The sequence below is a fragment of the Phoenix dactylifera genome, chromosome 4, assembly GCF_051530095.1.
Source record: "Phoenix dactylifera cultivar Ajwa chromosome 4, Ajwa_hap1_PhDact_Kaust_v1.1, whole genome shotgun sequence".
In the NCBI taxonomy this organism is placed as follows: Eukaryota; Viridiplantae; Streptophyta; class Magnoliopsida; order Arecales; family Arecaceae; genus Phoenix; species Phoenix dactylifera.
Window position 1 is genome coordinate 45263635 of NC_143193.1, and position 144179 is coordinate 45407813.

The window sequence follows — 144179 nt, forward strand, 5'->3', positions numbered from 1 at the left end:
GGCAACTAGCGCACGCTCATAGAGCACAGCTCTACAGGCATGTAAAGCTTCAACCTGTAATTCATTCTTTAAGAAACCTAATAATATACAAAACACATACACAAGCAATGGTATAATTTCAGGACTCAGTCTCTGATTATAATCAATATATCTGTACAACCATCCATAAAACTTCAGATAACATGATTCTTAAGGTTCTAACTCAAAATTCTTAAATACTCAACCAAAAGAATTCTACAAGATAGAAAACTCTCATGTTCAATTTCTTTAAGCAAAACTAGAACAGATAAGGTCAGGTCTACGCTAAATCAACTATCCTTGTTCTGAGGAGTCCGAAAACAGTAAGCTACCAGCTTCAAAGAGTGGATCTGAAAAAGGAAGAAAAATAAAATACAAGAGTAGCCTTGACTAAGCTTGTCAGACAGCTAGTTCCAGTGACTCATGAACCAAGGTTGAAAACCCTCTTGCATCTTGACTGATCCAAGTCAATGCTAAATAGTCGATAGTTCACCCAGGACTGGCTCAATTGCAACCTAATTTTGACAAACCAGCTGGCATCATTTCATAGCTGAGAAAACTGAATTTTCCACTTTTGAGGGCCTAATTGTTTGTCAAACGGAATATTGTTCCAAACAAGTTTCTTTTTGTCTTGTCATTTTATTTTTTTAAAAAAGGACATTTGACATTTTCATTGATGGATTTAGTTCTCATGTTCAATTTTTTTTTTCTCATGCTATATCAAATATTTGTCATCCAATCAGCATCATAGATTGTCACGTTGACATAGCTTTTATTAGCTTAGAAGTTCTTTAAATATTCTCTTTACTCTGTAGGGTTGCCATTTTTCAGTTATTAATTGTAGCCCCTACCCACAAGTGCACATATGACATCGCAGATACAATGCATAATGCAAAGACACATGAAATAAATTGTGATGTTGTTAATTCTGAACATCATCTTTCCATCATGATCTTAAGGTTGGAGGTATTCATAATGTACAGGAATGGTCAGTAATTGGGCGAATGCCTTTCCGCATCAAGACTACTTTGGTTGGATTCTGGAATGGTTGGTTATATTTCACATCAGGACAGCGCGACAAGGGACACAAGGACCCTGCTCCCAAGAAGGTAGTAGGATGCATGTGGAGGACAAAGTTGAGATTGTCACTTCTCCCCTGATCTAGCCCAAATCAGGTTTTCTTGAGCTTTATTCAGTTGGTATGTGACACTTGTTAAATTATTTCATTGGTTTTAGGGGTTTCTCTGTAGTACTATATAAGCAACCAAGCATGTTCTTCCATCCGTAGCCACCTGAATTTTTGTATTCCTCTTATATTTGCTAATTTCTTTTCAGCATTAGCTTTCCCACATCGTTTGCCTTACTAAGTTGCTCAGCTTGAGTAATGTTCTTAGGGGACTTTGCAAGAAAAATATAGCTTTTTTTTTCCTTTTGCAGAAGTGGAGCTTTTTATTTTTGGTCACAAGAGAGAGATGACCTGGGCCTCTATCATGCTGGTGTATCCACCTATGCTCCGTATGCAAAAAACTGCACATCCAAAATCTGTGCAAACAATGTTGCAAATTTTCAAACAAAATTACTTGATCTAATTATGGAATTAGTTTTTCAAAAGCTGTGTTATTGGGCCCTAAAATAATAGAATTGTGCGAGCATGGTAGATATGCTGGCATGACAAAGATCAAGGACATTTCCGTTTATTGATGAAAAACAATATATCATTTGTGAAGGGGTGAGTTGTCATTGTTGTACTTGGGAGAAGACATCTTATTTATTAGTGGACATAATGCAATTTATTAAGGTAATTATTTCATCAGGTTATCAACTCTGATCGCATCAAGATAGAAAAGTGTTCTTGGAATGATTGTGTTGAGAGTAATGATGTAGAGCACCGACTTGATGAGGTTGTGTTATCTCTTGCACTTGACAAAAAAGGAGCGGAAGTTTCCCTTTCTCTGTCGCTTTACAAAATATATTGTTCACTTGCCTGCTATGAACTCAAAATGTTTTTATACTAGCAAAGATAACAAGAATGATAGCACAGATTGTAGGTATGCGATCAAAACTTTCCTAGATAAAAAATGGTGCTAAATTTTGTTGCTTTGAGTAATACCTAAAATAATAACATTTACACAATTTCTTCAGAGTTATATGGTAACCACTTCTGTGTCTTTGGAATCATTACTTAGCAACAGAGTTTATTCTGAGATTGCAGCAGCAGCTTCTTATACCAATATAGGTAAAAGCTTCTTTGACAAATAAAACTTAGTTAATGCATCATTGTTAGTGATGTTGGTTTAGCTCTTATTGTTTGTGCCAGTTTCAGTGAATATCAAATTCATAAATTAACACCTTTCATCTTCATTTGCATGATGTTAATACATCTATCATTGTTATCTTCGTAAGTTACCTTGTTCCTAATTGACCTTGGTGCCCTATCTTTGACTCATACGACGTCTGGTTTCAGTAGCATCTAAATGACGTTGCGAGTCAAACCAGACAGGTATTGGATAGGGTTATGTGATGTTCATACTAACAGAAATAAGGGTGCAGGAACCAATTGAGCTGAGTGTTATTTCCGTGTGTGTTTTTTCATTTAAGCTGCACCAAAAAAATGTTTCTTAAAATACTTTAAAATCTTTGCTTATTGATTTTGTATTAAGAAAATTAGTTTCAGACTTGGACAGGATTGAATTTGCATTTAGCAGTACTTTTATGCAAAATTAAATTTATGGAAAGTTCAAAGTTGCAGTCAATTAGGGAAGCAAACAAGCAAGCTGTTCATGTGCTAGCTCGAGTTCGAATTGCTTAGTTAAGAAATAGATCACGTCTGCTTGAATTAGCCTAAAATTATTAATATATAAATTATATATGATATTATTTTGAGATTAGTAACTATTTATCATAAATTAATATCAATTAAATAGAATAGAATGAATTTCTACAATAAGATTAAGGTCCCATTTGGCACAATTTGGAGAAGTCCAAATTGGAATAGCCAAGAGAAAGCTTGGAGTTCTGGTTATTAGAAAAACATTAGGATAGATGTTGAACAGTCACTTTACCACATGACAATGCTCTAAATGCGTCGCAGAATACTAAAAAGCAAGCAAACAATGCACTAGATTTTGGAGCAATAAATTTCTTAATTTTTTCGTCTTGAATAGGTTAGCTTAAGTGGGGGAGAACGTAAGATGTAAGGCCAAATCAGCAATGCAAAGCTACACTATTACAATATTTAAACAGTTGTAAAACTGTATCCAGTTAGCAACTAGGAAACTCCAGCCGATGCAGTCACTTTGGAGAAGCAGAACACCAAAAGACACATCAAAATTCACAATTTCCGCATGTTGAAGTAACGTGGTGCAAAAGACATGATGCAATCCGTCGCTTCAAAGTGTAAAAAGGAAAATAGCATAGTTCAAAAACCAAACTAGCATCGAAAGCTGTTGTCCAGACAATCGCAACTCACAAGCCAGCAATGAATAAGAAAACTACAAACGACATTGATTCTTAATTTATTGCTCAATAACAAAAGCAAGTACCAGTGGAATATGAGAGCTTATACGTAGTGATGGAAAAAATATTGTACACCTTCGTCTCGAATCGGACCGACTTCCTTGACCTCGGTGTAAACCGAGGTGAGTGACTTCGGCGAAGGCCGAGAAGCCAATCAGCCGAGGAGCTAACCAGCACATGCCGACAAGGATTGACAGCCCTAGCTACCGGCGGATTCGGCAGTGTTGCAGTCGGCGCATGATCAACGTCGTATGCCTCCCACGCGGAATGATGCCCACGCTGTAAACGTATGACTGGCCATTAACGCACGTTGCATCAACTTAGATAATAGCAAAATAAACTGCCCTATATAAAAGGGTGGTTCGGAAGATCTCAAGTATGTTATATTCATTCAGAGAATACTACTCTGCTAAAATTTCTCCTCTTTATTTTATTACCCCTCTATCCTAACTTGGGCATCAGAGAGTCCTCCGCTGGGAACTCTCCAACAAGTAGACTTCTTGCAGACAATAAAATCCACTACCTTGCATCTTGGACGCCTGATGCAGCTCAGTTTTTACCGACCTCAAGGTCAGTCGAGCTACGCTCCGACCCCGATCTAGGATACTACAGCAACACATTAGCGCTAGAGAAAGGGCTCCAACTGCACCGGCATCCAAAAATCGCCGACATAAGCTCACGAAGAGCTCGCATCCAGAATGAGCTCCGTCGGAAGAACCCGCCACGCTTATGAACAATGAGCAATTCAACCCGCTCATTCAATAGGTGCAGGCTTTGACCGCAACGATTCAAGGCTCGCAGCAAACTGCGGCACGATCGGAATCTGTTCAACCCAGCCACCACCCTTAGCAACCAATGCGCCACATGCGCTTGATCAACTACCACTCTTGAGGCCATGACTCGTAGCGGTCTCGCTAGTGTCAGCACACCTGATGAAGAAGTCTTGGTCGGGATGAAAATAGCGTACTCCAAGCCCCCATTCCGATAAGGACTCCACTCCGAGCCTCTCGCCTCCTTGCCATGCAGAGCCCCTGCCTTAGTGGGATGCCGACCTTGATAGAAAAAAATAAAAGAGATGGGCCGAGGTCCTTAGGAGACAGGCTCCGAGGACAAACAACAACCTCAATTTCTCCTCGAAACCCTCTTTTTCCGGCAAATCATGAAGGAAATGATCCTACCTCGATTCAAGATGCCCCAAGTAGAGCCGTGTGGCGGCACCTCAGATCCTCTGGATCTTTTGGAGAACTTCAAAGGTCTCATGATGTTGCATAGAGCTATCGACACCGTGCTTTGCAAGGTCTTCCCTGCAACCCTTCGCAAAGCGGCTCAGTTTTGGTTCTCAGGACTTCGGCCCGAATCTATCCACTCCTTCAAGCAACTCGGACATTTCTTCGCGACACACTTCAACCGAAGATGGCATCGTGGTTCCGACACACTACTTGACATCAAGCTGAAGGAGAGAATCCCTCAGAGATTATGTCAACCGCTTCAATGCAGCGACACTGAAGGTCCGCAAGCTAGATCAATTGGTTGCGATGTTAGTCATGAAGGGCGGCTTGTGGTCGTCGCTTTTCCTCTTCTCCTTGGAGTAGTGCTTTCCCACCAACTTCACCGAAATGTTGGTGCGAGTGGAAAAGACCCAATTGCACCTCTCAGAAATTTGAAAGGTGCACTCCTCTCACTGCCCCGAAAACTCAAATCCTCATGAAAATCGAAGGTCAAGACTACCTACACCCTCCACATCGAATGAAGGCCCCAGCGACCAAGAGAGACAAAAAGAAGTACTGCTATTTCTACGAAGACCATGGCCATGATACCGAGAAGTAAATCCAGCTCAAAGATGAGATCGAGGCACCCATCTGATGTGGACGGCTAGACCGGTACATGCACGCTTGGCATGACTGAGGAGGGCCCACCTCGGCCTCCAATTTGCCTCCTCGGAGTTGATCAATGATCGTCCGATGGTAGGGGTCATCAACACCATCGCTAGCGGACCTGCCGAGGCTCCAAGCACCTCGGGCTACTGAGATCTTCTAAAGGCCGAAGCTGCCCCAAAGAGACGGTATATAAGGGACGCCATCTTCTTCTCTAACGCCGACCTGAAAGTACAAACTCCTCATGATGATGTTGTAGTCATTTTTCTTACAATTGCAAAATATGATGTAAAGAAAATACTTGTTGATAATGAAAGTTTGGCCGACGTATTGTTCTACGATGCTTTCCAACGAATGAAGCTACCTGATGAACAATTCCAGAAAGTCAATACACTTCTGCTCGAGTTCTCAGGAAATTTTGTCCCCATGGAAGGCGTGATCAATCTGCTGGTCACCATGGAACAACAGCCTCGAAGCAATGCTTGAAGGCTCGACTTCTTGGTGGTTCGGGTCCTCTTAGCCTACAATACAATCTTGGGCCAGCCTATTCTCAATGCTTTTCGAGATGTAGTGTCCACATGCCATCTACTCGTTCGGTTTACTACGAGAAGCGAAGTCGAAGAAATCCGAGGTGACCAAATGATAGCTCGCCAATGCTACATGGTTGCCCTCAAAAGGAAGAAGCCAGTAAGAACTCTACCGATTGAAGGGTTTGACACAAGAGACGAACTCAAGGAGCAGCGAGGAGAACCGTCCAAAGAGTTGGTGCAAGTCCACTTAAGGGAAGATGAACCCGACCAAATTATGCAGATCGGCTCGAGCCTACTCAGAGAAAATCGAGCCAACATGATCAACTTTCTCCTGCCAATGCTGATGTCTTCTCCTGGTCGGCCACTGATATGCCAAGCATAAGCCCCGAGGTGATGTTTCATGAGCTCAACGTGGACCTGGCTCATCGACCTCTGCAGCAGAAGAAGAGAAACTTCGCTGTAGAAAGTCAACAAGTCATAGACCAAGAAGTTGACAAACTCTTGAAGTTTGGCTTTGTTCGCGAAGTAAACTATCCTCATTGGCTAGCCAATGTTGTACTTGTTAAAAAAGCTAATGGCAAGTGGTGAGTTTGTATCGACTAGACCGATTTGAATAAGGTTTGCCCAAAAGACAGCTCTACTCTCGAAGATTTATCAACTCATAATGTAACCTCAGGACATTAGTTGCTGACCTTTATGGACGTATTCTCCTAAGTACAACCAGATTCAAATGGCACCCGAAGACGAGGAGAAAATGGCCTTTCTTACATAGATATGACCTCAGGACATCAGCTGCTGACCTTTATGGACGTATTCTCCTAATTACAACCAGATTCTAATGGCATCCGAAGACGAGGAGAAAATGGCCTTTCTTACTGATAAGGGCCTCTACTGCCATAAGGTAATGACCTTTGGCTTAAAAAAAAAGGGAAACTTACTAGCGCCTTGTCAACAAAATTTTCAAAGAATAGATTAGTCGAAACATAGAAGTATATGTGGATGACATGCTCGTGAAAAGCCGAGTAGCAAAACAACACATAATCGACCTGGAGGAAACTTTTGAGACCCTCAAAAAGTACCAGATGAAGCTCAATTGAACGAAGTGTGCCTTCAGAGTCACCTTGGAAAAATTTTTGGGATTCATGGTGATGCAACGAGGCATCGAGGCAAATTCAAAGAAAATTCAAGCGGTGCAGGAGATGCAGCCACCAAAGACCATCAAAGAAGTTCAACGTCAGACTGGTCAGATCGCTACACTTGGAAGATTTGTCTCCACATCAACGGAGCGCTACCTCCCGTCCTTCAAGGCTCTGAAGCATTCGTAGAACTTCTAGTAGACTGAGGAGTGTCAAGAGGCATTTAACCAACTAAAGGATTATCTCAACTCGTCGGCCCTCCTCACAAAATCTCAGGTCAGAGAAATGCTTTATTTATATTTAGCTATCTCTCCCTTTGCTGTGAGCTAGCCTAGGACCGGTGACTTCACGAACACTGCCCGTGGCAACAGTGCATAACGCTAACAACTCAAGATCAATCAAACGAAGAAAACGATAATAAAAAACAAACTGTGCAAGATTCTTACAAATCCTCACATAGTTCCTCCATTTAAGCCCTAGCATCCTCTCCATGCTAAGGATATAAATCCATTTAAATTTAATCACAAGCACCATAATTAGTCTATGGTCAGCCCTTATAAACCTGTGTTGCAGTATCATCTAGTCCACAGAAGCTATAGGCTAAGTCCATTCGCATACCATTTGTCGCAACCCAGAATCCAACCTAAAAAGACTAGCTGGAAGGTATTCTTTGGATTCCTTAGCCTTGTACAAATATCCAACATTTATTCAGTGCATAACCAACGTGGGACTAAACACATGCCCGTACAAATTCTTACGATATGAGATCAGTATGATCCTCACTCAATAGAAAGGCGACTACCTATATGGGTATGCATCTAGTTCTCAGCAATCTCTCCAAGATATCTTGTAATTGGACACACATTCACATCCAAAACTACCTCGAGCATTTGAACAATGTCCCACTGATGCACAAGCAAGCAGCTTTACAAGCTCCATTTAGCCCTCCAATATTAGTATCAGCCTCATGCCTGTCGTCTAACAAAGAACCTCCCCTTCATTCGCTCTGGTTGCAGCCTCAATATGAAGAACTTCACAAGTACTGATCTTTCCACATTGCTCCTATCAGATATTATTTCAAAAGGCATTATTCTGAAACTATAGACATCTGGGTTGAGTGTAACTGGTACACTTGAAATCAATACTTGGCTGATGTCCCGGCCAACGAACTTTGCCACCTTTAGACAATATGCAGCATCTAGAACCATGTTTTTTGGTTTAATATCACCAAATGCATGGTGCACTCTTTGCATTCCTCATGCAGGCAAGCTAAGCCTTCAGCAGAACCTATTGAACCAGTCCCATAATAAAACTGAAGCAAGAGTATATTTCTAAGACCAAAAAAGAAACTTGTCACGATGATTGATCTAATTGGAACCAAACCCCTGTCCTCTTGCCCTTGGGTAAGGGATTATACCATCCAAGCAAGCTCGGTGTTTTTATTACCAAAATTTTAAAAATGGACATTTCTTCTTGCGGGTGCTCTGAGCAAGGGCCCTATTTCACATGTCTAAGCTCTTAGTTTTTGATTTTGGCTATCAAAATCATGAAAATAAGTACTTGAAAAATTATTTAGTAGGCGAGTTTTTGGATTTTCTTAAAAAACATTGTTCAGCTTAGAAAAAATTGAAAGCTAGGATTTCTGCTTCCATTTTTCAAGAAAACCAAAAACTAGTTCATTTTTATTCCATCGTGGTCGAACACAGCTATCTCGCTCTCCTCTATTGATCGAGACCCGCTTCAGCCACTATTGCTAGGAAGGGCTTACTTAGACTGAGAACAAAGATTCTTTTCTCTACTATGCTACTTTCCTCTTTCTTCTCTGAGGACATTCCTTTCCTTCTAATAGAGCCAAACGGCCAGAACCGTCGGTGAAAAAATAGGAGGTAGAGTTCTATTTAACAGGAGCCCAGCCCTTTAAATCAATTTCATAAATATCTAGCCGTAAGCAATTCCTTTTCCTCACTATAAGAAAAAAGACGAGCTAACTCTGGTTGGAAATATTACTAGTGAATCTAGAACAAACAAACTAACTAAACCATTCTCTAACTTCTCTAAGACCTTCTTACTATGCGCTTTATTGCGATTCCCTACCATTCGACTCGACTGAAAGGGTATCTCACCATTGTCATAGCCATCATGGCCATCTCACCACTATCCTCAGCCTCCACCATAACCATCACTTCTATCTCCACCTCTCTCATAACCATTGCCACCATCGCTGCAACGACCATCATTGCCACTGCTGTCACCACTGTCCGTTGCTACTTCCACCAATACCTATCAGGTTTTTCATTTTCATTTTAAAAAAAATTAAAAATAAAAAATTAAAGATTGCAAATTAAAAACTCTCAGCACCACCTGAAAATACCTTTCACAGGGAGCAATATTTTGGCAGCATCTTCCTAAGTACTCCTTTCTCCAGAAGAAGTAATCACCGACCCAGGCCCATCTCCATATGGCCAACCTTACATTGCTTTTTCTTCAAATATCACTCCATTGGTAGATTATGAACATTGGTTTAATCAGTCGTCATACTTTGGTTGGCATGCTACTTGACTATGAGAATCCAATGTCTCTGCCGCTCTTATAAGCCAAGCATAATATGATAATAACTTTTTATTCTCACAGATCAGAAAAATTTAAGATTTTACAATTTAAAGATAGATCACCATGACGCTAACCACTTCAACGTTTTCTTAGCAGAGAGTAAAGATGCTATCAGGTCGGGTCCAGGTACCATCCAAACCCAGACTTGGACCCTACAGAGGGGATTAGGTCTGAGTTCAAGTACCTGTCAAACTTGCATATGAAAAACTAGAGATAGTGAAAGGGCAAAAAACTTTAAACAGAAAAAAAAAAAAAAAAGGCATAACAAAACGAAGCAGCAGAAGAAATATAATAAATGATGGTTGGAGGTGGAAATAAGAATATCAACCACAACATTATTGCTATTAACTTCAACATTTGGTATCATATTAAGTCACCTAAACTTGGTCGTACCAAAGTGGAAATAAGAATCAGGGTAGCTCACAAGGGTTAGTATAATTAACAATGTACAATATCATCCTCAGCAAGAGATTCCATCCACATACTAATAGAAAGGAAGCCATCGAGAACATATCACACCGCGAATCCGCGATCTTCTGAAACATCTTTCTTGCCAAAGAGAGATGATGGCAACCACTTTGGCAATTTATCTAGCTGATAGAGTAACAGACTTGTAATTAAGCAAATCAATCCACTTTTTATGCAAAGAGAGCCTTTTTAATCTCAAAAGAGCCGCAGGTCTGGTTTACCACTAGAAGTCTAGAACTATCTTTTTAGCACAAACAATCCACAAGAGAGCAAAAAGATAGCAGTCTGGCTTAGCTTACCTTGCATGAAATAAACTACTGGAAACTAATTAATGTTTGAAGCACCAGAAAAACAAAACCACCATATCCACCATATATACTTATAATGGCAGGATTGAGGGCTTTATTCGTTGCTTCTCAACTTCCGGACAAAACCCACTGATCACACGGTTATGATGGACAGATTACATTTAGGTCTTATGCCAACAAAGAAGGTATATGACTTCAGTAACTAACATAGGAGGGAAACGAGGATATTTAAGTCAGACAAGGATCTTAAACATCATTAGGCTAGAGTGCATAAATAGCTACATATTATAAGTCTTTAGCTTGGGTTTACCAAAAGCAGCATCACCAGAGGATTTCTAGCTATGGCATAACTCACACGACATACCGATATGTCACATATCTACCTGCAGTCTCACTGGGTCGGATGATCTTGACCACTTGTCCACGCTTCAGGCCATAGTATCTGGCAACTGGATCAGTAACTTGAATTCGAGGTAGCTGAAACACAACCAATCAGAACAAACAATCACATTAGCTTACATAAATCTATGATTCGAAAATTGAAAATATGCTTCAACATCAAATTTAAAATTAAAATCATAATGATCAACTACTGCAGGAACCTGTTGTACAATTTGCTCCAAGGCCAAAACAAAACAAAACAAAAAAAAAAACCTAAGAGGGCTATCCATCTATCTGGGATCAGAGTTTTGTATTGGAAATGGGCTCCTGTGTTTTGCATGCCCACATGCGCAGGTCACAGAAAGTATATCTACTAAATAGGTCAGCATGAGGATCAGGTTTAGAGCACAGCATATCTCACTGTGGCCAGCACAAACTAATGGCATGCCATGAACTTGTTCGGCACACATAGGCCATGTCCAGACGATTTTTTTTAAGAAAAAAGATGAGAAATATGAAGCAGTGGTTTAAGACCATATCAATCATGCTAATAGGACAAGATGTTCATAACAATAAGTGCTGAAAATACATATTGTACAATCATGGGATGCAAGATTTATTGCAAAACTAAAGAATCATGTCAGAGCTGAAAAAGGTTCATCAATTTGCAAAGAACGTCTTGGTAATACATGACTGTAGCGTCAAGTAAATGCAGACTTGGACTCGGATTTGTCTGGGAAACATGTGCAGAACTTGGCTTGCTAACTACTAATTTGACAAGTGCATGCAGAGTTGGGCTTGATCTATCAGGGAACTTGCATATACATATACACAATTCAACAGCAGCTATTTAGCTGCTTTTGAATGAAACACAATACAATAAAATGAATACGTTGTTCTTGAAAGCAGAGGTCATGTAATTGTTTCATGAAGAATTGTCTACTCAAATTATTTAATTTGGACAGAACAGTAGCAGGTTAGTGTGCAACTGCATAATCTCAGCCAATGACCAGATAATAATGTGGCTGCCACGATATTTTGTAGTGTAAGTTATGTTTAACAGTTCATATAGAAGACTTTATATTGAAACAACCAAAGCATATACAAGTTTGCCTTGCCTCCTTCCTTAGCATATATAGGGTCCACTAGTGTGTGTGGGTGTGTGTAATCTCCGGAGAAAAGTCATATTCCACTGCTAATCTCATAAAAATCAGGACTAACCCCTTTTTGGAGATGAGGTAACCTTTCCTTTCTGACTAAATGAAAGTAAGCGTACAGCATGCCTTAATATGTCACATACACAGTACAGAATGTGCACAGATATAAAACTTTTTGGTTCTTCTCCACACTCAATAACTCTTGCACCTTATGATGAAAATACGATGTATCAAGTGCACTTCCTTTTATTTATTTTTTGGGGTGTGTTTTTTTTTGGAATGAGTGGGTGTGATAAGGACACGGGCTAAATGTCTTAATGCCTTCACTAGAAATTTGGTACCAAATTATAGAGAATTCAAGTTGACAGCCGATCATAGAATTTGCTGAATCCTTCGATGGGAACAACTTAACGTAGGGTCATGCTCCATCACCAACACCATAAGTGATGGGAAAAGGCTTGGATAATGATAATGATGATGAAGAAGATGATGAAAAATGGTGATGCTTTCCTTAGAGAAGAGCTCACATACACAACAAAGGATTATCACCCACTTAGTCAGGTACCTAATGGGAATCAAAGTTTAAGTTAGACTAGAATAGGTTTATTTTCAAAAAGCAAAAAGTTACATCAAATAACAAGTTAGTCCATTCACTTATGACTATAAAAAACTTAATTTTTGCTTTTGGAAAAAGCTCCCCCCCTCCAGCAACCAAAAAAAAAAAAAACAAGCATGTCAATTATATTGAAGAAATAAAGAACTTGGGACTTGTTAAAAATATCCATATAACCACCAACTGGCCCCCATCCACCAGATCATCAAAAAGTTTAATCTAACAAATCAAAAGCATGTACATGTGGCAATTTGAAGAGAAAAAACTTCTTATAAGAAAATGACGAGCGCATGATGCACGCAAACACTAAAGAACACATGCAAGCAAACACCCCACTAGTTCATATCATAGTTTTCCACCAACCCTTAAACTACTCAATAAAGCATGCTTATTTGTGCACTTGCACATGAATGTATGCAAGCAAACAGCCCAATATTCATATCATAGACTTCCACCATCCAACACAGCATCCACTTCATCATGCTTTGTCAAAGACAGGTTTATTTATTTTCCTCCCAAGCACCCACTAAATCTTGCAAGATGTAGGGGCTTGACCTTAACCAACCCAGTTCATGTCTTTAACCAAGCAGATAGTCTATTGATGTTTAAAAAAAAAGAGAGAGCTTCATTAGTAGCGAAGGAAGATGCTCTCATCTAAGGATAAAACAATATTTCTAAGAAGGAAATTTTAGCAATGACACCATTGAAAGATAAAAAAGACATAATAGTATTTATTGGATGAGAAGGAAGAGAATTAATTTTGTCACAAAAAAGAATTTTAAAGTGATAAATGAGCAATGAGGAGTGTCATGATGGTGGATTCGATCAGGGTTGGCAATCCTGGTGGCAGTTACATGGGAGAAGGTGGTCCCTAGCAATAAAGGAAAACCATGGAAAATGGTGGCGATAAAATGAAAAAGAAGATAAAGTATTATTGGATTATTTTTTAAAAAATTTTATGGGTGTCTCTACATAGGTCTCCAAGGTAATTGACACATTATGTCACTTATTTCCTTTCAGAGACCTCTTACTTTGATGTGCTTGTCGCAACGAGAGACCACGAAAATTATAGACTCAAAAGAAACTAAATAGACCACAAATACAAACTTAATTGTCTAAAGAGGCAAGTAGATGAAATGTAATCGGTTTTTTAGACTACTGTTGATATCTACATTTTCCCCTCCAACCAACAGCCTGGCTCTTATTTGATATACTTCTGGCTTAAATCTCGAAAACAGAAATTCAACAGCTTCTAAACAACCAAGGCATGATACTAATCTAATGCAACTAGAACAAAGGTAGCATGCTTACAAAGGATGAAGGCATCACAATCTACAACAAGACATAACATTGTCTACATAAGAAAATCAAGAGCTCAGCTACCTGAGTTTCTTTTAGAGTATAACGCTCCAATAATGTTTTCTTTTCCTCACTTGTCAGCACCTGATGTTCGGGAACAAGTACATGATCCTTAATGTTGACCAAAAGCTCAGCGTCCTGCATTTCATTTTGTACACATCACAATAAAATCAAATAAAAATTTTGCTGTATAAAGAAAAACAAACAAAGGTTAGAAACCACAACATGGGAACTCCTTTGTCCTTTTAACAATGGTTGATAACAAAAAATGGGAATAAATTCACCTGAAAAACCTCCAACAAATACTTCTGAGCTACTTCTGTCAGCGATTGTTTTGCAAATGGAGTCAGAGCTTGCTGAACAACTAATATTCCTCTAACGACATTCTCTGCTTTCATCCGCTCAACATATTGCTTTATTTGTTTAACGCCTACTTTTGCATCATTTGGAAAGAAAACATAAATCTGGTTCCACAAAAAAAGAACCAAAGGAAGGTGAGAAAAGAAAAGAAACAATTTCAAATGAGCCACACTGAAAGTTTGACAAATAGCATCGCCACATGTTTTTCCCATGACGACCTAAATTTAGGCATGGATAAGCAGTCTAATATATATGCACCCCAATGTCCAGTCGTTTTAGATGTCTATTCTAAGAAATTCTAATATCACTCATTAACACTTAGAAGTATCAAGGTTATGTACTACATAGATATCCGAAAATATTAAGTTCCTCCCCAAAACGGTCAATGTATAAAGATTTCTATTGGAACATAAGAGCCATTATTTAACCATAGCTAATGATTGAAAATCACACTTCAAATATTGGTCAACAAGAAATATCCAAACACAAAGGATCAGTGTTCTAGATTAAAGAATATTAAATGGGGGTATACAGTAAGACTTGAAGTTTGTCCACATATCTAGAAATCTCAAACAATAACAGTTGCTTGTTGCTAGCAATTACATACGCTCAAGTTGATAAATTTTGTCTACAAAATGAGATGTTGCAGTTGTTTTACTTAGAATCTGCATTGCAAAAAGCCAAAAGCTAGTAAGCCAAAAATGAAGTTAAATAGGCATTTCTAGGACCATCTCCCTAATTTAATTCTCCTATTATTCCTGTTTAGGAAAAAAAGCAGTCAAATAAATCACTGAAAGAAATATAACATATTAAACAAACAAAAAGTAATATCTTAGACAAGCAATGGCAATGGTGTGGTCATATGCAACAAAGACCAAATGAAATCATTTGAAGGTGAGGGGCTCGGATTTACGTAGAAAGAATGGAAAAGAGTAGCAACAATCATCCAGGGATAGAACTAAGTTGTAGGTTGAAGGAAAAACTCCCACTGACAGAAAATGCAGACTAGACAGTAACGGATGGTGTGGCCCAACTTCAGATTGATAAAAATAAGTTTGTTGGTTATAGTGACATTTTTTTGCATAGTTACTAAAAGCATGTGACAGTGTTGGGAAACATAATTAGTTGACCAAGTTTGAGGGGAAGCTCTAATTTAAGAGTTGAGTACTTGATATGTTGCATCACAGACGACCTAAAACAAGCGAAACTTAATAAGTGACTTTTGGGGAAAGCAATAATTAACAGAAATACTTCTCACATTCAAGAAAATTGGAGAAAATACATATGATTATATGAATCAAATGGAAACTTCACCATAAATAAGAAAGTAAAATAAAAAGAAAACAACTTAAGAATTTTATCGAACCTTATATGCAAAAACATTCAACTCATCAAATAATCATTTAAAACTATGAATAAATTGTATTGAAAATACCATCAAAGAGAATAGAACATCAAAACTTATTTACTTCAAAAAACAATATGTAAGTCATAAAATCATCATATTTGGAAAATGATGATGAAGATGAATTGAATAAGAAAATATGGAACCAGGTTAGACTTGATCATAACAATTGCATCTTTGGGGATAAAAAAGGGCATATGCGTATTTCTCATCATTGGGAGCCTATGGTGCAGCATAGCATACTTCAAATGTTGACAACAAGCAAGCATGCCCATAGCCACCATTTCAGCAATTCCAGGGCCATCTAGGGCTCGTTTGGTTCGCGGGAAGCATTTTCCTTCCTAGGAATATGATTCCTGGGAAACAAATTCCTAGGAAGAGGATGCCTAGGAAAGTACTTTTGGTTCGTTTGGTTGATCATGGGAAAGTGACAAATTTCCAAGGTGCTTATGTTTGGTTGGCCATCCACTTTCCTAGGAAAGTTATATATAATTCCTATTATGCCCTTAATAAAAATTAGGTTTTTAATGCCTCTTTAATGCTTCTTTAATGCTGAAAGGACTTTTTGGGAAAAAGTAAAAATGGAGTGATTCCCGCCTCATGGGAAAGTAACTTTCCCATGTTTCTCATGGGAAAGACTTTCCCATGAAATGTGGGAATCACGTTCCCATGGGAATATAACTTTCCCTTCTCTCTCCTTTGAAAACTCCAACCAAACAAGAGGCATCTCATTACTTTCCCGTTGACCACACTTTCTCCCCTTCTTTTCCCGTGAACCAAACGAGCCCCTAGAAAACATCCAGTGTCTTCTTATTGAACAATATGTAGGTTCTACCACATAATGACACCAAGAAGGGAGGCCACTCAATTTAGGATTTAAAACACTTTATGGGCCCTGTTATAATTTACCACTTAAAAGGAACTAAATGGTCATGAATGGTTACCTCCAAGCACAATGTAGCGCACAATTAAAAAAAATAAATCATAAAAGCTCTAAAGCTTGAACATCACAGCATAGGCAGCAGACTTAAGATTGAGAGAGAGAGAGAGCCCTGTGAACAGGAAAAACCATAGATTGGATGCCTATGAAGAGGAACAGAACTGTGGCAGGTTCCAGCAAACATCACAAAGAGAAAATTAAACATCAATGAGTATGATAGGTGCACAAGGAAATGTAATAGCCTAGAATCACAAAATAGTTATCTGGCAATCTCATGTTTTGATAGTGTCTTGAAAAGGGCTCAAAAAACCCGATTTTAAAGCACCATGTGATTACAGTACTATGGCAGAAAGTAGTTATAATTCAATCTCAAAATTTGATAAAGAATTCTTCAAGCAAGAATCTAAAACGTATCAAAAGTGGAATCTTTCTGAAAGGAAAGGGATGGACCTGATCAGCAGGATCATTCTTCTTGGCCTTATTGATAACCAGGTCATCCCGCTTCACACCTTCACCAAACTTCTCCAGGAACTGGTTCTTGTTCATGTTAATCTCAAGGTCAAGAACAAGATAACCACGGTCCCTCAGCATCTGCATCACTGTCCTTCGTATCCGAAATAGCCTGCCAATATCATCTTCAGACATCTCCTCCTCCTCACCGTCCTAAATTTAGTCCCTTCATATTTCAAATCAGAATAGGAATACCAAATAAATGAAAGGGAAAATCATATATGATTATTAAAAGGGTCGAGAAAAAATACACCTGAACTGATGGAAACCCAGTTCCCACAAATGGTATTTTCAGCAGAGAAATAAAGAAAAAATTAGAAGAGTGAAAGAACAACCGTCCAACCACTTCGAGGGATCTCCAAAGCCAATAGCGAAATTTTATTAATCCAGCGCTTGGATCCGTAGCTCATAAGGCCTATATGATTATAGCCAAAAACGAGAAAAATAACTAGTTCTACAAGTACTAAGAAACTAGGAAAACGAAAAATATGGACGACGGGTACTTAAGAGTCTGTGGCGGCGTGAGTCTCGTATTTAGAATAGAACTGTATCATAAACCCTTATAAATTTAATCCAAAAACTTACAACGTGCAGATAATGATTCCAATAGGTAAGAAGAAAAATCCAAGCTTGGAAGGAAAAACATATATGGCGATTGAAATTGTGAAGAGAATAAACTAAAAACCATCAGACCAAAACATATATCGCAATGAGAATGGCGGGGTTATTAAAGGGAAACCAACTTAAAACTCTACAAAATCTATCGCAACAACCCTAACCCTGGACTGCTAACAACCTTCAAAGAAAGAATGGCTTAAAAAATCCAAACTTGGAAGCGAAAACATAGAGAGCAACTAAACTGGTGAAGAGATTCAAGGAAAAGCCACCAAAATCCCTATAAAACCCTAACCCTATACGTCAAGCACGCTTCTAAGAAAGCATCCGGAAAACAGACAGCCAGACCAAAAAACGAAGTGAAAACATATATGGAAACTGAAATGCGAACAGATTAAACAAATAAACCACCTAAATCTGTCGAAATCCAATCTAAAACCCTAACCCTGGACTTCAAACACGCTTCAGAGAAAGACTATCAAAAACAGAGCCAACAAAAATCCAAACTTGGAAGAGAAAACTAGAACAAGCAATTAAAATAGCGAAAAATTAAAAAAAATCCACCTAAATCTCCACAAATTCCATCCAACACCGCAATCTCTGGACTGCGTGCAGGAATCTAACAAAAGAGTGCAATACCTTGCGTCCTTGTTAAGCCGAAGTAACAGGCCGGGCTACAGCGGCCGCCAGGCGAGGGAGGAGAGGGCGAGGCTTCGTAAACTGAGAGCGAAGGCGTGAAGTGAAGCGAGGAAAACGGTGGAGAACTGCGAGCAGCACAGCTTCTGGAAAACAGAGAGGCGGCCGCGAGAAAGAGAGAATAGAGAGGTTTAGGGGGGCTCAACTGTTTAAGCCAGAGTGCAGATCTGGATCGGGGGGTGGGGTCTGGAATCGGTGGATCGCGCGGACTAGAATCCACCGATTGCGCCCCATTAGAATGCTGCCACGTCATTCAATTGACGTTCGCATAACGGGCTCGTTTTAGAAGAGTAGAGCTCTGCTAGCGGTCAGGCCAGACCGGAATATGCTTGACCCGACCCGACCCGACCCGACCCGACGGTCTTGATTCGGACTTAATCCAGTAATTGATTGGCGGGTTGGATCCATGGAAAATATTTTATATCTAGCAAGTTGTTTAGCTTGGGTCAGAATCCAGGACCCAACCTAAAATACTCTGTCCAGATCTGGCTGGGATCCGAAATTCCGAATCAAGTCTAAACATACATTTATTTACTAGCAAGATTTAATAAAAAAATATTTATTTTTACTTTTAAATAAATGAATGCTTATTTAGAACTGTAATCTACTTCAAGGACAAGAGGTTAATAAGGTGGCCTTTTCTAATATAGTGAGATTAGTTTGAACACTTTTCACTTAAAAAAAATAATAATGAATCACTTAAAAAAAAATTCAAGTCAATTCGAGTCGGATTTGATTCGGTAACTAATAGAAAGATCCACATAAGCCTATATAGTGTGCAGATTAGGTTGGATCAAAGTTTATGAAATCCAGGTCCGACCCGAAATGTGGAACGAGTCTTCGAGAATGCATTGGGTCAAGTCTAAATTGGTCTGATCAAGTTATATCATGTCACAATTCAAACCAACCCATTTACAGTCTTAAGGAGAATGAGGGGAAAGTGGTTTTTGTTATTTATTAGTTTATTTTTTCTCTTTCTATTTAGGTGATGTGGTAGCTTTCTAATTGTTGGATCCGGTGAACTGTAAATATTCAATAAATATTTTACTCGCCATCTTTTATGAATTGTTTTAAAAATTATTAATTTTTGAAATGATATGAAATTACAAATATATAAAATAATTTTATATATTTTATTCATGCATGAAATAGTATGAATACCGGATGAGTAATTTTGAAACCACGGTTTCACCATTTCATTTCTAAATACTGGTGTTGGAACTTGGAAACCATTCATATTTCTTTATATAGAAAATAAAATCAAGTAAAACAATAAGAATCACAATAGTTTAAAACTAACAAAAAGAAAATGTTTTATCTCAGTGGGCGCAAACTTATAAGTAGACCATTTCTTCTTAATATATACTAGAGTTCAGTACGCGTGATGCACATAATTATATATAATTAAAAAAAGCTACACCAGTTATTTTCTTTGGGACATGTCAAGCAGAGATAAATAGTATTGTATTTACAAGCATAAAAGGCATACCTATAAGCTCTTACGTAGCACCAAAACTCAGATATTACTGCTAGAAACTAGCATCCCGCTTTTTTTTTTTTTTTGGTACAACGGTACCTCACACACACCGGACGTAGATATAACCAACAAAATCAAAAAAAAGCAAATAACACAAAGACTGGGACACAGACGTATGGTCACCCCAGATGAATCCTTCTGAGTGGTGGGCCACAAATGAGGCCACCCACTCGGCCACGTTGTTTGCCTCTCTATAGACATGTGTGGCCCACGAAAGGTCATCTTCGTCTAAAATGCTGCGAACATCACGTAGCAGCAAATTCGAACTCGCGTTGAGACCCTGACCCCGGATCCACTCTATCACCGTGGCCGGGTCTCCCTTAAGTACAATGCGGTCCGCATCCAGCACCTGCCTCGCATAGATGACTCCTTCCCATGTAGCTCTGAGCTCAACACAAACCATAGACGTGTCAAAGATCCGATGAGTCTGATGAGTCTAAGAGTTGACTTTGAGAGTCTAATTTATTTTGATAGTCCAAATACAAGGAGAAAGGATCCAATTTATTTAAGTGTAATATGTCAAACATGCAATCTTATTAAAAAAAAAAAGAAGAGAGCTTGGACGGATAAGTATTGTATTCTTAAGATGCATAGCATAAAACCTTGATTTTGAAATCATCATTTTATATAATATAGATTTGTTTGTTTTTTTAAATTTATTTAACAATATAAATAAATCATGTCTCTACTGACTTTCTCTAACTTATATATACTCATATGATACATATATACATACACACATATAATCGAGGTTCGGCCCCTAATCACCACCATCCAAAAACCTGTGAAAGCAATGTCAATCATATGCATAGTGAAACAAGTATGACAACCAACATTAGGACCATGCAACAACCATCCTACTTACATAATATTTCATAGATGATGTTTGCATATGTTTGTGTGTGATTTATAATGTGGTGTATATGATACTGAAGCTGAAAATAGGGAGGTTCTTAAATTCTTCCAAGAAGTAAGAAGGAGAGAAGAGTGAGAAGAGTGCAAAAGTTCTTTTTTTCCACCTTATGATACTTATAGATCAAGTCATACGATTTGTCCTCATAAGCGCCTGTAGACACAACAACCTTGCCACTTATTTAAAATGTTATTTTTGAAGTCAGTTGTTTAGCATTTTTGCTTTTGATTAACAAGGATTATAAATCTATTTTCCTTTGTTTTATTGAACTTCTAGTCAAAATTTTTGAATGTTAATTTTTGAAAAGTCAAAGTATCAATTACCAACTGTCATTACTGATCTGAACTTACAGTATCATGCCTAAGGACATTATTTTGATGTGCTCCCAGTATTGGTTGGCTCTTGTAATTTACTATTTAACACTTTCATGCCATAGATAAAAATACTTAAAAAATAAAACAAGAGTTATGTATTCTTAAGTATAAATTGGATATCTAAGTTTTTCTCCTTGTCAATTATGGTACCTGCTCCAATTGTTAATTTATGCCGTTCGTCACGTATTTACATCTTTTTTTTTCTTTTTTGCAGGAACTTTTTTTATTGTCTTTTGTTACTTGTTAATGTAACTGTTATTTGAGTTAGATCTCTCTTATGGTTATGGTTGCGGTTGACATCTCTAAATATTTGGCTATTTTTGATATTTTATTTTGAAATGATCTAGACATTCAAAGTTTTTAATTTTTTTATGATTATTTTTGAACCGGGTTGAGTCTAGTTGGACTCGCGTTGGGTTTCAATTTGCTGCGTAGGCTCCAATGTACCCTAATTAGTTTTTTTGCTTTTTTGTCGGAATTATTGGATCATTAGTAGTCAAAAAAATCTAATTTTATTTTACTAACCCTTACTAGGTTTGATGAGCCCAATAGGTTTTCCATGGTTAGGATACCATTATTCTATCAGGTTAAGAGATCTTAATGCCATTAATGCATTGGAACCATTTTTAATCTCTTGAATTTCTCTATGTAAGAGAAATTAGGTATTTTAAAATCTATGTAGTGAGGTAGGTAGCCCTAGGGAGACATAGTCGACTTATCTTTTTCTCTTACTCGATTATCCTAAGCAACCGAAAAATATATCATTGCAAGTGTTCTAACTATCTGCTGGCATTAGATCAACATTGGTGATTGGTGGCGTACAAAGATCAGTGATTGCTAGTGGTAGTGATAATTGATGATAGATCATGGTCGACGGTGATGAGGACGATTGGCTACGCACCAACAGATAGTAGTAAACGACAATGCAACGACACCAATGGGTGGCTAGCAATGATCGGTGGCAAGTGGAGGTGGCAGCTAGTAGTGGTGGCTTGCTGGTGGATGGTGAGGGTGATGATAGGTAAATATCAATTTTCAAAGAGTCAAAACTATATTTTCTGGTTATGATAATTTTTGGTAACCGGTTGCATATTTCAAAAAACTAAAAATAAAAATCTTTGTTTTTTAAAATTTAAAATAAAAAATTAATTTGTTTTTTTAACAAAAAATATAGAATTCAATGCAAAAATATATTTGATTACTCTATTTCTATTTTAAAAATTATTTTTATTATTTATAGAAAATTAGAAGTAAAAGATATTTACTTTTATTTTTAAAAATAGATTTTCACCCCTCTTATACCCTCCACCTGACCTCCTCATAATCTCTACCTAAGCTCCTCACATTTGCTTCAAGGACAAGGACGAGCACATTGGCCCTCCTACCTAGTTGGTGGTTGGATCTAGTTTGCACTGAAATTCTCCATCGGACCAACCATCTCTCTCTCACCTTCTCCCCAACTTTGCCTCCCTCTATGCCTCGACAAGCTCTTCACTGACGACAATGACGATTGACGCAGAATGGAGGTGGGTGCTGCTGAATTTTTGTGAAAGATGGCTGAAATTGGTTGAACCCAAAGATAATTTGAGTTAAGATGTGGTAATAAAAGATTCAAGGCCTACGTTTGAGGTCTAAAATCTAGAAAATTTATGATGAATGACGGATTAAAATAATAACAATAAAAGGGCTGCGAGTTGAAGGTAATGGAAATAACTATGGGCTGAATATAAGAGTCTCACCTATACCCAAAATCCAAGGAATTTTTCTGGCGTCTCACAAAGGAAAAAGAAGAGCCTTTGGAGTCTTACTAAAGGCAAAGAAGAAGAAGCCTCTCGCCTCTAGATTACAAGCAATTTACAAGCAAAAATATTATGCCTTTATTCTTCAACGTCCATCCTTTAAATAGATGGGGCGTTGGAACAAAATAAAAAAATAGTCTTATGACAAAACTCAGATTAAGACTTATGACTAAACTCGTAACTAAGGTAAGATTTGACCAAGTTAAGGGACCAAGTAGGATTTGACCAAGTCAAGGGATCAAATAAGACTCCTAATCAAAGTAGGAGTAGACCAAGTCCTCTTTTTTACTACATGATGTAGACCCCTTGATGCCACTTGGCAATCAATTATATAGACTCAATTAAAATACTCAATTCAGTAAACTACAACTCAATTAAGGACTCGATTGACAAAACGAACCAAAAATCAAATCCAACTTCATGCACACGCCCTAAGAATTGGGTGCCTTGCTCTTGCATCAATTCTTTCTTGCTGAAGAAAAACTCGACTCCGTCGAGTTACGAGCCTGATAGAACTCATAAAGATCCGAGTTCAATCATTGAACCTCTTCGATCTTCAACCACGAGCAATCGGAAAGGGGCATGTTCTTCCACTTAACTAGAAATTTTTGATAACCTCCTCGGCATGTCGACACAATCTGATCGTCGAAGATATCTTTGATCTCTTCTTTTGGGGTTGATCTTCGAGGAAGAAAATGTATTGGAGGCGTGTCTTCAACTTCAGCATAATGTCCTTCATAAAGCTGTAAATCTTCAACATTGACAATAGGGCTGATTTGAACATCATCAGGTAATTCCAGCACATAAGCATTATGACCCAATCACTTCAATATCTTGAATGGTTCCGTTCGTCGAGGATGAAGCTTCGGATATTGATGCAGAACGGAGATGGGATGGTTGCTCTAATACCAATTGACGTAGAACGGAGATGGGCTGGTTGTTCTGATACCAATTGACACAGTTAGAGGTGAGATCGTTGCTCTGATACCAATTGACGCAGTCGGGGATGGGGTTCATGTGGTGGACTCGAACGGAAGGGCTGAGCTTTGTTCTCTCTTTTATTTTTCTCAAGTGGCGGTTAAGGTTTTGATTAATGGAAGGATGAAGGAAGAAGGTAATGATGATGATGAAGAGATTGGGTTCTATGGATGGTAGCCAAGTTAAGAAAATAGCAAATAATTGGACTAGGGTTAGAGTTAGGGCATAGTGATGATGGATGCAAGGAAAATATAAGGAAGATAACAAGGTCTTGATTGAAAGAGTCTCATCTTCACTCAAAAACTCCGAGTTGGTATGAAGAAGGAGAAGGAGTCTCACCTTTCCAGCTTCTACCGATGAAGAACCTCGGCATCTCACCAGGGGTTTCCAAGGCATCTCACCTAGGAAGAAAGAAGAGCCTTTGGAGTCTCACCAAGGGAAAGAAGAAGCCTCTCGCCTCCAGATCACAAAGCAATTGCAAACCAAAATAGTTCTCTAATTTTATTCTTCAACGTCTCCTTTATATAAAGTAAGAGGTTGAAAAAATATGGACTCTTACAACCAGAATTTTAGGACTCCAACTAAATATAAACTCTTTTAAATCAAGTCAATCATTTGACGAAATCAACTGACAAAATCAACTGACGAAGTCAACTGACAAAATCAGCTAATGAAATCAACTGACGAAATCAACTTACGAAATCCACTAAACCAATTAAGACTACCAAATAACAAGGACTCTTTAAAGACGCATGGACTAAGAGTCCAAATAAGCTAAGACTCTTTCAAACAACATACGGACTTAATAAACAAAACTCCAAATAATTTAGGGCTCCTCGTGACACATGGAAGAGAGCACAAATCAACTAGGACTCTTCCCCAAACGCCACATGGAGCAAATAGACAATTCCTAATCGCTTAAGGACTCCTCAATGCCATGGACTCAATGTAATTTCATGGCATTGGGAGCCAAACTCCAATTGACTCAACATAACCAAACTAAAGGACTCAATCTCCATATGACTCAACACACCCAAACAAACAAAAAGGACTCCATGTAATTGCGTGTTAAAATACTCGAACCCAACGTAACTAGGTGCTGAAAATCTTAAACCATTGTAATTCGGGCACATCCAAGTAACAATCCAAACACGATGCACATCTAGGATCACTCGGGCTCCTGCTCCTGCATCAATTCTCCCCGGCTGAAAAGAACTCGACTCCGTCGAGTTGGGGCTGAAGAGCTCGTGCAAATCCAAATTCTGGCACGAGATCTCCTCTGTTTTCAGCTACGAATAATCTGAAAGGGGTCAGTTCTTCCACTTCACCAAAAATTTCTGATATTCTTCTTGGTGTGCCATATCCTGTTGATCGTCTTGATCTAAATTTATGAATTCTAGGAAGGGATCTTGAAAATCAATAAAGGAATACCTTTTCAGACTAACATAAAACACCTCCGATCAAAGAACCTGAAGATCTTGTTGAAGGTGTTGCTTGTGCTCCTCTCGGCTTTTGACTAATAATCAGATTATTCATCTCGAAATCTGATGGCGCCTCTTCTAAAATTTTAAAATCTTCTTCCTTGGCAATCAATGCAAATATGGTCCCGAATTCATGGTTGATCTTTGCTGAATTTTCTGAACTACCTTTCTTGGGCAATTCTTCTGGAGTTACATCAGAAAAAATAACTAAAATAGTCTCAAATTCAGATAGTATCACCTCTAAAATTTGTTTTTCCACATTGACTTTCTCCTTGTCCTCAACCTCAGTGGGCTTAGGAGAGACTTCAGGGGAAGGGAAAAGGATCTCAGCGGCAGGGATATTATCAAACGATGCTTCTGAATTTTCAAGACTAGCGCCAGGATCTTCTTCAAAATTCCACTGATCTTTAGTAGGACAAATGTCAGCGAGGTGCCCTCGGCCACTACACTTGGAGCAATCGAGTTTGCCTCTTCTTTGCGCCATGTGACTTTTTATTTTTTTCACTAAATTGTGTTGTTTCTCGCTCCGGATATGTACCCCTATTTACAAAAAAATTAGATCTTATGGATGGAGAAATACCTCGAGGAGAAAGGGTCAGTTGTGTTCGCTCAACTATCATAAGTGGAATGATATGCTTCCTTCTTATAAAGTTGAGCTTCTTAAAGTTGTACAGATAAAGAATTGAATTTAATATTGTTAATTTGATACCTATTGTATGTTAATTTGCTTACTATTACAATTTTAATTTTTCGATTTAATATTGTTATAACATTCTTTACTTTGGTGTAGAAAAGGTTTGTGCCCCCTCTAGAGAGCCATGATTGGGTGCTAAAGTCTCTCAACCGCAAATGAAAAGAATATAAGTCGAAGTTGAAAGCCGACTGGAAGCACGAGGGTATGATAGAGGAGGAGGTTGCTCGTGTTTGTCCTCCTGATGTATACCATTATCAGTGGAGGGAGCTTGTTCACTATTGGTTTTTTGAGAGAGGACAGGTTGTATATACTCTCTCAATACCTTATATAATGTTTAATACATTTAATATATTACAATGTTTACTTTTTCGTGGTAGACATATTCTGACATTGGTCGAGCTGCACGAGCATCTCAGACAGTTCCTCATACTTCAGGCTCGAAGAGTTATGCGAGGTTTAGAGCTGAATTCGTAAATATCTTTGAAACTCTTTGAAATTCTTGTATCATATAGCAGGTATCATGATATATAGTACTTTTAATATACTTTTTATTGTAGATGGAAGACCATGGGAGGAAACTTGGTGAGGTGGAGTTCTATAAGATGACTCACATCCACTGAGATGGCAGCTTTGTCCGGAAGGAGTCGAGAGATATAGTTGTATATATTCATTAATAATTGTGCAATAATTTTTTATGTATTTCAATTTTTCAAAAATTAATTTGATTGTTTTTGAGAGATATAGGACAGAGCTACATCCCTTATTTCAGAGCGTATCAGAGAGTTATCTTCAATCGGCAACACCAGATGTATCGAAGCTCAGGTGTTTACTGAATTGATGGGCTCAGAGCGTTATGGTCGAGTGAGAGGTTATGGCATTGGAGTTACCCCCACTCAGTTGTCTGCAGTGGGTAGATATACTCAATATGCTAGACGGAGTAGTAGCACTGCAGAGGTTAATGATCTAAAGGCAGAGATACAAGAGTTGAAGCAGAGATACAATCTTTGAGAGCTCAGATTGATTAGATTACATCTTTGTTGCATCAATTTATCCCTCCTCAGGTAAATTACTACATCTACTTGAACATTTTACATAATTATCATATTTTTTTTAATAAGCTTAATAATTTTCGTATTTTAACTTTTTAAGTTTTTTTTACAGGTTCCTGATACTTCATCTGCGCGTAGAGATGGTAATGCCATCGACCCCTGAAGCTTTTATTTTGGAGTTTTATATGTATTATTTTATATTTTTTGAAGTATATTGTAAACATAAATTGACAGTATGAATATAATTTGACAATATGAATGTTTAGATAAATATGTTTGATTGTGACATGTGTATACGTTTGATTTTGTAAATAGAGTTTTAAAAAAAAATTATTTTTCTTTTAAAAAATATCCTAACAACGCTTTAAAGCGTCGTTAAAATCATGAAGAAGTATCAATTAGCAACGCTTTAAAGTGTCGGTAAGTTTGATTTAAAGCGCCGGTAAGTTTGACTTAACGACATTTTAAAGCGTCGCTAAATCAAATATTTACCGACGCTTCAAAGCATCGCTAAATTGCGATTAGCGATGCTTTCATGCATCGTTATGTTGTGCTTCATTGGCAACGCTTTTAACATGCGTCGGTAAAGCGTCACTAGTCAAAAGCATTGGAAAATATTTTTTCCACTGTTGCATAGACGACGCTTTCGAAAGCATCGAGAACATTTTTACCGAAGCGTAAAATTATCGCTAATGGCCAAAAAAAGCGTCGCTAATACCCAATTTTCTTGTAGTGCTTTGTTGCTGCGTTCTGAAGGTCATCGTCCAACTTGTGGTTTGACACGACTACGACGTCGTAGTTCTGCCTCCACAATATCCATCTTCCATGCTAGGGCAGCCATTTGATTTGGAACTTCATCCAACAGATCATCTTGTTGTCGTTCGATGTTGTAGGGATAGTATTGATCGTAATGGTAGGGATTATTATAGTAGGAATCATAATAGTAGGGACAGCTTCTTCTTGTACTCATGTGGATCGATTTGTTCTGATACCAATTGATGTAGAACGGAGGTGGGTGCTGCTGAATTTTTGTGGAAGATGGCTGAAATTGGTTGAACCCAAAGGTAATTTGAGTTAAGACGTGGTAATAAAGGATTCACGGCCTACGTTTGAGGTCTAAAACCTAAGGAGATTTTTGATGAATGACGGATTGAAACAATAACAATAAAAGTGCTGTGAGTTGAAGGTAATGGAAATAACTATGAGCTAAATATAAGAGTCTCACCTATATCCAAAACCTAAGAAGTTTTTCTGGCGTCTCACCAAGGAAGTAGAAGAGCCTTTGGAGTCTCACCAAAGGGGAAGAAGAAGAAGCCTCTCGTCTCTAGATCACAAGCAATTTGTAAGTCAAAATATTCTGTCTTTATTCTTCAACGTCCATCCTTTAAATAAATGGGGCGTTGGAATAAAATAGGAAATTAATCTTATGATAAAACTCAGATTAAGACTCATGACTAAACTCATAACTAAGGTAGGATTTGACCAAGTCAAGGGATCAAATGAGACTCCTAGTCAAAGTAGGAGTGGACCAAGTCCTCTTTTTCACTACATGACGTGGACCCCTTGATGCCACTTGGCAATAATTACATAGATTCAATTAAAAGACTCAATTCAGCAAACTACAACTTAATTAAGAACTCGATTAACAAAACAAACCAAAAATCAAACCCAATTTCATGCGCATGCCCTAAAGATTGGGCGCCTTGCTCCTGTATCAACGATGATGACATTGTTTATTACCCTTGTAGCTATTTAAATGATCATGGGCAGGCTCCACCATGACGACTGTCTCCAATGTATCCCAGACTCACTCCGCCCTCGAGGTTCTTAGTGACTACCTTGATTATGAGCCAATCGACACTGTTTAAGCTTTTTGCCGGCTTCTCTCGTCTTCAATATGACCGGACAGCTCTATTGTCGTTAAAAAAACACACATTTTCTGCCACCAGAAATCTGATAAAAAATATTCTTGTTTTCAATTTTTTTAATAAAAAAAAGCAGCAATATGATTATCAAATATCCATTCAATTTTAAATTTTATTAAAAAATCCAAAACCCGTAACCGGTAATCGGTAACCATGCCAAGGTAAAATCCCTAGGCCCAACCTAGGCAAAGCGCCCTCGGTCAGCCCGTCTTCCATAAAAATATTCATTCTTTCCCCCTCCTTTCCGAGATCCATCAACCAACCGGACCCTGAGAAATCGAAGCTTTTCTTGCCGGCGAGAGCCCGCAGCCCACCCCTCCAATCCTCCGATCTCCTTCGCAAGCGATTTCAGATCTCGTGTTCTAAAACCCTGCCCGATGCTTCTATCCGCTGCCTCCAATTGAATCAGTTCGCCCATTTCGTACGTAATCTCTGGATCGAATCCCATTTCTTAATCTATTATTTGTGTTTTGGATCTCCTAATTTTGTGATGGGCTTGGAGTAGATGCAAAGAAGCCATGGTATCGCAAAAGGCTTCGTCTGCTGCTTCTCTCCCTCTTCTTTTTGACATCGAGGACTTCAAGGTGATTCTTTTCTCTTCTTCCGGTGTTTATAACCTTGCTGGGATCTTTCGTTTGGCTGGATTTAGGGGTTTTTGTTCTTGTTTACTTTGATTTTGTAGGGTAATTTCTCTTTTGATGCGTTGTTTGGGAACTTGGTGAACGAGCTGCTTACGGAGTTCAAAGACGATGATTCGGATTCAGTAGATGGAGTTGGTGGGCAGGATGTTCTGCCGAATGGAAATCTGCGGGGCCTTCAGGGGTCGTCCCCTCCGATGTTTCCGGCGGTGGATGAACTCCTCGCTGTGTTCAAGGATTCCTGCAAGGAGTTGGTTGATCTCCGACGCCAGGTGGGACTCCGGAATCTGTTACATTAATAGTCAGTGATTATTCTTTCTTTTTTGGTAGAGATTATTCATTCTTGTTTATACTTGAGTGTTCTAAAGATCTTTTTTTTTTTCTTTTGGAATGAAGATTGACGCAAGGCTCCAGAATCTAAAGAAAGAGGTTGCCATCCAAGATGCTAAGCACCGCAAAACCCTGACTGAGGTTCGTAAAGAATTGTGGTCCTTATAATGATTCAATGGTTTTCCAGACCGAGATCCTTCGTGGGAAGGTTGGTCATTTATGGTGTATTTATACTGTTAACTACCATGAAGGCCTCATGCAACAATGGATCTTTGTTAGTTCTTTTAGTGTGGACTTGTGTTACCTGGACACCCATGTTCAGCTCCTTGAATCTGTGTTGGATATCTATCTGAGTCGGATACCTGTCAAACACTTAGATACTTAACATTTTTTGTTAATTACAGATTTTAAAAAAATTGTAGAGGATTGGACTCCTCCAACAATAAGTTGGACCTATTGTAGATTTGTCGTGATGTTAAAGAGTGAGCCTTTGATTGTTTTACAGATTAGTCAAGAATGTAGGTATTAAAACTTTGTAGAATGCCATTTACTAAACTCCTTAAGCAAATTGGGAAGTTTGGATTAAAAAAAATGCATACTGGAATACCTAAATAAATGATAGTTTTCAGTGTTTTCTTTGATATAGTTTTTTGAATACATATACATAAGATTATTTTTTCCTACATATTGCCATATAGCCCGTATCTCTTGATTTTCCTCTTATACAATCACACTAGGACATATGTGCGAACCTCCAAATCCAACTGACGTGTCCATGTCCATGCAACATTAATGGGAACTCGATAGCTCATTGGCACCATATGGGATCGTGTACATTATGTTGCTTAAAGCTATTACATGACGAGAGTGTAATTCACTTTTCTAGTGGCATTTTGGGTAAATGCCTTTCAAGCATCAGATTAAGAATGGATCACAACCTACTTATAAGGGATGATATCAATGCATTGACTTGTTGAGTTGGAAGGAAATTCATGTTGAATTGGAAAGGAGAAGCATGCTTATGGGTGCAAGCATTCTGCCTTTTAATGTTAGAGAAGTTTAAGGATTTGTTATATGATGTAATAAAGACAAGAAGTATGGAAAGTGATAAAAGTGACAGACTATCTCTCCTTGAGCAATTGATGAAAATATTTAAAGAAAGGGAATTGGAGAAAGTATATTATAAAGTATCATATGACATTAAGAATAACGACATAAAGTATTTGGGATCATGGAAGAAATGTATCAGAGAGTGATGATGTCAGTTTCCAATTACTGTGGCCTATATTAAAGATTAATTTCTTCTCTCTTTATATGGACCATGGATATATTGCTTGCTAATGCTGAAGAAGGATTGTGGCATGTGCTATTTGCAATTTATGTATGTCACTTGCCAAGAAGAGACCTTGATTTACTGAATGGTGGTCAACCTACATATGCATGTAGGTAGGGATAATGCATGGAGCTTCATCGAGCTGTCCAATCACACTTGTTTTGAAATTAATTTCAAGCTTGAAGCACAAGATCGAGCTTGATTTATTTACCATTATTTCAAGCTCAATTCGAGCTTAATGTCAAACTGATCTGAATACAAGCCTAATCGATCAGTCTGCAATCAATTTCAAGCTTGAATCAACTCCATTCAAGCTTGATTTCAAGCTTGGTTCAAGCCTAAATTAACAATTTATTGATTCAAGGAATAAAAAGAAATACCTATTAAAGCATTAAGCAGATGGCCACTATGCATATAATATATATATTTTATACTATAAATATATTTGAGCCTTATCAAGCCAAGGTTGACCGAGCATGGTTGATTTTTTGCTCAGCTTAAAATTAATTTCGAGCTTGTTTTGATGATTCAATCTTGGTTTTTTTAGCTTCAAATCGAGCTCGATTCGAGCTTTTTCAAATGAACTGGAGCTGCTTAGTTCGTCTGACACTCCTACATGCAGACAATAATCACCTAAATGCCCTATGTGTTGCACCATCAAACTGTTGTATGGGTCTAGACCACCTTTTGGTGTTGGATCCACAAGCTTAAAATTTGGTATTGAATGCACATGTAGCTAGACCATCTCTCTCTCTCCCTCCCTCTATCTTTGTGTGTGTGTAGAAAGATGATTTCTAAATCCATATTTATCTGCATGTTCATAAGGTAAAACTCCTCTCTTTTTGTTTCTACCTTCACTTCACAAGGTAAAACTCCCCTCTTTTTTTTTCTACCTTCTCTTCTTCTTCTTCTTCTTTTCTTAAAAAAGATGAATGGCAAATTAGAACTTTATATGGAGAATTCATAAATGCTAAAAGAGGGATATGGAGGACAGTATGGGAGGATATAGGCCCTAATGCCAATTGGTACTAGAAAAGAGTTTACCTTAACCGTAATAGCCTAATTTCATTTACTTCAGGTTGTTCTTGCAGATCAAAGTATAATATATTGAAATTTGATAGATTAATTAACTGCTCAACTTGACATCTTTCGATTGAATTATGACAGTCAATGAATGAGTGCTGCTAGTGTTAATTCAGGACAACTTTAGTCAAAAATGAGTCCTCTTATGGAACTTATTTCATATTGTAAATCAAGAATCTGACCATATCACTTGTTTAGTCTAAGCTAATGGAATTGCAGAGCAAATCTCGGTACTTTCCCTGTTCATTGAAAAAACAAGTACAAAAAGGAAAGGCAACTCTTGGTATAGGAAACTGCATACGTCTTAGAAGCCAAAATTCTAAATAAATAAGACTGGGGTGAGAATTTTTTTTTTAATCATCATCAATCGTATAAGAGAAATTTTTACTAGTATGACACATCCTATAGTCCGGTAAGATTAGAGTTAGATTAAATTGGCATCCTAATTTATTTACATGCTTTGTATCAATGCTACATTTGCTATTTTTCTGGACTTTTTCTTTGTGTTTCGGCTATCATCTGGAAGCTTGATCTTGCAGCTTGAGATTATTAGAAGCAAGATCTTGTGAAGTTCGCTCCAACTTTATACTGTTACCTCTAGCACAGACAAGAAAAACTCAAATTTTAATTTCTCTGGGAGCTACTTAGGTTGCTTCAATATGTTGTCTTAATGTCAATCGTATTGCTTGGTTGTTCTCCTTTCCTATAGGATGGAATTCAGTTTGTTTACAACTGCATCCTTGAGGTCATGAGGGGGATCTCACCTCATTCATGAAATAGGAGAAAGCTACCTCGCACACTGCTGCAGATTCTTTATTAGTCTTTTATGGTGCTGGTGCACCTGTGATCTAAACATATTAATGGATTAGAAACAGTTTGTTCTGCACGATAACTCCTGCTAAGATCACTATAACCTTCAAGACCCAGTAAGGATTTTCTATTATATTTTGTTTTTGACCTCTATAGAACTACATGCAAATCTTTTTACATCATGGATTATTTTTCTTACTGATTCCATCATATACCTTCCTTCTTAATTACCACCTGTTATGGCTGCTTTTATGATCAACTGTTGCAAGGCAGCTGATGCAATTAAAATACAAATCTATCTCTGAGTGATTATCAAATCTTTAAGGAAGGCTTGTTGTTCATGAGATTTTCATACTGCGATGAATGTCTCCATAATGTTGAAATATGCTTGCTTCAGTCTTGGCAAATACATAGTCTCATGCACAAAATTTTCTTCTTTTCTATTGGCGGCATTGAAGAGCAGTGATTGCAGACCTCAAATTGATGCTTCATTGTTTTCCTCTAATTCTCTGTATTTTTTTTAACTGTTTTCTCCCTTTCTTTCTTTATTTTTTTTCAATAGAAAACAGTAACTAAGTCACTGCCATTTCATTAAAAAGATAAATTAATACAGTGGTAAGGGTTAAGCCTCATCTGAAGGCTCACCCAGAAAGAGAAAAAAAGAAGTAAAAGGGAAAGAGAAAAAAGGGGGAAATGTCATAAATGTACTGTTAAATGAAGTGTTGCTTATTTGTTGTTATCTCACTGTACTCTTCAGCTGGAAAAAGGTGTAGATGGCTTATTTGATAGCTTTGCAAGATTGGATTCCCGGATTTCTAGTGTGGGTCAGACTGCTGCGAAGATTGGGGATCATTTGCAGGTAAAGTGTTGTATTCAGCTTTGGCTTCGTTAATACCAGCCTTTGATTTCTCTACATGCATTAAATAAGTTTTTTTTTTTCATATTACAATATGTTATCTTTCATGATTTTAATAAGTTACATTTTTTGCTTGACAGAGTGCAGATTCCCAGAGAGAAACTGCCAATCAAACAATAGAGCTTATTAAGGTAGGCAAATGTAATTATCTGAGGCTGATGTTTATTTGGGCTCCAATTCTTTTGCTGCGTTTCCACTGACTCCATGGCTTCTGCCAAATTATGATAAAATAATTGCAGTACTTGATGGAATTCAACAGCAGCCCTGGTGACCTTATGGAACTTTCACCTCTGTTTTCTGATGACAGTCGTGTTGCTGAGGCTGCTTCAATTGCACAGAAATTGCGTAAGCCAGTGCTCTTATCAAATGGAAATAACTTTCTTTGTTCAGTATCTAAGTTACCTACTTTCTTTTGAAAACATTCTGGTGCTGTTCATGTAAATGTGTATCATGTTTATCAGTTATATAGCTCATGTGCACTAAATTCAAATTGTCTAAACCATTTTCTTTTCCTCATTTATCATTAAGTTTTTTGACATTGAATGCTTTGTCAGATATGACTTGTGCATTAACTATTAAACGGAAAAGGAAAAAGGAAAAAGAACCTTAAGCTGTCAACTTATATTATGTCTTGATCTGAACATGCCCATTAATATGTAGTTGCTAGTTTAGTTACCGGAAGCAGCTCGGGTGCAGGTACAGGAATGCAGGTCTCTTAAAATTTTAATAAGAAAGCACTTAGAAAGCGGATTCAGGGACGGGTTTCCAAGGAGATCGAGAACTGGGTCTGCCACCCTAAATGGAAGATTCCTGCTACCAAGGTTGCTACCCTGAAAAGAATTTACCGTTTTGGAAGATGGATTTAGTAATTACTAGAAACTGGTTTTATTTGATGACAAATCCATCCTTTTTCTATAAATCAATAGAACTATAAATTGTTGAAGAGAGAGGGAGATGGAGAAGATTAATGTTTCTTTATAGGTTGGCCCCTCAGCTTTCAGCATATGACTGATGTTATGGAAGGATGAGAAGATTCTGCTTGGAAGTTGTCCTTGCCATGAAGAGGCCCTTCCCCCTTATTCGCCTTCTTGATTTCCTTCTCTATCTTCACCCTTTTCTTTCTTCTTCCTAAGTGGCTGCTGGTGCTGTGGCTGCCTGTCACTAATGTAGAGATTGAGGAAAGCAAATGGCTGTTTGGGAGGAGGGAGGATTCTTCTTGTCTTCTTTTCATGTTCACACCCTTTCCTTTCCTTCTTCTTCTTCACCAAGCGACTGTCTGAGGATGCGGCTTCCTGTGACAGGTGCATGGATCGAGGAAGGAATGTGGGTGTTGGGAGGAGCAGCTGTATGATAGGAGGGTGGGCATCGAATTTTAAGGATTTCCTACGTATGCATTAAGTGGTCCCATAGTAAGCAATCTTTTATGTAGAAACACAGACATATTAATCTTTCCTTTTGTCAATTTTGTTTGATGACTTTTTGTCGATCCTATTATTAGCGGCATCAGGTGATTTTTTTTTCAGATTGTGGCGTATAGTTGGTGATTTACTATAGTTAGACTACTATGAAAAAGAATGGGCAGGGGGATGATACCACCCCTTGTCTGAGAAGTCCCCTCGTCTGAGAAGATTTGTTCACAATTCTTAATGATTAATTATTTTTCTTTTCAGAAAAGGCTTAATGATCAATTGTAAGTCAGGATCACATTCATGTGATTGAACAAATGCAATCAAGCATTTCTTTTTCAAGGGTAACATTATGGATAGATAGTGAGAAACTAGGTCATACTTTGCATCTTTATAACAGAAACCAGGATCATAACCAATAGTGAAGTCCTAGTCGGCATATGATTTCTCCAGCCCCTTTTCACAATTTCTAACCAAGACCTCTTTGGTCTTTTTTTTTTTTCACTATATTTTTCCAACCATTTTGTTCGAAGTAGAAGGTCCTCTTCATACTGGGGCATTTGCTGGTTCAGTTGCAGATGTCTATACCACCTCAGCTGATCTTAAAATCACTTTCTTATAAAATTAAATGGATTCTTGACTAGAAACTTGTATTGCTGGTCTGAAGACTAGTTTGGATAAGTGGTGTGCTGAAGCCACATTGACATGGTATGGTAAAAGAGAGGCATACACCTACATAAAAAGGATAATTGGATAATTTTGGTCAAAAAACTAAAATATTATGTTAGAGCACCTTATTGGTGATCTGAAATGGCCTCTGGAACTCCTCATTATTGTCGACTCACTTTTATCATGTGACAAGTTCTGCTTTTCTGCAAGTTTGTGGTTGCATTATTGTTTATTTGCTAAGTTACTACTTTATATGAAGATATCATGGAAGCTGTGTTTCCTCCCCATGTAGTAAAATATTTTGAACAGCAAACAGTCAATTATATTCTGTTAGCCTGCAAATTTGCAGTTGCACAGTTGTTTCTTTGCCATAAGCACTTTTTAACTCATCAAATGCAAGATTATGCATACACCTTGTTTTCAAAGGCATGCAGGTGTAAATAGTGATGGCTAATGATTTATGCTGACATAATTACTTTTACCATGTCCATACTGCATATAGTTGATTGTAAATTCTATATGTATTGGCATAATTCTTTCTACAAAATTGTCTGATTTCTATTATCTTTTGTCATCAACAAGCATGTTTGTTCTTAATTACTACTATCACTTCCTTTCTTATTATTAGGGGCTTTTGCTGAGGAGGATGTTGGAAAGCAGGGCATGTCATCAGCTGTGGGTGCGGCAACTCCAAGCAGGGGTCTTGAAGTTGCAGCTGCAAATCTTCAAGACTATTGTAATGGTAGGCTTGGTTGAAAATGATATCCTGAAAGTTTCTTTCCTTCACTCAAACTTCCCTGTTCATACAAATTTCTCACTAGTTGTCTGCTTCTTTAGAGTTGGAGAATAGATTGTTGGCTCGGTTTGATACAGCATCGCAGAGGCGAGAATTATCTATAATGGCGGAATGTGCTAAAATTTTGTCTCAGGTAGGTAGCTATAATGTCAAGTTATATGGATTATGTAATAGATTGTTTATATTATTAATAATTGGAGAAGTCATTCTTGGCATTTTTGGTTTGAGAAAAGGAACAGGATGGCAGAAATCTTTCACAAAGTGGAAGGTTAAATAAAATAACAAAAAAGAAAGAGGGAAGAAGGCAACGAGTTCATTCTTTCATGTTTATTTGATAAGAGTGTGTGATACTTCATTTATTGTATTATATTATATTATATTTCTAGGTGTGTTAAGATATATCACAAACATTGACAGGGAGCTTTGTGGAATTTTCATCAAATCTAGTTACTAGAATCAAAATCAGAATGCTTGTTGATTGTACTAAAGGAAAAAATCAGGAATAAAGAGGAAGATAAAACATTACCCGAGGTTTTGTTTCCTCTAAATGAAAGTTTTAAAAACGAAAAAATGGTGTCAAGGAACTTTGACCTGATTTGATTCTGTAAATGGACTTTGACTGTTGAATAGGAAATCCTTGTTTGAAGAGTGTTATGGGGCTACCAACATGAAGAGTTCCTCACTTGCCTACTGCCAAAGAATAAGATCTAAATTTTAGAATATTCATAATTTATAATTAATATCTCATTTTCTTCTAAAATATGAGTTTTACTCCAGGATATTTTGGTACGTGTGACATTGTTGCATCTTTTTGACCGATTGTCTTTCTAAATAAAAACCTGTGATTCTTTGAAAACTCTGCTAAGGCTGCATCTTTTTCTCCCATTTTTGGGTACCTGTATATGCATTGATTGACAATGATAGTTTTATGCATGACACAGCCAACAAGCCTTAACCTATTAAACATATATGCAAGGTCTGCAATCTTGGTAGTTATTAAACATATATGCAAGGTCTGCAATCTTGGTAGACCAATATGTTACTGGTTTGGTATGGTACAGTCAGTAAGTACGGTACGCACCCCTTACTGAGACAAATTCCAACCTCTTTTTTTTCACTTTTTATTACAGTACCATCGGAAACCAGGCAGTACCTTTTGGTATGGTACACCTTGATTTCGGGCGGTACCAGGTGGTACAAGGTGATTCCGCTCTGTTTTAACAGGTATAAAGTAGTTCGACTCATATACCGAATCAAACCTTGGTACAAGTACTTTACCTATGCAGAATGATATGGCCGGTATGGGTCGGTAGTGGCAGACCTTGCATGGAATCATTGGCGGTCATGCAATGCATCATGCATACAATTTACATAATGTTTGAAAAATTTCAAGCATGTAATCCAAGTGGACCTTCTTGCATGCATTTGTCTGTGCATGCATTATGAGTTCACAGTTCCTTGGTTGTATGATGCATCCTTAATTTTCTAAATGTCTGCTAAGAGTTTGGGTTATACTTTCAAGTAAGCACCAATGGGTCTCGATAACCTGCTAAACTGATCAAAGCCTGAATTATATTTGGCTTTTGGTCCAATATATCAGATCCCTGACCTCATATAGTCTGATTCAGATTCATGGATATTGCCATCAGATCCTGATTGCATATAACTTGGTTAATGATGAATGATACTTATGCAGATAGGCATATATGAATGATTTTATAATGAATAAGAACAAAAAAGAGATAAAGGTCCAAATTTGTTAATGTACTTAATTGATGCAGATCTAGGTTTTAGATTCTATTGTTGTTACTGGTCTTGGATCTTCTAATAGATGCTCATTTCTTGACTAACTCAGGTTCAGATCCTATATTTTTTTCAGTCTTAGATTCAGATCGATGTAGTATCTGATCTAATGTCACCCATTGACATCACTATCTAGCGTGGATGCATGCACGCTTACTTTTGATATCTGTTTTTAGACCTTGACAAATACAACTTGTCTTTGAGATAGTGTACATAGAAACTTCAATATATTCATTCTTTTCAATGTAATAAATCGTGGGTTTTAGTTGCCCATGGATTTTTCAGATAATTTTTGCCAGACAATTTCATCATATTATTTGTTGCCCTGTATACTTGCATCTTCTTTTCCACTTTGGATGCCTATGTTCTTTCTATTTCATGCTACTAAAGAAAAATATTTTTGCTAAAAACAAAAAGAGAGAATTTTTATCTTGTTTCATTTAGTTCTGAAGAAAATTACAGTTTTGATGTTTGTTTGAATGCAAAGTACCAGTCAATAGAAAATGTACTTGGAGCAAAAAAATTAAACATGGTAAAGTATCTCTAGTTCGGCGTTTAGTCTGATCATTTTCATAGTAGTAGGTTTAGTACTCAGCATGAAGATGCTTGCAGACAATTGCAATGTTAATAGAATTGAGGTGATGTGTTTGAAAAGTAATGTGTTTCTTGCATGTCGAGATCATCACATTTGATAAGATTTAAACGGCAAATCTATTGCATACTAAAATTGGTTGAAAGATATTGCTTGAATTTACATTTTGCAATAAAGGAAGGAAAGATGAAGATAACAAAATTTTGAATGTTGAGGCGGGGAATCTGATCGTATAGGATGGGCTATCTTGAAAACGAAAAAAAAAGAAGGGGCTCAGAAGTTGCACCTATATGACATAAAGTGAAGAAGGATTGTTTAAGATGGCATGATCAGATGCAAAGGGTGTAGATTTCTGCTACAGCTTAACAGAGGGCTGAGGGGAGATCAAAAAGTGGCATGGATGGAGCCCTCTTGTGGGCCTATTAAAAAGTTGCTTTTGATAAAGGAAGTACAATATCGAGGGATATACAAACTGTAAGGAGTGAACCATGACTGATCATCACAATCTGGTATAGCTTGCAGACCCAGATATGGCCTATGCTTATTGGATGTAGCCTTTGACTCAGTGGGGGAATAGTCTTGTGGGGACCAAGGTTGTATGCTGTTAGAAATCCTAGGAAGCACCAAAGCAGTAGTAACCAGATGTAGAACAATATTTGCTATTTTAAAATTTAAAACATTCACTTAATGGCTTATATAATTTTAAAAATATGTGTTTTACTATGTATAATCTGAAAGTACTTGCCATATGGATTTTGAAGCTTTAAAACAATGGACAGGCAATACCTGAAATTGAATCAAGGTGGACCAGAAAAGTAGAAAGTATAACAGATTAACAGTAATATATGATTTTCTATCAGTTGGGATTGAAGCATTCAAAAGCAGTTGAAGGAGCAGGATCCATAGCCTAGAGTGGGTTAAGACCCTACCAAAACATGTTTCATGGCTGTATGAATTTAGTTGTATCTCTCAAGCTATAGTTAATAAAAACTATATGAACTCTCTATGGTTACTTTTTTTGAAAGAATTATTTATGTATAATTTCGGTTTTATATTAGTACTTGTAAATAAGGAACAGATTCATTTTTTTAATCTTTGTCATGACTCATGAGGCTTTGTAGAAATTATTTTAGTTAGAAAATGAACCTATACAGTAGAATGCCAAATTTACCGAAAACAACTAACTATGAAAGAAAGTAAAGGGCATCCATAGCTAGGAAATTTGGACAATAAAGATTCGATAATAGCATGCCATTGTGCATGGATTTTTGATATGTTTAACTGTTTTTTATGTCATCAAGTTTATAGAGTTGGAAGGGATCATTCACTGCTATGACAGGTTAAAACTAAGAGAGTGTGCACTTGCTACTAATGGGGTTTGAGTGTTTGACAAATCAGCTGGACTAGAAGAGTCATAAAAAATTATAAGTTTTTGAAACACTGACACTCAGATGTTTCTTGAGCAAGCTACGTTGTTAAAATTTTATTCTCTGTAGTTCAAATTTGCATTGGAGCAACATGGTAATGAAAGGATGACTAGCTTGATATCATCTATTTGAAACCATATTGGCTATCTTATTTTTCTCCAGACCAGTGAAACAACTCACAATTTATTATGTTTAGCATATCTGTTGTATATTGATGCTGCTGCTGCTGCTGCTTGTTGGTGTTTATAATAGCATTTGAAATGCTAATATGGTTGAATTTCACTAATATATGTCTGTTTTAATTGATATTTCAGAATTGGTTCTCTCCATGTTTCTTCTGTCTTTTTACTTCTTTTTGACTTTCCATGAGCATGAAAAATGTCTTTCATATACGAACAGCTTTACATATAGATATATAGGAGACGCTTTTTGGTGGTTGGGGGAATATTGCTGTTCTTTTGTGAGCTTTGTTCTTAGAAGTTTGTTTTCAAATGCAGTTTAACAGGGGGACCAGTGCCATGCAACATTATGTAGCATCACGACCAATGTTTATTGATGTGGAGGTCATGAATGCAGATATCAAGTTGGTTCTTGGTGATCAGGGTTTGCAAGCAGGGTCTAGCAATATTTCACGTGGTCTTTCTACATTATACAAAGAAATCACAGGTTCTGAGTGATCTCTTCTGTTGAACTTGAGAATGACTAGTTTACTATCTTCTTGTGGTCTGATACTTCTGTGCTTCCTTGCAGAGACTGTGCGGAAAGAGGTGGCGACTATATTGGCTGTCTTCCCATCTCCTAATGATGTCATGTCCATTCTTGTGCAGGTATGTCAAAGAAAAATGTTTCTGTTCACTGCTGTACTGGAAGTCGCATCAAGATTCTGTGAAATAACTAATGTGCGGAACTTATATTTTACAATGAATTTCAGCGAGTTCTAGAGCAGAGAGTAACAGCAATTCTCGACAGGCTATTGGTAAAACCGTCTCTTGTGAACCTACCTCCTGTTGAACAAGGGGGCCTTCTACTAGTAAGCTATGTTGATAATTCTTTTTAATCTTTAAGAAACATTAGGCATTTCATTGGATGTTTATTTCTGATGCTGTTTGAATTGAGGGTGCAGTATTTAAGAATTTTTGCGGTGTCATATGAGAAGACCCAGGAACTTGCTAAAGAGTTACAATCTGTGGGCTGTGGTGACTTGGATGTTGAAGGTAAATATTATGATTTAGTATTGCACTATGTTTTCAGTTCATCATATCTTCATCTCCAAGCTTCATTCTAAAAATTGCTGTCCGTTCGAGTGGTTGCTTCATTCTTTTTATCTGAACAAAATATTATCATTAGCTTTTGGGTTTTTTGCTTCTAATAGTTATGAAAATATTTTTGCTATGTATACTTGATAAAGATAATAGTAAACTTTAAAGTTATTTTAAAGAGTTAATTTGTGTGTAGCTGATAAGTACCCAGGACATATTGCAGACAGGTGGAAAAATGCATGAAGATCAAGGATCTATTGGATTGACTTTCAAAAAATGCACTGGACACAGCAAAACAGAAAAATTAACCCCCAAGTTGAGCTTACACATCGTAAATTGGGAAAAAGAAGAGGGAAGCCTTTAAGCTTCAGTGAGGCTTGACCATTTTAAGGGCTTTTGACTAGAGCAACAATGTCTTAGCTAGGGAAGGGACTTTGGCTGAGGGCCATTTTTTCTATTAAACTCGATCCTTTGGACTGGAAGGAAAAAGGTGGTACGAAGCGAAATATACATGAGATGCCTTAGCAAGAGATGGTATGCTGCAAGAATGATGCACATGAGTGCTGTAAAACATCTGATTCATCATGTGGTACCAAGTCATGGGTGACGTGATTGTTAGAAGTTGATCTATATGAGCATAGCTTGCTGATTTTGAATCCTTTTACTATTTTTCCATGCTGATTTAGTATTTAGAGAATTGCTAGTTGTATGATAGAGATTAAAACATCTAAGGGGGGAATAAAAAAGATGGTTCATTTTACATCTTGACAGGAGTCTGATGCTCTCCTCTTCCCCTTCTCACTTTTATAATATACTGTCTTCATCTACCTCGATATTTGCTGAAATTCAATTATTTGCTACTCTTTTGATTCTTATACCTGGAAGGTGTTTGGGTGATAATAGGTCTTGTGTTTTCCATATAGTATCTAAATCACTCAATATCCGACAGTTATGCTTGTAGATTCCTGCTTAGATGGCTCCATATAGCAGCTGTTTGTCATGTGCCTTTTCTTTTACTGCAAGATCTTTGTTAGAATGATTATCTCTCATTCGCTTTATTTGATAAAGCAAATTTTCTCATTTCTTTTTTCAATTTCTAGAATGACTAGTTGCATCATAGCGTGGTAGGGCCCTATCTTGGGCTGTTTCCATTATATATACAGAGAATGCACATGCACAAATGACAATGCATGTAAATGTGTGCATATGCATGTGTTTGCAACTGCTTGTGTGATGTGTTGTGAGAGAGTGCCATATGTGTTGTCTGTGTGCACGGTCCTCTACACGGAGAATCTGAGAACTAAACAATTATATAACAAACAAGGTAAGCAGAACCATGCCGAATTGCCTGGTTGGGGATGTATAGACCCGAATCGATCAGTTACTGAGGCAGTTTGGTGGCTTGGCTTAGTAAGGGGCCTGAATCGCTCAGAACTGAGGGTATTGGGTGGTTCTACTGGATTCAGCTCAGTTTGGACCTCTTGCCCTTTTTCCTTCCCTTTTTACTTATTTTTTCTTTGCCTTTTCTTCTTCCTTTCCTCCCTTTCTTTTTCTTCTCCCTTCCTTTGTTTCTTTGTTTCTTTCTTTCCCTTTTCTTCTTCTTCCTTTCCTTTCTTTCTTTCCTTCTCTTCTGCCTTCTTTTCTTTCTTAATAGGAGCTGAGCCAAATTTTACAACTGTCGAATCGCGTCGAATATGTTGTATCCAAATATCATACTAGATCAGTTCTACATCCAAAAAAATATGTACTTGTCTTGGAGATAACTCAAATTGTTTTAATATAGTTTGAGATCTCAAAAAAAATGACCTTACCTCATCCATAATATTAGTTATTTAGTTTAAACTAGAACTTGAGCCAAGCTGATAAGCCTATTAATTGGGCCATGATCCTAAACTGTACATTTGAAAATTAACTAGGTTGGCCTAGTTCATACTTCATACACAACTCCACTTCAAATTATTCCATCTATATCCTAACATCAAATAAATCTTGCATTGATGCATAACTAAATCCAAAACCATTAAAGCATTCAAAGCAAACACCCTGAATTTTGTACCATGATGATCCGATCTATGATGGAATTCTACATTCCTAACAACTCCCCCAAGAAGCTCAATCCAATAATAGTTCACAGGCCGTAAATAATCAACGGTGATAAATAAGGACAACAAGTTTTAAGTAATGCCGGTTCATTTGATTTAGATAATTTTATACATGATTCATCATATAGTAATGAATTAGATGACAAATTGTTAAAGATGGAATTAATCGGCTTATACATTATTTCCCTAAATCACTTGTCTTTAGATCATACTTCTTGATCAATCATTTCTCAAGCTACTTCTTTGAGGAAATCCACTGACCAACTGATGTTAATTGATCCATAAGTTACCTCACCCCCATTATGACACAATTAATTAATCCAATCACAAGAAGAAATGGGAATATTTATTATTGGAAGATCTGTTGTCTTTGATTAGAGATCCATGTTTGCATGATGGTGTCTTTATGTGCATATATCTTTCTTTTTCTTCTCCTTCTTTCCTTTCTTTCTTGCCTTTTTCTACTTCTTCCCTCTTTCCTTTTCTTCTTCTTTCCTTTCTTTCTTCCTTTTTCTTCTTTCTTTTTAAAATCCATAAACCTGGATTAATCCTCAAAAACAAACAAAAAAAAGAAAATAAAAAATTGTTGCACTTGCATATTGAGTGTTTGTACAATATGGTTTAGTACCATATCATACTAGTTAGGTATAGGTACAATACCCAATATCGAAATAGTGGACCTTGATAGACAAACACATTTGCAGGCATGTGTGTGTACGCATGCAAGGCTGTGCCTTCTGCATGTGTGTATATGTATAACTGATTAATTTTTCTCTCCTTGTTGTGGATAACTTTTATCTGAAAAATTAATAAAGAATTTTCTGGCCTGCTCTTCAGGTCTCACAGAGTCCCTGTTTCTTGGCCACAAAGATGATTATCCTGAGCATGAGCAGGCGTCTCTCAGACAGCTTTATCAGTCAAAGGTTTTATCTCATTTATGGATATTCGGATATCAGTTCTCAATTTTAATTTCTTTTTGAAGTAATATTTTTAGCTTTGACTATTAGAAGGTAATGGTGGATGCATTGATCTTGTACTTAGTATCATATTTTTTCAGATGGAGGAGCTACGTGCTGAAGCCCAGCAACAATCTGAATCAACTGGGACTATCTCTCGTTCAAGAACAGCTTTAAATCCATCCACACAACAACAAATATCTGTTACTATAGTAACAGAGTTTGTCCGTTGGAATGAGGAGGCAATATCTAGATGCACTTTATTTTCCTCCCAGGTTAGAGCTAGTTTATTGCTCATACATTTGGCTATTTTCATTAGAATAGCTAGTTGATAACCCTCAGGCCAATTAATGGCAATTGACAAAATGATGAATTTTACTTTCTTTTGAAAAATCAAGTGGTTACCTTTGCTTTCATGCAAGTGGAATGAAACTTAGCAACTAGATAATGCTTAATTATGATCAGGATCTGAAGCTGATCTCTGATTTCATGAGATATTGTTGAAAATATGTTCATAGTAGTCTTCATTTAAGTAAAGTCATAGATGAAATTTGCAGCTTTATGGTGAATTTAGAGTCAACTAGACCATCCTTGATGGTGCTGAATTCTCTTTGATTTAAATCAACTTTATGAAAGGCAGGAAGTAAAAGGAAAGTGCTGTTTGATTTTGAGTCAACATCAAGCATTCATTGGTTCTAGTTCTTTTTTAACGATCTGGGCGGTTCATTAAAGAGAACTTGCTGGAGGTTTGTAACTAGTCTATTTTATGGGAGAAAGTGAACTTTACTTTCACTACCATGATTAACAGGAGAGCAGGGAATAGAAAGGGCTTTGTGTTATGAGCAAGGTGATCTCTAGAATACCTGCTTAAAGCTAGTGATGGAAAATATAACTTTTTTTCATGGTGCCTTCTGTGAGGGATCATCAAATTCTTGATAGGGTGCACACAATTTTTTCTCTTTTTGCCTAATGGGGTGCACATGACTATTGTAGGTATAGCTGTATCAGTGCTAGGGGACAATGTAATGCAAGGGTTTACATAGTCACAACCACGTTCTCTTAAGAATGTTGTTGTTGATAAGTGGAATGTTTGCTCAACTTTGCTAACTGGAAAAAAGTTACCGTAAATACTTAAGGGAGGTTTGAAGCAAGGTAATTTTCTTGTTCACTTTCTTTTTATTCTGATAGGGTGAATGTTGACTAGACTTACAGGGAGGCAAGATCTTGGTGTTCTTAGGCCCACTTGGGAGGCCTTCTCTCACACTTTGATTGAGAGTATCCAATTCTCAAGGTCCTGAAGCATTATATTTGAATCTGTCTGGTTTTAGATTTTTCTATAATGGTGTCAAAAATTTAATTGTCAAAAGGTATTTCAGAGGAAATGCATGTGAAAGTACTCGCATTATTAAGCTATTTTCTTATATTTCATAGTGGCCTCATACCTTTCATTTCTTTTCTTTTTGAAATTTAGGGTTTTACAAAGAGGATGAAGTGTAAACTAATAATTGAAGAGGCAATTATATGGGCAAGTTTGTGGAGTGTTGCGAATTGCTGCCATCAACTCCACATTTTAAATCCCTTCACTAACCTCAGGCCCTTTTAGACAATGCTTTTTAATGTTAGAGAAGTTTTTAACTAAAATACCTTGGAGCGGGTGGCAGGAGCAAAAACGTCTCATCAGTTCAGAGTCAATTTGCATGTCATTTGACACTTTTAAACTGAGTGGGTGAGACTTGTAAATGAAAAAGAAGCATGGTATTTTGGTTCCTTATCTGGAAAGCTATTGAAGTTTCGTGGACAAATAATGTGTTGCTGTCGTAGGTGTGATGGGGATATTTCTTGGCTTGAATCTGCCTTTTTTTTTCTTTTTTTTAGGTATGACTTTAATCTTTTCCACACCTTTGTATATTTGTCTTTAATGAGGATTTCTGGTCAAGTCCTTTGATAAAGTTAATGGCAGTGCTGAGTGGAGTTTAACTATAAAAAGAAAATTTTCTTAGGTGCGTAAGTGGAATGCTTCCTTAAAGACTCAGATTAGATGCTTTTGCAAGTTTGAGAGGATGGATCTTTTCCCACTCATCTTCTTTTCCCAAGCGTTTGTATGTTATAGTGGTTTATAGAGTCCTTGTGATCACGAAGGAAAAACATCTTAAGGAAACGTTTTTCAAGTGATACTTTTCAAAACCAAACCTTTTTAATTCGCTCAATAGGTTTATTTGTCTTATGTATTAGAAAACAGGAAGCTGTTAAATCATCTTATAAGGTTTGAGGTGTCTAGAAGCATTTATAGTTGACTTGGGTCAGCATTGTTGTGTGTTTTCATGGGACATTTTGACTCATTTTTGTTTGTTGTTGGGAACTTAGTTAACTCGTAAAGCAAGAGCTTTGGAACCTTATGTTCTTGCAGTGATGTGTGGTATTTGGAAAGAGAGGAAGAGGAAATTATTAACCAGGAGCTAAAATGAACTTTATCAGAAAATAATCTCTTTCCTCATTCTCTTTTTCTGATGTGTGCAAGGAGTGAACTTCAACTTGGCTAGAGATGAGAATTAAAGCAAAATTATTCACTAAAGTTCCATTTTCTAATTGCAAATTTTAGATGGTATCCTTATTTAACCGGGCTTGAGGTCAAATCTGATAGTAGTTTTTGGTAAAGCAAGACCTTTTGATTTTGTTCAACTTGTTTGATATTGTTGTAGTGATGTTTTGGTGGTACTTTCCAAGTTTTAAGGGGTGGAAACATCAAATATGGGAGTAAAGAAAGGTCATTGACATCTTTTGAAAAAAAACTTGCAAATCATTTCTACTACCCCTTTTAGTAGAAAAGGGAGTTAAATAAAGCTATATCTTAGGTTATGGTGGATGCTTGTTTTGTTTTTGATGAGGTGTGGGGTATTGCTAGTGATGATGAAACCTCATTTACTCTTTGAGCAAGCAACGAGATGGTAGACTTCTTTTCTTACTTAAACACGAGTGAAGTTAATTTATCTTTATGAGATTCCTTATATTAGGGGTTATTTGGTTTGCAACCGAAATCGGAATCGGAATTGAAATCGGAATGGTCATATCCCTCGATATGTTTGGTTCATGACCGAAATCGGAATCGGAATAAAATTTGAATACTAGGGGAGAGTAAGGATTAGATTTTAGAGGATTAGGACATTCCCATTCTTCCTGGAATCGGAATAGGAATAGGACTCCTCCCAACCAAATGGCTGGGATGGGAGTCACTTGTTCCCATTCCCATTTCAGAGTCCAACTCCCCCGACCAAATATGCCCTAGTTGTTTTGGACCAAGGTACGCCATCTCGGTACTGTACCAGTGCCATCCTGTCACTGTGTCAGTATGCCTGGTACGGGGCCGGTACGCGCCTCATAGTGTATACCGGTATGGTATGGTACGTCATGTATCACCCAGTTCGGTGTGGTCATGTATCACCCAGTTCGGTGTGGTATGGCGTATCATATTTGGGCTTTCTATGCCCCTATTTGTATTGCTTGGAACTCTTGAATTTTGTATTACAGTTTTTTATAATAATAGATTTATTTTCTTTATCCTGAAAAACAAGTTCTTTTTTTATCTCGATAAAGCGAATGAAATATTTGTCTAGTTTATAATAGAGAGCTTGTCACTATTTAAATGTTGGCATGCGATCAATTATATATATTTTTAGCTTCCTAGGTTCCAAAGATGAGGATAAGTTCCTCTAAATTGAGAAAGGATAGCTCAAGTTAGGTTTGTCGTTGATGTATTGAACCCAAGGTTACACCAAAACTGATCTGTTTTGGCTGAAGTAGATTTTTTTTCATTCTGTTAAGACCGTGAAGAAGATGACCCTTAACTCCCGATGCCTGTTAGTTTCGGTTGTTTCGACCTGTTTCAGCCGAGGCTGGCTGGTGTTAGTGGGTTTCGCAGTTTTGGCTCAAATTGTCTGAAGTTAGTCATGGAGGGTTTTTTTTTTTTTGATGTTTCTTATCATATTGGGTTATTTCCTTATTTTTTTGAGTATATAGTTCATATGGTGTCAATTTTCATAGGCATCATTTTTTTCATAGGTTAAATAAGGGATAGATAATAAATGAAAATCTTGATGTGCCAATATCTTTTTAAAGAGACAAAAAGCCCTTATTATAATATAAAGACTAATACAAACAGCTAAATAGAAGACACCATCATTCATAGTAACAGCTTCTCTTTTGTATAAAGTAAATATGACATTTTATAACTCCAAGTTTTTGTGACCAAACCTTAAAAATGAGGGGGAAAATCCAAATTCAATACATTTTTGAATACTACTCAAAACTTGATGAATAAGAAGTTTTTAAATGAACTAGGCATTGAAAAGATTCAGATTTGCTAAAAGTAATAAATTTTCAAATAAAGTTCAAGAAGTAAATGATATATAATATATCACAGCACAAAAATGCCAATATACTTTATAAATTTTACTTATATGCAGTATTAACTTCAGTGTTAAACTTGGAGCAGAACTGCCGAAATTGAAGCTCTATAAGTCCAACTAAATTTGAAACTGTAAATGAGTTTTCAAACCCTGACCCAGCCCAATAATTAACTGATGAATGTATATGCAACTTGAGCAGCCAGGCTTGAATTTTTGGTTCCTTCTTGGATCCAGTTAGATTTCCCCATCATTTGTCAAAAGGCCAACCTGTCCGCATGATGTCATCTTCCTCTTTCCCTTTCCAGCCCCGCCCTCAACAACCCCCAAACCATATTCTCTTTGCCTTTTGTCTGAGCCCCTTATTTTCTATGGTAGCTGCCCTGTCCATACCCTTTCTCATTCCAGGTCTGGAGCCTCTTAATTCTTAATGGTTGCAACTTCGCATGAATAGTTCCCACTCAACCATTTATGGTCCAAATTTAATCACATTCTTAGATCATGTGCAGCAACGTAATTATAATTACTAATATTAATGGGGTGAACTAAATGCTTGTGTTCTATGGTGTTTCTAGCATGGTAAAAATGGTTAGTCATGATTAAGAAATGGAGGCAGGATGTCTTTCACACTTCATAAATTTTAAATAGAAGTGTCAATGCATAATTGTATATCATTGTTTTTCCTGTCACAATTGTTTTGGAAAGAGAGGATTTTCTGCTGTTAACTTTGTTAAATTATATTTCAATTGATCTTACGAAAGTTTATTCATGGAAGTGCATAGGCCTTCGGAAACATCATGTTGCTATGATGTTTCCTTGCTTATGCTGGTAAGTACTAATATTTTCTTTTCTCAGTAAGCTGTTCTTGCTCAGATTGTCTCAGAAACGTCATGTTGTTTCCTTGCTATTCCGCTTAGAATCTAATTCTCAATTTTGTTTTCTGCAGCCTGCTACCCTTGCAACTAATGTAAGATTGGTGTTTACTTGCTTACTTGATCAAGTAAGTTTGAGTATGATATAAGGGATTTGTTCTAGACTGCACTGTCCTGGTTACTTTTGTAACAAGTACCCTGCTGAATCTTGTACAGATAAGCCAATATTTAACTGAAGGTCTTGAGCGGGCCAGAGAGAGTTTGAATGAGGCTGCAGCACTGAGAGATAGATTTGTTATTGGAACAAGTGTCAGCAGAAGAGTGGCTGCAGCGGCTGCTTCTGCTGTATGATAATTCTACTCTTCTCTTTAAATTTTGAACTTTTTTGTGTATCAAGCATCTAACAGTCTCTGATGTACATTTTGATGCTGTGCCATAGAATGATGAATGATTTTATGTCTGAGTTTGGAGTAAGACTAGTGCTTTGTGAATGATTTGTAGGCAGAAGCTGCTGCTGCTGCTGGTGAAAGTAGTATTAGATCTTTCATGATTGCTGTGCAGCGGTGTGCTAGTAGCGTGGCAATCCTTCAACAAGTAACCCTTTCTAAACTATGTTGATTAGTTATCCTGACTTGGTTGCTAGATTAACACTGTTAATGTCTTTTTTGTTTCATCAGTATTTTTCCAATACTATTTCCCGGCTCTTGCTTCCTGTGGATGGTGCTCATGCAGCTTCTTGTGAAGAGATGGGCACAGCTGTGTCCAGCGTTGAGGGTGCTGCTCATAAGGGACTTCTGCAGTGCATTGACACTGTAATGGCTGAGGTCTGTATCTTGATAGTTTTGTCCCCTTATTGAGTAGTCTTTTGAAGCATTACCCAATTTCTGCATTTCTTTGCAATAGCATGCAACTCTGATCAAATCACTTGACAATGAGGACAGCATGCTCAATCAGGACTGGGATGTTTGCATACCCAAAATTCCCCTGAAGGGCCTAAGACTATTCATCCTACTTCTAACTTTTAGGGTTTCCTGGCTACCACAACTTGGAAGTTCCATTATCCTATGCTAGATAGAAAAGTCTTGCACTCAACTCTGAGATGAGCACCTTGAATACTTAGCATTAAGCAAGTCTTGAGCCATATGTGCCGCAACATTGTCTTCATGTATAAAGTTGTACATTGTACTGGGGCAGTGAGGAACTAGAGGTTGTAATAATAAATTGAAATCATGTTGGTTTGCTTGGATATATATGGGAAAGCTCTGAATCTAAGCATAAAAAAGATATATTTTCTTGGGCATCACCTGAGTGCCTATTTATGTGTGCTTTGTCCGATAAAATCATTGAAAGTTTGAAACCCTGAAAACTTGATCTTTAGTTTCACTTTTTGCTGCTATGTATGCTTCTGTTATAACTTATAAGATGATTTTGCAATAACGAAGCACTTTGTCAGGAACTGATCTTTAAACTTTGACGGGTATTACACAGACATGCCCAGCTCTTGTACGCTTAATAAATGTCAATGGAGTAGCTCTTTTAGTAGTTTTTGATGTTCCATGTGGGAGCTTTTATATGTTACATTTTTTCAGGCTTATGGTAATCTGCCTTGCAGGTTGAGCGCTTGCTGTCTTCAGAACAGAAGACTACGGATTATCGTTCTCCAGATGATGGAAATCCTCCTGATCATCGACCAACAAATGCTTGTGTAAGGTACAATGATATTTATATTGCATTAAATCTGTACGAGGAGACATAAGCATAAGAATAACTAATATGCAAGTTTCTGTTGCCAATCTTCAGAGTTGTAGCCTACCTCTCTCGTGTGCTTGAGGTTGCATTCACTGCTCTAGAAGGTCTCAACAAACAATCATTTTTGACTGAACTTGTAAGTTTGTCTACCTACTTGAATACTTCAGGTCTTATATGTTTCCTTGGCTTCTATTGATTTGCCCATCTAAGAGAAGCATGCTACTTTGCTAGCTGATGTACGATAAAATATATCCTTACGCTTGGTTTGTTTGTTTCTATGTAAGTAGCCCTAATGGAACCTTGATCAGAAGTGGTCCTTTCCAGGCATTTGTTTGCATATAACTCAGCCCGAAGTGAGGAACTTGGTTCCCGCTCCAGCTAAAACACCAAACTTGACTTCAGAACGGGGGCCTCTCAAGTCAAGTTCCATGTGGGTGAGCAGGGCATTTAATGCTGCTTAAATCCTTAAATGCCCTCCCCTGCATTTCACCCTTGTTAAGGGACCATTTAGGCAGTATTTAAATAACAGTTGTTACAGATAATAATTTAATGATAGTTTTAATGCCTAATTTTTTTACTTGCTGGGTACTGATTTCTTCCAAGACAAACATTAGAACTCAAGCTCTGCGAACTAAAGTTCCTAGAATTCAAGTTCAGACTCTTCTAACACTTACTGGAAACAGACACACCCGTGTCAAAGCATATGTTAGTCCTTATCGGCTTCCCTATGGGCCTACTTTTATGGGTTACTAATTTGAAAGATTTTATTATTGCTCTTGTATGAAGCTTACATGATGAATTCTCTCTCTCTCTCTCTCTCTCTTTGTGTATGTGTGTGCACGTGGGGGCAAAAGCATCTGTCTATGTTTGTGGGTGCATCTGCCTGAGCATGCATGTGCCTGTCTCTGTGTTTGCTGGACACATGTATGTGTCATGTGTGATTGTGTGACATCTGCCTCCTTTTCTTGTTTGTTTGAAAGACAAGTGTTTCGCAAATGGAATATAGTTGAAAACTATAGGAACAACCTCCCTTCCATTTGGATTTTGCATTATTATTTTTGTCATGCTACTCCTAGCCACTTGGAAAAGTTATTTCACAAGTACATGACAAATAATTCATGTTCATGTCGATTATATATTAGAAGTAGTGTTACACAAACATGCCTAGATAAACATCTATTCAGGGCACATGATGCTCCTTATATTCTTATTCTCCTGAGTGATAGAAAAACTTTATTCTATATTATTATTGTCTGACCAGTATACTCTCTGCATTAGCAATATTTGCCTTCATAATTTTAGATTTGTTTTAATTAATTCATGATTTGTTTCCCTGATATTTATTTGTCGAGTTATAGTAAGATGGAGTTTGTAATTTTAGGGGAATCGCTTGCACAAGGGGCTGCTTAATCATTGGCAGAAGTTCACATTTAATCCAAGGTACCTATTCCTACTTATTTGTATTACACATGCACACAAGCACACACAAATGTCAGAAGGACATTCTTACAAGTATGCTGTATTTTTCCCTTGATTGATGGTTAAATGTATGTTTCTTGTGTTTCTTTTGTTGAAATTTAAATGAATTTGTAAAATATATTTTTCCCTTGATTGATGGTTAAATGTATGTTCCTTGTGTTTCTTTTGTTGAAATTTAAATGAATTTGTACAATAACCAAGGACATGGTTAAGTGCCGACTTTGCTGGCAAGTGTCAAGATATTGCCAACATTGGGCATGCATGTGTGCCTTGATACCCTGCACATCAAGAGCATCAATTTTGCCCAGTTCATCACAGGTTGACATACTCTGTACTGCTTGTCTCTGAGCTTCTGAACTTCCCATCTTTACCATATGTTGAACCACCTGATTATAATGGTCATCATAACTTGTGTCTAGCTCTACATTTTGTTCATCACCATTTCCTGGTTTTTCATGTTATTTTTCATTTATTGATGTGGTTTGATTTTTTTTTAATGGACTCAGCATCCTTTTTCTTATTTTCATAATCTTTCTAGCTACTTTTCACATCATTGTTGATATACTTCAGGTTATACTTTTCCCCCTTTAATGTTTCAATTCAAAAAGAATGCTTGTTTATTCCCTTTCTTTTTAGGCATTTCATGGTTTATTCTAACATCTACTAGATTATGTTCTACAATCGCACTTTCCTACTTTAAATTATTTGCATCTTAATCTGTAGTTTCTTTTCAGGGGAACATAATTTTGTACATGATATTTCTGATTCACTCTTAGATATGATCTCATCTCTCTTTGTCAAGAGGGTGAAAGGGAGTGAATATTTACTAGAAACTGTATTGTTGGAGCTAGTATCTGAAGGTGCATGTATGTAAACTACATCTATCATAATGATTTGTTCTCTATTATTTAACAGGATGATCTTTCATTATTGAACTTTTTTTTTTGTTACTGGATGCCCTTATGTAGCTGGACTCTCTATAGAGAGCTGGCTAAGGAGGAGGGAGTGGGAAAAAAACATAATTAAGAAGCATCCGACATCTTAGGGAAAAATAATGGGGTAGTTAAGAGGGCTCTGGAATAATCTCAAATAGGCCTACAAATATGAGTTGTGGGTTTAAGAAATCTCTAGGGTCCTAACCTAGAAAGTGCTCGGCAATCCTAAATTCTTAATACATCTATACTAATCTAGTTTTTTTTTCCCAAATTACTCTTTCTGAGAAAGTGAGACTTCAGTTTTGCTACATCATTTTTCTTTTCACAGCCCAATGGTGTAGCACATGCCAGGCACATTGATGTGTAATGCGTCAGATTTGCATGTTGTATCATGTTTTATAATTTATTGTGAGGCATAAGAACCTAATGAATGTATGATGAGCAAATTATAGTCTTTGCTGAAGCAAATCCCATTGAATTGCACCACTCAATTGTGTAGCACGTGCCAGGCACCAGTGATGTCCTGCATGTTGTATCATGTTTTACATATATTGTGAGACAGAAAGAACCTGATGAATGTATGATGAGTGAGTCATAGTCTTTGCTGAAGCAAATCTTGATGAATGATCAAAACATATCATAGACTTTTACCTGTTTACACAGTTCTCTTCTTTTATTTTTCTTTTTTTTCTACATGTATGTATATATATGTATATGGAGTCCAGCATGCCAGGCTGGCTGGACTCCAAAACCTTGTCTCTCACCCCTGCTATGTGTATGTGTACACCCCCCCCCCCCCCCCCCAACCGGCCAACCCACCCCCACCCCTCCACCCCATTCTCTGAGAAATTGGTGGAGATTCCAGCATGCTGTGATGGAAGCGTTGGTTTATCTTTGCCTGGGTAAATCACAGCCATCCATACTAGTATCTCTACTATTATACTGCAGACTCTTCAGGTTTGTCCCCATCAATCTATCTATTAATTATGATGCAAAAGCTTGGCACCCTCTTATGTGCACGTACATATTATCTCCACCCCCTTCTCTGAGAAATTGGTGGAGATTCCAGCATGCTGTGATGGAAGCGTTGGTTTATCTTTGCTTGGGTAAATCACAGCCATCCATACTAATATCTCTACTATTATATTGCAGACTCTTCGGGTTTGTCTCCATCAATCTATCTATTAATTATGATGCGAAAGCTTGGCACCTTCTTATGTGCATGTACATATATCCCAGCCATCCATATTTTTTTCCAAATGTGCGTTGCACATGTGGAATTCTTGTATCTCTACTATTGTAGTGCGGGCTCTTGGGGTTTATTTCCACCCCTGAGTTCTGTTTGAACTTCCAGAATCTTTTTTTGCCCTCCCTGTTCCTAGGGCCCGAACTTTTGTTGCATGTGGCTAATCTATTTCCTTGGCCAAAAAATCATCTGCAGTTTACAGAAGTCACAGCTGCATTAAGTAAGCAAGCTTTCAACTTGATCCATCAAAGTGCATTAAGTGGAACAACGTACAAAGTACTAATACAAGAATTCCTTAGTTTTCATGGTTTCTGCACAATCTATCAACAGGACAATAATATAGCAAGATAAATTGCTAATATAATGCTTGCAGTCCAATATGGATATGTCAATTGAATTCTAATTGAATTCTTTAAAGCCTGAATGTTCATTAAGCCTAAATGGTACTCTGATGCATTTGGTTCAAGGGCAACTGCTTTAAGCATTTATATGAACATGATTGACTTGCAGACTTGAGGATACATTTAACACATGGTTGACCATTGTCATTGACTATTGAGTCCAGATTTAGACTCAATGATTTTCGCTGACCTATCAGAGAACTAGAGTTGTTGACAACCTATCCTAGAATGGGCCAATTTCAACATTAAAATTTTCCACTTTTTTTCAGATTTCTTAAAGCATTTCTTTTCAGGACCTTATATCTGTTCACGGTAGTTTTTTTACATATTGTGACCCTCTAGCTTCATTGGCCAAGGAAAAGGGGAAAAAGAATCCTGTATACCATATTGAAATCTTTAACGCATGGTAGAAGCCCTGAAGCTCTAATTATTTTGTCTTGCCACTCAGTTCACCTAATGAGCTGATTATTTGTGTTTATATGCAGTGGTGGGCTGCGACTGAAGCGTGACATTACAGAGTATGGAGAATTTGTTCGCAGCTTTAATGCACCTTCCATTGATGAAAAATTCGAACTCTTGGGCATGTATGTGCTGACGCCTGTTCTTTTTGTCTATGTCTGTGAATAGATTAGGAGCTAACATATCATTGCTTTCAGCATGGCAAATGTCTTTATTGTGGCACCTGAAAGCCTTGCGTCCCTGTTTGAAGGAACCCCAAGCATCAGGAAAGATGCACTAAGGTATATACCATTATCCTCTGTAACTATCCCTTTTTTAACAGCTCAATGGTTCCTGTTGGCCAAAGGAAATGGTCATCTTTGCACTGATTTTGCTCTTATCCTCTCCATTGCCAGATTCATTCAACTAAGGGATGACTACAAAACAGCAAAGATCGCATCTAGGCTGAATAGCATCCTGTCAGAGTCATAGTTAACAGATTGGCGCTAGGCGCTAGAGAGAGTGTGGAAATGAGCAGTTGTAGCTGAGTTGCTCATCTTTCTGTTGCTCATGAACGAACCCCCTCAAGAACTTGCGCAAGTTGATTATTCTGGTTGTCACAATGAATTTTACAAGCTTGTTCACTGTAGAGTTTGTATGAACTAGAAACATGACATCATGCTCGTTCTATATGGCTTCTGGTTAGTCTTGTATTTGGCTACCTTGAGTTAAACCAAGTTTGTCTTTATCTAACTTGAAGGGTAGACTGTCAGAGTAAAATGGTTTAGGGCATTCAAATTCCCACCCTCCTCCACGGCATGCGTTAGTTTGAAACAATTGTTAAGTTGGCCTTGTGTAAACATTCTTTCATTCATTTCAAGGTATTATATATTGTGCTGGGTGTGTTTACCATATTATTTCCATCATGGTATAAGACGGTTTTAAAGCTGTGCTGTTTTCAACAATCATCCAGGCATAGAAAAGCACTTAAAAGACTGCATCATAGCATTCTTCTCAAAAAAAGGGCAAAAAAGAAAGAAAACTGCCTCATTGCAAAACAGTCCAATTACCGTAGTAGTGTGGATTCTTGAGAAGTTGATGGTCTTCTGAAAGGCCGTTTTAACTTTTGTGGCTTCATCCTATCCTCAAAGACATTTAAATAAAATGGAAAAAGATCTGCATAGCTTTTGACATGTTATAACTGGGTTTCAGTTTGATGTTTCCTGTTATGAATTAAGTTTGAATTCCTAGAGGACACACTGGTGTCTGTGCATTAGATGGAAGATGTTGAGAATGAGGTTGCTGTCTGAAGGATGTTTTCTTGTGCTTTCTTAACCTTATTTTCCTTGAATTGTTTCTGCAGTCAAGATAGCATGCAATTATCCAGCCACGGCATATCAAGATGAAATCATTCTACACCTGTACCCAAGATAATGCAATGCCTATGTGCGATGCCAACATGAATTAAACACAAACAAGGGGGGCAAATCTGCTGCTTAATTATGCTCTAAAGGGTCTTTGGATTTCCGAAGCCATTGGCTATTCAATTTCTCTTCCATAAATTCGCCAGTTGCAGAGCAAAGATGCTTATTAGGAGATTAGGACTATGAATGTCAGTTGGTACCCGGACCCCAAGCTTTTCGGACCCTGAAAATATTGGAATTGCAAGAACAATGGACAACCATTGCCTCCCCCAACTCTCATACGCTTCTCGAGCATCTTCTCTTGGAGGTCTACTCCAGCCGGACGGAGGATATCTAATGGTCAAGACTGATGTCTAAGAAGTAGATGAAAACTAGTCATTGGATCTTGGATACAAGTAACCTGGGGTCCAACCTTGCCCCCTCCCTGATCCTAGCCGGGTATTTTCGCCTATCCTAATACAGAGGGAGAGAAAATATATGGATGCTTAGAGGCCTTGAAACCAAACAACTAGTTGACTTTGATGGCAAGTCAACCTTCTGCTTTAGATTTGTTTGTTTCATTACATTAATAACTAGCAAAACAATCTTAAATGTCTATTATTCTGTTGACAATTTCCCCCCTCCTTTATAAGTCTAAGTAAAAACTTTCCCTCTTGTACAACCATGTGTGAGGGTGTTGATCAAAGCCTCTGGAATCTTTAATGGATTGAGCAAGTCATCTTTTACTTGCTCTTAGAGTTCAAATGTGGTCAAGTTACTACAAAAGCAAGAGAAACTTAAGCCAGGATTTTTCCATTGCTAACATTTTCTATTTTTAAAGGAAAGGTCAATTGTTAACATTGAAACAAAGATCATGAAAACAAGAGGCCAAAACCTTCATTTAATTCTTAAATTAATTCCTTATTTTCTGATGAATTTGAGAGATAATACTGAGTTATGCAAATCAGGATGGCTTGCTTATTTGTAAGTACCAATTTCATGGTCAATTTTTGGAGAAGTGCAAACTTGCTGGCAGGATAAATCCCCACTGGATGGAAAACAAGAGGGGACATGAAAAGGCCGAACAATTTGGAGATATTTAATCTCTAATTTTCTGCGAAAAAGTAAAACACCCCTCTCAGTGTGGAATTCATAATCCATGAAATCTAAAGGGGCCCCTACAGCCACACCTCGCCTCTCTGCAATTCCTACCCATTTTCCAGCTGATGGGGAGTTATCCTGCGGATGATGGATTCAAGCATCAGCCAGAGGCTGAACTATTCACTATCTAAGTTCACCCAAGCAAGGAAATTTCTCAAACCTCTGTTCTTCAACTGAAAGACCTTTCTTTCAATTTCTTGCATAACAAAGGAGAGTGATCAAAATATAATAAACGGGCAAATTTACAAAGCCACTAAAGCCATGACATCACACAAATTGCGGCAACTCAGCAGGAGAATAGCTCGTCAGAATTATGAAAAGCAATGTAACATTCCTCAAGATTTCAAGGCAAATTAGTCACCCATCAAGAAGCAACTCTTTTTTTTTTTCCTCGCTAATTGTTTATGTACAAGTTAGCAAACATTTGGGAAGCAAGGGAAGAGAAAATACAAAAACAAAAAAGTATTGGTAGACAAATTGAGAAAGATATGACCTAGGTTTACTTCTGATGACTCATACAACATCAATCTTCCACCAGAAAAAACAACCAGATTTTATGTACTGATGATCTGCAGAAGAGTTACACTCGTTTCCTTCCAAATACTTTGCATGATGATCCACCCACAGGAATAAAATCACAAGCCCAAATCTTCTAGTTTACAGCAACGCCAGACATCAGGCAACCTGTAAAATGGATTGTGTAATGCGTTATTGGTTGGCACAACTACTACAGACCAAAGGGTGGAATTGGACAACCGAAGGTTCAACTAGCAAAATTGTAAGCTGTAAGTTTCTCCTCGTGCCATCTCAAACAAATTTTAAGCGAGCATTAAATGATCACACAACATGAAGAGGCAAAAGAACCATGTTACATCATCTGCAAGCTACAGTTGGGAAAGCTTGTTATAGCTCATTCAACCTCGGCTATTATTTTATGTAGAGGATGCAAGTGTTCAGATTTTCTGAAAATCAGGGGATCAATTGAATTGTCATTTCTCGTACTCTTCTAATATGTACTAACAAAAAAAAAATCATGATATGATAACTACAATGTCAATTATATGATAGCTACAATCACGGAATGAATATATCATACAATTATACCACCAAGTACATGCACATTTAGGAAGAGGAAGGACGCCAAAGGGATGAGCGAAATGACCATTATGTATCAGAAAAAAGGGGGCTGTTGTTGGATTGAGGGAGGAACAAGGACAGGAAAAAAAGAGTACAGCGGTTAACAGCAGAAAAAAAGAGCAGCAACCATAGTTGTTTTTTTCCCTCCCTCAACAGCAAAGGAACTGTTCAGGCCATACATACACAAGAATATATAATATCATGACTGATTTTTATGCCTGTGGACCAGCATGACAGGAGCTTCCTTGCTGGTGAGGGAAAAAGGATACCAAGCAGCATCCCAGATAATAAAAGGGAGTAAATAATTTGAGAGTGCATGTTAGCACTAAGCTAAATAAACGCAAATATAAATAAATAAATAAAAACAAAAGCAGCAGTTAGAGACGAAGAAAAGGAGAAAAGATGGCATTGTGTTGCCTTTTAGTATTGCATTACAAAGGTCATTTTTGTGTAATAATTCTTATATATGATGTTTTATGTGCATAGTGAAATAGCCCGTATAGATAATCATCTTGAGGAAAATGAGTTATAAAGGTCTAGATACGGCGTACGAATTTTATAATATTAGAGGGAATTTGTAGTGTCAAGGCACTAGACAATTAAATCCAAAATCATTTAGCGCCTTTCTACTCGATTTCTTGGAGTGAACTTGAAAATTGTTTGCCCTATATTGACATGCCATTCCATTACCATAAATGCAAGATTGTCAACACACCTGAGCAGTCCTAAGCAGTGGCGCCCTTAAATGCCTAGGTGGTCCATGCAGGCATTTAGAGTTAAAAATCTGTAAAATTGATAAAACTGGTAATAAATAGTCTTCCATGGGCAATTATGACACATACACACATGTTGAGTTAAAAATCTGTAAAATTCATAAAACTAATATAAGTAGTCTTGCATGGGCAAATCATGACAAATGCAAACAAGCATATGGTTTTTAGAAAACATCGTATTAATAAACAGTAAGATAATTAACTACTTGAGCTATGCAATAGTGTAATATTTGATTAAATTACTTAAGTTTTACTTATAATCTTTTTTATCAAATGATCTAAAATATGCAAGGCTTCCAAGGAACATAACATGGTCCGTTGTCAATTAATATCTTCAAGAACACATTCTAAAAATCAAATAAAACTACAAGCAAATTCAATTGCATAATTAAAGAACACATGATCAAAATGATGATTTATGTGATAGAACATATAAAGACACATGCACTCCAAGATCCATTAAATGCAACCCAGGTTACTAAAGAGGAAACACACTTCATAATAATCATGCCAAGATATTCGGAAATTCAGTGATAAATTTTGATACAGATGCACATTGGGAACAAAAACAGTAATAGGCGGCCAGGTGCACATCTAGGTGCCGCCCTTCGCCTCTGGACAGCCACCTACCCTGAAGGCTTGGAAAGAGACAGATGCCTAGGAGATGCTGCTGCCAAAGTGCTTAGGCACCTAGGTAGCCACCTGTGACAACCTTGGATATATGGGAACAAAATCTATGCATAAGCTTACTATAATTGCAATTTATGCAATTATCCTATCCTTGAACGTTTGGAATATCCAAATCAAAGCCACTATTTGTTACATATATTGCACATGCCATCTGAGAAGTTGACTCAAGATGCAGTATTTCTCTTTTGGCAGAAGTATGTCCTGACCCTAATTCATACAGAAAATTGGCAAGGTCTATGTAGTCCTCAACAATTAAGATCAGCCTCCCTCTCAATAACAATTCTAGAACTCCCACTACTATCGTTCACAAAAATGTCCTTCAATAGCCCATTATTTTTGGATGTAAATGCTTACCTCTCCAAAATAACTATTTACTTCTCTAAATATTTACTCTGCATTTAGTTTTTTAGCTGACCTTAGCCAGGCAAAGAAGTGGATCTCTCAGTATGTATTCATTTGTCAGCACAAGTGTGTACAACTCCAGATTAACTATGCACTTCATTATATAAGAATGTATTATTTTCAAGTTTTGCCTGACTGCAGCTAGGCAAAGAGGGGATACCGACCCATTGTTTGTTTTTGATCTAGGATTTTATTTCTCCAACCCAACTGTTTACTCCTTTGAGTTAGTGCTGGTTATGTATATGCAATTCTTCATTCTATTGTATATAAGGATGAATTTTGGGCGGGTTGGGCCTAGCCAAGGTGGTCACTGGATCAGCCAATGTTACTATGTACTTGGCCCAAGCTTAGTAAGACCCAAGTTCAGCCCAATGAGCAATAAGTGAGCTCAGGTTGAAATCAGGCTGCCCTAAGTTAACTCCAGAACTTCCTTTTATGGGTAACAAACTAAATGCATAAAGAATCCTCACATCCACCTACTCAACCATGACTGCATATATATACGAAAATTGTTTCAATGATTTATGCGTATCTGGTGACTGGAGGGATAATCCCTCAAACAACGACTAAATATTGCTTTAGTATGTAGGCAAGATTTAGTATTATATTTGTCCTATATTTGTGATATGTTACTATCAGGCTATCAGGCTCACTAACCGTTGTCCAAGCTCAGTCCAATTCAAACTTGGGTCAGAAATTTGTGACCTAGCTTCAGTCCAACCTAGTTAAAATGTGGGCTAGGTTGAGCGGGCCATAGGCCGGCCCAACATCATGGGCAGGTTTGTGTACGTATTTACTTTTAGTTGGTCTAAACCAAGTAGAGAGTATGTATAACTCAATTTGTGTTTATTTGCTAGTACACGTACATACATCTCTAGATTAGGTGTTTATTCTGTGACTATTGTTTATTGTTTTCAAGTAAATATTTGCTAACTGACGCAAGTGCTGTTCTATGAGAGCTATGAGTGGAAATATGCAAATGCATGAAATCTAAACCCCACTCCCATAATGGTGTTCAAAACTAGGTGAGGTAAAAAAAAAAGAGTCGAGAGATGGGCCTAAGTATAAATTTTGGTTTAGAGGAACCTAGCATATTTCCTAGTAAAACCCAGGACCAAGACCCACGATTACCTTCCTTTTTTAGCAAGTGAATTATGCATGTGGTTTCACCTTTTTCTTTCTTCTTTTCTTATTCTTCTACTTTTTTCTCGCTTTCCTTGTCCTTCCCTCTTTCTTCCTCTCCTCTACCATCTTTTCCACCTTTTATTTTTCATGGGAAACACATTACCTACCATCTCCTCAGCCATGTAACTACTAGGGGTACCCGTAGCCCAGCCCCTCTTTCCACATAAATAGTGATGCACATTGGGCCAAGCCATGCCATAGACTAATTGACCCAGCCACATTTTAATTGGTGACCAATATCTTCATTGGTCGGGCTGAACTTGGGTCCCAAAAATTGGCCCTACTTTGTATGGGCTGAGCTTGGACCAATTGATTGCAAATCCCATAACCCAACCCAATTTGGCCTAATATTTATAACATATCACATATATAATATAAATACAATACTAAACTTTGTCTATATAATATAAGCAACAGTTAATGACCATTTGCAGATTATCCCTGCAATCACAGGACACAAATTGTTAAAATAATTTTGCTAATACAGAATCATGATTGAAGAGGTGGACAAGAGATTCTTTATAATCTTTGATTTGTTTCCAGAAAAGAAAGCCTCGACGCTAACTTGGGCAACCTGATTTCTATCAAGCTCACTTGTTGCTCATTGCGCTGAGTTTGGTTACACATGTTGGGTTGATTATAGACTGGACCGAGCTTGAGCCAAATATCTAGTAACACTAGCCACGCCAAAGACCAACTTAGGCACCCGACCAGCCCATCATGCATCCTTATTTACCGTGGAGATGGGTCCAACACTGGCAGCTAGCCGTTTATCCTACACTAGAATTAATAATAAATCCAAAATCTAAAAGCAGGACCATAAAGATACAAAAGGATATGATGAGATATAATCCCAGCAGTTGAACAAAAATCAAAAGAGTAGATGACAAACCCCTAAGACATAAAATAATTGCAAAAGGACTGCAAAATACACATACAACAACTCTCCAAGGTTTAAAAACATAGTAATTACAGCCCATAAATAGGCCCATCAATGCCTATTCAGCCTACTTTATATTTAAACATGCAATCCATGGTTAAGAATGAATCAGCACTTCAAAATTATGCTCAGCCATCCCTATAAATGTTAAAGACGAAACCGAGTTTCTCCAAATCCATTCTATACTCACCACCTACATCTAGGTCTTCTTAAGTGAAATAGTGCTTAATCCAACTTATGTAATAAAGACCTAATATTCCACCTTAGCAAGACTTTCACTTTTTGCTGCAGACAGCCTAAGCCTCTCGAACTAGTTCATCACTGATCTCTCTTATTAAGCCAAGCTCCTTGAATGTATCGATTTCAGAATTTGCAGAAGCTGCATCATACATCCATTTTGAAGTCATCAAATTCTGGGTCTTTATAAACTCATGCATACCCCTCACAGCCTTCTATTCAAATCAATAGGGCATAACCTAGGAAGCGTAGATACTTCAAATCACATGCCATGTCCAAATCATATATCCATATTGAATATTGATACTCATTGAATATTTCTTGGATACGTGTTGGATACTTGTGTTTAAGTATTTCAGAATTACAAAAAAAAAGTATGGATTATGATCTATGGAATAATGAGTAAAGAAAAGCTTGCACAAGACAAATATTGTGCGTGTATATCACTTGATGTATCCTAGTCATATGATATCCTACTATTTCAAGATTTGTTGTATCCATATATTATGTGAGTATATTCCTTGATGTATCCTAGTGATAAGATCTGCAAGGCAGATCTCACCGGTGGATTGTTAGGAGAAGAGAGTGGAGAGAGAGAACAAGAGAGAGCGTGAGAAAGGAAGAGAGAATGAGTACGTAGGAAAATTTCGGGATTGTTATTCCTTGCTCTAATTGAAAACAATTACAACTCTTATAGAGGTCGGGCACCTCTATGCCAATTAGACTCCTACGTAACTTGGCTCTTATTATAATGCAAAGACAACCAAATAAAAGACAACTAATTGACTAAATAAGAAGGACAAGTGGAGGTAGCCTAAATAAAAACAACAACTAAATAAAGACAACTAAATGACTAATCCCGAATTAAGGCAATTAATTCCTAATTCCGTCCGAATAAGGAATCCGACGCCTCCTATGGTAGACGTGCACAAATGGAGGTGGGTGCATATCTTGGCGTCTACTCATTAAATATTTCTTGGATACGTGTCGGATACTTGTGTTTAAGTATCCTATTTTTCAGAATTACAAAAAAAAAGTTTGGATTATGATCTATGGAATAATGAGTAAAGAAAAGTTTGCACAAGTCAATGCTAGTATGTATCCATATATCCAGATCCATACACAGACAAATATTTTGTGCATATCACTTGATGTATCTTAGTCATATCATATCCTACTATTTCAAGATTTGTTGTATCCATATATTATGTGAGTATATTCCTTGATGTATCCTAGTCATATTATTTCCAACTTTCTCGAGATTTGCTGCATCGGCATATTTGTATCATGCCGTAACCATATCCCATGATATTGCCCATACTTCATGGTTAATCGATATGTTAATTTTGAATTTTAGCTAACCAACAATAATCATATTGCACCAGGAAGTCTGCTTTCAATCTAACCACCCGATCTGAACAAATATTATGTATGTGGCAACAGTAAACAGTGTTGGTTTTACACATTTTATGTCGCTATTCCGAGGGAACAACTACACCTATTTTAGTTAGTTTTTCCAATTATCTATGAAAGCTTTTCATCTGATATTCTTTTTTTGAGAAAAACTTTAATCTGAAATTCTTAACATTCTATACTACAGCCTTCATTACCTTATCCACATATAAAACCATAGGTTGTAGACATAAATATAAACAATACATGTCTAAAGTGGTATAGTCTTTAGACTTGGTTCTGTGCAGTTATTAAAATTGCTGGAGAAGGATGGGAGAAAAACCTTAACAGCTAGTTAAATAAAGCACTGACATATGTCACTAGAGTTGTTAACAGTATTAATCAAAGCATGTCATACCATTACCTAGAAGTATCAAGTCGTCACAACAGGCATGAAAATCAAAAAGCTAACATGATATAAGCCGCTGGTCATTTATAAAGTAAGATTTAATTTGTTGGAATTTGAAGTAAAGAAAAACCATAACAATACATATGCAAGAACAAGAACCCTTTTCAAAAGTATCAGGCAAACCAAGAAGTTCCACCATCCACTACGCTAACCTGAATAGTTCGCCTCACAAGCAACCCAACTGGTCAAAGCTAAAATTTTATGATTGACTTGCTTGGCCTACATGATCATATTAGACGCATGATAGGGTTAGCTGGTTCTGCAAGTAAAAGGACTGCATTCAGCAGAGTTAAATGGAACAAGAATAGATGAGAAAAGAGGAAGAAATCATCAATGGTACCTATTATTTCAATTGAGGAGCAAAAGGAGCTGGACAGGGAGATACAGTGTGATCTGGTAATTGATTTATGAGTTCAAATACAGCCTGAAGACAAGCATGCAGCATTTTCTTTTCTAACTTTACAAGCTGAACTGCAACTCGCTTCTTTGGATTCAAATGGCCATCTCTCAACTGGTAATCATATAATGTCAAATGGCTAATTAATTCTGTAACTGAAAATATAAGTAGAAGTAGTTGACTCTCATAGCCATTACCATATCTTCGTCCTCACTTAAGGTTGTAGGATAGCCTGCCAACCGAGCCTCAAAATAGCCTACAAGTTGGTCCAACACTGCTCGCTCCATGCATGGGCTCACCTGTAGTAATAAATTGTATTAGTCACGAATAAGACGATTTCACCTACCGGAAGGTTTGAATAGATCAGGAAAAAGAGCTTCCTCAGAATACTGCTCATACTAACAAGTAAGCTCGCTTCAGAATATTTACTCTAACAGTGCATGCGTACTCTTACCAACCAATCTGAAGCAGAAAATGAACTACACAAAATAGCAGATTAGTAGATTGACTTGATAAGTCTAGTCACATTCAACAATGTAAATGTAGTCACGAAGCAGCAAACTGATGTAAAATCTTGAAAGTTACAAAAAGTTGTGCATGGTCCAATCTTTGGACATACAACATAACCCATGCAGAATAATAAGGAAATAACGAATCAACTACTTATACTTGAAAAATCCCAAAGAAACTAGTATTCTTATAGCAGGCATACTTCAAGATGGACATAAGGTGATAAATGACTAAATTTTGTGATTTGTAATTTGCTACAGAATCACGTACCAATAGAAGATTATTATAGAAGCAACCAAAAACTACGCAAAATTAAAAAACTATGAACAAAAGTGAAACGAAAAGCTATATTATTAACAAAAGCTACATTATTTACATATATGCGAAACAAAGATTGAACATTACATTATTAAAATAATTATATCATTATTTATCTTCTTAAGTTTAAAAGAAGGATAATATGATGATTGTGGAATTATTAAGTCATGCTATTTTATCCTACATCAGTGGAGCAATTACCAGCTCATACATGTTAAAAAAAAAGATCTTCTGCATATAAAATGATATCAAATTAAGGTGGATTTGTTGACTTACAGGACAAATGGGGCCTTGAGAAGAAATAACCGAATGCATCTCAGCTGGATCTGATACGTACCCTAATCTCATATAAGGCAGCATTTCTGATATAGCTTCTTTTTCTCTTCCAACATACACCTAAAACCAAAAAAAGGGTGCATACTATGATGCACACTGCTAACTATACGACAAGGTAAAATATTATATCACATACATGAAAAACTTGGACAGCCAGCTTTCCATTTCTTTGAGCAACCATTCTCTTTTCTTGGTATTGAGGATCTTCCGTATTCAGGGATGCCTATATCAGTAATGACAAATACAAGAAAGTCAAACCAGCTAAATGAGAATGTAAAATTTACATGTGCAGGAACCTGGATTTCACCTCAACCACTATACGGTCATATGGATTATCTTCATCAACAAAACCATAATTGAGAAGCAACCTTGAATTTGGCTGTGGTCCACACCTATAACATCTACAAAGTTTGAGATGTCTGTGCACAATATATTGCACACATACATGTAATAGTGGGTGTCTAAAAGCATTAGTAAACTATGGATGCAGAAGCAACCACCAGCAGAGTAAGCAACTTGTATGGTGTGTGATAAATAGGATACCATACGACAATCGGTTCCCCAGCCTTATATGGGCGATCAACCACCAATTGAACAGCATCATTGACAGCAGTTAGCATTGCTTTGCAGTTGCTTTTGTAAGCCAACAATGGTGGCCCCAAAGGAACTAAGGCAAACCTTCGAGCCAAACTTACTTTCTGTTTCCAACAAAAAGACACATCAGCATTTGATTCTACTTTAGGAAACAGATTTTATCTGACCACCCACTAAAGAAAAGGAAATACTGTGATTTGGCATGATTGCTTGTTAAAGAAAATACATTGCTCCACAAAATTCCAAGATGTTATGAAGGTACTGAAAAAAAATTAGGACTGAATTCAAATCTAAGAGTCATGTTTAGCATACCTGCAGTCTATGGGATCTCTAGCACAATTTATAATCTGTTAGATCTCTCTTTTTGCTCCTGAAGCAGGAAACAGATGGGGTTTGTAATTCTAGGGTATTTCCTAACTCTTGTGTTAATAGCTTTCCATCATCATTAGATATACAATTCACTGCTTCCAAATAACAATCGAGCCCTTTAATGCAAGCAACCTCCACTTCAAAGGCAAAGTATTACTTGAAGTCTTGGACCCTTTGTTGCAAGGCACTATGAAGTCCAAAATCCATATTGTTTATTAAAAGAAATCATGGCAAGCAATTCAAGATGGACAGTTTAACATTAATTAGAAGTTTATTTATGACATGAAAATCTTATTTTTATCTTTGTAATGTGTTCTAAGGCTGTTCTATAAGTGTTAAATAGGTAAAGTCTTCAAGAAAGTATCATTATTTTTTAGAAGAAATTATTTATTATTAAATATTGAATGGTCATATTACATTTAGAAGCCCCAAGCCCCTTTAGGATAAGAAAATATTTAGGATTTGCAGATTGACATTTAGATAAGTAAATGAGAAATCCTGAATATTATTTCCCTCTTCTCCTTTGTTAGATGTACTATTATTTCTCTACTATTAATGAAGCTCATCATGCCAAACATATATGCATGAAGACAACAGTGTTCCCCACATGCATTTATCTAGCCTCAAGATCACATGCCTTCTTGCTCCTCCAGTTTTTTGCTCCATATAGAAAAATTGGTCTTATAACTGCCTCATCAAATCTTCAACTCTCAAGAAAGTGCTCCTCCACATCACTCACTATTCTTAAACTTATTTAAGCATATTATTTGTCTTAAGTTCTGATTAATAGAATCAAGGTAGTTGGAGTAGATCATGTGCTGGATTATAGGTCTGTTGAAGATGAAAAACAGACAACCTATCTAGTTCAATGAGACCTTCAAATATGCAAACAGTGATCTGGAAAAAATAATAAAATAAAGTTGAAAGATTGAATCCATAACCAGAAGAAGGTGAATTCTCATACCAGAGTCCTATAACATAGCAAAGGGGAAAGAGAATAACTATAACATTATTGGCTGACCATGATGACCTGAAGTAAAAAATGGAATTCTAGAAATTCAAGCTAGTCTTCCAGATTACCCTCCCCCAAGCCTCCTGACATAGCATAGAGTTAATTCCAAGTCTATTAGTTTGTATTGCATGTCTTCTTTATCATAAATAGTGACAACATTCTACTTTTCATTCATCAAGCATATCCTATCCTTCAAGATCACATTCAAAAAAATGTCTAATAAATCCATTTAATTTGCTCCATAATTCTCCATAATGATAAAGTATCTATCTGATTTTAAATCTTGCCTCTCTTATATTTGTTAAAGCCTCCCTTGTTTAAGTTTCCTGATTGCGAATGCCTCTTCTAATATTCACCTTTATGAGTGTTCAGTTTATCAAGAGAAATTAAATGAGAGTATATGTAAGTCAAAAACTTGTGCCTTCATATATATGGCCTACTAAAAGTTTTATTTTTCAAAAACGCACTTAAACATGATTCTTTTCTGATAGATGTTGCTAAAATCTGATGATTCACAAACCGGATCTATGATCCGGATCAAATAGGTCCTAAATGATCCGGATCCCATTCTTGGATCAGGATCCTGTAGGATCACAAAATTTAGATCCATATGATGGGTAGCACATTCTTTTGGATCATGAGATCCAAGTTGATTATGATAATGACATAGTAAACCATAAGTGGGTCCATTTTTAATAGTTTATGTGACTTTGTGGCTTTTAAATATCATCAGCTAGTCTTCAATAGTAAAATTAGTAAGTCTGAAATTGAAGTTTATAGAGTTAAAAACAATATGTGATTTTATTATATATATTTTTACAGCCATATGTTCAAAATTGTCCTTTTTTCTTTCAAAATATTCTACCTAGATAATTAAATTGATAGATAGTATAAAAATTTTTAATAACCAAACAAAATATTCATTTCATTAGACATGCAATATATGGGCCCATATTGCTGAAAACTAGACTTGTTATATGTATCGCTTTTTTGGTTCTCCATTCTTCTACTTTATAGTTGACACATATTTCAACTTTTATTTCTTTCATATTTAAAAATTTCTGAAAGAAATTAGAAAAATCTTACAATCTTTGATCCGATCCAATCTAGCCCCTTCTACAATTTACGACTCGATCCTGATCTTAATAACATTGAATCTGATTTATGCAAATGACAGAAATCTAAGTGCTGGGGAATATTATGTTCATCTCTTCCAGGTAAAGTCAGTATAATATTTTGCACAGGAGTTGTCCGGTCATCCAACATGTTGCATGTAAATTCTAGATAAGTATCACACTTTCAAAATCCATCAGAAATACAGTGCATAGTCACGAGTTTCCTAATGGAATTACAAGCATCATTATTTGGGAAAAGAAACAGATCAAAACATGTACCTCTTCTGTGATACAATTCAAGGGAATATTAATTGAACTCTTGTAGTGTCCCTCCCCCAAACCCCCCCTCACTCCAACCCCACAAAAAAGGGTGGGAAAGAAGAAAAGGGCAGGAAAGAAAAAAAGGAATCTCGGACTCGACCACCAACACACATCTTCAGATTTAAGGATGTGGTGATAATAGTCATAGCATCACAGAATAAAGGTACCAACTTTATACCTTTACTGGTTTTAAAGAGTTAAGTCACATAAAGTATCCTTTTCAGGTTGACTAACCAGTGAATTTGACCTTTAAACATTTCAACAGCTTAATGCCATGAATACCTAACTGTTATCCAGATAAAACATCAAAACTTTTTCAGCAAACAAAAAAAAAAAAAAGATACCATCATGTCATGTGAAAGTGATATTTGAACCTATATTTTCAAAGAATATGGATGCTTTACAACAAATACCTGCAAATGTACGACACAAGATTGAACTGCAACAAATGCCTCCTTGAAAATCTTGAATGGAAAAGCCTCAGTAGGAATGTCAAAAGGGTATTGCTGCATAGCACTAAAAAGTTTGAGAATGACAAAAGCTCAAGTTTCAAAATCCAAATCAAAGCATCCAACATGAAGTTTGAAAGAGACAAGACCTGGAACAATGAGCCAGCCATGAACCAGACTGTATCAAGCTCATTGTACTCTCTCTTTATTCCTTCATCCCTTTCAAGAACTTCAGCCTAAATCATTAAGATCATGGAATTTTCTCAGTGTGTTAATTTTGTATAACTTTGACACTTAGAATAGGATCTCTAAGGAACACTGTCCAAATTTTCAACAAATGACTGAAGGCAGATATGAGTAGTTTAAGCCAACAAACAACGATTACCCTGGTAGAACTGCCATTCAGGTAAGCCAGCTCAGTTTCAGACCATAGAAGTGGTGATTCCACAGCTAGCTGGCCTCTTCCTCTTTGACGATCAAGCTCCCTAATGAAGGGATACCAGAAGGACTTCTTCCCCTGTTTTTTCTCATACATGAGATATAGTGCCAGGCAGGCTAATTCCGAAAGCTTGTTTGTTGTTAACAGTTCCGCTGCACAACCCAAGAAATTGACTAGCGTGAGGTTTATGAAATAAAGTCAGAAGATAAGAATGTTATCTGGATGATCTTTTCCTAACTATCTAAGTATAATGAACAAGAAAATAATAACCACAACCAACTTATATTGTGAGGAACCGTGCGGGCGTGTGTTTAGTCCTATATCAGTTATTCGCTGGATAGATTTTGGGTACTTATACAGGATCAAGGAATCCAAATAATACTTTTCAGCTAGCCATTTTAGGGGAGGTACTAGGTTGTTACAAATAGTAGCAAAGCGGACCCGGCCCATAACCTATGTGCCTAAGGGACACTGCAGCACGGATCCATTGGGATTGACTATGGGCCGATCGTGGTGCTTGTAATTAAATTTATATAGATTTAAACCCTTAGTCTGACGAGGATGTCAGGACTTAAACGGGGGAAGTATGTGACGACCCGTGCGGGCATGCGTTTAGTCCTGCATCAGTTATTCGCTGGATAGATCTTGGATACTTATACAAGATTAAGAAATTCAAATAATACCTTTCGGCTAACCATTTTGGATGAGGTCCTAGATTGTTATAATTCGTATGACTAGGCATGTGACGGGTATAGAAGAGTTAGTTTTGATCTATGTGAGGCCCCGTGCGGGCATGTGTTTAGTTCCATGTCAGTTATTCGCTATGTAGATCTTGGGTACTTATACAGGATCAAGAAACCCAAATAATACCTTTCGGCTAGCTATTTTAGGTGAGGTACTGCGTTGTTGCACATATTTTCTAGTTAAAGATTTATTATGGCTTGATGTTACAACTATTATTGCTTAGTGGTTATCCTTAGATGAAATATGGAGAATAAGGAATTTCAAGCATTCTATAAAGCCCCATATTATCATGAGAGAGAGGATGGAATATTTGGAGGGGGGAAAGAAGGTGAGAGAGAGAAGGGGATATCAAATGCTGAGAAATAAAAACAAAGAAAGAAGGAAAAAGAGCAGTAGTCAATCATCATCAATTTCTTTCAATCATCTTTCTAAGAACTAGGTGGATGACCAAGGGATGAGCATAATAGGAGAGAATTAGCGTGGGGCATTAAAGATAAGTTGACGATGATGGATTGGATTGGGAAAGCGAAAACACCTAACTTGAGGTATAGATCTCAGCTCAAAGTCAAGATGTCCATCATGAAAAGTAGGCAAACTTTGATGAAATACAAATGTCTCACCCTTAGTTAGCCAATAGTCATGAATCCATCATTTAGGTAGAATGAAATCGAATGTGGTCCTCAATTTGCATTTGTAGTCACATGATCATGTCAAGATGTCAACATCTCACACATTATAAGACAACACTCTTCTATCAAGACACACATGATCATAATAAACAAAGAAAACTATGTAAAACAAAGTTGCAGGAACTATCCTGGTTAGGTGATGTCCTCGAACTTAAACAGATGTATGATTCTAGCTGTTGTGAGGTACCAAGAGAATGTTACTATATAAGGGAGCTCGAGAACTTTGTAAAACTGGAAATAGGAGTAATGAGGAAGGTCAGATTTGGTTTTCATTCAGGAACGAGAAGCCATATATTTGGAGGGACGAGGTTTCCAAGAAGTGCATGGAAAGGCTTAATCAAACAAAATACGACATGACATCTAATATAGAAAACAAAAGGTCAATATACAAAATGAAAGTAATAAATAATTATATTTGTAACCAAGAAAGATTTTATAACTTTTACATTGGGAACACCTCATGAAATAAAGGCAATGAAGGGATCTGTTAACAAACTAATGCTAAAAATGTACCATACTATTGTATCGGTGTCAATATATCAACTATTGACTTGAGACATGACACTATGCTTCTCGAGCAAATTTCAGTTCTATCAACCATCTGCTGCGAAATAGGACTAAATAAAGTGATTGACTGGATGGAGAAAAATCAAAGAAACGATTCTTTACCAATTGTCTCGTTTCCAAGAACTCTGTCGAGAGTTACCACCAAAGAGTTCGGAACAGAGAATGCTACATCACCAGCCTGCCAAACAAACCCAATTATACCACCCAAGAATCCAAGAAAATTTGTATCCAAAAGGCAAGCAAACTACCTCAAGATCCTCGCTTGCCGCGATATAACGTATCGGCCGGTGCTTCCCATCATGAGAAGGCCTCTCCTTGAGAACAACCTTGCACGGCGGCAAGCCTTGTGCGTGCAACCAAGACTTGAGATCTCCACCCTCCACTCCTTTCTCGCCTCGGAGTGCATGCGAGCTCCCTTCCTCCCTCTGCGATCCGGCGACGAGGGTCTCCGCCGCGCATGCCAGGCACTGATTCCGGCGACGGCCGGCTTGAAATGGAGCGCACTGCCTGGGGCTTCGGAAGGCGCCGGAGAGACGGGATAGAGGTCGAGAAGACGGGGATTGAATGGGATAGGAGAAGCAGGAGGTGAGGGTGAGAAGTCGAGCGGCGTCCATGGCAAATGACGGAGGAGGGCAAGGATTAGGGTAGGGTTAGGGTTAGGGTTGGGAATGGAGGGGGAGCCTTGCTGCTGATGATGAGGGAAAAGCGCGGATTGGGCTCAGATTCTTATATTCTGGATGCCTTTGTTTTTTTTTTTTTTTTAGGTTTCGTTTCCTCGGAACGGGAGATAAGAAATGGGCCTGATAAAAATCGCATATCCTTCCGGGAGTGAGAGAGACACGTGCCACCAGGACTCATCTGCCGAAGGATTCACACGTGCGAAGACATGACAAGCTGCATTTTGAACCGATTAATCCAGCTAGCTGGATACAATGCAGCTATTTGGTTACCTCATAGTTCAAAACAACTTAAAATTTTAATTATAAAAATAAAAATATATTTGTTATCATAGCTGAAAACGATTGATCCTGCACAACCAATTGCAACTTAAATTATGAATTCTATCTCACCAGTCCTGCATTCTATCACCAACTTAATTTAGATTATAATTAAATATTATGTAATATCAATATAACAAATATTAATTAATTATCTAGATAAGCATATTATGGACTATAGATTTGCTATTATGATGGTTGTTTATTATGATAATATCAAATAGTTTTTACAATTCATGATGGTATATTTTGCCCATGCATGGAGGTGTCAACATGAATTTCAAACCAACACAATAGAAATAGAATAGAGTTAAGCAATGGGCAAATTGAATCTAGAACACATGTAAGAACTAACTAGGATGACTAATAGGTAGCAATTGTTAATAAAGATCCTCTTCGATGCATAAAATTCACCAAGAATGTTTTTTTTTTTTTTGGTGAACCAAAAGGGGTAGGGGGGATCAAGAATGTTTGAAGTTGACTAATGATACCATTCAACGTCAATCCGCCGGTTTCGATTCCGATTTCATAAATCTTGACCGTTTATCAAATACTACCCGCATCTTGATTCGTGAGTGCGATAATTAGACGCGTGAGTCGCTTAGGCCAGGAGACGCGCTCGTGGACTCGCTAGTCTCTCCGACTTTTTTTAGGTAAGATGGCCAGAAGCATCGCCGCCCGTCGAAATAAGTAAGAGAACGGGAAAACTCTCCTCCTTGAGACGTCCCCTTCTTGAAACCCTTCGCATCGCCTTCGATCGATCGCGAGGACAGGCTGCTCCAGCGAACGCTGCTCCAGATCAGATCCCTCTATTCTCCTACTTCCGTCCTCCTTTCCAGTCGATTTTCTCATCAAAGCTTCTGTCGCTGAGCGTTTTCGCTCCCCCAAAAATCGATCTCTGCGTTTTTCGAGGGTTCCAACAAATCCGATTTTTGCTAGTGTTTTTGTCCCACTGTTTTTGGTCTTTCTCGTTCTATCCCTCTGTTAATTTTGTTGATCCGACGCGATTAGGAGGATTAGGGTTTGGAGATCTGTTTGATTCTTAACTTCCTGGGTACCGGTTGCTAGGGTTTCGATTTTGCCCGCTTTCTTCCTCGATTTCTAGAGTTTCGCTCGTTCCTCCGTTTTCTAGTGTTCTAATGGGGGCGAGTCGGCACGGGGGCTACAGAGACCAAGAATTTAGGGACCGGGAATCTGATGTAGAGGTCTCCAGGAGGAAGGATTATTATCTGGATCGGTACCGTGATGGGGACCGGGACAGGAACCATGGGCGGGATATCCGGGACAGGGTTAGGGATAGGCAGAGGGACACCAAGAAAAGGGATTCTTTGAATGGGTACCACCGTTCTCCCTTGAGCACTGGCAATTCGAGTGGTAGCGGTGGGAACGAGCAGAAGCGGAGCCGGCTCTCGGGGAGGTTGGTTGATCGGGAGCCTGGGGAGCTGTCGAGTGGAAGCGGATCCGATGACCGTGAGGCTCCTGAGTTGCAGGTTAGAGATAATGGAAGTCAGGGCAAGGAAAATGGGGCTCTGCCCTCGCCAAGCAGAAAGAGGAAGTTTTCACCAATTGTGTGGGATAGGGATGATAACAACCAATCTACTGTTGTGAGTTCCAGAAACAGAAACGACCCACAAGCACCTGCCGCTCTTGCTCCACCTCTTCCACTGCCCCGCGGATATGTCCCACATAATTTGCTTGAGACAGTTCGGCAGTCCATGAAGCAGCAGTCACCGGTAGATGCGAGGGTCTCCATTGATTCACCCCACGATCAGCAGTTGAGTAATGATCATGATCCTGGGCAGATGGAGGATGAGGATGAGGAGTACCACACAGCAAGGAACATCTCCACTTCACGATGGGCAAATGGGAACAATGAGTTGGATGATGATGAAGCTAAATTATCTGATGGCGCGGTTGTGCCCAAGAGGAAGAAAAATACCCCTGTGGTTGATACACTGGACCAGAAATCACATAAGAAGGTGCTGAGTCCTGAGCCTGGAGAGGTTGTTATGAGAGAAGGTTCTGAAGGGACGGCATCCAAATCATCTGTATCTGGGGGAGACCACAGGGATGAGTATCATGGAGTTGAGGTAGATAGGAATGATTATATGGATATTGACATGGAGGCGGTTGATGGGGATGCATCTGGTCATTTGTCAGAGACTGATTCTGAGATAGAGGGTGCTAGGGCTGAAACCCCAGAACCAGTGCAATCTCCCCAAAGATGTATAGACATGCTACAAGGGTGTAGAAGTGTTGATGAGTTTGAGAGGCTGAACAAGATCGACGAAGGCACTTATGGAGTTGTGTACAGAGCAAAGGATAAGAAGACTGGTGAAGTAGTGGCATTGAAGAAGGTGAAGATGGAGAAGGAGCGAGAGGGCTTCCCGTTGACCTCTTTGAGGGAAATTAACATTTTGCTGTCGTTTCACCACCCTTCAATTGTGGACGTCAAGGAAGTTGTTATGGGCAGCCTTGATAGTATTTTCATGGTTATGGAGTACATGGAGCATGATCTCAAAGGGCTGATGGAGGCAATGAAGCAGCCATTTAGCCAGAGCGAAGTTAAGTGCTTAATGCTTCAGTTGTTTGAAGGTGTCAAGTATCTCCATGATAACTGGGTACTTCATAGGTACTTTTACATTCTCAAGTTTACAAATTAAATCCTTAGATCTATCAAATGTTTTTGGTTTGTTTTTTTTTTTTTTTTCACTCAAAACATTTTCTTGTGCTCTCCCTCAGGGATCTGAAGACGTCAAATCTTCTTCTGAATAATCGTGGTGAGTTGAAAATATGCGACTTTGGTCTGGCTCGCCAGTATGGGAGCCCATTGAAGCCATATACTCATTTGGTTGTGACTTTGTGGTACAGGTAGGTACTTCCCTTTCTTTCTTTATGTTCATATTTGTTACTTTATTTTAAGTCATTTTGTATTCTGCCATATTCTTTACTTCGTATTTGTTTTTTTTCCTTTCTCATTTATTTTGTAATGGCAGGGCACCAGAACTTCTATTAGGAGCAAAGGAATATTCAACTGCTATTGACATGTGGTCATTGGGTTGCATAATGGCTGAACTTTTAGCCAAGGAACCATTATTCAATGGAAAAACTGAGTTTGATCAACTTGACAAGGTTCCATTAAATCTTTAAATCTTCTGACTGCATACTACTTCCATCTGTTTTTTTTTATCTAATTTGCATTTATGTTACTTTACGTGCAGATATTTAGAACACTCGGTACACCAAATGAGAAGATATGGCCTGGGTTTGCTAAATTGCCTGGCGTGAAAGTTAACTTTGTTAAGCAGCCGTAAGTTACCATTTTCTATTTCTTTTCTTATCAATTTACAAGCTCCTTCTCATTTTTTTTAAAAGCTAAATACACATCATTATTTGTGTAAATCTTTTCCCTGTTGTCCAACTATTTGTGACATTGCCTAGGCATCCTGGTTTGCCTTCAGGGCACTTTGTTAGGTGCAGTTCTGTTCATGCTGGTGTTAACCTCTGACTATTTTATTTTTGCTGCTTTCCAGGTATAATAGGCTGCGGGAGAAGTTCCCACCTACATCATTTACTGGTCGTCCAACCCTATCTGAAGCCGGTTTTGACCTGTTGAACAAACTACTAACTTATGACCCAGAGAAGGTGATATACCAGAAAGAATCATGGGTTATTTATACTTTTGACCTTTTAGGCCTATTTTTTAATTTCCTAATGCTGTCCTTTGCTTTTGATGCAGCGGATAACAGCAGAAGCTGCCCTTGAGCATCCCTGGTTTAGTGAAGTTCCTTTACCAAAGTCAAAGGAATTTATGCCGACATTCCCTGCTCAACATGCCCAAGACAGGTACTTGGAAATGCTGTTTATGCATTGCAGCAGTGTATTTGCACCTCAAACAGTTTGTCTTAATTGTTGAACATATTGTGAATGCAACTTAGGCGGCTGCGCAGAATTATGAAAAGTCCTGATCCGTTAGAGGAGCAAAGGAGGAAGGAATTACAGCAAGGGGAATCAGGGACTGGCAGCATTTTTGGTTGAATCAATCAATGTGTGGTTGCACCTGAATGCTGAACTGCTACTTGTGCTCCATCAAGAAACACTGTCCACTAATTTTTTTGAGGTGAGAGGAATGTTTTCAACGCGATGTTCCACAGCTTGTGTTAGTATCAGGCGACAATTGATGCCATTGTTTAGCAGGCAACTTGATGATTTGGGTGGAGATAAGATACTTTCTTCTTTTCTTCCATCAAACAAATTCTGTTGCAGGATTCTTTTGTTCCTCGGGATCAATGATCATAAAAAGTTCTTCGTTTTATGCAGCCTGCATTGCAAGGTGTGGCATATTGGCTTTTATTTGCTAGGATCAGTTTCATTTGAAACTTGTGTTTGTAACATATTTCTCATTGGCACAATTGTAACAATGCTCGAAATGCTGGATTTAAATAACAGAAATTTATGGATATATTGCCTATAATTTTAGTGCTGTTTCTTTTGATCTTCACATTGTGTTTGCAAGATACGAATGGTGTGAAGCGGATGGGGCATTCTTAGCTTTCAATCCTGGAGAAATAGTTTGAAAGAATTCCAGTAGAAAGGTAATTTACTGATTAACACTAATTATTGTAAGCAAACAATGAGAACTCTTTGTGTATGATGATGAGTTAAATTGCTTTTGACATTGCGACCTTTATAAGGTCTTGAACTATGTAATGTTACAAATTAGTTTCTGCCTGTGGCAATGTCTATATGTAATTATTCTCCAGCCAGGCCAAACAACTGTAATACAAATGTTCAAAACTTTTGATGTGCAAGAATGATTTATGCAGTTAGAATACCATTTTTGCTCCAGTATTTGGCTCCAGATTAATTCAACAGGGTTCCATTTATAAGAGCTAGCAGTGCCTAATTCAGCATACTTCTTGCTGAATCTGGGAAGGATATATTATTATCATCGGTGTGGAATACTAAGCTTTCAATCAATAATTCGAAAAACAACAGTTCTTACTCTCAAAAGGCTATATTATTCTGAGATGCTGTGTGCATTAATTATGGTCCTGCTTGATAAACCCTTTGTCCTTGGAAGATCTATGCTATATTTTCTGACATGATTCTGTTGTCATGCTATTTATGGTAGTGCTTCACTGCTTCTATAGCTGAAGGGGGTGGAAGGCTTGAGCGCCCAGCATGTTTTCAAATAATTATACAAATACTGCTATTGTTTTGTTGGCATGAAAGTATACGACTTGCATGAAACATTCTTATAGTAGTGAAGGATGTTTAGTTGTCAGTTATTCTTGTAACGTACATTGATATAAACTATGTGAAAAAAAATTGTGTATCGACCTAATGATTTTCATGGCCTGTGCTTTTTAATCAATTGCACTCTTTCTTCACCATATGACCATTTCTTTTTAATTTATATTTATAAGGTGGTGGTTTTAATTATTGTTCTGTAATCCCTTTCAATAGTTTGCAGTAACCTGCTGATTGTTGACAATGCTGTTTGGGAAGTCAAATCAACTTATTAGTAATTATTGTTTGACATATTTGCAGTTTAAGCTATGGCTTCTGCAAAATATGGAGCTTGATGGCTCTGACTTGAAAGTAGTATGCATAGAAATTTCCTATGGTCAGTATCTTTCTACTTTTTTTTCTTTTTGTATTGAAAAGTTGCTAACTGTTCTTTGTTCCAATTGAAGATTAAATCTTGGCGGGCCCATTCTCATATATAGCATTTGCCCTTGAGACATTAATTCACCTTGCTTTGTTTTTGATCAGGTCCTTTAATCTGCTTGTCTGTCATGCTTCTCTGTGATTCTGGAAATGTGATGTTATAAGATGCACATGCGGGAGACTTGATCTAATGGTCTTATAATTCTGATTCCTGTTTCATTTAAGTTGTAATTTCTGTTAAGATGCTTAAAGTTTTGGTGGTATTTGATTTTTCTTGACAGTAATATTGGGATGACACTGCTGTATCAAAAACATCTAACTGAAGGCATACAAGATTATCAGGATAGTCACTGAGAAATACCTAAAATCCAGTTTGCATTTTTGAGATATCAATAGCAGATTTGTGAGCAATTTTATTTTACTTGATTAGTTATACATTGGAGGAATGCTTCTATGTAGGTGTGTGTATAATAGTATCTTCTTGACCAAGAGCCTTACGATAATTACATGATCCATTTAGTGAGATGTGCACATCAGTGGTTATCTTTCAGGTTCACAGTTTGTGCACTGCTATGCGACATTCATGGCTGTGCTGATCAAGCCTTCCTCTTTATATGTTGATTCTCTCAAAGTATTGAGATCATTGTTTCATTAATTAAATTTTTGTCATCTTGATCTACAAAATACTGAGAATAGTGTTTTTTTTAAGTTCCTCAATTAGATTTCTTTTGTTTTTTGATATCTTAGTATCCTTTTAGTTTCTTGTCCTGAAATTATTATCAAACATGGAGAGCGGTAGGCTGCTATATCTTGTTAGAAACATTGTTTCTGCTTTAGTCATGATTAGTTTCCTCACAGTATTCTTGCCCACTATATGTGGAGACCATTTGTCTTAGAGCGCATGAAGTCGTTTTTTGTGGCTATATACGAGTATTGCCTGGTTATATCTTTTAAATTAATAGAGATTATGCACAGCCTATGCTATGCATATATGCTATTTGTTTACCCCAAGTTAATAAGTTATCGGGTGATGTAGTTGTAAGAATTAACACGCTCTACTTAAGATTCTTAGCGTATGTTCACAAAATAAGAGAAACATTGCAAGTGTAGAGAATATTCTATGGAAGAAAAATGTTAGTTGTATCAATAAATACGTAGACCACAGTATGCTATCATTTAGAGAGTTTTATATTTTGTAATTTGTTCCTTATATATTATTTGGCAATGCAAAGAAAAATGTAGATATTGGATAAGGAAATGCTGGTAGTAAGGAACAAAGCAAAGACTGTCTAGACGAATGGATAAGGAACAAGGCAAAGACTGTCTGGACGAATGGATAAGGAACAAGGCAAAGACTGTCTAGACGAATGGATTCTTTCTTAATGTTATGTTGTTAGAAAAGTTCATTTTTGTTAGACTAGCTAGAAATGAGTATATTGCGTTCAAAAACCATCTATCTAGTAGACAATATTAATTAGTCAATGCTGAAGTTGCTGGTGACATTGTTATAAAGCTAGCTCTGGTAAATTTTTTTCTATTATTTTCCTCCATAAGTCTCTCTTTTAGCAATAGCTTGCATGATTTATCTTCTTTTGAAACTAATTATAGCAGGAAAATAATGATAAAAATGAATGATAGTTGAATTATAGTGTTTGACTTTTAGAACTTATTATAATAAGGAAATAGTGGTTAAAAAAAGAGTTGTAAGGATCCCTATCATCCTGAGCATGAGATCTTCATTGATCTACACGAAGCACTGGTAAGAAATTTTTGTGTATAAGAATTATGTAAACTCGAAATTCTCCTAAAACTTCTGACTAAATGCTTAAAGAGGACTCCTAATCTTACTCTGCAATTCTGAAAGATGGGTTTAACATTATAATGGGGAACACATTTGATTGTCACTGTACAGGACTGATAAAGGGCCTGAATTGAACCGTAGTTGTGCTAGGCTGGGGTAGACAGGATTTGGGTTATATACTTAGCCAGTCTGGAATTTTAGGCCTGTATTAGATTTGGTGGGTGTGGTTGCACTATGCTGAGCCCTAAGCTTATATATTCCTGTTATAACCAATAAATGACCATCTAGCCTCGTCCAAACTATTTTCAATCAGCTTTATGAATCTCATTTGCCAAGCATTCTTAGTTAGGGTCACCTTGATGTTATGTCAAACTTCTTAGCTTATGTCTTCCTCTCCTTACCCATCACACAAATTGAATTACCATTCATTAGCTTAATCAATTCTGTATTACTTAGTTGTTAATATGTGCAATTCTTGCAGCTCAATGTACTTCTTTCTCACTTTATCCTTTCTAGTCAGAACACCCAATCATTTGAAGTTTTGAAGCTTCTTATTTCTATTAAACTCAACTTGTTTTCTTGGATCCTTTTTATTTACTGATATTTTGAGTTGTCCAACATACGATTTAGCCATTCTATGGAATTCCCTTTAAGTCAAGAAGTCATACATCAATAAAAAATATGACAATGTTGTAAAAGCACTTCTTCACATCATTCAACCAGCTCCTATTCTGTTTCGGCATCTCCATTTTTTTGTATAATATAACAAAACTGATTATATGAATTTGCTGTTGTCTGCTAATATATTTACCATAAAATTGCATTCCTTATGCTCTGTCTTTGTTGTGCTTATTTATATGCCCTTGCTTTCTAAATCTGTCACCCATAAAGTCAGTGTTACCAGGACATGGCTGTATTGGGGTTTTTGCTGTCCCAACATGGACACAAACCAATGCTCATGACTTGCATGGCTCACACTGTAGACACGATGCCATGTTTTGCTCCTAGTCTTTTGAAGGTTTAGCAAAAAGAGAAACTGCTGGGGGGGGGGGGACGAAGGTGAGGGAGAGTGTAGAGATGTCAGTGAGAAACCTCTTCCTCTCCATCTCCAATGCTTCCTCATAGATCTGATCTTTAAAGACTAGATCCCCATTTTGGGGTGGAAGGGAACAACTCATCCTAGAGGTGACTGATTTCTCCTCCATGATGATTTGAGCTAGCGTTTTGTGAGATTTTGGGTTGAGACATCATAGATTGTTAGGGCTGCAAACGGCTTAGGTCGGGGTTAGCTTTTTGTGAAGTTTTGAGATGAAACATCATAGATTGTTAAGGCTGCAAACGGGTCAGGTCGAACCAAGGTTCGCCGTACCGGTACCAGTAGGCGTACCGGTTGCCTACCGGACCGGTACGATTCTTCTTCTCTTCTTCTTCTCCGGCTTCGGCTGGGTTCGGTCCTGTACCGATTTCAAGCTAGACCGGTCCGATACGGCCTGAACCGGCTGGTATGGGCCGGTTCGACAAACCTTGGGTCCAACTGACCCCAACTTGACCTGATTTCAAGTGCGGGTCTTGATATTGGATAGGGACCCAAGCTAATAGAGGATCAGGTTGGGTCTGGTCGGGTCCATGGAACATTTAGACTCAACAGATTGTCTGGGTCGGGTCGGGGTCATGTATGGCCTGGACCCAACCAAAAATATTTGGTTTTGGGTTGGGTGCAGGTCCACATTTGTTCGCTAACAAGATTTCTTGAAGAAAATTTTATTCTTATTTCTTATTCAAACTGAATTTTGACTGTCAGAATATTGCTCGCTAACATGGTCAAAATTTTACGAATTAATATTTATCTAGAATCGCAATCTGCTTCAAGAGGTTAATAACCTCAACAATTGGCCTTCCTTAATGTAGTGAGCTTTGTTTGAGCGCTTTTCTCTTAATAGAGGCAAAGAAGAAATGATTTGGAATATATTGGGTTAGGTCGGGTTGAGTCGGGTAACTAATAGGAAGACCCAAAATAGATCTATATATCGTACGGATCGGGTCGGGCCAAGTCAAAGTTTATAAAAACCAGACCCGACCCAAAATGTGGAACGGGTCTCATATTTGAACTTGACCCGGCCCCACGGGTTTTGAAGAATGGGTCGGGTCGGGTCTAGTCATGAGTCAACTCAACCCATTTGTATTGATTGTCAAAACAAAAATGGAGGAAAGAGAGATCAGGGAGAGAGAGAGAGGAGGGATTGAAGAGTTAAGCCAGTGAATCCAAACTCTAGGTGCCCTTTTCTTGGTGCCGCAACCAAGAAAAAAAGAAGTCTGCTTAGTGGGCATATGCACCTGTGAGTACTCTTAAGGCATCCACATCTCATTTTGGGTTAAAGGTGCTCTATATCTTCTCTTGCCCGAGGGGCATAAATAAAGTCATAGCCCAATAGTTACATCCAAAGTTATTCAATTTTCTCTAACCTGAATATTTTTAAGCTAAATATTTCAAATATTACTATATAATACAATATTAGCTATGCCGTTGTATCTAAATTTTTTGAACTTGCCGTGTCGGATGCTTTGAGATACATGGACACTTGACACCCGTGTCCTGGTAACATTGCATAAATCCAATTTGGTATTTGATCATGTTCTTTTCTCATCAATTAAAATTATGTCGTCTGCAAAGAACATATGGCACAGTATACTTCGTTCTTTTCTCATCATTTAAAATTGTCATCTAAAGAGGACATATGCCTTTCAGCAAAAAAAAAAAAAAAGAGAACATATGCCACAGTATATTTTCCTCTTGTTTGGTCCCCCCCCCTTCCCCCTCCCCTCCCCTCCCCTCTTCCCTTCTCTCTTCTTCTTTTCCTCACCCCACTCTTTGGCCTCTTCTTATTCTCTCCTATAGTCCTCACTTTTTCATTTCTCGCATTTCACACCTTTTATCTTTAGTTTTCTTCTCTTCCCCGCACCAATCTAGATAGTCCACTTATTTCTTTTTTTGCAGTTGGCTTGTACCTTTGCTTTGTGTCACCTCCTGCTCTTCCTGCCCCTAACTCCCAACAACCCTTGCTCCTTTGAGCGGTCTCAGGCGAGCTTAAGTCAAGCTTATGCTTCTCTTGAAAGGTTGGATCCAGGGATCAGATAGGGCTGTCTAGCTTGTCATAGAGTCCTTGCTAATAAACAGCGCCACTCTACAGCAGGAGAGTATTAGTAGTGACAATGCTAAGCAGCACTTCATGCTGGGATCCATATCACTGTTAGACTTGTAAATTTCCTTCTAAATAATGTGTAGGGTTTTGTAGAATTTTTCTACTTCACTAATATATTGATATCAGTGAACGACGATATGTGGAAAACAGTAGGTTAAAGAAATACCATATCTTTTGAGCAAAAGTTATAGTTTTCTAATAAACATGGGACAAAGTTTTGGAGGAACATCCTCCAAGTTCAGATTGGAACAATTTCGGGATAAGAAAAAAAAAGAGAAATGGATCTAGTTTCTGAATGGGCCTTGATCTAACTCAAAAGTTCGTCGTACAACCTACGAATGAAAATCTTGATGACTTGAAGAAATGGAGTCTGAAGCTTTGACTCCTTAATCAAGCAACTTGGCTACAATAAAGTTTGTGAAAATATAGTGTTTAATTGTTTGATGTTTCTCCCGTATTCACATTTTTAAGGATTCCAGGTGATTTTGGAAGTCAACTTAATCTTCCTAAAATTTGATTCGCTGGGAAGCACATAAAGGAAGAATATGAGCACCTTACCCCTTATTCATTTCTTCCCCCGATGCCCTTATCCTTTCCACTCAGAAAGTCCTGAGGAGTCTATCGTTGAAGACAAGCTCGTGCCGATCTGTATCCGTGGGCTCAACATTGAGCTCCGCTATGCACTGATCCCGGCTGGGATTACATCGTTCACCCAACAACTCGAGCGAGCGTTAGAGTTAGAATAGATCGCGAGAGAGAAAGTTTTCCCTGAATACCTAGGGGCGCGAGACAACTCTCTCTAAGGAACTCGGCAAAATAGCCCCGTAACTTCGGGAGAAGGGGTGCCTCCTCACAAAGGTTTGCAAAGCTCATTGAACATAGCTGCAATTGCCCTTGGTGCTAGTTTTTGAGGTGTTGATTTGTTTGTAGAGATGATTAAGCCTGTACCTTTGGTCCTCCAAATTTACTCAGTGCAATGCTCCTGGTTTGTAGCTCTCTCCAACTTTAATTCCTGCATGTCTTATGATTGGCTTTTCTGTATACTTCTCCCATTTTATGAACTATGATATGTAATTTTTAGGGCTTCAACCATTGCACATTTTTGTCCTTGTTATAATACTTTACACGGTTCATTTTCAATCAGGGAGGTATATTCTTATTAGGATGGAGATTACTTCCTGCATTGTGCTATCAGATTATCCTTCTTCCTTATGTAGACTAGGTGCATTACTATTTCATTTTCAATTTTTTTTCCTTTTCTTCCTCAATGCTTATTATGTTCCATTTTTAGAATGTTATTACTTGGAATAGAATGATCTATCCCAAAAAGGTTATCCCTCGAGTTTTGTGTTTGATCTCTGATAGAAGGGCCAAAACTCGTTCTCACTATCAGTTATTGGAAATGTCTAAACTTCTATTACTAGAACTGCACATACAAAATTAGATAATCAACAGTGTATTGTTTTTATGAAAGCGTACACATTTTATAATGTAATACAGTATTCATCGGAAGTTATGTTTGTGGCAAATCGTCATTCTTGATTATCTGTATTTTCTTTTTGTTCTTAACGTTATCCAAAATTTTGAAAATTATAATAACACTAACTCAGGATGTTTGCAAGCTCCAAATGTTACAAAGAATTTTTTATGAATAATAATCAAAATCACAATTAGTTGTGGACAATCACATATCAGAAAATTATTGTGGTCTTTCAATCTAGGACTAGTTATTTGCTAATCAAAAAGAGCGACGTAAAATACCAACAGTCTGATCCTTTTCTGAGATTTGCTGAAAGAAAAATTAGTCATGGAGGCGGCTCTTTTTTTGGTCTTCATTTTATGTAAGTTCATGCAAAATGAGAAATGCGGCTATATTTTATCCTCTTTTTATGAACAAGTCTGACTGAAGGGTGTTTAGGGTTTAGTCTATTGAAGTCTGACTGATGATTGCAGAATAAGGATAAGGTTTTAGGGTTTAGTCTATTGAAGTCTGAAGAGCACAAGGCTAAAAATGGAGATTATGTATTAGTAGTAACAAGCAAGCATGGCAAGAGAACCTTCATGATGAAGTGGAATGATGTTCAATCAAAACAAAAAGAGAGAGAAAAGAAGGGGAATGATGTCCCTTTTTGTTTCACATATGCACAGACCACTGCAAGATTCAAAACATGAATAGATTAGCTGCGCTGCCAATCATGACCTGCAACCTTCAAACTATTTAGAAGCCAAAAATTCATCCAGAAGGTCATTTACATATGCAACAAATAATCTGAAAATAGATGAAAAAGGTGTAAGTAGATGCCGTTAGAAAGAGATTGCTAAAATATTGCATCTGATGTACTTATCTTCTTTCATGGAATCCTAAGCCATATTCTTGTTTAAGAGCTCTCCCCTGACTTCTGTCTTATTTCTGCAAGAGTCTTTATGTTGGCTGATTATTGAACACTAGGCTAATAGATCACTACAAAATGTCGAACTTGAACATCTATGAAGTGATTAGTTTCTATTGATAATTAGTTACTAAATTGTTTTGAATGAAAATTCCTAAGTTTTGCTTAGATGAGTCACGTTCAACACATGTGAAGCGTATAAGTGGTGGCTATGTTCCAAATGAACTCCCTGTAAAGCACAATACTGGAAGATGGATTGTTAGATGTAACGTTGGAAACAATTGATGACAACATTGGCGTGTGGGTCAGCAAATTGACTGACTTTTTTTGTAGAAGTGGCTGTGTTCCAAATGAACTCCCTTCAAGCACTACGCTTGAAGATCAATTGTTTGGTGTAATGTCGTAAACAATTGATGGCATCATTTGCATGCGAGTCTGCAAATTGATGGGCTCATTTTGTAGATTGCTAACACAATTCTGTTTTGGATTAGGTTTAGATCTTCGTGTTTTATTTTTGAAGATTAATTTGCTAACACGATTCTGTTTTGGATTAGGTTTACATCTTGGTGTTTTATTTCTGAAGATTAATTTTCCTTTTTGTTGCTGATATTAATTTTCAAGGTGCGACTATTGTATGATTTATAACTGTTTTGGAAGCAGGTTAAGCATAGGTTGATGTTCCTTGTTATTTTGAGCTTAATTTTAGGTCTATTTTTTGGGTTTTGGTTGGTTTTTCTGTTCTTTATTAAAAAAGATTAGTGTCTGCAAGTGTGACTTTAGTCTTGGTTGGGTTAGGAGGTCATTGAGGCTATTAGAATCATATTTTGGTGAGACTTTGTAGAATTTTATCCGAGCTTTGGTGATGCTGTAAACTTCACTATTTTTGGAAAGACTATCATTTGCTTGCAAGATTTGGAAGTGTGCTAGGATGGTTCGTAGGATTTTTATAGTCCATTTTGGAATTATGAAGGAGAAGAGTAGTAAATCTGATTTAAAACTGGACTAACAGGAATTCTTGGCTCTCGGTACTATTCCTCCCTACATTTCTTCCTTTCTGTCAGCTTGAGGAATTCCCTGGGCCGTGGATTGGAACTTATTATTGATTTCTAAAGCTGCAGCACATATATCTTAAAATCAGTCTTTATAATGTGCACAAATGGTCTTGTAGCGTTCTCCACACCAACTTTTTTTCTTTTTCTTTTTTCTTTTTTTTTTTGGTTTGGGGTGGGGGGTGTGCAGTCCATGTTTAATGATTAAAGTCAAGTAATTGCTAATAGATTGAAATCTGAGACCATGGTGATTCGACTTTGATTTGTTTTTAAATCTAAGTTGTTAACCTTTCAATAAGTATCAAATGTAGATTGGACCAAGTGTTGTGCAATTGCATTTTTTTTTTCTATTTTGCCTTTGTTTGTTTGGTCTGTTTGGATGAGGGATGGGCACAACCCAAATCCAATCTGTATTTGAATCGGGTCAGATAATTAAATCCAAGCATAATCCGATTCCATTCAGGTTGGGTTGGGTATAATATTAATTTTATCAATCCATCAGATTATTCAGGTCAAATCGGATCAACAATAATCCCAACACAAACTGTAATAAACATATCTAATTTGATTACCTGCTTCTTTCATAAACATATTATATGATAAAATAATAGTATTCAAATGTAGACATTATCAAAAACATATACTATATAAGATTTGTTTGATAACCACATATAGTTGTAATTAACAACATATTATTGATCAACTATATTAAGAGGGAAAATAATTTCTTATAATATGGAGTATATATTATACTATGGTTTTTTTTTTCTGTTCGGTATGGGTTCAGATTGGAAATTTAGTTACCAAGATCTGATCCATATTTGAATTGGGTCATGTTTTGTGAATCCAAGCATAACCCAAAAATTGTTGGTTTGGGTTGAACTGGATTAATTTTGGATTGGTTTTAAAATCGGAAGTAGGTCAATCCAATCCGCGCGCAGCCCTAGTTGCATGGATGAGCTAGGATGAAAGTGTCTCAATATTTTTCTTTTTTTTTTTTTGGTAAAAAGCGGCAATTCATATAGCTCTAACGTGAGTACATCCTGCCAAGTCAGAAGAAAGTAAAAAGTACAAAAGGGGCGGAAGCTCCACTGTGGGCGTCCACAAAAGATGGAAAAGTGACAGTTGCAGGGTCTTTGACTGGAATGATAAAAAATAGGCCCAGAATTTTGAGCTGCTTGTTTTTCTCCCAAAGTTTTCGATGTGAAATTTTAAATCAGAGGTGAAAGAAGAAGAGGAACTTGGTTCATTTATACTGGAAGTTGGTATTTGCTTTATACAGTCAACTTTTTCCCTTTGTTTTGATGATTTGTTGGTTTAGTGACATGAAAATCCTTACAAAATGGCTTTCAGTTAGTTTTATTTTATCAGAAAGTAGACACATAAGACATGCTGGATTTTGGTTATTCTGTCCCTGGATCCTTGTCAAATTTGGAAATGTTGAATGGTAACTCAAGAGCACCATAGTCTCTCATGTCAATAGATCAAATTATCATGGTGGTGCTGGAAAAGTCATCATCCATAGCGCTGATGGTAGTTTTGTTTGCCCACTTTAAGACAAAATGTGCAAGAGATCTATGTATATTCTGAATGTCGTTTCTCATTGATACCAAACTCTTCGTATTGTATTTGATGTGCTTGTAAATACTCTGCATTTGGACAGGGTTTACATCTGTGCGTGGTATTTTGATAACAAGGTGCAAGGAGATCTTCTTTGCATTAAGAAATCGTCATAAATAGACTCTAAACTGAGGAAAGATGTGACTGTGTGTAAAAAGCTCAGCAACAAAAATATTGTCCATAAATAGTTAAGTAGCCAGTGAATCAAACCATACGGTCTTGTTATTCATGACATAACTGTATTAAATTTTACGCAGACTAGTACTAGGGTGGGAAATTGGAATATAAGAGTGGAAAAGTAGTGCAAAGAGATGCAGAATAAGATGGAAAATCAGAACTTTAAGCAAGGTAGAGAGAAGAGATGAGAAACTATAGTTGGACCTCAGGCTATTCACGGGTTGTTATGACGAGTGATAATGGACTTATCTGGAGACAAATAATGGTACGAGCTCTTATCATTTACTTTTGAAGCATAGCTTTATCAGTAGTTGAATCAGGCGTGAAGTGTTAACTACACTGATGGCAGCGATTACATGAGACGTGATTTTTTGATTTGAACTTCATATACTGACATTCACATAGGGAGTTCCTTCCTATTTACTCATCTGTCTCCCTGAAGACCTTAGTTACTGCAGGAATTTTGCTCTCTCTCCTTAAGAAGAAATTTCCATTGCCCTTCTAATGGCTTAGTATCGCAACAAAATCATGAATAAGTTCTTTCTGCTAGTTTCTGGCTTGCTAGGGACGGTTCATGCATAATGATCTCGGAGGTGTTGAAACCTACATCCCTGCGAATGGTATCTTTTCTGAGGTTGTAGTGACAACAGAAAGGAAGCAAAAGAGACCAAACTGGGAGAGGTACTAAAGAAAGCAGTGTGAATGGAGAGAGAAGCATGATGGCTGGCTACTGAATTTTATGAAATATATATATAACAGCCAAGTAGACTAATTCCGTGTATATAAATGCACTTTATTTTTAGCTTGACTGTTTGCTTGGATTTTGTTGTTTTCCTGCATTTACATTATCAAACTGACCTCCATGGTGGTTATGTTTTCTTGTTTTTGGTATTTGCACTTGAAAGAAAAATCAGTCGGTCTGCTATTATTGTTGATGGGATTGGAAACAGGTTGATGGCAATAACGAGTACATTGGTTCAAAGGCTATTAATGGCGTATTTTAGGTGGTTGGTTTTTGTTATAGTCCACCATGAGTTAAATGGATAGAGCCGGGATATCAATCTGGCATTTTTCATCATTTTTGCAAGTTTCCTTTCTTGCAGGGGAAAAACGTGAAATTTTTGGACTGTCAGCATGCTTGATGCAATGAAAACCTAGTGTTATGGGGTCTTCATTTACAGGTTATCAAAATGTGCAAAACTGTTAATTCTAGGCACATGGATATCCATAATCTTGATTAAAAAGGGCACGCTGAATATAAACATGCATAGGTACCAATGGCTGTCATATCTGTTTAAAATCTCTGTTTCAGATCGTTTCATAAATATAAAGCTTCTCACTTTGTGTTTAGCCATGACAACAGAAAGTTATCCTCATAACATTTGACAATATTTCTATGATGTTCATCCTGGAACTGAATCTTTTTACCAATTTGTACTCCCATTGCGCTGCTTTATTAACAATTAATTATTTTTTTTTGCCTGAAATCATTTATTCTAGTGAAGCCAGATTAGGAGTTATATCGGGAGTTTGTATAGAAGAAACTTGGTGTGAACGACTAATGTGTAATGCTAGACGGGTTAATGGTGCAGGATTTCCTTGGGATTATGGAGCGAAAAATTAATTTGAAGTGTCTGATAATCATTTTAAGTGTTTGAACGCATTAATACTGTATTAATTTGTTACGAGGAAATGCATATTATTTGGTGGCTTACAAGGAATTGCAGATTATTTGGTGGCTTGTACAATGGATGATTCAAGTTCTGTGGCTGAAGCGGCTCTCTGAGAGGGTTAACATGTATCAGTACGGGGTTGAAGGATTAGAGCAAGCAGCTGTCGTATGTTATATTGTGCATTATTTTCTCCTTCATAAGCTTTCTAGTAGGTCACCGTCGTTGGTTGTGTAAATGCACTGGTTCTTTGTAATTCTTCTAGAGCCCTTCCAGTGTAGAGGAGTAAGTACAAGTGTTTTCCTAAAGTTCTGTTTGTAATTGTCAAACTGGCGTATACAAAATGCGGCAGCCGAAAGGTGAGGGCATGATTGTCTCTACATGCAAGTGCTTCAGCTGCATTTCCAATCATTTGGACGTGCAGCGTGTACGAGCCAAAAACAGTAGTTCCAAGAATGCTGAAAATAGAATGGTCATGCTTTGATAAGTAACATGGGGTGGATCGTCTGTTCAGGCTGAGATAGTTGGGAGTGAGGCCTGAAGCCGTGGTTCCATGTTGTAAATGACCATGCTTCGGATTACATTGTTGCAGAAAGAAGATTTCATCCATCAAATTATATAATTTAATAATCATTGAAATATCAAACAACTATCCAACTAAAAAAAAATCAGACTATTAAGTTTGTTTTGAGTGTTGGTGTATTTTTCGTAATTTTATTACTTTTTATTTTTTAAGGTGGTAGTATGCCATGTTATGGGCTATTGAAAAATTATTTATCATACTATGTGACCATGTTATTAATGTGTTATAAAGTCAGATGTTAAGCATAAGTAGTTATGTTGTACAAAAAGCATGAGGTGTCATATTGATGCACATATGTTTACATTATAAAATTAGTTTAACTTTATATTACTTTGTTGTATATTATATCATTGTGTATGATATATCAGCGGTACTAAAACATAAGAATTTACTATGGTAATAGAATTATATATTATATTAATAATAGTGCATGATGATTAGTTATTCATGGTTTCGCATGATAGTGGTGGTGGACCGCATACAACGTAACAAGAGAAATGAGCAGTAATTAGTGTAATTCAACGATATTACCATAAATTATCTAAATTTTCGTACACTATATTTGTATGTACATTCAATTATCATATTAAAAAATATATTTTATCATTAATATTTATTTATAATATGTTATTAAATTATTAACTTTGGAGAGGCGTCTCGGCTGCATTGTCAATTTTTTCCTCTATTACAGCGTGTACGCCCACAAACAATCAAAAGGCTCGCGTGATTGAGAGCATTTATTCAGCGGTTTGTGTTGTGCAGTTTAAAAGATCCTCTAAGGGCTTGTTTGGATGCCGGGACGAATGACAAGATTTTCAGTGGGCCATCTCTAATAATGTTATGGTGGATTCGAAGAGATCGGGGCAACTATGTCACAAAAAATCCTCATAGTTAATATTCGTTTTGAAAGTTGATTTACCATAATAAATTGGAGATTTCTTGAGCTGGAGGTTCTGCACTTCTGTTATTGTACTTTGGTGCTTCTTTTGGGAAAAGAAATCATATAATTCTTTTTAAAAATTCTAGGTTACTTTTCTTTTGAAAGTTTCAATAAAAGGTATCTATTTTATGCACAGTATATTGGAAGCAGAGGGTGGCGCCTGTATGATGGTGTCAAGAGCAATAATAGAGGGGATGCTTTGTTTACTGAGAAATTGCTGATGTAAGGATCCGTGCAACAGTGTGCTTAGCCCTATTGCATCAGTAGATTTTAGATTTTAATATAAAATTAAAAAAAAATTACATAATATTTTTTAGTTATTTTTTTGAGTGAGATTTTGAATTATGATAAATAATATTAAAGTAGATCCAATATATGATTTATGTTAACTAGGGGTTAGTCGGAATTGGGTCTTTAGCCTGGGGAAAAGGTACGAGCTTAAATAAGAAGAGTATGCTGGAATTTATTTGTGTGTGCGTTTAGTTTCTGCTGGATATTCAAAAAATATTTTTTGGTTATTATTTTAGAGCGATTGTTACCGAACGATTGGAAGTTATAGTTAATATTTGAAAGGTTAATAAGTAGTTAATGCTTTAGGACGGCAAAAACTGTTGCCATTAATAATACATGAAAGTGGTATATTGACCGATGGTAAAATCTGTCAGGCTTTGCAGTATACACCGTGAACAGTTCTTTTATTGGGTAGAAATGGGAAAAAAAACCCTGGCGGCAGGTTTACTCGGAGATGGCTTGATGAGAATTTAGATGTTCAAGATGGGTTTTCCATTAGTAATAGAACTGCGCGAAAAGCAGGAGAGTCTTAGTATGAGACAGCTTTGTTCCTCGAAAACGCGGAGAGTCCAGTTGCCTTCAAATTGTGGGATAAACGCATGAGATTTAGCCAATGACAAGGCATGGGAAGCTAATGATTGTCTTGGTGCCTGAGCAATGCTCCATACTCTTTGTATAAAATAACAAAGAGTAAATCTAATGAAGATACTGATACTATAATTGCCTTACAATATTAAAATCCATTTGTTTAAATTAGTTTGCTGATACCTGGAAGATTCAAGAAAAACAAGCAATGAAGATGTATGGTCCACGAAAATGCTTTAATAACACGAAAATATCGTGAAGTATGCCACTTAATCAAGCAAACTGACAAAAATATTGCTCCCACCTGAAATATGGTGGTCCATGCTAACTTAAACTCACATGTGTGCCACCAAACATTAGATAATTTTCTGGGCCCCTCGTTGTCATTGTCCTTATTTCCCTCATCATACCAAGAAGCAAGTTGACTGGATTTTTTTTTTCCCCATCATGATTCACGAGAAGTCGTATAATAGGGTGTTAAATGGTTTTAAATATTATCTTATATTCCTGTTTCTTTAAGTAACACGCAACTCGATGTGCTTATAAAATCTTGCATGAATCACTAAATGCCGTCACTGCAAGCAGCTATGGCGTTATCTATTATTTTTGTTTCCACTTTAACTCACATGCAACTCTGATTATATTCTACTATTTAATAAAATCTCGCATGATTCACTAAATCTCATCTCTGTAGCAGACTGTGGTGTTATCCACCATCTTTTTCACTTTGCGGTTCATCCTTGAATTGGTTCTCTCTCATTATTAGTATGCTTTTATGCAGCTGCGCAGACAAATATTATCCCAAGACACCATGAGAAGAGTGTGTTTATCTGATGAAAGATCGATTATCTACTGCTCTTTTAAGTTGTTTAAGCTGCGTTGGTGATCAAAAAGGAGCATCTCTGATACTTGTCCATCCACATAAAATTGACTAATGGGCCAATGCTTTTAGTGAATTTGCATTTGAAAAATGCCAAAATATCACATTCATTCACGAAACAATCCTGACCCACTGGTTTATATTTTCAAATTCATGAAACAATCCTGACCCACTGGCAAGATAAATTACTGAAAAGCTTTTCAATTAAAGGACATGGCTGAACTCATTAGACTTCAAATTATTCTCACCATCTGTGAAAATAATAATAAATTGCAGATTAAGGATGCTATCTGGAAGCTTCTTTTTTTTCTCTTGTTTTTCTTGCTCTTTATATGTTGGTATGTTTTCATGGGAAGCCAAATCACGTGATAATTGTCCAGCAAATATTGTACCTGGTCATTCAAAATAAATGATGTCCTAAACTCTCTCTCTTATATGCATTTTGTTAGAATCATTGTAGGCCATTGTAGGACATTGTGCCACCTTGCCAAATTTCATCTTAATTGATGTGTGATTAATTGTGCCAAAATTAGTCGGCCTTACTAAATTTCATTAGCCTTCTAGTACTATATAAAAGTTGCTCCTATATATTATAACACACAGAGAGAAATATAGTTTTTTTCTCTCATTTTTCTTTTTTATTATTGTATCAAGCCAAGGCTGTTAATTTGCTCGTCGTTTCTCTTAAAAGTCTGGAGGTTCATATCAGTGCGTGCGCCCCCATGTGCCAGCCTCAGATCTATACCGTAGGCTTAATTTTTTTTGAAAAAAATAATAATTTATATAGTTCTAATATGAGTATATTCTTTTAAATCAGAACAAAGCAAAAAATACAATGTGGATGGAAGTTCTATGTGAACCAGCCTCAGATCTATATCATATAACTCTTTTCACTTCTCCCGTAGGCGCACCAACGGTGCTTAGGCGGGTCCCCTCCCGCGTCTAAACTCTCTTTCCATGCACCCCTCCCACACCACCGTACCTCACTTCGCAGAGCAAAGCAAACCCCGTCTCTCCGCAGGTCATCATCAATTGTTTCCTCCCCTCCAACGTCACTGTACCCCACTTCCGTGGCTTCTCCACTCTCCCTGTACGCCAGCTCGCTTGCAACTTGTCTGCCATCTTCCCCACCATGAGAAACAAGCATTATTCTCTTCTCCACCCGTTAAGGCTCTCCATCACTTCTCTGCGTGCGAGTCTCCTCCACCTCAGCCGCGGGATGACCATAAGAAGAGCATAAAGAGCTTCTCCTTGGTATTGGGTTCATTAGTTTCACCGAAGGCCTATCTCCGCCAACTCCGATCCCCGCAGTGCCCTGTGGCCATCGCGTATTGCAAGGTCCCGGACAACTCCGTGAGTCTTTGAATGGAAGCCCCAAAGTTGTACCCAAAAAAAAAAAAAAAAAAAGGCAGCAGAGTTTACTATATATTTACATCTTTGCCATTGTTGGCCACCACAGCAACTACTTTTTCCAATCATGGCACAAAATCTATCCAACACCAAAGAAGTGACATAACTCACCTCTACCATTCCCGATGGCTTGAACTACAATGCATGGTCTAATGCTATGCATATGTGGCTTTGCGGAAATCGTTTTTAAAGTTTGTTACTGGTGACGAGCACAAACCCAAAAAAGGAGAGAAAGAACCACAAGATGTCTTTGACAACTGTCTCGCCAACTAAAAAAGTGCACATAACCACAAGATGTTTTTGACAACTATCTCGCCAACTAGGAAAGTGCACACTTCATAATCATTTTCTGGCTTTCCAACACGAGTGTTGTCTCCATTGGCAATACTCTTAAGAGGATTGAGAATGCCAAAGATGCATGGGATTTACTGGCACATCGGTACAACAAAGCCGACCTCTCTCAGCAGTATCAACTCTCCACCAAACTTCATCGCATGCAATAGGAACTAGGTCAGTCTATTACTGATTTCTTCTCTCAGATAATTTATGTTTGGGATCAACTCTCTTTGTGTGAGCCTGAACTAATCGATCCTGAAGATGTCAAGAAGTTTATGGTATATTGAGATGGTATGCGTTTGGTTCAGTATTTGATGGCTATCAGAGATGAATTTGAAAGCACTCGTGCTGCTTTATTGCATCGTTCTCCCTTGCCGACTCTAGAGAGTGCGCTGAGTGGGCTCATTTCCAAAAAAACCAAGTTTTCCACTATGAGGCTGCCTACCTCGGAGCCAATTTTGGCCACTCCTTCTGCACCTCCTACTCGGCCCACATCTTCTAACTGCACTATTCAATGCAACTAGTTTAAGAAGTGGGGTCATAAGATCAACGAGCAGGAAATGTCCTAAATATTTTGGCTAGAAGGTTTCTTTTCCAAAGACTGCTGTTGCTCCTTTAGAATCTTCGGATAGTTCATCTGTAGACCGTTCTCCCCCAACTGTATCTCTCTCTACTGCAGAGGTTGAAGCCTTTATCCAGGTTCTATCCAAGGCCAATCTCTTTTTAGCTCTGACTACCACCTCAGATAACCAATCGTAGTATCTTGACTCTGCTTGTTGTAACCATATAATCTCTGATTCCTCTCTTCTTACTTCCACAACTAAATTATTTCACTCACCTACAATTTACATTGCCAATGGTTCTCATATGCATGTTAGTCACATGGTTCCGTTTCTACTCCTCAGCTATCTGTCATTGATACCTTGTTTCCAAATTATCTTTAAATCTGTTATCTGTCGGACAACTTTGTGAACTAGGTCTTGAGTTACTTTTTACAAATCGTGGTGTAGGATCCGCAAACAGGACAGATCATTGGGACTGCCCGTAAAGTTGGTCGTTTATTCGAGCTCACTTCTCTGCATCTTCCAATCAATATGTTGGCTACAACTCCATCTCGTACGTCGTCAGCTACTCTCTGTCTTTGGCACTCTCGACTAGGGCATGCCTTTGTGTCTCGTATTCGCTTATTAATTTTTAGTGGTCATTTAGGTTCTGTGAGTCCTGAATCATTTAATTGTATGTCTTGTCAACTTGGAAAACAATCTAGTTTATCTTTTCCTAATAGTGACTCAAATTCTTCAACACCTTTTGATTTGGTATATTCTGATATTTGGGGGCTTGCCCCTACTCATACTATGAGGAGATTACATTATTTTGTGATTTTTGTTGATGACTATTCTCGATACACATAGTTTTATTTTATGTGCAACTGGTCTAAACTTTCACAAATTTATATTAATTTTTAGAAAATGATTCTGACCCAATTTTTTTGTTCAATTAAGATTTTTCGAACTGATAATACCATAGAGTATAGAGAATCCACTTTTCTCAACACCTTGAAACACAATGATACGATCCCACATCGTTCATGTCCTGAAACCTCCCAACAGAATGGGCGTGCTGAGCGTAAGCACAGGCACATTTTGGATACTACTCGAGTCCTACTTTCTGCATCTGTTTCAGAATTTTTTTGGGGCGAATCAGCTCTCACTGCGGTTTATACTATTAATCGCACTCCTTCACCTAGAATACAGAATAAGTCGCTCTATAAACTTCTCTATGGAAAAATTCCTGAGTACCACTCCCTTCAGGTTTTGGGGTGCATGCATTTCATTCTTCTCCAGCCTCATGAGCATACTAAGCTACAACCTAGATCCCGCTTGTGTTGCTTCTTAGGGTATGATATAGAACATAAAGCTTATCGCTGCTATGATCCCATTGATCAACATCTTTTGATATCCTGCCATGTCACCTTTTGGGAGCATAAGATGTTTTGCACCATGTCCTCCTTTCCACCTTCACTCCAGGGTCATGTACCGATATTCACTGATGTTTCTGTGAACTTGCTACCAGACACTAATGACCTTAATGCAAGACCAGTGTGCTCTAATGACGATCTATCGATGGGCACTGGGCACTATTACCACTCCTAATCTCTTTGCAGGTCCTCCCACTTCACCACCAGAGTTGTCTTTCTCTGAGCCTAATTCTTTTATCCTTTGCCGCTCCTCTAGGGTAAGAGCACTTCCTACTCATCTTCGTGATTATTATAGCTATGCTGCTCGTGCTTCTTTACACCAATCTCATACCTACCGTGAGGCTTCCTCTGATCCTCTTTGGCAGCAAGCTATGACCGAAGAACTCGATGCCCTTCACAAAACTCATACCTTGGATTTGGTTGGTCTTCCTTCTGGAAAGATTACAGCTAGTTGCAAGTGGATCTACAAGATAAAAACTAACTCTGATGGTTTTGAAGTACGACATAAAGCACGTCTGGTGGCAAAAGGATATACCCAAGAGTATGACATTGATTATGAGGAGACATTTGCCCCCGTTGCTCGCATTACCTTCATCCGCTCCCTTTTAGCTGTGGCCTCGGCATGCCACTGGCCTTTATTTTAGATGGATGTAAAGAATGCCTTCCTCTATGGTGATTTGGCTGAGGAGGTATATATGGAGCCTCCCCCAGGGTATTCTTATCATCCGAGTAAGGTTTGCTATCTTCAACGAGCCTTGTATAGGCTCAAGCAAGTTCGAGGGTCTTGGTTCACCAAATTTAGCTCCACTGTTGCATAGCTTGGATTTACTTATAGCTCCTATGACTCTGCTCTCTTCATTCGTCAGATTGCTACTGGTATCACCATTCTACTACTTTATGTTGACGACATGATTATTACTGGTGACGATCTTTCTGGTATTTATGAGCTTAAGTAGTTTTTGAGTTAGCACTTTGAGATGAAGGATCTTGGTTTTCTCAATTACTTTTTAGGATTGGAGGTATCTCCTACATTTGATGACTACTACCTCACCTAGGCCAAGTATGCCTCTGATCTCCTTTTTTGTTCTGGTCTTACTGATTGCAAGACAAGTGATAGTCCCTTAGAGTCCAACATCAAGCTCCGTGCTACAGATTGGGAGCTCCTTCCAGATGCTATCCTTTACCGACAGCTTGTTAGCAGTCTCATACTAGGCCAGATATTGTCTATGTTGTACATCTTGTCAGCCAGTTCATGATGGCTCCACGCTCTGTTTACTATGCAGTTGTTTTTCACATCTTACACTATGTGAATGATATCTTGTTTCATGGACTTCATTTTTCTTCTCGCTTGTTCTTGACATTACAGGTTTATTCTAGTGTTGATTAGGCCGGTGACCCTACTGATCGCCGCTCTACCACTGGTTTTCTTTTTCTATTATGTGACTCTCTCATCTCTTGGCGAAGCAAGAAGCAGACGGTTGTTGCTCGCTCTAGCAGTGAGGTTGAGTATCGAGCTCTTGCTGATACTACTTCCGAACTTCTTTGGCTTCTACAGGATATGGGTGCTCCTCAGCAGTCGAGCACTCCTATTTATTGCGACAGTCATAGTTCAATTCAAATTGCTCACAATGATGATCAGCTTGCGGACGTTTTCACCAAAGCTCATCATCCTGACATCTTTCAATCTCTTGCTTTTAAATTTAAGTTAGTGTTCACTTTACCACCTTGAGTTTGAGGAAAAATGTTGGAATCATTGTAGGTCATTGTACCAAATTTAGCCGTCCTTATCAAATTCCATTTAAATTGATTGTACTAAACTTAGCCAATCTTACTAAAATTCACCCGTCTTTTAGTACTATATAAAAGCTACTTTTGCATACCGTAATACACAGGCAAAAATATATATATTTTTTTATTCTTCTCTCTCAACGCATTTGATGATGGTAGCTACTAATAATTAACAATACTACGTTGGTTGAGAAATCCACTTCTGCAATTGGAGACTGCGTGTTAGATGAGATGATTTTAATTAAAAAAGTTGTCATCATTTTTGTTTAGACTACTGAAATAATAAAATCTATCAAAAGTTTACAGGGTATCTTTTGGCCTCCGACACCAGGTGATGGATGGTAAACATCATTCCCGATCGCTGATCCAACAACACTGAAGAAACACGCACATGGGATCCACATCAGACAAGACAACCTTCCCAGTTCCCACTCCCTATAATTAAATAAACTTGAAAACTTTCTGCATGTTGATGTAACATAATATAATTTATCCGTAAATTCTTTCCAATCGCCAGTGACAATAAATTAGCAAATGGAGCGGAGGAAAGAACCCTTTCAACTAAAATTGTGGTAATATATTGATATCACTTCCATCATCAATCACCGACGTTATCATCATCATCACCATAGCAATAATATATTTATTATTATTAAAATAATATTTAAAACAAATAATAATAATAATAATAATAATAATAATAATAAACTCAACCTTTTAGTTTCTACTCCTGCATATATATATATATATATATATATATATATATATATATATATATATATATATATATATATATATATATCATTTGCACGATATCAATACCACCACCCCCAAGCATTACCAACCTTCTCTCATGGCGGAGACTGCCGACGATCCTCGGTCACCGTCACTTCCTCCGTCCGTCGACCCGAGGAGCGGCTTTGACGGCGTCACCAAGACATTCTGCAGCCTCCGCCCCACCGCCGCCATGCCGTCACCCTCCGTCCCCCTCTCCGCCGCCTACTACGCCGAATCCCTCCTCCACTCCCCACTCCCCTCCCACCCCGCCATCCTCGACGCCACCACCGGCGCCGCCGTCTCCTTCCCCGACCTCCTCTCCCAGATCCGCTCCCTCGCCGCCTCCCTCCGCGCCCACCTCGGCCTCTCCAACGGACACGTGGCGTTCATCCTCTCCCCAAACCGCCTCGAGATCCCTGTCCTCTACCTTGCTCTCTTCTCAATCGGCGCCGTCGCCGCCCCCGCCAACCCCGCCTCCACCCCCTCCGAGATCGCCAGCCTCGTCCGCCTATCCAAACCCACCGTCGCTTTTGCCGTCTCTTCCACCGCCGCTGCCCTCCCCCGCCACCTACCCACCCTCCTCCTCGACTCCTTGGAATTCCACTCCTTCCTCACCTCCAACGCCGCATCGGCCGCCGTTCCGGCGGCGGAGGTGCGCCAGCCCGACGTGGCGGCCATCCTGTTCTCCTCGGGGACAACCGGACGGGTCAAGGCGGCGGCGCTGACGCACCGGAGCTTCATCGCGATGATGGCCGGGTTTTATGCGGCGCGGCGGGAGGGACGGCCGGAGGTGAAGCTGCTGACGGCGCCGATGTTCCATACAATGGGGTTCGTTGTGGCTCTGAAGGGAGTGGTGCTGGGGGCGACGATGGTGCTGATGGGCGGCGGCCGGGCGGGTGTAGCGGAGATGCTCCGGGCGGCGGAGCAGCACAGGGTGACGGAGATAACGGCGGCACCGCCCGTGGTGGTGGCAATGGGGCGGCCAGAGGTGGCAGCGGGTCTTGACTTGTCGGCGCTCGAGCGCGTGGTCTGCGGTGGCGCTCCGCTCCACCCGGCGGCGGCGGAGCGGTTCATGGCGAGGTTCCCTCGCGTGGAGCTCTCGCAGGTACACCCGGGTTCGGGTTGTATCTTTCGCGAAGGAAGGATTTGACTTTTGCGATGTTTAGCGTTGGATCGCAGCATCCCGCACAGCTCTCAAAGCATTCTGAAATTTTTCATCGACACTTGCGTTGCTTGAAAGCAACCGTTACGCGATCCAACGGTGGATTAGTGAAGAGGACGAATCCTTCTTTGGTGTGAAAGATACAACCCTCATTTGGTACACATCAACAAAGCGGGGGAAAAAAAAAAGAAAAAAAAAAGAAAGAGTGAGCCTGCTGCCGGAGCTCGGCTCGGATTCAAACTCGACTCAACTTAGACTATTACCGGCATCAACTAGCTCGAACTTTCGAGCTCGAGCATTAAAAAACTTAGCTTGCAGTCCTGCGAGTTTAGTTTAGTATATATATTTTCAATAATATTTTTTATTTATAATATATTATTGATTTAATATTTAAAATATATTATTCTTATTTTTTTAAACTGATATAACTTCTATTTTTTAACTATATTTTTTAATTATGACTAAGGCTCACATTTGAGCTTGAAATCAGTATGTCTCTTAATATGAGCCGACTCAAGTTGATTTTGAGTATTACTTTTTTATCTATTTTTTTTTTTTGATTCAGTCAAGTTCAAACTTGAATACTAAGACTCGATTGACATTGAATCGAATTTCGAGCTTGAGTATTTTGAATCGAGTTGAACTCGAGCCTCTAGCTACTTGACTCAGCTTGACTTGGTAGCACCTCTATTGAGAAACATTGCCCGAAAAGATATGAACCAGGTCTTGTGAGAATAATTTGGCGGCCAAAGTGCCTATTTTGGCGTTGGTAGTTCTTGAAACCGGTCTTACAACTTACAAGTTATTATGGCTGAGACTTAGGGAGCTATTCATAAAATGATATGTGGAGTTTGAATCCTCTCAGAGTTTGGATTGGAACTAAAGAGGTTCAATTCCGACTTATTATGTCTCTGAATTGAAGAAATGATCTGTAATTGTGTGACAGCCATAGTACATGTATTAGGAAACTTATTGTTTGCCAATCCACAATGAAAAGCATAACCCTTGATTTCAAACTGACCCTCTACAATTCAACCTTGAATTGCAGAGGCTTATGGCAAGCAAAACCAGCTTGTCGATCTGCTTTCTTTTAGTACATATAAAGAAGCTTGATATCTATCAAGGCTTCTTTTTCTAGGTATGTCTCTCCAATGGTTAAAAACATTTGTCTTTCTTCTTACAAGATCATTAGAGACTTTTACAAGGCATATATTTCTTAGATTAGGAATATTAACAACACTGACAAAGAATTTCCGCCTTGCCTGTTGTTCTTGTACACAGTTTCAATAGGCCAGATTTGAACATCCTTTTCTGATCTATCCAGGGGTATGGTTCAACTGAGGCAGGAGGAATTTCCATATTGGTTGGTCCTGATGAATGCTGTCATGTGAGGTCTGCTGGACGCCTCTCTTCTAATGTCGAAGCAAAAATTGTAGACACAGTCACTGGTGAGGCTTTATCAGTTGCCCAAGAAGGTGAATTATGGGTCCGAGGTCCTGCCATCATGAAAGGTAATATGTGTAGTGAATTCTTAGAAAATTAGGACACTTGAGCACTTGATCATGTAGGCGTACAGATTAAGACAGTGCTAATGGGAACCTAAAGAAGGGGGATCGTTGCTTGGTGCAATGGTAAAGGCTTGCATTGACAAGTGCAATGGGTCAAAAATTAGGTCTGTCCCCAGTTCGCCGCTTCCATGGGAACATAAGTGGTTATGTAGTTTTTTAAATAGGAGCCTAAAGAATCAAAAACTGCAAGAAGGCCTCTTTTGCGCATTGACTACATTAGGTGCAGCATTTAGTCGATTTTTGTTGTCAGGTTATGTTGGTGACGATGAAGCCAATGCTTCCATATTCAGTTCTGATGGTTGGCTGAAGACAGGTGATCTGTGTTACTTTGATCATGATGGGTTTCTTTACATCGTGGATAGGCTGAAGGAGTTGATCAAATACAAGGCTTACCAGGTGTGCGATTGCTTATCTATAGATTTTAACCATGTTTAGTATACATACAGGCTTACTCATTTAGCATGATTTCCATATTGCAGGTTCCGCCTGCTGAATTGGAGCTTTTGCTGCAGTCCTTACCAGAAATTGTGGAGGCTGCTGTAGTTCCGTAGGTTTCTAAACATTACAACCTCAATTAATTACACGGCTTCTGCTTTTGTTTAACTGTGTTGCTAGTATACTTCTTAAACTATAAATGTGAAAGCAATGGATGTAGCAGAGATTGATCTTTTCTTCAGTAGCGCAATGCCAGGCTATATATCCTTATGGTGACATGCATAGGAGACTTTTCATGACTTATAATTATGGTGGACAGAAAAAGGTTAAGGTATTAGAGATCCTCACGTAGTAGTTCATGATAATAAGTTAGAATTGATCTGTGAATATGATTAACTTAAATATTAAGTAGAAAGATAATGCTCCAATCATATGTCACCTGGAAATATATTGTAACAATTATAATGTTTTGGTTAAAGTTCTTCCTAAAATTATGTTCCTTAAGTCCTTACGTTGTTTCATGAATCAGCTTACTTTTGAAATGGTCTCTTAGTGCTTAAAGTATCATAATTCTACACTAATATCATCATAAAAAAGTTAGCCATTCTCTTCTCTTTTTTGAAGATTACATGCAAAAAGTTTCATTTATCTACAAAATTTCATTTCTAGTGCTTATGTGATATTGTTCTTTTTAGCATCTCCCAAGTACCTTATGTTAAAAAATTTTGATTTCTGGTCAAAACCTTTATGGCATTTAGCAGTTTCTAAATTTTATGGTGCATATACTGTATGCACAAGATATGATTTGAATATTCATTAAAACACATTTATGCTGTATATGATGCATTATCCGCGTGCAAGTTAACGCATTAATATGGTAGTGGAACCAGCTTGTTTTTCAAGAAAAAATGGATACTGTAGAATTTTAATTTATAAAAATATTAGTTAATAATGATCAGTGATTTACTACTATATGCATTTGTGCTGGCTACTACAGGCTTGCTTCAGACATAGTAAGAATTTCTGTTATTTTTCTCTACCATTATTTGATGGTCATTTGACAGCGAAGGGTAGAAGGGGTAATTGGAAAGAGCTTCCTTTGGGCAGCTTTCAATCTAGTTTTCTCATCATTGGATGTTTGCAAAAAATAGGTACCCACATGAAGAAGCAGGGCAAATACCAATGGCATTTGTGGTGAGACAACCTGGAAGCAACCTCAGTGAAGCAGAAATTATTGATTTTGTTGCAAAGAAGGTGTGCATTAAATATGAAAATTTGAACTTCCAATCATTTTTTTTTTGATTTGTTTGAATGAAACAGAAGTGACTATACTCAAGGAAACAAAAGCTTTAAGGCTAACAATTACGCAATGCATGCATTTGTTTTAGGTCGCACCATATAAGAAGATACGTAAAGTTGCATTTGTTGACTCAATACCGAAATCAGCAGCTGGAAAGATCTTGAGGAGGGAATTGAGAAAACTTGCACTTTCTACCTCCAAATGTAAATTATGATGCGTGTTTCATGTCTAGATCATGAAGTCTTTTAGTTTGACAGTCTCCAATGTACTATGAGTTTCAAGCATAGCGACAGTGCATCCTAGCACTTGCTTAATTGCTAAAAGCTTGAAAGGATGTGCTTCATTTATGCCTTGTGTCAAAGCTTTTCTTTATTTGCTCAATAGCATTGAACAGTTATCAAGGGAATGGATTAAGCTTTCTAAAAAAGTCTATCAAAGCTTTTCAATGTTGGAGTTGGTAGGATGTAAAGATACTATTATTTGTCTTTTAACCTACCATACCTCATGGTCACCTATTAGGAACAGCAAAGTATGTATGAATTTATCAAGACTTGGCTTTTTATGAATTGAAGACATAATCAGAATCTCAATCTAAGTCAAATCCTACCAAATAGTAATCATATACAGCATATAAGTAAGTAATATATGAATTGAAGACATAAAAATAAATCTTACGTATTGGGTTGAGTAAGGTTATGGTAGAGATGGCCAAGCTTGATCCAATTTACAATCGATTTGAGATAAACATATTTAGGTTTCGCATAAATAGGTATGGATTATAAACAACTTGACATTAGTCAACCTATTTGTTAAATAGGTTATATTCAGGTTTGGAGTTCTAACCAGTCTAACCTATTTCAACCTGGCCTGAACCTTATCGAAATTGGTGCCCATATGCAGTTTAAGCTAAGATGGTTGTTTTTGATATACGGAACTGGTTTCTTCTCCAAGGCACAAAAGAGCCAACAAGCCAAATGAAATGCATTGCGAATGATGATCGTAAATATTATAATAGCACAATCAAGTTAGCTTTTCAAAACCAATAGGTTAGAAAAAAATGCGATATAGTGGTTGTTTATCCCTATATCGTGTCACAACTGCAATTTCACCTGTATCTGCTTATGAGACATGCTTCATCCCTGCGTTTGATAAAAGTGAATTGCATGCTTGCTTTAGCAGGTCATGGGAGTGGATTGTGATAGAACACAAGCAGATCACCTTTTTTTTTTTGCACTAAAAAAAAAAAAGTCGAGAAAGGCACCAGGCATTCCTAATTCATCTTATAATTTTTTTATTCAGTAAAATTGAGCATTGCTTAGAATGCTCTTGGGAAGCTCCCATGCTTTAATGCAAGCAATACCAATACTTTTGGGTGTTGCATACACCAACAAGCTGTTCGACAAATTCTGAAGTCATGCTTCTCTAAGCAGCACTGCCAAATTATGTGCAAATTCGCAGCCAAGTACTCAAGTCTCGGTTGTGTTAAATGCCCCAAGTACTTGCAAGGCCATAGAATTTTAAGCTGTTCATCCAGCAACACTATGCCTCCACAACCTCAGAAGGCATTTATGGGATGCATCTTAAAGAGCAGATTAGCAGTGGATTTAAACAAAGTACCTGCAGTTGTCAAGCAGGTTACAACATGTGGATCTGCGCAATAGGATCATTACCGGCTTTGTTTGGTCAGTATTTGATTCCAGAGTTTAATTAGAACAGAGGAGGAAGTCACAAGGATGTTTGGCATAGAAAAATTACATCTCCAAACCAAATGAACTGAAAAGAATGCATCAGTCACATTCTATTCGGGCATTATGCTGCTAACAAAATCTCAACTACACTATGCATAACCCAACCGTCTATGAAATGTAGATTCCTGACTGTTGGACTCAAATCCAAGTACTATGTTTAGTTTCTTCTTAACATGGAAGATCCAAAATCCTTAATGGAGAACTGGACATATCATGTGCTGATCTGGCCTTTGTCTTCCTTTTGTGTCTTGGTGTTTGTGTTTTTCTGATCTGTCTTCTTCTGAGCTCGTATAAGTGCACGCCTTGCGCGGGGTCGCATCTCACGTACCTTCCGAGGGGGCATCACATATTGCTCCAGAGGACGATCAACAAAAGGATGCTCACTTCCTGGAAATATCCTTAGTTTGCGATCTCGGTCCTGAACAAAACACATGGTCTATCAGTGAGTGTTGTCAGTATAATAACATGAACAATGAGTAAACCTTTCAAAGACACAAGAAACTGAATGTGGAAGATCTCTCCATTTTATTGGCGTCACAAAGGGTTGGTTGGGATTTTGCTTTGCGGTCATTTAAGGAGAAAACCTTTGGCTGCAAATTGTTACATGGAGTTAAAAATGGTTTACATATCTTTATATAAGGTTTGATGAGTTAAACTCAGGTCAGGGTGCAGAGTTGTGAACCAAGAGTTTGGCTAAATAATTTCCCTCCTTTCTTCTTTTATATGGAAAAATGCTGCTAAGGGGGGATCCTTTGTTCATCTCTAGCTTCTTCTTCCCCCTTGTACTCACCAAGAAAAAAATACTCAAGCAAATAGCAAATACATACACAGACACACACAAAAACACACACACACACACACACACACACACACATATATATATATATATATATATCAGATGACAGTTCGCTGATACTTGTAGCATTTTCTCCATGGTGAGACACTATGGAAACCTTGGTCAAAGTCTGGCTGGAGAGGACTCCCTTGCCGTCCTTGACTGATACTACTGCGCATCAAAAGTTTTAGCAAGTAATTTGTTGAATTAGAGATTTTGAGGGAAGTGACCAATTTTGTGTGAAAAGTATAACCTGTCCTACATTTAGTTTTGACATTGAAAGCAGGTTCAACATTAGGAAGAGAAATTATTCATGATTGTGTCAAGTGAATAATCTAAAAGGCAATTAGATGATGGGTAATCCACAGGGTTAATTGTTGTTGATGATCTACTTATGGATAGGTTCATTGTAAATCCGATTAGCCTAATATATAAGAAGCTCATGTGTTGAATAGCAATTTTTTTGAGGATTTTTTAATGGTTGATATCCGTTACATTTCAGCTCCAACTTTTAAACAACCAGAATTGTGTCTTGAAATTACTATCACAAGACCTACAACAATAATAATAAAAAAGAAAATATCAAGATGATTTTACATCATCATGTATCATAATAAAGCAAGCTACAAAAAAGCAACTTTGCAAACTTGATACTTTGATATGGGAAGCTTAGTCTTTTACACCTAAGATCCAGGGCTGACTTCAGTAAAACAAAACAAGATATTTGAAAAAGCAAAAACTGATTTTTCCTACAAAGTTTTATCTTGAAACTAAAGTAGAGCAGGATTTAGTTTGTTTTTAGTAAACTCAAGTCAAAAATCCTGCCTAGCATGAACAACTCTGATTTTATGTTGGGTAAATTTAAAGTGCGAAACTTACACATCAACATGGGGGCATAAGTAACTGGTTTATAAGATATAGATGAAACAGAATCAAGATTTGATTTTTCAACACCATATCACTTAAATGACAGGCATAAGAAAGAACTGAAGAGAAAGATCACTTACATCACGCAATTTATTTCGAGGAAGCATACGTAAGACAGCTTTGCGAATCACTTCAGTTGGATCCTTCACCATCTGGTCCTTCAAGCTTCTTTCCTTCAGGTGGCCAATATACCTACAAAAGTAAAACAACATGATGAATCAGATAAACTAAAAAACAAGCCAATTTAAATTTCCTTGATAAACAAAGACTGTCAATTGAACTTGCCCAGTATGCCAATGATAAAATTTGTCAGTCATTTTTCTCCCTGTGACACAAACATCTTTTGCATTAAGCACAACACACATATCTCCATCATCACGGTTTGGCGTGTATGTTGGTTTATCCTTTCCTTGAACCACAGTTGCTATTTGTGATGCAAGTCTCCCAAGTACCTGAGAAGGTGCATTCTAGATTGGTAAGTGATGCGTTCATCATATCTATCTCAAAATATATTCTATTAAGAATACCATAAATGATACGCTTGTTCATTGCAACAGGACAAATACTTACCTGTCCTTTCGCATCAAATACCCGCCAACGCAGGCCCTCTAAATTGATTCTTCTCAGGCCAGCAAGTGCTTTCTGCATAATATTAGCAAAAGGTGAGTCAAAATGTTTCACTTTCAGGATAAACAAGGTGTTTCAGTCAAGAAAATAATCAAAACAAGAACAAACTATGATTTTAGCTAACCATATCTACCATGAAATGACAAACGACCTTTGAGCATGTGCATTGATATGTTTAGAAGGCATTAGTGTTTCAATCATTCATCAGTATACTTTTCTTATGTCAATTCAATGCGTCAAATACATATTCCTGATATGATGAAGTTTACAGTGATCAGGTGTTCCTGCTCCAACCAGATGTACATGGTTAAGTGGTTCATATCAGTAGTTTGTATCGTAAACATTAGAAAGTCTAAGAAGTGAAAGCTTCAACAAGAAAAATTTAGCCTTATTTCAGGTGTTAAGCAAGCAGATATGCACCCGTTAAAACTCAGATCTATGGAGTCAGAGGAGAAAAGAGGTGATGGACGCCAAACAGACAGAGAGGGTTTGAACTGCAGGGGTTGCCACGAGCGAATTGAATTCTCCAAACCCAGGGAAAGGGAAAAAAGAATATATCAACTTCCTCTCTGCTTTTTAAGGGTAATTAAATTGGAATCAGCAAAATCCTGTTCTTTAGAAGAGCCAATTAATAGACAGAACTCTTGTAAGATTCCTCTCCAACAAGGTTTGCCAAACCATGCTGGTTCAGGGTATACCAAATCGGACGGTCGGTTACAGGCACGATTTAAGCCCCCTCTCTTGCGAAGCCTTAAAAGTCTCCTTCAGCCCTCTTTGAAATGCGGTTTAGGCCCTTACAGTCCTTCAAAATCGAAAACCTTTTTCACTCCACGTTCGTTGAAAGCATCGAAATGCCGTCGGAATCCAAAATCCTACATTCGGGGAAACCCGCAGATCTTGCGGCAGTGGAGCTTCCTCATGGAGTTGACGCAGTATTTGATTTGGCCCCAACAGAGGTAACTACTATATGGAATTTTACTGCACGGCGTCCTCATTAATCCACTTCTGCTTTATTGTGCATAGACATTATAAATGCACTAAGTTTGTGTTGGAATAGCTCAGATTATTACATAAGTTAATAATACCCTTGAAGCTGGTAAAATTGCTGAAGATTGTAAATCTCTGTCACAAAATAAACAAGCCACAAGAACAATAGTATAATAAGAGAAAACAATTTTGTTGCTACAGTTGGTGATATTGGATAGATAATTGCATGATGCAAATAACAATTCGTGAGATGGTGATATTGACTCTATAATTGCAAAGCAACAAGAATGGTAAGGCAGCTGCCAGAATAGCAAGTACTACAAGTCTTGTGGCTCAATCATGCCTAGCCCAGGATTGGACTCGGTCCACAAATGCAAGTCCTAATAGGCATCTAGCCAAATAGGTGCACATATATGAGAAGAAATCAGAAGTACCATCATTGTTAAAATAGAAAACAGAACCCTGTCTAAACAAGAATTTCAATAAATGAAAGGCTGAGCATTGAAATAAAACAAAACCCTTATTAGCTATGCCAAAGAGATGCAATAGCCTGCAAAGTAATCATAGGATTACAAAATAAGATAGGAAAGATTAATAGTGGCAAGATGAGGAAACCTCCTACTTAATACATGTTCAATCGCTGGGTAAATCTATGAAATATGGCCAAAGAATGGGAGCCTGATAAGCGGCACCTATTTGAGAAATCCTCATGCCGGGTTCTGAAGAATTTAGAGCATCCTTAACCATGTTGGTGGCATGATTAAGGCACATAACGAAGCAGATGAGTTATATGAACTTGAGTTTTCTATTAAGATACAGAGAATCCAATGAAACAGAGAACAAGAAGTCCAAGATAATGATAAATGATCACACTATGCTGTTCTTCAATCAGCTTATAAAACATATTCCTGCCATCAAAAGTCCTGATGAACAACCTAATACAAGCTATTGCAGGATGACCTCTATGGAACTGTACCCAAAAAATAGATTACTAAAATGGATGCGCTAGACTACTCAAATGAAACTAGTTTTACCCAAAATATTTCTGAAATAGAATATTTTATTCAAGGTATTAGTCTTTCATCTGCATTCTTTATCAAGCTGTTTTGGCAGAAATCAGCAGTCCAGCACAATGGCCATGGGCTTCTTTAACCACCACAAGTCCAATTAAAGATACGTGGAGCTTTTTGTTTGTCATTTAGTCAATATTTCAATAGTTATTTTTTAATGCTAATTTGAACAAGATCTACAAATTAATGAACAACTTAAAAACTGATTGATGCCAGCAAGTTTTCTTTTTTTATGTTTTTGCATAGCGAGTTTAATTGTGTCCCTGCTCAAAAGGAGAGAGGGAGAACGGGGGAAGGGGTGAGGCTTTTAAAACTTTGTTTTCTCCTAGTCAATATTTACTTTGTGTACTAATTCCAAGGGCCAAAATCACATATAAAGAATATTAATAGAGCTTTGGAGACTGCTGATTAGTTTCCCCCCCTCCCAATCTCATTGTCGAACCACTTCCTTCAAATGACCTGAAACTATTCTACATTTTGCACCTTCTTTAATCAAAATAATTTTTAACTCTTCAGCCAATGTGCATTGAAAAATTCTGGTACGACCACTATGTCCTTCAAGAGGTAGAGGTTGTTAAATCAGTTTCGACCTTTCTCAGTGATGGGTTATGTACCTACCTAATCCAAAGAAAAAAATTGAACTTTGAAACACTTGAGCAACTTTTGGGTTGGTAAAATTAAGGTTCAACCTGGAATGCACCTGATATTGCAAAGGTGTTACAATTTATTGGAGATGCTTGATGATACCACTCATGGTCTCGTTGGATTTCAGTTTTGACCAGTCCCTTAGGCCTCCCTCTCGAATGGTGTCTGACTAGCATAACCATCATCTTCAAGAAGAAAAATCCTTAACATTAGGGAGGACGCCACCCCATGAACATCTGAATTATTTGTGTATTCTTACTAAACTGCTCATCGATGGAATTGAGTCCCCTATGAAGTACCTAGTGGCTAAAAAAATTGCCCGATAAACTATGCACTCCATATAGTGAGATAAGGCTATCTCATGGCTAAAATTGACCTTTAAACGGTCTATATTTGACTATGTATGAAGCCCTCATGGAAACACAAGAATGGATTAGATGGTTTCGTCCACGCATCTGTTGACCTATATTTCAGCCTTTTACCAATGGTACATCTTCCCCCTGGTTCAAGAAGAAATGGGACTGTACAAAGAGACCTAAAATGTCTTAAGCATTTTATCTTGTGCTCTCAAGCCTTTATAGTGTACCTGAGTGACGAGACCATATAAAGGTTATATTCACATTTCCATGCCACACCCTATCCTTAATAGAAATTCATACCATTCTGTGTACATAGTGGCATCTTTTCTTTCTTAATGGACATGGGACCAATTATATCATACATGATGCTTTAAGATATGTTTTACAAACTTCAAAAAAAGATATCCCAACCCAAATCTTATCATGATAGCTCCAATTTACCCTACAGTTAGATTATTTACTGCTTTACCCTTAGCGTCTTAATTTTTCATGTTTATACAAAACACCATGCTAGCCATCTCCTAGGTATATGTTATGTCCATGTGGAGAAACTTTAAATCAATCGCAAGATACATAATTGGCTAAATAAGTGGAGGAATAATATGCTTTTTGATCAAGTCACTAGCAGAATCACGGTAACCTCTTTGGGCTACTAGTATGAACACTTGATATAGCTAGGATTTAATTTGCTAGTAAGTGATAGAATTTGCACTAGAAGTGTCTTTTGACAGAAAAATCCAAAAAAAAGGCAAGTGCCAAAATGTCTGGCAAAGTAGGGTGTTCCAATTTTGGCGTGATACAAATGTCATGTCACCTCTGTTGGCATCCAAAAAATAATGCCCTACTCATATCGGCTAGATGTACTTAGTAAAGAACTGTGAAGTTCATATCAAAGAATACTTCATTGCATGGCATTTCAACTTTAACTCCGAGCCATTCCTGATACCTTGACACACAAATACACATACAAGGACCTTGTCCCAATAGCATAGGTGACAGTGTCTATCACAAAAACCTCTTTGCATTAAGTTTATGCCTTGCAAAGGAACACTTACCAAAGGCAAACAAACATGAACTAAAGCAAATTCTATTGAATACAACGATTATAGAATTCTCGCAGATATCTCTCAAACATGCTGAGAGCCACCTCTATATTTCAGGTATCTGCTAAAGATTGCTCCAATACCTTCATACATTCTTAACTTTAAACCCAAACATTGGAAAAAAATTCAACTATTGATTCTTTTAAAGTCAAAATGGGTCAAAAGTTTTTGTTGCAACCCCTTCATTTTCCATAAATTTGATGGCTATATCACTTGATTTTCTACAAAACTTAATTTTCTAAAACAAGACTAAAAGCCAGCATCAAAGCTAGCAGATAGGGCAAAGCAAAATCTGAAACCTACCAGCCTCCATCAGTTTAAAATTCATATCATAGAATGACAGAACGCAAAGGCAAATAATAAGAATAGAAACTAGAATGAGAAAAAAAAAACCTTTACCTTCAAATTTCCTTTAAAGGGTTGAGCTGCTGCAGTGGCCATCTCTCAACTTTCTTTTCTTTCACACTGTTTCTTCTTCGCCACAAAGAAGAACGGAACAGGGCGGGGGATACGGGGCGGCGCCACCACCGACGGCTCGAGTGGACGTAAAGGAAAATACTGACACCCCACGACGAGGGCTAAGATTAAAGCAGCGAGAACCAAACTGATCTCGAAACCCTAATGCTCCTAATCCCGCCGAATCAAAAATATCGACAGACGGATACAGCGAGAAAGACCGACCAACAAAAATGATCGGACAAAAGCCCTAGCAAAATCGGATTGTCGGAACCCTGGAAAAGCGCAAAGATCGAATTTTTGGGGAGCGAAAACGCTCAAAGATGGAAGCTTTGATGAGAAGTTCGGATGGAAAAGAGGAGGGAAGTACGAGAATCAAAGGATCCGACCTGGAACAGCGCTCGCTGAAGCAGCCTCTCCTCTCGATCAATCGATCAAAGGCGACGCGAAGGGTTTCGACAAGGCGATATCTCTACCTAAAGGGGGAGGGTTTCCCATTTTTCTTCTTGTTTATCCTCCATGGCCGGCGGCGCTTCCCGTTACCTTACCCAAAGTTTTTATTTATTTATTTATTTTATTTTTATAAATACCCTCTTAAATATTCAATTTTATGTAAATACTATATACCTTTCTAAAATACTTATTTTGTTGTATATACATATATATATATATATATATATATATATATATATATATATATATATATATATATATATATATATATACCTACGTCATCTAATACCATTAAAAAATTAACGATTTCAAATTAAAATTACTAAAATATCTTTAATAGATAGATGTGTAAAAAAATATTTATAAGACGATCGTGATAGATATATAAAAAAATATTTATAAGACTTTCAAAATTTTATTTTATTTTTTATTAAAATAAATATAATTTTTATTAATAGTTTTATAAGAACTATTTTATGAAGAACATTTGTAAAAAATAGTATTTTACGAGATACATAAATAATATAAATTTTAAGAGAATATTTGCGTAAATTTAAATTTTTTAAAAAATATTCTCAAGGTGAACTTAGACGGCAGCATGGCGGCAGATAGGAGGTTCAGAAGTGTTGAATTTGTGATCAGAGACCATCGCGACAGTTTGGTCGTAGCAGGAGGTCGTCGCACGTCGGATCTTACCGTAATTGGGGCAGAGCTTCGGGCAACCTAGAAGTGTATATCATATGCGAGATGAGTGCTCGGTGCCGAGCGGGTGCACGAGAGGGACTCATCTATAGTGATCGAGTGGATATGGGGTGCGGACAGGTATGGAGATGGTCATCCACTTATTCGTGAGACAAGTAGACTGGTTGTAGAGCTGGGTGAGCATCAAATAGCACATATTTTTCGGGAGGCGAACAGGGCAGCAGACTGGATCGCCTCCTATATTGTACAGCATTCCGGAAAGTTCCTCTAGGCGTTCACAGTAGAGCTCATGTCCCCATTGTACTTTTTACTTTCTTCTGATTTGGCAGAATGTACTCACATTAGAACTATATGAATTGCCGTTTTCATCCCAAAGAAAAAAAAATATCCATGCTTTTTTTTTCCGGAAAAAAGCGCAGTCGCTAATCAAGATGCATGATGAATGGTAATAATTTAGAATACCGGATGGACGATGAATGGTTATGATGATCATGTTATTTTTAATTTTAAAATAAAATTTAAGTTTTAATAGGGCAATCTGCTTTCTTGCGCTGGTTTTTGCTTTCATGAATGGGAGTCACTAGGTTCGGAATTCGGATCCACTTCTTCTTGGATCGAGACTAAGAGGTCCAGTTTCCAGTCGGTAATCATCCACGAATTATGGAGCTCGTGGGCTCCACTCATTCATCATTTATTTGTTGATTAGGAACTTGGACCTCTCCAATTCAATTCCCCTCCATTTCATTCTCTATCCTAAGACCTAGTTTAAAAGTAGGACAGGGGTCTTGATAACCAAGTATGCTCGATTATCCAAGGACAACTGCCAAACAGTAAAAAGCAAAGAATAAAGAGAAGGTTTGGTCGTTAATCACTGATGATTTGGTCATGCAGTGGATAAGCAAGGATGAACAATATCACAAGGAGAATTCCAAAATTCTTTTAATCGAAACTCGAATGAGAAAGTCGTGAACAAAATATTAAAACAATATTAGTAAAAAGCCTGAGACTAAAAATCTAATGATAGTAACCATAGCGTCTGATATCTGTAACTTATCCCAGTTCAACTCCAAGTTAAATAAGAAACCATCTTAGGCCATGTAGTTTGTTGTTTGACTCTTTAGATGAACATATAATCTATCTAACTAGTTTGTTTGCATTTAAATGCCCATTATAAAATTAGGTTTTGTTTTATATTGTTTTGAAATTATTTAAGTTTAGTCAACTCTACGGTAGTCATCGATCCCTATCAAGATATAAAGCCTTAGAGCCTATAAAAACACTTCTTATATACTTAAAAAATTAATTCATGAAAGTTTTTGCTGTTTGGGTGCATGTGTACTCGTGCATTCTCTTTCTGTATGATGGAATATATGTAAGCTTTAATAGATTCCTAGAGCACACCTTGGTGGATTCGGGAATCGGTGACGGTATCTTGGTAGATTATAGTTGAGAATTTTGTATTGAAAATATGATTTGAATTGCTTGTACCGTTCATAGCACTGATATACTTTATATAAAGTTGAGCTCCTAGATATAGTAGAATATAACAATAGAATCTCATAATTATGGAAAAGATACTAAGGACCAGATATATTATAATACAATAGCAAAATTCTATAATTTGATACAAATACTAAATTTGAATATGACAATCAGATTCCATGATTTTTGGAGATTGATCTGAGCTGATATACCAAGATTGTGCATGCAATATGTAGCAATTGTGATATCTAACTTCGTATATACTAAAATAGGCGAGATTGTGCATTATTTTGAGCTATAATACTCCCCTTAAGTTAGTGTATAATAGATCTGCGTCGGATTCTTCCAATCTCAAAGAGGGCTGTAATACCAAACTTGCATAGCGGATAAAAAAATTGATCACGACCTAAAGTGTTAGTAAAAATATCAACACGCTGGTTGTCACTTCGAAGGAATTTGGTCTAGATTGTGCATGCTTGTAGTTTTTTTTCAAACAACATGACAATCTATTTCAATGTATTTTGTCTGCTCATAGAATACATTAATTGACAGCAATATAAAGTGCTGCTTGGTTATCATAATAGAGAGACATAGGTTGAGGGTGGTGAATAGCCAAGTCAGATAGTAAAGTTTAGAGCCAGACTAATTGACAAGTGGTAGAGGCCATTGATCGATACTCAATTTCAGCGGTGGAGTGAGAGATAGTACTTTATCTCTTTATGCGCCATGAGATAGGACTATCACCAAGAAAGCTGCAATAACTTGCAACAAAATGGCGAGTAGTGGAACAAGTCGTCCAATCAGCATCACAATAAGCACTGAGATGGAAGTTGTTTGAAGCAGGCATGAGGAAACCAAAGCTAAGGCGCGATTTAAAGTATCTTAAGACTCGAAAAAAACATCCATATGGGGTTGGCATGATGTTTTTATAAATTGAATAAAAAGATTGACAATAAGGATAATGTCTGGACGAGTGATTGGGAGATAGATCAAACGACCTATCAAGCATCTGTATAGTCTAGGATCATACAAAGGTTCTCTAACATCAGGTGATAACTTTAAATTTTGCTCTATCGAGATGTATGCTGGTTTAATACTTAGAACAACTGCATCTTCAAGAATATCTAAGACATATTTTTGTTGAGAGAGAAAATACTTTTACTAGAGAATGCAACTTTAATGCCCAGGAAATATTTAAGTGTGCCAAGATCTTTAATTCAAAATTGATCTTGGAGAAAAACTTTTGTAGAAGCAATGGAAGAAGGATCAATGCCAATAATGACTATATCATCAATATAAACAAGCACAATGGTGATGTTGCCCTTAGATATGAGGGTAAAGAGTGAATAATCGGCAATTGATTAAGTAAAACCAGCCTGAAGTAGTATAGTGGAGAATTTGAAAAATCAATTACAAGAGGCTTGTTTAAGACCATATAAAGATTTATTGAGGCGATATGCTAATTGTTCTCCTTTCTCCTCCTTTCGAGAAAAACCTGGTGGCAGTTGCATATAAACTTCTTCATGTAAATCACTATAGAGAAAGGCATTATTGACATCAAGTTGGTACAGATGCCATTGTTTGGTGGTTGCAATGGTAATAAGACATTAAATCGTGACCAATTTGGCAACAAGAGCGAATGTTTCATGGTAATCTAGGCCTTCAACTTAAGTGTAGCTTTTAGCAATAAGCCCTACTCTATACCATTCAATACTACTATCGAACTTGTATTTGATGTTATATACCCATTTGCATCTGATAGTATATTTGCTTGGTGGAAGTGGCATCACGGTCCAAGTGTGATAAACTCGAAGGCCTTAATTTCATCGGCTATAGCATCACACCAATGATCATGTTTCATTGCTAAGAAAAACTTGGATTCCTGAGAAGAGAAAATAGAAGCTAGAAAAGCACAGTGAGAGCTAAAGAATTTATCAAAAAAAAGATAATTTTGGAGTGAATACTTAGGTATATGCAAAAAAGGATGAAACTTGAGAGCACTATAAATCTTAAAGCCATTGAGGAGGACGTCAGATCCTTGTGGAGCATTTTGGAGATGGATCGATGGATATTTCTGAAAGATCAACTGGTATGATGGAACTTTGATTAGAAGTGGAAGAAGGCCGAGTAGGTAAAGATGGAAGATCAATTGAAGGAGTAGAGAGGATGGGTTCATCACCATTATCAGTAATGTAATACCTGGGCCCAATTACTTCTTTTTGGGCCCATATTTGAACATTGGGCCATGACATCTAATAGGCTAACTGGGCCCATGGTTGGCAGCCCGTTTGATGGCTGCCACCTCCTGCCTTATGCATGGATTTGACTAGGGCCAGGTGGGGATCAGAGGAAGGCCCAGGTGTTAGATCCTTCACAGGGGAAAGCTGGGGGTGACACCTCACCCCAGCTAAAAGAGCCTTACCGCTCTCCTTCCTCCCCAAAGACTTTCTAGGACGATGGCTGAAGCATCGGAGCAGAAGGCACCACAGTTCATCCCCAGGTAAGCTCCCTGATCATCCTGTTTCTTCTTTATTTTTCCTGTTCCAAAATAAAATAGAGGAGGGACTTCGTACACGGTTCTCGGACGCAGTCGCTGCCGGCTCTCGGCAGGGGGCTGCAGTCGGCCGGAGCCCCATTCCCTCCTTCTTCTTCAGTGGGATAGGGGGTCTCGGTGAAGAAGAAGAAGAAGGGAGCAAAGAAAAAAAAAAAAAGAAAAAGAAAGAAAGAAACAAAGAAGCAAAGAAGAAGAAAAAGAAGAAAAGAGGAAGAGGGGACTCACCGGGGTGACGTCGCGTGCGGCGGTGGCCGGCTTCGGCTGCGAACGGCGCTGACACGGGCGTCGGCCGCGGGCCAGCCGAGGATGCCGCCGGCACGGGCGTCGGCTGCAGGCCGGCCGAGGGCACCGCCGGCTGTGGCCGACCTCTCCCGAACTCACTGCCTCCCTTCGCAGGAGAAGAAAGGGGGAAGGAAAAGAGGGATCGGGAGAGAAGGAAGGAAAGAGAGGAGGAGAGGAAGCTCAGGGAAGAAGAAAAGAAATAGAGAAGAAAAGGGAACGGGGACCCACCGATTCGACGTCGCGTGCGGTGGCCACCGGCTTCGGCCGCGAGCGCCGCCGGCACGAGCCTCGGCCGCAGGCCGGCCGAGGATGTGGGCGTCGAGCGTCGGCCGCGAGCGCGGCCGAGGGCGCTGCGGGGCCTGGTCGCGGACGCCGCCGGTCGTGGCCTAGCCCCCTTCCGCTCGCCGTCCTCCCTTCCACTCGTCGTCCTCCCTTCGTCGGAGAAGAGAGGAGGAGAAAGGGGGAAGAGAGGAGGGTGTCGGGAAGGTTCTGAAGAAGAGAAGGAAAAAAAAAAAGAAAGAAAGAAAAGAAAAAGAAAAAGAAAAGAAAAAGAAGAAAAAGAGAAGAAAAAAAAAAACGAAATGAAATGGGTTTAGCCAAATTTGACTACCCAAGCCCAATAAGACTGGGCTAAGTCTAAATCCGAGCTCAATCAGATTGGGCTAAGTCTGGACGAGCCCAAACTGTAAATTGGGTTAAATCCGAGCTAAATTAAGTTAAATTAGAATGGGTCCGAACCCAATTAAGCTGAGTTGGTCTCAGCATATCTAATTGATCATGAACCAGACCCAATCCTTTAATTAAAAAACTCAATCAACCCATGTGGACCCAATTTGGTTTTAAATCGAACCCCAAAGGCTTCAAATTGGACTTGGGCTAAATCCTTGGATAGGATCCAAGCAAGTAAGTTCAAAGTATGATGAACTAAGAGATTTTATAATAAATAAATGGGGAATAATGTAAACCCTATGATGTTGTTTTAGGTGATTAAAGATTTGTCACCTGGACTTGAGCAATTTGGAAAGCGAATTGATGTAAGTAATCTATCTTAATCTTATCGTAGATCTTGTATTACGTTTTATAAGATGAACCAGTATTTTTCATACAATTTGAATTGTATACATGATTTGTGAAGAAAGTAAGTAATCTATCTTAATCTTATCGTAGATCTTGTATTACGTTTTATAAGATGAACCAGTGTTTTTCATACAATTTGAATTGTATACATGATTTGTGAAGAAAGTAAGTAATCTATCTTAATCTTATCGTAGATCTTGTATTACGTTTTATAAGATGAACCAGTGTTTTTCATACAATTTGAATTGTATACATGATTTGTGAAGAAAGTAAGTAATCTATCTTAATCTTATCGTAGATCTTGTATTACGTTTTATAAGATGAACCAGTGTTTTTCATACAATTTGAATTGTATACATGATTTGTGAAGAAAGTAAGTAATCTATCTTAATCTTATCGTAGATCTTGTATTACGTTTTATAAGATGAACCAGTGTTTTTCATACAATTTGAATTGTATACATGATTTGTGAAGAAAGTAAGTAATCTATCTTAATCTTATCGTAGATCTTGTATTACGTTTTATAAGATGAACCAGTATTTTTCATACAATTTGAATTGTATACATGATTTGTGAAGAAAGTAAGTAATCTATCTTAATCTTATCGTAGATCTTGTATTACGTTTTATAAGATGAACCAGTGTTTTTCATACAATTTGAATTGTATACATGATTTGTGAAGAAAGTAAGTAATCTGTCTTAATCTTATCGTAGATCTTGTATTACGTTTTATAAGATGAACCAGTGTTTTTCATACAATTTGAATTGTATACATGATTTGTGAAGAAAGTAAGTAATCTATTTTAATCTTATTGTGGATCATGTTACTATGTTTGTTAAGTTTTTAAAGTGTTATTCATGCATAATATGTTATGATGGATAAGTAACTTACATGATCTCATAAACTATGGCCATGTATGCACCATGATTATGCTGATATTTTAATCATGCATGCAAGTTGGTATAATGAAATACTATCTAGCCAAGAGGCACTATAATGGGCTCAAAGATGCTACTGATCGAATGCAACTGAGCTGGCCTTGCTAGTGGCCGAGAATGACTAAGCTGGCTTTGCTAGTGGCCGAGAATGACTAGCTGGCCCCGCCAGTGGCCGAATGGACTTCGCAGTAGCATCCGAGAGAATGGACCACGGCATGCCGGGGGCACGGTTTCATATGCATACTTTATGAAAATGATATTTGAAGCATGATCATGAGGCTCGTTTCAGAGCCTGGGTATATGAGGCGGGTGCTTCCAAATCCTGCAGATGCGTTTTTGGGGAGAAGCAAAATCGGTGAGGGGTGAAGGACGCTTGCGTGAAGCCCCGGAACCGGCCAACATCTGGCAGGGGAGCCCCGTGTTTCCCCCTCATGTGGGCCCGATAGTCACGTGCCCTGCGCAGGCGGGCCGTGACATTTATGAACGTGCCTGGCCAAAGCATACATTGTTTTACAACGGGTTTTTGAATATATCCTTATGAAATGTTGTATTTTGCTATAACCGCTATCTCCTTTAAATGATGCTAATCGCATGAATTCTTATGTTTTATGAAAATTCTATTTGACTGAAAATATTGCTTTGTTTTCGAAGCATACATATTTTGCCATGATAAATTGTGAGATAATACGCATGTCAGCTTCTCAAACCCTGCATAAACATGGTTACCATTATGTTCGATCCGGTAAGATTATGTATGATTACTTACTGAGCCGTGTAACTCATATCCGTTCATTTACTTTTTCTTTCAGATCCTTACCACTAATAGCTGCCAGAGACACGTTAATTTGGTATCAGGGCTTCTTTCTTTTGGGGTAAAGCAAGTATACTTTTGTATACATAAACTACATAGAAGCTCTGTATTTGGGTACTGACCAGCATGTTGTACTAAGAATGCTTTCATATGAAAAGATTTGGTTGGTTTGACTACCCTGTTATCCAGGTATGAGGCTGCGTGCTATTGTGGGCGGTAGTCGGCAATAGCACGGCCGTGTCACGGATCCGGGTCCGGGGCGTGACATCTAGTGGTATCAGAGCTCTAGGTTTAACAAGACTATAACCGTAAAAATTTGGAGTAATGGGTAGTTAGGAGTATCATAATATGTTAAGATTGTCATAATACCTTAGTCGAAGAAAGCAATTTATTTCAGTTTCATCCTAAACTCTTGACTGCTAGGTAGCTATAAGAAATAAGGAATACTCAGGCATTTACCCTGATGAATTACCAGGAATTATCCCTGGTTGAGAAATCGAATTCACCATCGATCTTAGGAAAGGGACCCATCTTCAAGGCCCCCTACCGGGCGATTCTTGTTAAGCTATGAGAACTGAAATTTTTGGAGGAAAACTTTGTCTACCTAAAAATGTCTCTTTCGATGAGTGTTGCCCGATTCGGGCAATACGGCAAAATGAGTCCTCGCTACATCGGTCCACTTGAGGTGTGTCTAATTTCGAGGACGAAATTAATTTAAGGGGGGAAGAATGTAATACCTGAGCCCAAAAATCAACTGGGCCCAATTACTTCTTTTTGGGCCCATATTTGTACGTTGGGCCATGACATCTAATAGGCTAACTGGGCCCATGGTTGGCAGCCCGTTTGATGGCTGCCACCTCCTGCCTTATGCATGGATTTGACTAGGGCCAGGTGGGGATCAGAGGAAGGCCCAGGTGTTAGATCCTTCACAGGGGAAAGCTGGGGGTGACACCTCACCCCAGCTAAAAGAGCCTTACCGCTCTCCTTCCTCCCCAAAGACTTTCTAGGACGATGGCTGAAGCATCGGAGCAGGAGGCACCGCAGTTCATCCCCAGGTAAGCTCCCTGATCATCCTGTTTCTTCTTTATTTTTCCTGTTCCAAAATAAAATAGAGGAGGGACTTCGTACACGGTTCTCGGACGCAGTCGCTGCCGGCTCTCGGCAGGGGGCTGCAGTCGGCCGGAGCCCCATTCCCTCCTTCTTCTTCAGTGGGATAGGGGGTCTCGGTGAAGAAGAAGAAGGGAGCAAAGAAAAAAAAAAAGAAAAAGAAAGAAAGAAACAAAGAAGCAAAGAAGAAGAAAAAGAAGAAAAGAGGAAGAGGGGACTCACCGGGGTGACGTCGCGTGCGGCGGTGGCCGGCTTCGGCTGCGAACGATGCTGACACGGGCGTCGGCCGTGGGCCAGCCGAGGATGCCGACGGCACGGGCGTCGGCTGTAGGCCGGCCGAGGGCACCGCCGGCTGTGGCCGACCTCTCCCGAACTCACTGCCTCCCTTCGCAGGAGAAGAAAGGGGGAAGGAAAAGAGGGATCGGGAGAGAAGGAAGGAAAGAGAGGAGGAGAGGAAGCTCTGGGAAGAAGAAAAGAAATAGAGAAGAAAAGGGAACGGGGAGCCACCGATTCGACGTCGCATGCGGTGGCCACCGGCTTCGGCCGCGAGCGCCGCCGGCACGAGCCTCGGCCGCAGGATGGCCGACGATGTGGGCGTCGAGCGTCGGCCGCGAGCGCGGCCGAGGGCGCTGCGGGGCCTGGTCGCGGACGTCGCCGGTCGTGGCCTAGCCCCCTTCCGCTCGCCGTCCTCCCTTCCACTCGTCGTCCTCCCTTCGTCGGAGAAGAGAGGAGGAAAAAGGGGGAAGAGAGGAGGGTGTCGGGAAGGTTCTGAAGAAGAGAAGGAAAAAAAAAAAGAAAGAAAGAAAAGAAAAAGAAAAAGAAAAGAAAAAGAAGAAAAAGAGAAGAAAAAAAAACGAAATGAAATGGGTTTAGCCAAATTTGACTACCCAAGCCCAATAAGACTGGGCTAAGTCTAAATCCGAGCTCAATCAGATTGGGCTAAGTCTGGACGAGCCCAAACTGTAAATTGGGTTAAATCCGAGCTAAATTAAGTTAAATTAGAATGGGTCCGAACCCAATTAAGCTGAGTTGGTCTCAGCATATCTAATTGATCATGAACCAGACCCAATCCTTTAATTAAAAAACTCAATCAACCCATGTGGACCCAATTTGGTTTTAAATCGAACCCCAAAGGCTTCAAATTGGACTTGGGCTAAATCCTTGGATAGGATCCAAGCAAGTAAGTTCAAAGTATGATGAACTAAGAGATTTTATAATAAATAAATGGGGAATAATGTAAACCCTATGATGTTGTTTTAGGTGATTAAGGATTTGTCACCTGGACTTGAGCAATTTGGAAAGTGAATTGATGTAAGTAATCTATCTTAATCTTATCGTAGATCTTGTATTACGTTTTATAAGATGAACCAGTGTTTTTCATACAATTTGAATTGTATACATGATTTGTGAAGAAAGTAAGTAATCTATCTTAATCTTATCGTAGATCTTGTATTACGTTTTATAAGATGAACCAGTGTTTTTCATACAATTTGAATTGTATACATGATTTGTGAAGAAAGTAAGTAATCTATCTTAATCTTATCGTAGATCTTGTATTACGTTTTATAAGATGAACCAGTGTTTTTCATACAATTTGAATTGTATACATGATTTGTGAAGAAAGTAAGTAATCTATCTTAATCTTATCGTAGATCTTGTATTACGTTTTATAAGATGAACCAGTGTTTTTCATACAATTTGAATTGTATACATGATTTGTGAAGAAAGTAAGTAATCTATCTTAATCTTATCGTAGATCTTGTATTACGTTTTATAAAATGAACCAGTGTTTTTCATACAATTTGAATTGTATACATGATTTGTGAAGAAAGTAAGTAATCTATCTTAATCTTATCGTAGATCTTGTATTACGTTTTATAAGATGAACCAGTGTTTTTCATACAATTTGAATTGTATACATGATTTGTGAAGAAAGTAAGTAATCTATCTTAATCTTATCGTAGATCTTGTATTACGTTTTATAAGATGAACCAGTGTTTTTCATACAATTTGAATTGTATACATGATTTGTGAAGAAAGTAAGTAATCTATCTTAATCTTATCGTAGATCTTGTATTACGTTTTATAAGATGAACCAGTGTTTTTCATACAATTTGAATTGTATACATGATTTGTGAAGAAAGTAAGTAATCTGTCTTAATCTTATCGTAGATCTTGTATTACGTTTTATAAGATGAACCAGTGTTTTTCATACAATTTGAATTGTATACATGATTTGTGAAGAAAGTAAGTAATCTATTTTAATCTTATTGTGGATCATGTTACTATATTTGTTAAGTTTTTAAAGTGTTATTCATGCATGATATGTTATGATGGATAAGTAACTTACATGATCTCATAAACTATGGCCATGTATGCACCATGATTATGCTGATATTTTAATCATGCATGCAAGTTGGTATAATGAAATACTATCTAGCCAAGAGGCACTATAATGGGCTCAAAGATGCTACTGATCGAATGCAACTGAGCTGGCCTTGCTAGTGGCCGAGAATGACTAAGCTGGCCTTGCTAGTGGCCGAGAATGACTAGCTGGCCCCGCCAGTGGCCGAATGGACTTCGCAGTAGCATCCGAGAGAATGGACCATGGCATGCCAGGGGCACGGTTTCATATGCATACTTTATGAAAATGATATTTGAAGCATGATCATGAGGCTCGTTTCAGAGCCTGGGTATATGAGGCGGGTGCTTCCAAATCCTGCAGATGCGTTTTTGGGGAGAAGCAAAATCGGTGAGGGGTGAAGGACGCTTGCGTGAAGCCCCGGAACCGGCCAACATCTGGCAGGGGAGCCCCGTGTTTTCCCCTCATGTGGGCCCGATAGTCACGTGCCCTGCGCAGGCGGGCCGTGACATTTATGAACGTGCCTGGCCAAAGCATACATTGTTTTACAACGGGTTTTTGAATATATCCTTATGAAATGTTGTATTTTGCTATAACCGCTATCTCCTTTAAATGATGCTAATCGCATGAATTCTTATGTTTTATGAAAATTCTGTTTGACTGAAAATATTGCTTTGTTTTCGAAGCATACATATTTTGCCATGATAAATTGTGAGATAATACGCATGTCAGCTTCTCAAACCCTGCATAAACATGGTTACCATTATGTTCGATCCGGTAAGATTATGTATGATTACTTACTGAGCCGTGTAGCTCATATCCGTTCATTTACTTTTTCTTTCAGATCCTTACCACTGATAGCTGCCAGAGACACGTTAATTTGGTATCAGGGCTTCTTTCTTTTGGGGTAAAGCAAGTATACTTTTGTATACATAAACTACATAGAAGCTCTGTATTTGGGTACTGACCAGCATGTTGTACTAAGAATGCTTTCATATGAAAAGATTTGGTTGGTTTGACTACCCTGTTATCCAGGTATGAGGCTGCGTGCTATTGTGGGCGGTAGTCGGCAATAGCACGGCCGTGTCACGGATCCGGGTCCGGGGCGTGACAAGTAATGTAAGGAAGAATTGGTAATTGGGAAGAAGAAGAAATGTGAGATATGTTGGAAAATGACATCCCTACTAATGAATATTTTTTTTCTCAAATAGGTCATACATGCGGTAGTCTTTTTGGCCATAGGGATATCCTACAAAAATGCACTTACGTGCCCAAGATCCAAATTTATTTTTGGCTTGGATATGAGCAAAACAAAGATATCCGAAGGTATGTAAATGGTGATAAGAGGGGTTTTTTTATCAAAAAGCATTTTATGAGGAGATTTACCACCTAAAATAGGAGAAGAAAGTCGGTTAATAAGATAAGTGCTAGTTAAAATACACTTACCAAAATTGGATTGGTAGGTTGGCTTGAAAACATAATGCTCAGGCTACTTCAAAGAGGTGTCTATGTTTACGCTCAACTACACCATGTTGTTGTGGTGTGCCAATAAGGCTCTGATTTGAAAGTGTTTACAAGTTTAAAGGAAAAAATGGTTACAAACTCAATCTTCGAAGATTCAGCTAACTCTACTTTTTTTTTTATTTGTTTCAACCAATGAAAAGAATCTTTCTTTCAAAAAAGAAACCTTATGGAAAACTACCCGACGAGTCTAATCTGCGTCCTTTGAGACTCACCATGATGAAACTTTGCTTGGGAAAGATGTCCGCACAAATGGCTTCTTCACAGCAAGAACGCAATAGAGGACTTTTTGGGCTGCTTCCTGTTCAGAGATCAGTACTTGCACGACTTCAACATCGACTACTGAACTCGGTTCTTGTATCCACTTTTGCTGTCAATTATTGATCATCCACTCCTTACACAGTTGCTTAGTTGACTCAGTCTTTGGCTTGACCAACTGCAAGACTAACGAATTGATCCACCGGATCATCGACTGATTGACACAAAATATTTGATGAATAATTCCTAAAGAAGTAAGATAAGTTTGCAATTGATGATCTATGAATTCCATCCCATTATCACTTCTAACCATTTTAATTTTATGAGAAAATTGATTGTCTACAAGACTAATAAAATAATTGTCAGATGACCCAGACGATTGTATCAAAGACTCAACTGGGTGCAATAAGCTGTAGAAGTAGGAGAAACTAGACATTTCTAGTAGTAAAGATTATCCTTTTTTTTACCCAGACTAATCAGCTTTCTCGTTGACAAGTCCTAAAAACACAAAAGTCAGAAAAAAAGATGGCAACACAATTATGTGTTTTAATAAACTTACTAATGGATAGTAAATTTAAATTGAAAGTGGGTACGCAAAGAACATTTTTTAACTCAAGAGAAGGGGACATTTTAATAGTTCCATTTTGGGTTATTTGAACAATATCTCCAGTAGGTAGTTTGATGGATTGATGAGTTGGTAAATATTCAAGTGATAAAAAAACATTAAAGTCGAAGAAGATGTGGTCAGAAGCACCTGCGTCAATTATCCATGTTACAGATTGTGAGTTAGAAGAATACCTGTTATGTTGATAGAAGTCGTGGTTTTGTCGATGTTTAATATGGATAGCAATTGGACATACTGCTCTGGCGCAAGCTGGGGAGGTCAGGTATTGGATGCCATCTCTGAGGTAAGGGATGGGATTCAGTACCGGGTAGGTAAGGCTTCGCCGTTTGAGAACACCGGAGGGTTTCGGGGGGTGGAACCCCCTGGCGTGTCATCGGTAAAAATAAATATCCTAATCCCCACAATATATGGGCCAAGAGACTTTTCACTATTGGAATCATGATTTGTAGTAGGAGTAGGATTTTGGTTTCTCCACGGTGGTTTGAGTAACCATATAATTTGTAACAAGTTTCATATATGCGACCAAGAATATTGCAGTAATCACAGTATGGTCGTCCTCAACTATCACATCCTCCTTGTTGGTTTACCGAAGTAAATAGAATCGTGCTTGTCAAAACTTGAAGTAGCCATGGTAGCGCCTTCAAGAGACTGCATTGGTTTGACTTGCAGTGCCTTCTATTTCTTCTTTTGAAAAATTAGAGAAAAAATTTTACTTACTGCAGGTAGTGGCTCCATGGTGAATATTTGGCTTTGAACGATTGAAAAGAGTTATTGAGGCCCATAAGGAATTGAAAAACATTTTCAGCTTGAGAGATCCGGTTCAACTCTTTTATTACACCATAGGTGTAAGTAGGAAGTAGACATAGATCATTGATTTCATCCTAATATACTTTGAGTGTGGTAAAATAAGAAGTAACAGAAGATTGATCTTGAAAATAGACTATGTTGATCACAAGATCTTTTTGAACTGCATTCCAAATCCACAAAAGCACCATGGTGTTGCAACTTTGCCATGTATCAAGTGTTGCTTAACTTTTGTCAGACTTCTCAAGTGAGCCTTCAATAAAGCCAATTTTATCCTTGGCTAAGTACGACGAGTATGTCGTGGTCATCTTCAAAAATTCTTAGTGAATTTCAAGTATCGAAGAGGATCCTTGGTAGCAAGATATGAATTTATAGTCCATAATATACTTATTTAAATAATCAATTGATATTTGTTATATTGATATTATGTAATATTTAATTGTAATTTAAATTAAGTTGTTAGAGAATGTAAGATTGGTGGGATAGAATTCATAAGTTAAGCTTGAATTGGTTGTGCGGTGCGATCAATCATTTTCAACTATGATACCAACTATAATTTTTGTTTTTATAGTTAAAATTGAATTGTAAGTTGTTTTGAACAATATGCAACCGAATTGCTAAATTATATCTGGCTAGCAGAACTTAAAGGGTATGGACCAGCTAGTGATCAGGCCTAAATTTTATCATTTGGATCCCATCACCCTTTACCATCTGTGAACCAAAAAACTCTTGGGTTGTGAACAAGAGTCCATTTCAATTGTAAATAGATTCTTGACCGTGAATTCATACTACAACGAGGAAAAAGATGTTCAAGAATATGAGGAGCCCAAAGCATGTAATCCTAGTAAAGAAAGATCATGGAAACATTAATCACACGCTCCCAAAAGGTATGTTCTCGATCTTCCTTCTGTTGGAGATCTCATTTTTTTCCATGCACAATCCTCAGCAAAGGTTCCCATATGTTAATATGTCATATATTTGCAAGATAGGTTATAAGAAATCAGCTGCACTCTCCATTTTGGCAAGTTCTAGGTTCATATAGTGGGAGCTGTTTCCGAAGGGCTGCATACCCAAGTTATTATTGAATCATATTTCACTGAAATGATTAAGGGTGTTCCTATTGTTGCTCTAAAAAATCTGTCACGCCCCGGATCCGGATCCGTGACACGGCCGTGCTATTGCCGACTACCGCCCACAATAGCACGCAGCCTCATACCTGGGTAACAGGGTAGTCAAACCAACCGAATCTTTTCTTATGAAAGCATTCTTAGTACAACATGCTGGTCAGTACCCAAATACAGAGCTTCTATGTAGTTTATGTATACAAAAGTATACTTGCTTTACCCCAAAAGAAAGAAGCCCTGATACCAAATTAACGTGTCTCTGGCAGCTATCAGTGGTAAGGATCTGAAAGAAAAAGTAAATGAACGGATATGAGCTACACGGCTCAGTAAGTAATCATACATAATCTTACCGGATCGAACATAATGGTAACCATGTTTATGCAGGGTTTGAGAAGCTGACATGCGTATTATCTCACAATTTATCATGGCAAAATATGTATGCTTCGAAAACAAAGCAATATTTTCAGTCAAACAGAATTTTCATAAAACATGCACATGAAACCGTGCCCCCGGCATGCCGTGGTCCATTCTCTCGGATGCTACTGCGAAGTCCATTCGGCCACTGGCGGGGCCAGCTAGTCATTCTCGGCCACTAGCAAGGCCAGCGAAGTTATTCTCGGCCACTAGCAAGGCCAGCTCAGTTGCATTCGATCAGTAGCATCTTTGAGCCCATTATAGTACCTCTTGGCTAGATAGTATTTCGTTATACTAACTTGCATGCATGATTAAAATATAAGCATAATCATGGTGCATACATGGCCATAGTTTATGAGATTAGGTAAGTTACTTATCCACAATAACATATCATGCATGAATAACACTTTAAAAACTTAACAAACATAATACTCATATGATCCACAATAAGATTAAAATAGATTACTTACCTCAATTCGCTTTCCAAATTTCTCAAGTCCAGGTGACAAATCCTTAATCACCTAAAACAACACCATAGGGATCACATTATTCCCCATTTATTTATTATAAAATTTCTTAGTTCATCATACTATGAACTTACTTGCTTGGATCCCATCCAAGGATCTAGCCCAAGTCCAATTTACCCAATTTAGAGCCTTTTGGAGCTCGATTTAAAACCAGATTAGGTCGATATGAGTTGATTGGGTTTTTAATTAAAGGATTGGGCCTCGTTTATAATTGGGTCCAACCTTTTCTAGCCAATTGGATCCTCTGATTGGGTCGATGTGGCTCATTTGGGCCTGAGTCAAGGTTAGCCCAAGGTCAATTCGACCTTTTGTCAGTTGAATTGGGCTTGAATTGGGCCTGATTCATAATCAATTGGGTCTGCTGGATCTAATCCAGCTTAATTGGGTTCGGACCCAAATCAATCTGGGCTTAATTCGGTTTGGATTTGACCCAATTTGCAGTTTGGGCCCGTCTAGACTTAGCCCAATTTAATTGGGCTTAGATTCAAGTTTAATTGGCCTCTAGGGACCAATTGGGTCCTTTGTACTTAGCTTAATTAGAGTAGGTCCAATTTTGGGCTCGGTCTAAGGCCAGCCCGAGCCCAGTAAAATAATTTAATTTGAATTGGGTGCGGACCCAATTGAACCTGTGCTTAACCTAAATTAAGGTTAGCCCATTTTAGAATTCGGGTCCACTTGGATTTAACCCAGCTAATTAAAATTATTTGGGCCTAACGGGTTTCGGATCCGGACTCGGATCCGACCCGCTAAGCAGACCCGTTAAGGGTCTTTCTCAGGTTCTAGAGGCTTCGGCCTCTTTCGTTCGCCCCTCTCTCTTCTCTCCGGTCTCTTCGTCTCCCCCGCTTTCCACCGAAACCCTTTCCGGCCTCCTCCACCTCCCTTCTTCTTTCATCCCGATCTCCCCCTTCCTCTCTTCTCCGACGATGGGAGCACGACAAGCGGAAAGGGAGGACGGCGAGCGGAAGAAGGCCGGGCCACAACCGGCGGCGTCCACGGCTAGGCCCCGCGGCGTCCTCGGCCGAGCCTGTGACGACGGTGCTTGCGGCCGAAGCCGGCGGCCGCCGCACACGACGAGGAGGATGAGTCCCCTCTTCCTCTCTTCTTTTCCCTCTTCCTTTCTTTCTTTTATTCTTCTTCTTTTCTTCAACCTCCCTTCACCAACCCCATATTCTCTCTCTCTCTCACTCCCAAACCCTCTCTCTTCCTCTCTTCATTCTTCCCCTGTAAAGAAAGAAGGGGGTTTGGGAGGGGCGAGCCACAGTCGGCGGTGCCACGGCCGGGCTCGCGGCGTCCACAGCCGCGCCTGCGGCTGAGCCCACGGCCACGCCTGCGGCGGCCTTCTCTTCTCCCACGGGGAAGAGAGGCCGGGAGAAGCCGGCGGCACTGCGAGATGCCTGCGGCCGCTCCCTTGGTCTGCCAGCAGCCGACGCCCGCGCCGACGGGATCACGGCTGAAGCCGATGGCCGTCGCCGGTGGCTCTCGGCCTGCCAACAATCCCCTTCCTCCCTTCTTTCTTTGTTTCTTTTTGTCTTGCACAAAACAGGGGGAGAGAAGGCAGGGGGCTTACCTGGCTTCCGAAGGGGATTGCAGTGCCCCGTGCTCCAGTGCCTCCACTCCATCGCCTTTGCCGATTTAGGGGTTCCTCAGATTTTTGGAGAGAGAGCCAGTAGGGTTTAATAGATACTCTTAAGAAGAAGGTGGGGGGGGGGGACGAGTGTCACGCCCAGCTTCTTCTTGGTGAGGAGCTTGAACAGCTGGATCCTCCTCTGATCCCCACCTGTCCCTAGTCACATCCATGCATAAAGCATGAGGTGGCAGCCATCAACAATGGGCCCCAGTTAGGTCCATTAGGTATCCTGGCCCAATGCTCGAGTACGGGCCCAAAAAGGTATTGGGCCCAGTTAATTTTTGGGCCCAGGTATTACATTCTTCCCCCCTTAAATAAATTTCGTCCTCGAAATTAGTCACACCTCAAGTGGACCGATGTAGCGAGGACTCATTTTGCTGTATCACCCAAATCGGGCAACACCCTTGAAAAGAACATTTTTAGGTAGACAAAGTTTCTCTCCAAAAATTTCAGTTCTCCTAGCTTAACAAGAATCGCCCGGTAGGGGGCCTTGAAGATGGGTCCCTTTCCTAAGATCGATGGTGAATTCGATTTCTCAACCAGGGATAATTCCTGGTAATTCATCAGGGTAAATGTCTGAGTATTCCTTATTTCTTATAGCTACCTAGCAGTCAAGAGTTTAGGATGAAACTGAAATAAATTGCTTTCTTCGACTAAGGTATTATGACAATCTTAACATATTATGAGACTCCTAACTACCCATTACCCCAAATTTTTACGGTTATAGTCTTGTTAAACCTAGAGCTCTGATACCACTAGATGTCACGCCCCGGATCCGGATCCGTGACACGGCCGTGCTATTGCCGACTACCGCCCACAATAGCACGCAGCCTCATACCTGGGTAACAGGGTAGTCAAACCAACCGAATCTTTTCTTATGAAAGCATTCTTAGTACAACATGCTGGTCAGTACCCAAATACAGAGCTTCTATGTAGTTTATGTATACAAAAGTATACTTGCTTTACCCCAAAAGAAAGAAGCCCTGATACCAAATTAACGTGTCTCTGGCAGCTATCAGTGGTAAGGATCTGAAAGAAAAAGTAAATGAACAGATATGAGCTACACGGCTCAGTAAGTAATCATACATAATCTTACCGGATCGAACATAATGGTAACCATGTTTATGCAGGGTTTGAGAAGCTGACATGCGTATTATCTCACAATTTATCATGGCAAAATATGTATGCTTCGAAAACAAAGCAATATTTTCAGTCAAACAGAATTTCATAAAACATGCACATGAAACCGTGCCCCCGGCATGCCGTGGTCCATTCTCTCGGATGCTACTGCGAAGTCCATTCGGCCACTGGCGGGGCCAGCTAGTCATTCTCGGCCACTAGCAAGGCCAGCGAAGTTATTCTCGGCCACTAGCAAGGCCAGCTCAGTTGCATTCGATCAGTAGCATCTTTGAGCCCATTATAGTGCCTCTTGACTAGATAGTATTTCGTTATACTAACTTGCATGCATGATTAAAATATAAGCATAATCATGGTGCATACATGGCCATAGTTTATGAGATTAGGTAAGTTACTTATCCACAATAACATATCATGCATGAATAACACTTTAAAAACTTAACAAACATAATACTCATATGATCCACAATAAGATTAAAATAGATTACTTACCTCAATTCGCTTTTCAAATTTCTCGAGTCCAGGTGACAAATCCTTAATCACCTAAAACAACACCATAGGGATCACATTATTCCCCATTTATTTATTATAAAATTTCTTAGTTCATCATACTATGAACTTACTTGCTTGGATCCCATCCAAGGATCTAGCCCAAGTCCAAATTACCCAATTTAGAGCCTTTTGGGGCTCGATTTAAAACCAGATTAGGTCCACATGAGTTGATTGGGTTTTTAATTAAAGGATTGGGCCTCCTTTATAATTGGGTCCAACCTTTTCTAGCCAATTGGATCCTCTGATTGGGTCGATGTGGCTCATTTGGGCCTGAGTCAAGGTTAGCCCAAGGTCAATTCGACCTTTTGTCAGTTGAATTGGGCTTGAATTGGGCCTGATTCATAATCAATTGGGTCTGCTGGATCTAATCCAGCTTAATTGGGTTCGGACCCAAATCAATCTGGGCTTAATTCGGTTCGGATTTGACCCAATTTGCAGTTTGGGCCCGTCCAGACTTAGCCCAATTTAATTGGGCTTAGATTCAAGTTTAATTGGCCTATAGGGACCAATTGGGTCCTTTGTACTTAGCTTAACTAGAGTGGGTCCAATTTTGGGCTCGGTCTAAGGCCAGCCCGAGCCCAGTAAAATAATTTAATTTGAATTGGGTGCGGACCCAATTGAACCTGTGCTTAACCTAAATTAAGGTTAGCCCATTTTAGAATTCGGGTCCACTTGGATTTAACCCAGCTAATTAAAATTATTTGGGCCTAACGGGTTTCGGATCCGGACTCGGATCCGACCCGCTAAGCAGACCCGTTAAGGGTCTTTCTCAGGTTCTAGAGGCTTCGGCCTCTTTCGTTGGCCCCTCTGTCTTCTCTCCGGTCTCTTTGTCTCCCCCGCTTTCCACCGAAACCCTTTCCGGCCTCCTCCACCTCCCTTCTTCTTTCATCCCGATCTCCCCCTTCCTCTCTTCTCCGACGATGGGAGCACGACGAGCGGAAAGGGAGGACGGCGAGCGGAAGAAGGCCGGGCCACAACCGGCGGCGTCCATGGCTAGGCCCCGCGGCGTCCTCGGCCGAGCCTGTGACGATGGTGCTCGCGGCCGAAGCCGGCGGCCGCCGCATGCGACGAGGAGGATGAGTCCCCTCTTCCTCTCTTCTTTTCCCTCTTCCTTTCTTTCTTTTATTCTTCTTCTTTTCTTCAACCTCCCTTCACCAACCCCATATTCTCTCTCTCTCACTCCCAAACCCTCTCTCTTCCTCTCTTCATTCTTCCCCTGTGAAGAAAGAAGGGGGTTTGGGAGGGCCGAGCCACAGTTGGCGGTGCCACGGCCGGGCTCGCGGCGTCCACAGCCGCGCCTGCGGCTGAGCCCACGGCCACGCCTGCGGCGGCCTTCTCTTCTCCCACGGGGAAGAGAGGCCGGGAGAAGCCGGCGGCACTGCGGGATGCCTACGGCCGCTCCCTTGGTCTGCCAGCAGCCGACGCCCGCGCCGACGGGATCACGGCTGAAGCCGATGGCCGTCGCCGGTGGCTCTCGGCCTGCCAACAATCCCCTTCCTCCCTTCTTTCTTTGTTTCTTTTTGTCTTGCACAAAACAGGGGGAGAGAAGGCAGGGGGCTTACCAGGCTTCCGAAGGGGATTGCAGTGCCCCGTGCTCCAGTGCCTCCACTCCATCGCCTTTGCCGATTTAGGGGTTCCTCAGATTTTTGGAGAGAGAGCCAGTAGGGTTTAATAGATACTCTTAAGAAGAAGGTGGGGGGGGGGGGACGAGTGTCATGCCCAGCTTCTTCTTGGTGAGGAGCTTGAACAGCTGGATCCTCCTCTGATCCCCACCTCTCCCTAGTCACATCCATGCATAAAGCATGAGGTGGCAGCCATCAACAATGGGCCCCAGTTAGGTCCATTAGGTATCCTGGCCCAATGCTCGAGTACGGGCCCAAAAAGGTATTGGGCCCAGTTAATTTTTGGGCCCAGGTATTACAAAATCAATTTTGTAGAAATTTAATATATTAGATAGTCCAATTAAGCATGATATTACTATTGATCCATTTTCCAATAGTTTAAGCTTTTGGGCTCAAGTGATTAGTTAACAAAGAGTTGAAGTTAAGGTTAGTATATTATCCCGAATTGCTTGGTTCAGAGCATACTATATCGAACCGAGGTGGAACTAGGACGGTTCCCCTCCTCGACTCGAAAAATAACCTAAACCGCGCCAAATCAGGTGGTGCAATGTGAGCCGTGCGATTGCACTGGTTCAAGTGCATGATGTGCATAGTGGGGGAGGGGGTTTGGGGTTAAATGTTTGAGGGCATTAAGAACTTCATCTCATGAGCTCTTGGTGCCTCCCAAACTCTTTTTTTTAATAAAAAATTGAAAATCAGCTAGATCTCACTGATTTTATCTATTTCTGCCTGAATTTTCGCTAAAATCAGGTAATGCCACTCTCCTCTCTCCATTCTCTCTCTCTCTCTCTCTCTCTCTCTCTATTTATCTATCTATCTATCTATCTATCTACATATATATATATATATATATATATATATATATAAAGGTTGAAAATTGGCCGAAAAGATGTAGGGAAGATCTACAAAATGACACCACGATCTTAAATTTTTATTCAATCTACAATTTTTTTAAGTTTAAAAATATATTTTCAGATTTAAAAATTTAAAATTAAAAAATTACTGTAAAATCAAAAATATGTTTAGAGACATGAATGCCACTCTTCACGAAAATTTCATACCATTTTATTCAAGTTTGGACGTCAACACGTGAATAGTGACATAGGCCTAAATTTTAATAAAATGAAAAAATAAGTGGCTTTTCATGCATACCCATAGTCTCAAAAAAAATATCTATTTAGCATTCTGAGTAGGAAGCTACAAGGATCCAAGCTTAAAATAATTTTATAAATTATTTATATTTAATAAATATTTTTTAAAATAAATAATTAATAAAAAATAAAAATAACACAAAAATTATAAAAAAATAGTACTGCATATAGGTAACTTTGAAATATTTTTTGAAGTAAAAAATATATTTTTGTAGCATACTGAAATTTAACTATTTTTCAAAAAATTAAATAATAAGTTGAGATAATAATAAATGCAACATTCTTATTATGCTTCTACATTTTTTTGAATTAAAATAAAATATATAGATATTTTTTAGTTAAATATTTAATTAGTTTAAAAATAATTAGCATTGGTTAATTAGATGAAAAATCGTAAAAATTTAGTGCTATATGTAGTTAATTACCAAAATATGAGTTAAAGTAAAAATCGTTGATATGTGTTTGGTTCACTTAAGGAATGAAAGAAGCCAGAGTATGACATCGACTAAGATCACAGTGTCATGCCCTCGGATCGACATAATTGGAGTTGTAAGTGGTGCAACACTAAGTTTAGAGGAGGTGGGTAACCAAGCTTAAGCAGCATCTTGCAGCGGATACCCTGATGTATTGATGTGCCAGAAATGCCCCAAAAGATTCGACAGTTGATGAATAAGGACTTCTCTGACTTCAAATCAACGAAAGAGAGTGCTATCATGAAAGGGTGAAGGTGGATCATTGAGCAGTATAGCCACCTTCCTACCACTCTAGAGTTCCAATTAAGGACTCTGTTCAAGATGATAAGGAGGCCCAGATCGAGGCTGCCATCTCGATAAGTCTAGATAATTAATGCGAATAGGAGGTGGTGGCCAGGCATAGGGCTCAGTTTGGCCCCTCGTAGTATGAGTTGAGCTTGAGTTGGACTTTAGTTCTAAAACCAAAGTGGCAGAGCCAGAGTTCAGGAGAGCCTCCTCAGTTAGGGGCCATCAGCAAAGGTGAAAGAGGCATAGCATTTATGCTAGGAGTATTCAATAGCAGAGGATTGATGCCATGTTGGTGAAGGATAAAAAGAAAGACATCTGGAGAGCTATTTTGTCCTGGCTCCACTTTAACCATATTCTAGCGAACGCGGTAGGCAACACACACTACTAGTTTGCCATTGATTCAATATAGAGAGTAGGGTAGGGTGAGAATCCTTCAGGACCAAAGGATATCTGTAATGAGATTCTTGACAACAACAAGGAGGAGCTCGAGAACTGGATAGCTTCATATGAAAGCAAGTGGGGCACCTATGGTTTGCTAGTGATGTGTGATGGGTGGATGGACTCCAATAGGCGAAGCATCATCAACTTTCTGATTTGTTGTAACATGAAAATCTTTTCCCAAAAGTCAACTGATACTTCAAATAAGGTGCACAACGCACAGTACATTTTAAAATTGATGGAGGAAGTGATAGATCATATGGGAGAGCAAAACATTATGCAGGTGGTCATTGATAATGGATCACAATATAAGGCTACTGATGAGTTGTTGATGGAGAGGTGATTTCATATTTTTTGGACACCATGTGCTACACACTACATCAACTCATGCTGATGGATATTACAAAGATTCATAGAGTCAGGTAGGTCAGAAAGATAGCCCAATCTATCACCAGATTCATCTACAATCACACATAGGTCCTAGCTCTAATAAGGAATCACTATAAAAGAAATATTGAGGCCATGTGTTACACAATTTACCACAAATTATATTGCACTTGATGGCCTTCTTGAGAGAAAGGTAGGTCTGTGCCAGATGTTTGTTAGTGCTGAGTGGCAGAAGAGCAGATATGTGAGGGCTGGCACTAAGGGGACCCATGTGGAGGGTGTGGTGATTAGTCAGTAGTTTTGAACGTAGGCCAAGAGGGTTGTAAAGGCTATCATGCCTTTATATGCCACGCTTTGGGCTATGAATCGTGAGAAGTATCTACAGATGGGCTTTCTTTATCACATGATGATGGTTGCTAAGGAACATATCAGGCAGACAAATCCAGTCAATGCCTTTGAGTACATAGATATCTTTGAGTAAAGGTAGGACTACCAAATGGGTAGAGAGCTGCATCTAGCAGGTAAAAATATGCATTAACATTGTTCTCCATTGTCTAGTCTTCTAGTTGATCATATTGTTCTAAAATAATTACAAATAATATTGACAGCTTACTACTTGAACCTGAAGTTTTGATACAACATCCCTAGTATTGCAATGGACAAAGAATTTCTGTTCACCCTGCATAGTGAGATATACAAGATGGAGCTTGATCTAGATATTGCAGCATTGTACTTTGAGAAAGTTAGTTAATTTAGGTAAGGTATGTCTTCCATAATTTTAAATCTATTCAATATATTATAACATCACAGGCCATATCTTTTTTGCACTGGAAAAAACTATTTAGAAAGGGCTTCCATAGTTTCAGTGAACGAGAAGCTATGCTCAACAAAGGTATTATCATGTTGAATTTAGCTATATTACATAGGAACAATAGCTATTAGGTGGTTCATTGATATTTACAGTTGCCACTTACCACCAACTTATATATAATTTTGTTCAATATTTTTGCATATGCGTGGTGGCTTCATTTTGGAGGGTCAGTCCAATACCTTAGGCGGCTTGTTATTCGGATCCTCTCATAGATGGTGTCTTCCAATTGCTGTGAGTGTAACTGGTCCACATTCGCTCCAATCCGCAACAAAAAGGGGAACCGTCTCACACAGAAACACCTCAATAATCTAGTTTACATGTGCTACAATCTACTGTTGAGGCTTAAATATATTGAGGAGGAAGTAGAGTTGACGTATAACGATCCGCTCCACAATGATTTTGTCCAGGATGATGAGGATCTGATGATTGGTTGGCTTGGGGGTAGTAGTGGGAGCTAGAGCTTGATGAGATAGGATTGCCTCCATAACCATTTAGCATTGTATTTAGTGAGGCTAGGGTAGATGTGGAGCAATAGGTAGAATATAACATCCCACACTCATATTCACCAGATCATGCAGAGGGGTCAGTGGAAACAAGATCATTAGATGATTCTATATCCAAGACATCCTTTTAGTGATTTGATCAAAAGATACTTGAACGAGGCTGCCCTGCTATTCGGTCCTATCAGTCAAGAGGGCATGGTCAATCATCGCAGCAAAGCTAGTCAGAGAGGGTTAGGATAGGAAAGAAAGCAACTGAGAAGAAAACTAAAGACAAAGGCAAGGCCCCGTTGAAGAGAATAGAGGAGGAGTCAAATTCAGATATCAGGGGGCCCTCACAATCATCTGGTGGCCAAGAAGGAGGTCAAACCATTGCATATGGCTAACAACCTTAGGATGGGATTCAATTTATCACTCACGCCACGTAGGATAGAGACCACGGTGCATGACCAAGAGACCGCGAGATTGCTGCAGATGATATAAAATATGGGGTAGGACCTCTAGATGCATCAAGTTTGAAATTCTATACGAGATCCTATGGATATGTTGCCGGCTACTTTCGTTATAAGTAGATGCTTCAAGCACATCATCCTCTAATGGCTACTATCTTATGTAGCCTAAAGCATCTTATAGGTCAGAATTTACTGTCGGCATATTGGGATGGGTCGCTTCACAGCCACAATATTGGATAGATGACTCCTCCGAGAAAGACACGTCACCCATAGCACGTACATTGACTATATGGGCTACATACTTTATGGCTGTCCGACGAGCTTAGAGGAGCGGGGGCCCATATGGATAGAGCATTAGTTTAAGCTCCCTTCATACGAATATGATTTTGATATTTATGAGAGACTCCACCATTCTACGTGATTTTAGATGTCAGATGTATGTTATACTTTAAATACATCTTGTTGATTGTATCATATATTTTATATTTCACTAATTAATTTTAGATCTTGTACGTTGCTTCGCTTGGCATGAGAAGCTAGGATCACTGCCTTTTTTCTTTTCATTTTGGTTCGACCGAATGCCCTAAAGACCATCATTGTTTTGATTTTAACTTTATTGTGAATTTTTTTAGCGCAAGTTAACTATCTATGCGAAGACCTATGGTCACTATTGGATTATAATCTTGACTCCACTCATGCAAAAGTTAGAAACAATAATCTTGCATTTCATTATATAATTATGGTTTCTTTAGGATTAAGAAGCATCATTTAAGATGTATTGGGTGATAAAAACACAAATTAGGGTTTTAACCCTAATGAAAACATCAAAAAACATCAAGTTAAAGTTAAGATTATTCAAAAAATCAAAAGAATTGATTACATTTTATTAAATGTTAAAAAATAGAAAAATTAAAAATTAAAAAATAGTGTGCCGGTTTTGAATCGGCATGCCAGTCTATACTGTATATCAGTATGGTACCAAATCAATACTATACTGAACCGACAGCTAACCGGTATGGGGCACGACACTGGTTCAACATAACTTGAGTTAAACTCTAAGTGCCAAAAAAACAAACTTTGAAATTTTTAGAGGGTGGTTCGAAAGGCCCGAACGCCTGGATAATTATGTGTGTTAACTAATTGCCCAAATGTCAATGCCCTCCATCCCTTATCCTACCAAAGAATCCAAGCTTTATTGTTGGTATATGATATAGTAATGATCCAAGCATTCATTTTTATGCAGTCATTCTACAAATTCCCAGAAGTTGCAATGCGACATTGCTCCTTGTTTGGTTCAACTGTTTGAGTGTTGGTTTAGACCCTCTCATAAGCTTGAAGTTTTCTGTGGCTAATATAAAATACCAAGTTAACTTAGAACATTGGTGTGTATTTATTGAGAAAATAAGATTGGAATTCTTGCCCTTGTAATGCTTAATAGGTATTTTTTAAAATAAAATAACAATTAGCAAGAGATTGCTTAAGAGATAAGATTCGTTGCGAACAACTGATCAACAATCTTCGACAAACATTTATTACTCATCTCTTCTTATTTCAACATATCCCTACTATTTTGAGATGAGGAAGAAACCTGAAATAGCATGGTCATAATTGAGATAGTTCTTAAGAGGGACAATGCTCTAACCACGCATGCTTAGGATTCAAGAAACCTAGCAAACCACTTGGAAGATATTTTTGGGTGCCGCTTTAGGTGATGAGCATAATCTATGTAGACTAGC

At 38.2% G+C, this 144179-nt stretch overlaps 8 protein-coding genes across 39 annotated transcripts in view; 4 read left to right on the forward strand and 4 right to left on the reverse strand.

The window, feature by feature from the left end:
• LOC103715865 (kelch repeat-containing protein At3g27220-like) overlaps window positions 1–1840 on the forward strand; it is a 15581-nt gene extending 13741 nt beyond the window's left edge. For 5 of the 7 annotated variants that reach the window (XR_015977241.2, XM_008803636.5, XM_089930161.1 and 2 more), the window contains 2 exons: window positions 1002–1217; window positions 1456–1840. Coding sequence is in view for 6 of the 7 variants with exons in the window: in XM_089930161.1 (XP_089786287.1) it covers window positions 1002–1183 (182 nt within the window). In the remaining variant the exon portion in view is untranslated. Of the gene's footprint in view, window positions 1–1001 lie in introns of all 7 variants that reach the window. The other 2 variants (XM_088720066.2, XM_088720067.2) reach the window with 1 other exon arrangement.
• An 8662-nt stretch (window positions 1841–10502) lies between these two features.
• Window positions 10503–18619, reverse strand: NRPB5 (Eukaryotic rpb5 RNA polymerase subunit family protein). Of its 3 annotated transcripts, XM_026808001.4 has the most exons (6): window positions 18440–18579; window positions 17521–17600; window positions 17126–17351; window positions 14255–14434; window positions 13995–14108; window positions 10503–10937 (listed from the first exon to the last, which is right to left on the reverse strand). In XM_026808001.4, the coding sequence occupies exons 3-6, from the start codon at window positions 17318–17320 to the stop codon at window positions 10812–10814; spliced, it is 615 nt and encodes a 204-aa protein (XP_026663802.1). In that variant the 5' UTR covers window positions 17321–17351; window positions 17521–17600; window positions 18440–18579; the 3' UTR covers window positions 10503–10811. The 3 variants fall into 3 exon arrangements, with proteins under 3 accessions (XP_026663802.1, XP_008801857.1, XP_008801856.1); XM_008803635.6 differs by lacking the exon at window positions 17521–17600 and having other exon boundaries at window positions 17126–17338; window positions 18440–18619; XM_008803634.6 differs by lacking the exon at window positions 17521–17600 and having other exon boundaries at window positions 18440–18619.
• Window positions 18620–29395: 10776 nt separating this feature from the next.
• SEC10 (exocyst complex component sec10) lies at window positions 29396–57798 on the forward strand. Its single transcript, XM_008809304.6, has 25 exons — window positions 29396–29667; window positions 29752–29830; window positions 29929–30156; window positions 30281–30355; window positions 34198–34299; window positions 34437–34487; window positions 34596–34701; window positions 37060–37173; window positions 37269–37360; window positions 41547–41715; window positions 41800–41876; window positions 41981–42079; window positions 42173–42263; window positions 45248–45333; window positions 45468–45641; window positions 50713–50766; window positions 50855–50983; window positions 51140–51232; window positions 51316–51462; window positions 52251–52348; window positions 52439–52523; window positions 53769–53827; window positions 56934–57032; window positions 57105–57188; window positions 57303–57798. Exons 2-25 carry the CDS (start codon window positions 29765–29767, stop codon window positions 57376–57378), a joined length of 2454 nt encoding a protein of 817 aa, XP_008807526.1. The 5' UTR covers window positions 29396–29667; window positions 29752–29764; the 3' UTR covers window positions 57379–57798.
• Window positions 57799–59791: 1993 nt separating this feature from the next.
• LOC103719866 (uncharacterized) lies at window positions 59792–75395 on the reverse strand. 6 transcript variants are annotated; one of them, XM_008809307.5, is made up of 14 exons: window positions 74784–75395; window positions 74638–74713; window positions 72482–72687; window positions 72246–72332; window positions 72061–72153; window positions 68780–68934; window positions 68544–68628; window positions 68373–68459; window positions 68177–68296; window positions 67270–67371; window positions 67016–67186; window positions 66828–66894; window positions 61303–61371; window positions 59792–60134 (listed from the first exon to the last, which is right to left on the reverse strand). In XM_008809307.5, exons 1-11 carry the CDS (start codon window positions 75147–75149, stop codon window positions 67019–67021), a joined length of 1545 nt encoding a protein of 514 aa, XP_008807529.3. In that variant the 5' UTR covers window positions 75150–75395; the 3' UTR covers window positions 59792–60134; window positions 61303–61371; window positions 66828–66894; window positions 67016–67018. The 6 variants fall into 6 exon arrangements, with proteins under 6 accessions (XP_008807529.3, XP_008807527.3, XP_008807531.3 ...); XM_008809305.5 differs by having other exon boundaries at window positions 66828–66934; XM_008809309.5 differs by lacking the exon at window positions 61303–61371.
• Window positions 75396–76142: 747 nt separating this feature from the next.
• On the forward strand, window positions 76143–93604 carry LOC103719868 (cyclin-dependent kinase G-2). 18 transcript variants are annotated; one of them, XM_089930178.1, is made up of 11 exons: window positions 76143–78165; window positions 78276–78404; window positions 78530–78665; window positions 78755–78843; window positions 79067–79178; window positions 79273–79379; window positions 79472–79653; window positions 79731–79866; window positions 80050–80128; window positions 81087–81162; window positions 93171–93604. In XM_089930178.1, the coding sequence occupies exons 1-7, from the start codon at window positions 76673–76675 to the stop codon at window positions 79569–79571; spliced, it is 2166 nt and encodes a 721-aa protein (XP_089786304.1). In that variant the 5' UTR covers window positions 76143–76672; the 3' UTR covers window positions 79572–79653; window positions 79731–79866; window positions 80050–80128; window positions 81087–81162; window positions 93171–93604. The 18 variants fall into 18 exon arrangements, with proteins under 18 accessions (XP_089786304.1, XP_089786306.1, XP_089786305.1 ...); XM_089930180.1 differs by having other exon boundaries at window positions 79800–79866; XM_089930179.1 differs by having other exon boundaries at window positions 79800–79866; window positions 93036–93493.
• A 9096-nt stretch (window positions 93605–102700) lies between these two features.
• On the forward strand, window positions 102701–107547 carry LOC103719869 (4-coumarate--CoA ligase-like 7). Its single transcript, XM_008809324.6, has 6 exons — window positions 102701–103786; window positions 105168–105354; window positions 105662–105807; window positions 105891–105958; window positions 106998–107100; window positions 107235–107547. The coding sequence occupies exons 1-6, from the start codon at window positions 102758–102760 to the stop codon at window positions 107358–107360; spliced, it is 1659 nt and encodes a 552-aa protein (XP_008807546.1). The 5' UTR covers window positions 102701–102757; the 3' UTR covers window positions 107361–107547.
• A 1250-nt stretch (window positions 107548–108797) lies between these two features.
• LOC103719870 (Ribosomal protein L13 family protein) lies at window positions 108798–116462 on the reverse strand. Of its 2 annotated transcripts, XM_026809535.3 has the most exons (6): window positions 116293–116441; window positions 115847–116178; window positions 111227–111298; window positions 110942–111108; window positions 110737–110848; window positions 108798–109312 (listed from the first exon to the last, which is right to left on the reverse strand). In XM_026809535.3, exons 2-6 carry the CDS (start codon window positions 115886–115888, stop codon window positions 109106–109108), a joined length of 600 nt encoding a protein of 199 aa, XP_026665336.1. In that variant the 5' UTR covers window positions 115889–116178; window positions 116293–116441; the 3' UTR covers window positions 108798–109105. The 2 variants fall into 2 exon arrangements, with proteins under 2 accessions (XP_026665336.1, XP_038989687.1); XM_039133759.2 differs by having other exon boundaries at window positions 115847–116462.
• A 27486-nt stretch (window positions 116463–143948) lies between these two features.
• Window positions 143949–144179, reverse strand: part of LOC103719878 (furostanol glycoside 26-O-beta-glucosidase-like) — a 12181-nt gene continuing 11950 nt past the window's right edge. The window contains exon 13 of the mRNA XM_089930162.1: window positions 143949–144179. This exon is cut by the window's right edge and continues 84 nt beyond it. Within this exon, the coding sequence (XP_089786288.1) occupies window positions 144095–144179 (85 nt within the window). The 3' untranslated portion in view covers window positions 143949–144094.

Excerpts from the sequence above, each read along its gene's own strand:
- NRPB5 (XM_008803635.6), bottom strand. The coding sequence starts at position 17,320 with ATGTCTGAAGATGATATTGGCAGGCTATTTCGGATACGAAGGACAGTG. Across the intron at positions 14,109-14,254 it reads ATTTGTTGGAGGTTTTTCAG|GACGCTGAGCTTTTGGTCAA; the intron begins GTGAATTTATTC and ends AATGAAATGCAG. Across the intron at positions 10,938-13,994 it reads ATACTCTAAAAGAAACTCAG|CTACCTCGAATTCAAGTTAC; the intron begins GTAGCTGAGCTC and ends GTTGTGTTTCAG.
- SEC10 (XM_008809304.6), top strand. The coding sequence starts at position 29,765 with ATGGTATCGCAAAAGGCTTCGTCTGCTGCTTCTCTCCCTCTTCTTTTT. Across the intron at positions 34,702-37,059 it reads TTCAATTGCACAGAAATTGC|GGGCTTTTGCTGAGGAGGAT; the intron begins GTAAGCCAGTGC and ends TCTTATTATTAG. Across the intron at positions 42,080-42,172 it reads AACAAGGGGGCCTTCTACTA|TATTTAAGAATTTTTGCGGT; the intron begins GTAAGCTATGTT and ends TTGAGGGTGCAG.
- LOC103719866 (XM_008809309.5), bottom strand. The coding sequence starts at position 75,149 with ATGGACGCCGCTCGACTTCTCACCCTCACCTCCTGCTTCTCCTATCCC. Across the intron at positions 72,688-74,637 it reads TCTTGGAAACGAGACAATTG|CGGAACTGTTAACAACAAAC; the intron begins GTAAAGAATCGT and ends TGGGTTGTGCAG. Across the intron at positions 72,154-72,245 it reads TGGCTGGCTCATTGTTCCAG|CAATACCCTTTTGACATTCC; the intron begins GTCTTGTCTCTT and ends AGTGCTATGCAG.
- LOC103719868 (XM_089930165.1), top strand. The coding sequence starts at position 76,673 with ATGGGGGCGAGTCGGCACGGGGGCTACAGAGACCAAGAATTTAGGGAC. Across the intron at positions 78,166-78,275 it reads GATAACTGGGTACTTCATAG|GGATCTGAAGACGTCAAATC; the intron begins GTACTTTTACAT and ends GCTCTCCCTCAG. Across the intron at positions 78,844-79,066 it reads GTTAACTTTGTTAAGCAGCC|GTATAATAGGCTGCGGGAGA; the intron begins GTAAGTTACCAT and ends GCTGCTTTCCAG.
- LOC103719869 (XM_008809324.6), top strand. The coding sequence starts at position 102,758 with ATGGCGGAGACTGCCGACGATCCTCGGTCACCGTCACTTCCTCCGTCC. Across the intron at positions 105,808-105,890 it reads TCAAATACAAGGCTTACCAG|GTTCCGCCTGCTGAATTGGA; the intron begins GTGTGCGATTGC and ends TCCATATTGCAG. Across the intron at positions 105,959-106,997 it reads GTGGAGGCTGCTGTAGTTCC|GTACCCACATGAAGAAGCAG; the intron begins GTAGGTTTCTAA and ends TGCAAAAAATAG.
- LOC103719870 (XM_039133759.2), bottom strand. The coding sequence starts at position 115,888 with ATGGCCACTGCAGCAGCTCAACCCTTTAAAGGAAATTTGAAG. Across the intron at positions 111,299-115,846 it reads CCTTTAAAGGAAATTTGAAG|AAAGCACTTGCTGGCCTGAG; the intron begins GTAAAGGTTTTT and ends AATATTATGCAG. Across the intron at positions 109,313-110,736 it reads CTCGAAATAAATTGCGTGAT|GACCGAGATCGCAAACTAAG; the intron begins GTAAGTGATCTT and ends TGTTTTGTTCAG.